This window comes from Bos taurus, chromosome 13 (assembly GCF_002263795.3).
Source record: "Bos taurus isolate L1 Dominette 01449 registration number 42190680 breed Hereford chromosome 13, ARS-UCD2.0, whole genome shotgun sequence".
NCBI classification, from domain to species: Eukaryota; Metazoa; Chordata; class Mammalia; order Artiodactyla; family Bovidae; genus Bos; species Bos taurus.
In genome coordinates, this window is record NC_037340.1 from 77,723,981 (window position 1) to 77,863,673 (window position 139,693).

General features: G+C 45.3%; 1 protein-coding gene and 1 long non-coding RNA gene across 3 annotated transcripts in view; one reads left to right on the plus strand and one right to left on the minus strand.

Moving 5' to 3' along the window:
- Positions 1–9,123: 9,123 nt before the first annotated feature.
- B4GALT5 (beta-1,4-galactosyltransferase 5) lies at positions 9,124–86,439 on the minus strand. 2 transcript variants are annotated; one of them, XM_025001326.2, is made up of 9 exons: positions 86,133–86,439; positions 31,769–31,903; positions 20,371–20,484; positions 19,304–19,428; positions 18,089–18,205; positions 17,215–17,402; positions 16,170–16,292; positions 13,192–13,293; positions 9,124–12,313 (listed from the first exon to the last, which is right to left on the minus strand). In XM_025001326.2, the coding sequence occupies exons 1-9, from the start codon at positions 86,245–86,247 to the stop codon at positions 12,166–12,168; spliced, it is 1,167 nt and encodes a 388-aa protein (XP_024857094.1). In that variant the 5' UTR covers positions 86,248–86,439; the 3' UTR covers positions 9,124–12,165. The 2 variants fall into 2 exon arrangements, with proteins under 2 accessions (XP_024857094.1, XP_059749062.1); XM_059893079.1 differs by lacking the exon at positions 86,133–86,439 and adding an exon at positions 46,475–46,579.
- Positions 86,440–139,235: 52,796 nt separating this feature from the next.
- The window catches only part of LOC100847819 (uncharacterized), a 3,983-nt gene continuing 3,525 nt past the window's right edge, over positions 139,236–139,693 (plus strand). Inside the window, exon 1 of the long non-coding RNA XR_139455.5 lies at positions 139,236–139,445. This is a non-coding gene — a long non-coding RNA (uncharacterized lncRNA). The remainder of the gene's footprint in view (positions 139,446–139,693) is intronic.

Sequence of the window (139,693 nt, forward strand, 5' to 3'; positions counted from 1 at the left end):
CCATCTAACCATTTTCCCATGAAGAGTTCAGTACTGTTGAGTAGATCCAGAGTGCTGGGCCACCATGTCCAGAACTTTTCATCTTGTGAAAATGAAAAGTCTGTTATCACTGAACAACAAAATTTCATTTTCCCATCCCCTCAGTCTCTGGGAACTACCCCTGGTCTCTGATTTTGTCTACTCCAGGAAGCTCATATACATGGAGTATTTGTCTTTTTGTGACTGGCTTCTTTTTTTTTTAAACTTTTTATTTTGTATTGGGGTGTAGCCAGTTAACAAACAATGTTGTGATGGTTTCAGGTGGTGAAGGGACTCAGCCGTACATACACACGAATCCATTCTCCCCCAAACTCCCCTTCCAATCCAGGGGGCCACATAAGAATGAACAGAGTTCCATATGCTATACAGCAGGTCCTTGTTGGTCATCCATGTTAAATACAGCAGTGTGTACATGCCCATCCCAAACCCCTTAACCATCCCTTCCCACTCCTCTTCCCCACCAGCAACCATAAGCTCATTCTCAAAATCTGCGACATGACTGGCTTATTTCCCTTAGCATAACATCCTCAAGATTCATCCATTTTGTAGCATGTGTCAGAATTTCCTTTCTTTTTAAGGCTGAATAATATTCCGTTATACATACCACAGTTCACTAATCCAGTCCTCTGTCGAGGGACATGGGTTGCTTCCACCTTTTGGCTACTGTGAACAAAACTGCTATGAGCATGGGCGTACAACTCTTTCTCCGAGACTGTCAATTCTTCCGGCTATGTATACTCAGAAGTGGAATTGCTGGATTACGTGGGAATCTATTTTTAATTTTTCAAAGAAAGACTGTTGTCCGTACCATTTGCTTCATTTTACATTCCCACCAACGCCCACGGGCTGCAGGTTTCTCCACATCCCTGTTAACACTTAGTGGAGGCAGAACAGCTTACAACTGAAACCTCAGCTGCACCCTGGCACTCCCTGACATGATATATTGATATATATATATATATATATATACACCATGGGGTTGCAAAGAGTCAGACACGACTGAGCGACTGAACTGAACTGATACTATGAAGTAGGTTCTGTTTGTGTTTGTCTTTCTTCCCAACTGTACTGGAGAATAAGGATTCTGTTTTTCACACTGTTCGATCCCCAGTACTCAGTCCAGGACGTGTATACGGCAGGACCTAAGGTATTGTGTAGGTGCTCAAATATTTGCTGAGTGAACAAAAAAAAAATGAACCATCTCAATTTGACAGAGAAAGAACGAGGTGAGATAGGCTGGATGTAGAAAGAGCCTGACACACTTAGCACTGAATCCCACTCAGTAGGGCCCTAAGTGAAGTCACATATCTATGATCGTTTTCTCTTTTGCAAAAGGAGAGGACAGTACTTTCCATATGAGGTCATTTTGAAGAGTAAGTGCAAAGATGTAGCTGAGTTACTTAGCACAGCGCTTGTCACATAGTCAGTGGTCAGCCCACAGAGCCTCCTTCATCACGGCAGCTTCACTATAAAGCGGATATATAAATCTAAGGCACTCTTACGATTAGTAAAGCCTGCTTCTTAAGACCAACTCACCTACAAGAGAAGTACTTGGAGCCGGGATTTCTAGTTGGTGAAAAGATCGTGGATATTTTTGTCAAAAGAGTAATTGGAATGGAATGAAATAGAAAATAATACAACAAAATAGAAAGATGCCATCAGATTTGCTTTCCTATCGTTTAGGAATTTTTCTTTTTTAAAAAATGTTTTTATTTATTTACTTGGCCACGCCGGGTCTTCGGTGTGGCACGTGGGCTCTAGTTTCCCAACCAGGGATCAAACCTGGGCCCCCTGCACTGGAAACGCACAGTCTCGACAAGTGGGCCACCAGGGAAGTCCTGGGGGCTTTTCTTTCTTTCACGGGATTTTGGTTGTGAATCCACCGACTAGTAAAAACGCAGTTGTGGGGTCATGACTTGGTCACAGCTAGAGGGAATAGTTCATGTTTCCTCTGAGCAAAAGGATTTAGTAATTCTGGAGATTAGATTTAATATTGTAAAGATACTAAGTCTTCCCGAATTAATACTTCAATGTCAGGTCAGTTGTAATCCCACAATAATTTTTTAATAGAATTTGACAAAATGAATCTAAATTTCACTGAATTAAGAAAATGCAAGTATGGAGGCTCCTTAAAAAACTAAAAACAGACCTAGCATATGACCCTGTAATCCCACACCTGGGCGTATATCTAGAGAAAAACATGATCTGAAAGGATTCAGGCACCCCAATATTCATTGCAGCAGTGTTTACAGTAGCCAAAGCATGGAAGCAACCTAAGTGTCCATCAGCAGAGGAATGGATAAAGAAGATGTGGTACATACACACAGTGGGATATTATTCGGCCATAAAAAGAATGAAATAATGCCATTTGCAGCAACATGAATGGGCCTAGAGAGTGTCATACTGAGTGAAGTAAGTCAGAGAAAGAGAAGTATCACATGACATCCCTTATATATGGAATCTGAAAAGACAGGATACAATGAACTTACTTACAATACACAGAGAAAAAGACTTAGAAAACAAACTTGTGATTTTGCCAGGAAGAAGGATAGGGGGAAAGGATAGTTAGGGAGTCTGGGATGGACATGTACACGCTGTTATATTTAAGATGGATGACCAACAAAGACCTATTATATAGCACAGGGAATTCTGCTCAAGGTTACATGGCAGCCTGGATGGGAGGAGGACTTAGGGAGGATGGATTCATGTATATGTATGGCTGAGTCCCTTTGCTGTTAGCCTGAAACTATGACAACATCATTTGTTAGTTGGCTATACCCCAATCCAAAATAAAAATATACATAAAAATAGCCAAGAAATGTTTAGTAATTAACAATGATGAGGTTATATGGTTATGGTCACTCTAACAATTCAAAGAGTTATTCACATATATTTATGGACTTCTCTGTATGTATATTCCACTTCTAGAAAGCTTACATCTAAAAGTTTGGAGGAGCGAATGGAAAATGAGAGGCACTTGTCTCATTAAAATATATTGTAGGGATAAATATAACCATGTAAAGCAGAATGAGACAAAGAGCTTGGTGGAATGCAAGAATCTTGCTAATGAATTTAATGTCTGAGACATATTTCCAAAAATGAGGAAATTACATATTATAACAAATGTTATGGGGACAATTAACAGTCCATTCAGAAAAAGAAAAAAAAACCTGGCCCTTCCCCCCATCTCACCTCACACACAAAATCAGCTTCACGGGATTACGATCTTCCCAGGTGGTGCTAGTGGGAAGGCAAACACCCACCAACGCAGGAGAGGCAAGAGACACAGGCTGGATCCTGGGTCGGGGAGATACCAGAGGAGGGCATGGTAGCCCACTGCAGTGTTCTGGTCTGGAGAACCCCATGGGTAACAGCCCGTGGGGTTGCAAAGAGTCAGACATGACTGAAGCGACTTAGCACACACACACCAAGATACAAAGGGCATGGTCATGCACAGATGGTAGAAGGATTAATCCAAAATGCCTTTAAGAATATATTCATTTATTTGGCTGCGTCAGGTCTTGGTTACAACACGTGGGCTTTTCAATCTCGTCGTGGCACGCAGGGTCTCTCGTTGTGGCACGCAGGATCTAGTTCCCTGTCCAGGGATTGAACCCAGGCCCCCTGCATTGAGAGCTTGGAGTCTTGGCCACTTGGACCACCAGGGGAGTCCCCAAGCTGCCTTTTTGTAGGACAGTTTGGTGTGTTCCATCAACATCTAAAATATGCAAACCCCTCACCTAGCAATTTCACTTTTTGGACTCTCAAGTTGACCTGCTTACATCAGTTCAGTTCAGTCACTCAGTCGTGTCCGACTCTTCGAGATCCCATGAATCGCAGCACGCCAGGCCTCCCTGTCCATCACCAACTCCCGGAGTTCACCCAGACTCATGTCCATCGAGTCAGTGATGCCATCCAGCCATCTCATCCTCTGTCGTTCCCTTCTCCTCCTGCCCCCAATCCCTCCCAGCATCAGAATCTTTTCCAATGAGTCAACTCTTCGCATGAGGTGGCCAAAGTACTGGAGTTTCAGCTTTAGCATCATTCCTTCCAAAGAACACCCAGGGCTGATCTCCTTTAGAATGGACTGGTTGGATCTCCTTGCAGTCCAAGGGACTCTCAAGAGTCTTCTCCAACACCACAGTTCAAAAGCATCAATTCTTCGGCGCTCAGCCTTCTTCACAGTCCAACTCTCACATCCATACATGACCACTGGAAAAACCATAGCCTTGACTAGACGAACCTTTGTTGGCAAAGTAATGTCTCTGCTTTTCAATATGCTATCTAGCTTGGTCATAACTTTCCTTCCAAGGAGTAAGTCTCTTTTAATTTCATGGCTACAGTCACCATCTGCAGTGATTTTGGAGCCCAGAAAAATAAAGTCTGACACTGTTTCCACTGTTTCCCCATCTATTTGCCATGAAGTGATGGGACTGGATGCCATGATCTTTGTTTTCTGAATGTTGAGCTTTAAGCCAACTTTTTCACTCTCCTCTTTCACTTTCATCAAGAGGCTTTTGAGTTCCTCTTCACTTTCTGCCATAAGGGTGGTGTCATCTGCATATCTGAGGTTATTGATATTTCTCCCGGCAATCTTGATTCCAGCTTGTGTTTCTTCCAGTCCAGCGTTTCTCATGATGTACTCTGCATATAAGTTAAATAAACAGGGTGACAATATACAGCCTTGACGTACTCCTTTTCCTATTTGGAACCAGTCTGTTGTTCCATGTCCAGTTCTAACTGTTGCTTCCTGATCTGCATACAAATTTCTCAAGAGGTAGGTCAGGTGGTCTGGTATTCCCATCTTTCAGAATTTTCCACAGTTTATTGTGATCCACACAGTCAAAGGCTTTGGCATAGTCAATAAAGCAGAAATAGATGTTTTTCTGGAACTCTCTTGCTTTTTTGATGATTCAGCAGATGTTGGCAATTTGATCTCTGGCTCCTCTGCCTTTTCTAAAACCAGCTTGAACATCAGGAAGTTCACGGTTCACATATTGCTGAAGCCTGGCTTGGAGAATTTTGAGCATTACTTTACTAGCGTGTGAGATGAGTGCAATTGTGCGGTAGTTTGAGCATTCTTTGGCTTTGCTTACATAGGTGCACCCAAATTTACATGTGGCTGTTCACTGTGGTATATAATGTGACCGTGGAAAACTGGACACAGCTGCCACGTCCATCAGGAGCAGAAGAGCTAAATAAATCACACCCATCCATATGATAGGTTACCACATGCAACCATTCAAAGAGATAATACGGATGTGTTCATTCATTCCTTCAACAGGTATTCATTGAGCACCTACTATGTGCCGGGCCTGGGCTAGAGCAGGGAACAACAGTCTACCTTCACGGAGATTACATTGGAATGGGGTCGACAGTCAATGAACAAAGCGTGAACAAGCACACAGTACGATTCAGAGGAAATTTGAGAAGCAAAAGAAAGGTGAGTGAGGCCCGAGGCACTGCAGACTGGGTGCCCATGCACCGCTTCCTGGAGGAGGTGGTATTTGAACTTTACGTGCGAAAGCTCTTCATTATAGAGACGAGATCTCCAGGAAATAGTAAGGTAGAAAGCCCAAAGTAATTACAATTTATATTTCTTTAAAAATATACCTGTCTTTATCTCCCTATACTTGCACATAGGTATCTAGGTGCATACAGACATGAGCTAAACTGCTAACCTAAAGGGAGTTTCTAAGACTTTTCAGCAAACATGTGTTCAGGCATTACTTTTACAATAAAAATATCTGTGAGGTGTGTTTGTGAACAAAAGCTAGTAAGAGTATTTAGCAAGAACTAAAAAAAGAAGTTGCATCAGAAATAGCCTGGGGGTTCAGAGCAATTACCTTGGGGTAAAAACCACACGGGGTTGAAATGCTGGGGGCTCCATTGGCTAGTTTTGTGACCTCAGGCAAGCGGTGGCTTTAGTGGCTTTCATTCCTCAACTCTAGAGCAGGGGTTCAAAGCTGGGGGATTTTGCTCTCCCTGTGGTCTCCTCGAAATGTCTGGTGACATTTTTGGTTGTCACAATTGGGAGCAGGGCATGCTATGCCACGAGCCTCTAAACGGTAGAGGTCACAGTGCGGCTACATTGCAGAGAGGACGCCAACCCTCCTTCCCTGCTCCATCAAGCCCAAGGAATTATCTGGCCCCAAAGGTCAGGGTCCAGAGGCGAGATTGAGAAACCGCGTTCTGAAAAAGGGCAGAGTTCACCTTGGAGGTCTGAAGACTGAGAGGGCAAAAGGCACTTAATTAGCACAGACCCTGGCACAGAAGCGGTGCTCAATAAATGGGAACTACTATTTTTACAACTGGACTTCCCCTAAATTAAAAAAAACTTTCAGTGGGGAGGAAGTGGTAGAACCAGAGATCAATTCAGCTGAATTCCGATTCTGGTGACTCACTGGACTGGACCCTGGATCCTTGTTAATAGCAATAGGTCTTCACAGGAGACCTTATTGGCGATGCCTTGGAAGGACTTCTAATTCCTCCTGGTTTGGGCTTTTGCTTTGGTCTCACTCACCTGTTACTAGTTCAGGAGCATTCCTGCTGCATTATTCTCTGTCTCATATATTCAACTACCTTTCTTAGGTGGGCATCTCCCTAGGGTTCAAAGACACACTCAAGTTTCTCTTGGAAAATCAAAGCCTGCCCTGAGCCTCACATACTTCCTCCAGCCCCCAGCCTTCTTTTTTCACCCCCATACATGAAATTCAAGAAATGCCTACATTTGCTGGTACTCCATCTCCTCCTTTCTTGGTCTTCTCCAGGGTGGCGTCCGTCACAGACTCGATTCAGCAAGTTGGCTCTGGCCTGGACCAGCATCCTCCCCACTGATCATCATTCATCTTCACGCCTCATCTTGCTTCACTTCTTTGCTTCATGCAGTACTGCTGACCACTGCCTTGAACATCTCCCTTGACCTCCTGTCTTGGCCACTCCTGTTTTCCTCCTACCACTCTTCCTGTCTGCCTTGCTCATTCAATCTCTTCTTCCCAACTGTTAACGGAGATCTTAGAGGCCTGGGTCAAGGCCACACTATTCTCCCTCTGCCCATCCTGCTCTACTCCTTCGCTAAGCAGTCTCACCCACTCCTTGCACGCATGCTCAGTAGTGATCGACTCTTTGCAGCCCCGTGGACAGTAGTCTGCCAGGATCTTCACTTTCCTCCTAGTCCAGAGACGCAAAAATCCATCTGTGGTCCTGACCATTCCTTTGAGCCACCCAAACCAGCAAATGTAGAACAGCCTGTTAGCTGTTTTGGTTTGGTTTTCTCAAAACTCCCTGAAGTCAACACACTCGTGATTGATCTTGTCATCTTCGTCATGAAACTGGTCCAATTCCACTGCCCTTGTCTCATGAAAATGGCCCTGCCATCCATACAAGCGGGGAAGCCAGACGTGGATCCCTCCACCCCAACAGCAACGTGCGCCTGGATCCTGGATGACGTCAGCATCCTTCCATCCCACACACCCCGCCCCCACCAGGACGGCATTCTCCTGTCGGTCCCCTCATGTCTCCTGTGTTCCTCTATAATATGCCATTCTCCCTGCTGCCAGCCATCTGTTCAAATTACCCTCTACTTACATCACATCAGCTTCCCTGGTGGATCAGACGGTAAAGAGTCCACCTGCAATGCGGGAGATGCGGGTTCGATCCCTGGGTGGGGTAGACCCCCTGGAGAAGGAAATGTCTACCCACGCCAGTATTCTTGGCCTGGGACATCTCATGAACAGATGACCCTGGCGGGTTACAGTCCATGGGGTCGCAAAGAGTCCAACACGACTGAGTGTCTAACACGTTCCCTGGTTTTCTTTTTCACTTTACATCACACAGCCTTACTTACTGGAAATGCTTGAACTCACTGCTGTAAAGATCAAACCCAAATGCTTTACCTTGGCTCCCAGGGCCTGCACTGCAGTCTGGCCCTGTCCACTGCCCCAGCCCAACACTGCCCGCTGTACCCTTTGCCCTCTCTGCCCTCTCCTCACCAGGTTACCTGTTCACCTCGGCTCAGCTCACCTGCTGCACCTCAGGGATGCCTTCCCTACCGTGCACTCACGGTCTGCAGTTACCTCCCTTATGGCACTTACTGTGTTGTCATTTAAATCCTACCTTCCATCAGGAGTGCAGGAGGAGAAATGGACAAGTAAGCTTTATGAGGCCGCTGACCTATTATTTTGCTAATCGTTATATCCCTAGGACCTGAACACAGAACTTTCCACAGAATATTAGTCAGCGGTAAACCTTCAACAAAAAAGAGCTACGATTACAACCTCCAAGTAGGCACAGACAGACGGCAAACTCTGGACTGGCCCGAGGACCTTCTGGAGGCAAACTCCATCGACCCTCCCCTATCCCTCCAGGTGTCTGATTTGACTTAATGGGCATTACCTGGGCCAATTCCTTTTTTTTTTTTTTTGGCCACACCTCTGGGCACATAGGATTTTAGTTCCCTGACCAGGGATCAGGGAACTGTGCTCCCTGCGAGGAAGTGTGGAGTCAACAACTAGATCACCAGGGAAAATAAAAGCGTTAAGTTGCTCAGTTGTGTCCGACTCTTTGCGAACCCATGGACTCCTTTGTCTGTGGGATTCTGTAGGCAAGAATACCGGAGTGGGTCGCCATTCCCTTCTCCAAGAGATCTTCCCAACCCAGGGATCAAACCCAGGTCTTTTGCACTGCAGGCAATTCTTTACCATCTGAGCCACCAGGGAAGCTCAGGCCTCCAGAGAAGCCCCTTTTTAAATCTTTTGCTGTTGTGGTCACTTGGCACACAGGATATTAGCTCTGCAACCAGGGATTGGACCTGAGGCCCCTTCAGTGGAAACATGAAATCCTAACCAGGGAATCCCCTTCCTGGGCCAGTTCTTGAATGAAGACCCAAGTGTGGGCAGATGCCCCATAGCACAGGGGGTTCAACGCTTTGGTTACATCAGCAGCATTTTTCACTCAACTGGCCTGACTGCAGGGCTTGGGTTGCAGTATTCCTCTCAGGACCACCTTGAGGTCAGCTCGGCTAAAGCAGAAGCCAAGACTCTAAGAAGTCAAACTGTCCTGGACAAAGAGAGACAACCACCAAGGTTTGGTTCTTGAATATGTATTTTTTACTGAAAAAATCATTCATAAATTAACATACAAAAATGTACAAACACATGAGTAAATAATGTAATGACAAAGGACTATATTCTTGTGAAAAGTGTTTTTTAAAACATCTTTAGATTTCAGTGCAAAAATGTACCCCTGGCACCTCTTAAAACATAAGAGCAAGCTCAAAAAATCGTAGTGATGGAAACAAGCTAGTTCAATGTCATCGTCATTGGTGAGTGGATACCATCAGTCCACGTGGCTGTCGTTCAGCTATAGGTGTCCGTGGTGGAGCGGCTTAGGGGAGGCCCTGTGTTGTCAATATGAATAGCTTTGTGGACACTCCCTCCCCGCCAAAAAAATCAGTGTGAAAGAAGACTTTTCCTTGCACACTGCAATCGAAAGGCAAGGCTGATTTAAGGGGTCATCCGTTTGGTAGCCTTAAGGAATTTCAGCTGCCAAAATACGCGCAAGGTCACACTTGGTTCTTGTTGTTTAACATGATAATTTCACGCTATCAACACGCTATCAACAGCACGTGGGGCTGGCTGTGGTTTTTCATTTTTTCTTTTACGTTTCCCCACTCAGTTTAGTGGATAAATGATTTAACAGTGCACAGTAAGAGACTTCACACAGATAAAACAAACTCACACATGATTGCAAGATGATTTAAGTTACCCAACTTCCAGCCCTGGAAAGACTTTTTCCTTTTGTCCTCAAGCCAGCATTTTCTTTGTCAAATTAGGTGTTGTTAGCTTTCTGCCAGCATTTGTTCTTACGGCAAATATGCTAATGAAAGGCTTCAAACACGGGCCATCCCTGACCAATGATCAGTCTGCCCTGGCAAATTCTTCCAAAGGACATAGTAATTTTGTCACACTGAAAGCAGCTCACAGCTCTCAGAGAAAGAAGAGGCCAGGCCAGCACGAGGCCTGGGGGCGCATGGAGGAAGGGGGAAAGAAATTTTTATTGCTTTATGCACCTTACGTCAAAGGAAAACCAAAAGAACTTTGTGTGTCATATTCCCTGTGAAGGTCTTTTAAAGCATGAAATGCTCAAAACTCTTTTAAAACATTTATGATAACAACTTACCAGCGTGCTCAAGGGCAGGAATCTGCTCTCTCATATGAGCTGGTAAGAGGTTTGCAATGCGGTTTCTTTTCTAAATAGCATCCTCTTCTTCGAAAGAACAAAAACACACATTAAAAAAACAAGGCCTGGCCAATCACTCCCACAGCTTGTGGGGATCATACGTCCATGGAACCCACACATGCAAAAACCCCAACCCACGTGTATATACACAAATATAGCCCCTACACACACATCCATGTAAACCATGAAAATTAAGGAAACTGAAGGCAAACAAGGCAATTAAAAAAAAAAACTATGAAGTACTCCTCAGAAAGTACTCTTTAGTATGGATACATAAATATGTTTTATGGAAAAGGATGGGGGAAACCTGGTATTCCTCAGAATTCTGCAGGAGCCAAAGGGAACTATGAGGTGAGGGATTTGGCTCAAGGGAAACAGAGAGGCACAAATTCAAATGCAATTTAGAATCTGACTTCAAAAAAGCACATGGGGGTGTGAAAGGAGCATGTGGGCTCCTGTGTCTGTCTGTCCGGCAGCTTTGTTAAGCTAATCCCAAAGCTCTGATTTGGTCTAGCCTGGATCCCAGTTGACCCGCAGCACACAAGTGTCACCTGCTCCCTGGCTAAGTTCCACATCATTCAGTTGCTCATGATTCTATATATTGGGCTGGCCAAGAAGTTCATTTGGGCTTTCCCATACGATGGTACAGAATGACCCAAGCAAGCTTTTTGGCCAACCCAACACTAGTTAATAATGTTCACCAAAAAAAAAAAAACCTTTCCAGAAACCAAAAAGGGGAATATTCAGAGGAATCATTGAAGCTGGTTGGTAATTTAGGCACAGATTTCAAAAACTGTGGCCACGGTCCACAAGAGCAAGCGAAAGAGAGAGAGAGAAACAGAAAGTAGGAAAAACCAACACCCCCACTCTCTCCTGATGCCGAGGAAAGGATGAGACACCAAGGTGAGAGACCCAGTGGTGTGCACTGGGCCCACCTGAAGGGTTTGCTTCAAGCAGGACAGCACTATCCTAACACAGCTTCCTGTTCAGCACAAGGCTGGGACCGGGAAGGACTGCCCAACAGGGAAGAGAAAACCAAAGCCAAAGTCAAGAGCAACGCTTTCGGAAAAGGGGACGCGAGGTGAGGCAGAAGCAGCTGGCCACTGGTGATAATGACTGGGCTGTTTTGTTCTGCTGTGACATGCTCTATGTCCACTCCCTTCCACAGTGACAGCAACCGGGGAGATGGCTGTCGTTCCCTTTTAGCCGAGTTCCTGCATCTGCCAAACCAATACAGGATCTGATATATAAACCCTCGGTTTGAGTTGGAGCCGGCTAGAAAATTAAAAAAAAAAAAAAAAAAGGCATTTTACATGGCTTATTTACAATTATACTTCTTCAAGAAGTGATTGTTGCATGTCTATTTCTCTTCCCCAAGCCCTCCCCCTCCACCCTCAATCCCCACCCAAAGCAGGTAATTTAGAAAAAAGAGAGAGAGAGAGAGGGAACACCAGATATGTAGAAGGATAGTTGTGTGGAGTTTCCTTTTGCTCTTCCTAAAACACAGCTGCCCTGCGCGGGTCTGCCTCTCTGCTCTGGAGGCCAAGAAGCTGCCCAGGCCGTTCTCGCGGGGGAAGAGGCTCCGGGGCGGCTCCGGTTCCGCTTGCGGAGGCCCGTGGCTGAGACGGGGCGGGAGGCCGGGGAGGAGGGCAGCAGGACAGGCGTCGGTCAGTTCCCGGGCGCCTCCCTCCACCCCGGCGGGTCCGGACGGGGAAGGCGTTTTTGTGCGTGTGCTCTGTTCACATTTTTTTTTTCCTTGAACCCTGTGATCCTTCAGGAGGCGCTGGGTTTCCTGTTCTCTTCCTCTGCGGCGCGCCCCCCGAGACGCGTCGGCGGGCTGCTGTCCCGGGGGCGGTGGGGGAAGCCAACGACTGTTCCCTCCTCCTCTCAGTACTCAGTCACCTGAGCCAGCTCGGGTGTCAAGTTGACGGTAATGTTTTTATACAAGGCGTCGTACGTGACGTTCGCGAAGTAGTTCAAGTTGTTGAGGCCGTCCACCGCTTGCCGCTCCTTGGACTTCCTCAGCAGAGCGTACCTGTGAAGCGGGGGCACAGGGGCGGCTCTGAGCGAGGGGCCGAGCAGCACGACCCGGGGAGACCACGCTCCTGCCCGGCCCCGCAGGGCGGGTCATCTGCCGTTCGGCTCCTCCAGGCTGCGCGCCATTATCAGACCTGGAAACACCTCCTATTTCACGCGAGCTGCTGGACTTTATTTAACGCGCCTCGGCAGAGGAGGAAACCGAGGGTCACAGTCCTAACTGGCTCGCTCGAGATCACTCACTGAGCGGGGAAGCGGAGGTAAGATGTTAAATGGCGGGACGAGAAAGTTCCGTCTGTATTCAGTGCCCTCTTACTCCCCAGGAAAACAGTTCATGCAGTCAGATCGACTGTCGTGAGGACAGTCCTCCCAACGATTAACAAAAGACAGAAAGAGCCACTCCCGAGGACCTGGAGATGCACGCCATGCACTCGCCTCTGCTCAGCCTGACCTGGAGTTCTTTTCCTTGAAGGTGTACAGGGTGATACAGCAGCTGCAGCCGCACAGAGGCTCAGGGACACCCTTCCAGAACTGAGCTCGCAGAGAGGGTGCCAAACTCTGTCACATGAGCGTCAGTTACACAGACTTTGACCCGAATGGGTTTTTCTCCAACTCCCTGAAGGCTACAGCGCAGACAACTACAAAGCTTAAGGAGAAGTGATTTCCTTAAAAGATCTTACAATCACATTTTTCACCAATAGTATCATTTTGCCCCCAAACACCTGCCTCACACTTCAGTGAGTGATAAACAGGAACTCTCAAACAGCTGTCTGAACAAGACCTTGGAAGGGGTGAGTAGCAAGCCCGGGGACTGCAATGCTTGAGGACCCTGGAAATACAGGACTTTTGTATGAGGAATAAACAAACTGCACCAACCTTCCAAGAAACTGGACCTCTCCTCGATGGTGATGAGGAATGGACTTGTACTTCCCTGTGTCACCTTCTGGCCGACTCACAGAATAGCCTGCATTCTGGACTCTGTCCAAGACAAAGAAGATGGGTAAAATGATCAAGTCTGACAGGTGAGACCAAGGCTGAGGAACGCCAAGCTGAACAACAGTGCTTCTTTTGCATCTATATATTCAAGTCACTTTCCCTCTGGATAAGTTCATGGTTTTAGAAAAGAAGTCTACAATATGAAAAGTTTTGAAAAAGAAGAGAAATTAAAAATTCCCGAGGTTTGACATGGGGTCTCAGTGACAGGTGCAACCATGTGTGCACACATGCCCTCCCCCCCCGCCCCCGGTCAGCTTGTTTGTTGTTTAGTCGCTGAGTCGTGTCTGACTCGTTTGTGACCCCATGGACTGTAACCCACCAGGCTCCTCTGTCCACACACTTTCCCAGGCAAGAGTACTGGAGTGGGTTGCCATTTCCTTCTCCAGGGGATCTTCCTGACCCAGGGATGGAACCTGTGTCTCTTACGTCTCCTGAATTGGCAGGTGGATTCTTTACCCTCTGAGCCACCTGGGAAGCCCAAAGTGGCACAGTATCTGCATATGACCCCCACATCCTCCAGCAGACCTTACATCACCTCTAGCGTCAACGCTATGTAAATAGTTGCTTATGGGGAGCAAGCAAGTTTTGATTTTTGGAACTTTTCGGAATTCCGCACCCCACCCCCCAATCCACAGTTGGTTGAATCCTCAAATTCAGAACCCGCGGGTGTGGAGGGCTGACAGGGTGAAGATGTGTTCTCCCTCTCATTTGATAACCATGTATGAGATGCCTACTGTGTGCCTGGAATTATGTGGGGTGCTGGGGAAACAGTCACACATTCCTGGCCTGAGGGACTCCTTGCTGAGCTGGAGAAAGAACAGGATGAGCCGGCAGAACAGATGTCCTGCTGCTGCTGCTGCTGCGTCGCTTCAGTCGTGTCTGACTCTGTGTGACCCCATAGACGGCAGCCCACCAGGCTCCTCTGTCCATGGGATTCTCTAGGCAAGAACACTGGAGTGGGTTGCCATTTCCTCCTCCAATGCATGAAAGTGAAAAGTTAAAGTGAAGTCGCTCAGTCATGTCCAACTCTTAGCGACCCCATGGACTGCAGCCTACCAGGCTCCTCTGTCCATGGGATTTTCCAGGCAAGAGTACTGGAGTGGGGTGCCATTGCGTTCTCCAACAGATGTCCTAGGGGAGCCCAACTAGATTCAGAAACCAGTCAAACCAGTATGGAAAGGCTGCTCATCCTCACCAGGTTCCTAAGAAACCCAAATTAAAAGGATGAGATGCCATTTTTACCTAACAGACCGAGAAAGAATTGTCCAGGAGCTGCTGTGCTGAAATGGGCACAAATTTCAATGGTCGTTTATATCCAAAAGCAGGTGGTGTGCTAAGAAAATTTGTACGCTTATGTACTGTTGGTCACAATACTTTTGCAATCTTTTCTGAAGGAAAATCAGACAATAACTATCAAAATTTTTAAAGTGCATTTACTTCTTGACTCTGCAGTTCTGCGACCAGGAAATTAACCTACAGAAATATTTGCACATGTGAACAGAAGATGCTCAAAATTAAACAACACTGTTCATCAACAGGACAGGATTAAAAATAAATTGCTGTCTGTCTACACAAGGAAATACCACATAATTGTAATAACAATGAAATGGCTCTCTGTACTGACATGATTAGAAGGGGAGAAGGGATGTGTCTGGGCTGTTTATGTATGAATAGAAAGAACTATAAAGAAACTGCTTGTTGAAATGGCTACTTCCTGGGAAGGAAACAGGATATCAATGGGGATTAGGACTTACACTCTTTTGTTTATATGCGTGCGTGCATGCTAAGTCACTTCAGTTGTGTCCAATTCTTGGCGACCCTATGGACTGTAGCCCACCAAGCTCCTCTGTCCATGGAGTGGGTCACCATGCCCTCCTCCAGGGGATCTTCTCGACCCAGGGGTCAAACCTGCATTTCCTACGACTCCTGCATTGCAGGTGGATTCTTTACCGTTGAGCCACCAGGGAAGCCCCTTTTGTTTATACACTTCTGTATTATCTGAATTTTTACCAGCCTCCTCTGAATCCAACTTATACTCTCATTGTGATATATAGTCGTTCCTCAGTTTCCACGTGGGGGGACTGGTTCCAGCACCCGCCCTGCAGTTACTAAAATCCGAGAATGCCCAAATCCCTTATGTAAAAATGGCATAGTTGCTGGGCTGCTATTTAGTGGCTCAGTTGTGTCCAACTCTTTGTGACCCCATGGACTGTAGCCCATCAGGCTCCTCTGTTTACGGAATTCCCAGGCAAGAACACTGGAGTGGGTTACCTTTTCCTTCTCCAGGGGATCTTCCCGACCCACAGATTGAACTGGCATCTCCTGCACTGGCAGGTGGATTCTTTACTGCTGAGCCACCAGGGAAGCCCCTACTATTTACTTACTGTACAAAAATACTATTTGACACTACTCACACATGAGATTGTTCCTACAAACTTAAAATACGAGCCGTACCTGATGGCATGGATAAATCTGTATAACTCATATCTGACCTCTGGTTTGGGAAGGTTTCAGTGCAATGGGCTATGTGTGTAAAGTACACACCAGATTTCTAAGATTTAGTAAGAAAAAAAAAGGAATGCAGAATATCTCATTAATATTTTATATTAAAATAAATTTTATATGGATTGCATGTTGAAATGGTATTGTTTTGGATATACTGCAGTAAGTATAATTGTTAAAATATTTTTATTAATAAATTAATTTCACCTTTTTCCTTTTTTAAAATCTTTCTAAATAGAGCTACTAGAACATTGAAAATTAAATACATGGCTTAATGCGTCATATTCCTACTAGACAGTGCTGGTCTGGAGAGCCTAAGGGAGTGTTTCTAGAAGACATCAGAAGAAGGGCAATACCTGTTCCACAGGTCGTCATCTTCTCCACCCCACCCCCAGAACGCGTTAGGAAAGCCGTTGATCTTCCGAAACTGTTCCACTGTTAAGCCGCTCACTCCGCCAAAGAACTCAGTATAAGGAAGCCTAAAAGGAGATGTATGGCATCAATTATCCGTGCATGAAAGGGTGTTCTCTTTTTTCCCCCTAGAACAGGCCATCTCATGGGAGAACTAAGTCTTAAGTAAAGCAATACTCTCTGTGCTACTGCCCCAAACCACCTGAAATGGTTTCCTCGGGCCAAATGCATCAACCCAAGTAGCTAATTAAATTTCTTTTCTCATTTTTTTTTTAAATCACAGCTTTATTGAGACAGAATTGACATACCATACAACTTACCCATTTATTATTTTAAAAAAAATATTTATTGATTGATTGGTTTGGTCTGAGTGTGGCAGGTGGGGTCTTTGATCTTTGTTGAAGTATGCGGAATCTAGTCTCCTGACCAAGGATCAAACCTTGGTCCCCCACATTGGGGGCATGGAGTCTTAGCCACTAGACCACCAGAGAAGTCCCTAATTTACTTATGTAAGGTGTAAATTCAATGGGGTTTTTTTTATATATATTCATGGAGATTTGCAACCATGGCCACAATCAGTGTTAATCAATTTCATCACCGCCCCCCCACCAAGCAGCCTTGCACCCGTCATCAGTCACTCATTTCTCCCTACTCTCCTCAACCCTATGCAACCACTGTTCTTCCTTCTGTCTCTGCAGATTTGCCTATTCTGGACATTTCATACAAACTGAATCATATAATACTCGGTCTTTTGTAGCTAGTTTTCTTTCACTGAGCATATAGGTTCATCTAGGCTGTCACATGTATCAGTACTTCATTTCTTCTTATTGCCAAATAGCATTCCATCATATGAATGGATATACTACATTTCGTTTATCCATTCATCAGTAGATTGCGATTCACGTTGGAGCTAATTTGATTTGGTCATCCTTGGATCTTTCATCATCCTTCTAAATTTAACCTCTTTAATTAAAAGGAAATGAAACTCACAGATACATATACTTATCCAGTTTAGTCGCAAAATGCCTTGGCATCTGTCCACATCCGTAATAGTTACGATCACTTTCTGGTATGTGATCCACGTCGTGAAAAATTAGGCAGTCCCAGTCCAAGTCCTTCATTGCTTCTTGAAAACCCACATTAAAAAGCATGGCTCGATTAAAGGGTTGGGTGCCAACCTAAAAGAAGCAGAACTTTATTTTTAAAAGGACTCTTGAAGAAGAATCTTTGCTGCCTCAGCCCTGCCTAAAGGAGACCTTATTGAGAGATCACTGGGCTGGAAGGGAGGTGGGTCCTGCCTGGTTCATCACTGACTCACCATCACTTGACCTCTGGCCTCAACTTCCTCAGGAATAAAAAAGGGTGATAAGGATAAACCTAAGCCTCTCTCTCCAAGGCCGTTTGAAGGCACAGTCAGCTGTGTAACGGCATTTAGAAGGGTACCCAGCCCCCTACACGAAAGGAAGAACAACATGGCCATCTCTACCTGCAGCCCCTTATCTCCTGGGTCTGAAATGTGAAGACAATACCCAAAGCAGTTCCAGGAAAAGCAGCCCACAAGAGGCCTCTGTTCAAGGGTAACGAGGTTCCAGGCAGCACGCAGACCTGCTGGTCCTGAACATCTCCACCAGCCCACAAGAGGCCTCTGTTCAAGCGCAAACGAGGTTCCAGGCAGCACGCAGACCTGCTGGTACTGAACGTCTCCACGGAGGAGCGCAGGACGCCCTCTGCTCCCTGCCCCCACAGGGCCACTCAATCGTGAGTTTTCCATCTTATGGGCTCTTAACCCCAAGGATGGATCAGCCTGAAGCTCTCTCAACTGTAGTCTTGGAAAAGAAAGAAGAGGGAAGAAAGAGCCACTCACTTGCTCCACCACATAAAACGCAAACCGCAGGCGCTGGCGCTGGAGCATGGGAATGAGGTGTCGGAGCAGGACCGGGAGGTGCTCGTGGCGGTTCCGGAAGGGGACGAGGATGGCCACCTGCAGCGGGTCACAGTGACAGAGGCCGCCCAGTCAGCGAGCTCCCTAGACTACTCCCACAGCACTGGGGCCCGGCCCGCTTGGGGGGCTCCGGCAAGCTGCCTTACCCTCCACTTCTCTGCAGTCGCCCTTTTGTCAATAGTATCTCCTGTCTCTCTATTCTAGCGCAGCTTGTTTTAGAACAACGTGGGTGTGCTTGTCCCAACCACTAACTAAGAGATTAGGAGGGGAGGTGAGATGTCTTAACACTCCTTTACATCAGAGCAAAGCCTTGTTCTGTGTCTTGTATATTCTCCAGGAAAGAATACTGGAGTGGGTAGCCATTCCCTTCTCTAGGGCATCTTCCCAACCCAGGGGTTGTCCCACATTGCAGGTGGATTCTTTACCATCTGAGCCACCTGGGAAGCCCCATATTATCAACACATGTACTAAATGAATACTTTTAACCGACATAAAAAAACACTTATATATATATATTTAACGTTGATCATTAAATTGACTTTACATCCCAGTGATGGGGTGGAAACACTGCTTTGTTCCAGATCCACTTTGATCACTGCTGCGCTATAGCATCCACAGGGCTGGCACGGAATAAGCACTTTACGCAACACTTGTTCAAAGAATTGACTTAAGCCACTGTCATAAGCTTGAGCCACACTACTGATGTCTCCTGATTACAGTCATGCAGAAAAAAACTAAACAATTCTCATAGTCAGGCTAGATAGTTCTGCTTTTTACTCCACTAAATTCATGGCAACAATGCCAAATAAAGCATAAAGCGCTGAATTTGTGAAGATGGCTTCTGCAAATCTATCAGGAGAGACCCACCACCCGCCTCCCCCCACTGCTTAGCCAATATTCCTGGAAGGAAGAAAAAGGGTCCTGGTTCAGTGATCAGAACAATGCGTATGTCTGCGGCTACAGCAAAGTCCTCAGGGAAACCCACTCCTCCAATATGTTTCCATCAGATGCAAATCCTTTGCAATAAGTGGTAAGTAGGGTGCAAATTACCAAATGTCAGAGTGAAATCCATGGTGATTCACATGACAGCAAGTGCCAGGGAGGCTTCCCAGCACCTGGGGTCTGACCCCACCCTACCTTCCACCGAGGCACACAATCTGATGGCTTCCAGTGACCGCCAAGCTTGATGGTTGGGTCTTTAGAGAAGAGTTCATGGATGGCATCCATTCCAATCTCACTCATGTTTATGTCTATCGGGCCCTCTGAACAGAGATGGGGGAAAAAAATTAGTAAGAGGCCACGAAATTCCTACATTCAGGGCTGTAATCTCTGGAGTGGTTCAGTGCTTCTTCAGTGGGCTGTGTTTTTTAACAAGGATGGGGGGGTCCCTACGTCTGCTTCCCAACCCAGTGGGTTTCAGTTCATCCCTATTACTGGGTAAAGCAGCAAATCAGGAAATAAAGACTTGGAAGTTCTGCTTCTGCCAAGGATGTAGAAAGAAATGAAGACCAAGTACAACAGCAGCTGAACTTCTCAAAGAGGAAGGAGAAAAGCAGCTGAGCTTGGTAGCATCTCTGTGTGCTCCTGAGCCGAGTGCAGACATGCTGCCCGATTCACTGATCAGTGACCCTAACTGGTCATGGCCAAACTCAGAACATGCATCATCTCGAACTCAAGTCAGGAAGAAGATAGTCCAAGAAGCCCCAAAGCACAGGAAAGGTGTAACAGTACACTGTCATTGCTTTAGGTTACACACGAGATTCTGAAGGAAAGAGGAAGGGAAGGGGAAGAGGAAAAAGGAAGAGAAAAAAAAGATGCAAGAATTTTTCTTAACCAGCACTTTGTTAAGAAAATAACTTCCCTCATATTAAATGAGTTATACAATCAGTGTGAGATTTATAGTAAAAGACAAAGCTGGTTGCCTACACTTTCTCAAGGATATCTTAACAGACCTCAAGTTACAAAGCAAAGAGTGAAAAATGTGGTGGGAAATGGCACCAGGAACATAGGCAGCCCTGCAGAAGGGCTGGAGAGGAGCCAGGACACATGCAACCTTCATAGTTCCTATTTCCAAGGGCCAGGAGTTTATAATCTCTCTGTAAGTAGACATATCGAGAGATCAGGAACACTCTCCCTTTTATTTTAATCAAACAGAAGGACATCGGTTTTAAACGCAGAGGAAGATAAGCAAGCACTCTACTCACTCATGGAAGGGAGCCTTTCGGGACAGGTATGGTTTGCAAAGTAGGTGAAGTCTTCAGGAAGAAAAGTCGTGGTCTGTAGGAAGGATTCGCTGTGGTTCAAGTCGAGAGGATAATCTAGAGAGGAAAGAAAAGAAAAGGCAGCTCCGATTGGTACAAGTCATCATCTCTGCAATTCTCAGATGTCCACCAAACAAGGATTTTTCTAAGTCATTATCTTTCGGTGAGGCAGGATGCTGACTTAGCCCTTCAGCTAAAATTTCAATACATCAATAGAAATGTTAATCAGATGATACTATTTCACCAGTGTTTCTATTCTTACTGTTATTATAGTTTTATATGCAGTCAGTTCATAGTCAAACAACCTTGCAACATAAATAAAAAAGAGAAACCAGCATCACCTCCCATGTCTTTCTGAAAGGAAATGTCCTCACTTCTGTTCATCAACTACCTTAGTATTTGGGGCTTCCCTGATGGCTCAGATGGTAAAGAATCTGCCTGCAATGCAAGAGACTTGTGTTCGATCCCTGGGTTGGGAAGATTCCCTGGAGAAGAGAATGGCTACTCACTCTAGTATTCTTGCCTGGAGGATCCCACGGACAGAGGAGCCTGGTGGGCTACAGTCTATGGGGTCACAAACAGTCGGACACAGCTGAGCAACCAACATGTACGTATATGCATACCTTAGTATTTATCTCCATCAGCCTATACAGCCAATCTTTTCTTTTTTGGGCAGTGTCCTTTTTTTCTTTATTGCGGTATACTTGCTTTACAAAGTTGTGTTAGTTTCTGCTGAACAGCAAAGTCAACCAGGTACCCATTTACATATATCCCTTCTTTTTATGGATTCCTTCCCATTTAGTTCAGCACAGAGCACTGAGCAGCGCTCCCTGTGCTTCACAGTCATCCATTTCATGCCTAGTTATCAGCAGTGTGTACGTGGCAATCCCGGGTCTCTCAGTCCACCCACACCCACCTTGGTGTGTATGTATATCACTCACCTAGAGCCAGACATCCTGGAACGTGAAGTCAGTGCGCCTTAGAAAGCCTCACTACGAACAAAGCTAGTGGAGGTGATGGAATTCCAGTTGAGCTATTCCAAATCCTGAAAGATGATGCTGTGAAAGTGCTGCACTCAATATGCCAGCAAATTTGGAAAACTCAGCAGTGGCCACAGGACTGGAAAAGGTCAGTGTTCATTCCAATCTCAAAGAAAGGCAATGCCAAAGAATGCTCAAATTACTGCACAATTGCACTCATCTCACACGCTAGTAAAGTAATGCTCAAAATTCTCCAAGCCAGGCTTCAGCAATATGTGAACCGTGAACTTCCTGATGTTCAAGCTGGTTTTAGAAAAGGCAGAGGAACCAGAGATCAAATTGCCAACATCTGCTGAATCATCAAAAAAGCAAGAAAGTTCCAGAAAAACATCTATTTCTACTTTATTGACTATGCCAAAGCCTTTGACTGTGTGGATCACAATAAACTGTGGAAAATTCTGAAAGAGATGGGAATACCAGACCACCTGATCTGCCTCTTGAGAAATTTGTATGCAGGTCAGGAAGCAACAGTTAGAACTGGACAGGGAACAACAGACTGGTTCCAAATAGGAAAAGGAGTTCGTCAAGGCTGTATATTGTCACCCTGTTTATTTAACTTATAATGCAGAGTACATCATGAGAAACGCTGGGCTGGAAGAAACACAAGCTGGAATCTAAGATTGCCAGGAGAAACATCAATAACCTCATATATGCAGATGACACCACCCTTATGGCAGAAAGTGAAGAGGAACTAAAAAGTCTCTTGATGAAAGTGAAAATGGAGAGTGAAAAAGTTGGCTTAAAGCTCAACATTCAGAAAACAAAGATCATGGCATCTGGTCCCACCACTTCATGGGAAATAGATGGGGAAACAGTGTCAGACTTTATTTTTCTGGGCTCCAAAATCACTGAAGATGGTGACTGCAGCCATGAAATTAAAAGACACTTACTCCTTGGAAGGAAAGTTATGACCAACCTAGATAGCATATTGAAAAGCAGAGATATTACTTTGCCAACAAAGGTTCGTCTAGTCAAGGCTATGGTTTTTCCTGTGGTCATGTATGGATGTGAGAGTTGGACTGTGAAGAAGGCTGAGTGCCGAAGAATTGATGCTTTTGAACTGTGGTGTTGGAGAAGACTCTTGAGAGTCCCTTGGACTGCAAGGAGATGCAACCAGTCCATTCTGAAGGAGATCAGCCCTGGGTTTTCTTTGGAAGGAATGATGCTAAAGCTGAAACTCCAGTACTTTGGCCACCTCATGCAAAGAGTTGATTCATTGGAAAAGACCCTGATGCTGGGAGGGATTGGGGGCAGGAGGAGAAGGGGACAACAGAGGATGAGATGGCTGGATGGCATCACTGACTCGATGGACGTGAGTCTGGGTGAACTCCGGGAGTTGGTGATGGACAGGGAGGCCTGGCGTGCTGCAATTCATGGGGTCGAAAAGAGTCGGACATGACTGAGCGACTCATCTGATATATATATATATTATATATTTATTTATTTATTTATTTATTCTATGTCTCTATTTCTGCTTTGCAAATAAGATGATCAGTACCATTCTTTTCTAGATTCCACATATATGTGTTCATAACGTACGATACTTGTTTATTTTCTGCCTGACTTCACTTTGTATGACAGTCTCTAGGTCTATCCACATCTCTACAAATGGCACAGTTCTGTTCTTTTTTACGGTATACAGTTGATCTCGATGCTTTGTTTTTAGGTCTGTTAACTTCTCACTATGGGGGATGAAGATTTCGTACCCTTCCTCCCCTGCCGCCACCACACACATGCCCTTCCTATCCTCCAGTAACCCTGCAGTCAGACATGCTGATTGTGGTTAGGACAATCTTCAGTATTTCTATTATGATGATTCAATACGCATTCTCTGTTGCTGAGAAATGTGGAAAGGATGATTACATTTCCTTTCCTGCAGTTCCCCCCCCTCCCTCCCGGACTGTCTTGTTTTCCTGTTTGCTCTGTTTTACGTGGAATGATGACAGTGGGTGTCTTGCCCTTCGCCACTTCACTTCCCCTCAAGACACAGGCATCGGGTCTTCCTCTTGCTATGAAGGTCCAGCGCCTCCCAACCCACTCCAACGTGGACGGGTGTTCCTGGGAGCGTGATTCACTCGGGCTACTCTGGGATCTCCCTTCATCAGTGGCCAGGGGAGTCCATTCATCTCCCTAGAGTGTCGAACCTCAGTTTTCCTAACTTCAACTTCTTTGTTTTCACTTGGTAAAGCACAGTCTTCCAGTGGCTTCCTAAAAGCGGGGAAACGGAAGTGATTTTGAAACCTTGGATATCTGATTATTTTTATTCTTCCTCACTTGATACATGGGTTTTACAGAATTCTAGGCTGGAGATAAATTTTCCTTTGGAATTGTAAAGGTGCTGTTCCACTTCCTTCTACAGTCCCCTGGGCCTGTAAGTCCAAAGTCATTCCAATTCCCATTCTTTGTAAAAGGTAACAGTAATTTCTTTCTGGAAGCGTGAAGAACTTTCTCTTTGTTCAGGAAATTTGATATTGGTGTGCCTGCCCCACTGCGTTGGCAATGTAGTGGCCTCTGAAGTCTGGGGATTCAAGTCCTGTGCAAGAATTTTTCGGAGGTATCACTGTGGTGACGATTTCCTGCCTTCTGTACTCTGGGCTCTCTTTCTAGAAACAGAAATATGACTTAGATGTTGGGCCTCCTGGCCCTATAATTTTCTCATCTTTTCTACCTGACTTTCTATCCTGCCATTTTTCTGCTCTACCTTCAGAGAGATTTCCTCAATTTTATCTAGTCCTTTTAATTATCATTTCCTGCTTTTTTTTTTATTTCTAAGTGTCCTTTTAATTTTCCGAAGGTACATCTTTTTCTATATCTTGTTCCATGTTTACAATCCTTTTCCTCTGACCCTTGAGAACATGTGTGCTGGTTAAGTTTTCTCCTCCCAGCAAACTGTTTCTTCCAATTTGTTACTTGTTTTGATCGCCAGCACAGTGACGCTTGGCCATCTGCTAACATTTAAGAGTGGGGCTCGGAATCAGCTAACTGGAAGCGTCTGGATGGAGGTTCTTCTTTGGAGGGTGTTCTGGTCAGAGGTTTGGATGGGAAACCTCCAGGGTCAGTATCTTTGGATCTTTCTTCTTGGTCCGGTCAGGTTTCCCAGAGAAGTCATTCTAATCTCCTGCCAGAATGGTACAGTCTTTGTTACAAGCATCCTGAAACAGGAGGAGGAAAAGCTGGGGGCACCCTGAAAAAAGCCAGGTGCCCCAGCTGACAGGCCCTCTGTTTTATGATCTCTGGCTGGGGGTTATCAAGTCTCCAGTACTTTGCCAGGCTGGGGGATAGAATATCGGGCTGCTTTTTAAACAGCTTTCAACCCATCTTTAACTTAGTTGCCACCTTTATTTTTATCTCCAGAAATACCTGATATTCTAACTTCTGAGCTTCTGAGCGATTCTGCGGTATCAACTATGGGGTGGTTGGCTTTCCTTGTTGCACATTAGCAGTGAGTTTTCTCAGGTCTGTTAAGCCCTTTATCACTGGTCCATCTGCTTTCCAACTTCCATCATTTTTTGAGGTGGTCTCCTTTCTTGCGCTTCTCATTTTTAAGGGTTTACAGCACTAAACACACATACATACACACAATATCTACTGTTATTTCAGTGATGTCTTTATTGCAAATGCCTTTTTTCTAGAGGGAGGTATGAAGGGGGTCCTCCAATCTCTTATCTTTTTACAGATAAGGAAAGTGAGGCACTGTATACAGAACTCCTATGAGGAGACGTGCCTGGTGCGAGTCTGAGACCTGATTAAACTATGGGTTGATGACCTTGACATTTGTCCCTATTGTTTAGTTGCTCGCTGTGTCTGACAATTTTGTGACCCCTGTGGACTGTAGCCCACCAGGCCCCTCTGTTCACAGGGTTTCCCAGGCAAGAATACTGGAGTGCGTTGCCATTTCCTTCTCCAGGAGATCTTCCCAACCCAGGGACTGAACTTGCACCTTCTACATTCTTTACCAGTGAGCCACCAGGCAAGTCCCATCTCAGAAGATGAGAGGCCCCAAAATACGTGGTGGTTAGTTTTTATGGGCTTGGTATTTCATGGGCTAATGAATGGGAGGATTATTGCAACTATTTTCGGGAAGGGGTGGAGATTTTCAGGAACTGGGTCACTGCCCACTTTTTGACCTTTTATGCTCAGCCCCAGAACTGTCATGGTACCCATGGTTTGTCATTCAGCTTGCTGATGAGTTACAATGAACCACACTGAGGCTCAAAGTCTAGCGCAAGTCGACTCATCCACCGTCTTGGATCCAGTTGGTTCTAACCAGTTTATGTCGTATTCAACAGCTATGTCATTCTTCTAAAGGCTGTGCCCTGCCCCCTTCCCTCCTGTTTCATCAGCAGCAAGCAGGAAACAAAAGACCACTTATTTTTTTTCTTCCAGCTACTAAATTAATAATGTCATTGTTAAGAAAGCCTCAAATATACAAGTCCTAATTGAAAGTCCATAACCTTGCCCTACACCTTGGAGAACCCCCACCCCACCAAACCCTAATTCCATCAATTCTAATTTTCAATTCTTTACGTAAAAATTTAAACAAAATCTACCTTCCCACTAGCAGTAGAAGCCTTTTAAAGTGGAAGAGGCAGAGAAAATTAATTGCTCATGACATGGCAAAGAATCAGACATGACTGAAGCCACTTCACACGCACGCACGCACGCACGCCATGGTAAAAACTGTGTCTGCTTACTGTGGGGCCCTAGTTCTCTTCCTCCAGCTGCCTGGAAATGGGAGGACTATATTGCCTACTCTCCTCAGGGGTTCCAAACACCAATTTCTTGGTCTTCTAAAGTACAACCCAACTGAATGAGGGAATCGTTGAGAGAAAAAGCCAGCCTGCTGAATTTCTATGACCATGATTTTACTTTTTAATTTAAATCTAAACCATATTGAACCAAAACATGTTCTTCAAGCAAGGGAGGTAGGCACCAAAGAAGGCAACTGTTTTTATAACAGAGGACATGCTTCCTACCTGTAGATTCAAACAGCCTACTTGGTCAACTCTGCTTTACATCAGTGGTTTGGCAGTCCTGGCTGAATATTAGAATCATCTAGGAAGCTTTTTACCCACTCCAGTACTCTTGCCTGGAAAATCCCATGGATGGAGGAGCCTGGTAGGCTGCAGTCCATGGGGTCACTAAGAGTCGGGCACGACTGAGCGACTTTACTTTCACTTTTCACTTTCATGCATTGGAGAAGGAAATGGCAACCCACTCCAGTGTTCTTGCCTGGAGAATCCCAGGGACAGAGGAGCCTAGTGGGCTGCCGTCTATGGGGTCGCACAGAGTCGGACTTGACTGAAGTGACTTAGCAGCTTAGCAGCAGGAAGCTTCTTAAATATCCTTGTGCCCAGGCTATACCCTAGACTTATTAAATAAGAACTCTGGGCGTGAGGTGCAGACATCGGTATTTTGTAAAGCCCCCAGGGAAGTCCAATATGCACTCAGGTTTATGTGGCTACCCCAATATGTGGGGGTGCTAAAATTCTGCTTTCTCCCTCAAACTACCAAATCCAGCTGAGTGGGGACTTCACAGTGCTAACCAACAGATCCAGGAGGAATCACTACTTTCTCTTCCCATTTGCGAAAAGGCCAAGCACCTCTCTGTTTGAAAAAAGTTGGGGGGGGGGTGGAATACACATACACTCACACTTAGAAAGATGTCATCCGGACATCTTTAAAAGTACTTGTAATATACAAAGAATCTGCATTCTTTGGGATTTAGCCCACTTAAGAATGACTACCTGCTGGGACAGGAGACATTACGACTATGGATTGACCACCCAAAACCAGAGAGAAGGAAGTTAAGAACATCCACCTACTTGAATACAGTACAAAACATCCTGGCAATGACTTTATCTGTCTACAACAACAGACCTGTTTTGAAGGATGTGGGCAAGAGGACGTTTTTCTGAGTATGTAACCACAAGGGGACTCAGGTCATCAGTGTGGGGACTCAGGTCATCAGTGTGGGGAGGTTGGTGTGTATGTGCTCGTGTATACAAAGGGAAGAACTGTCTCTCTGGGTAGAATGGTGCTTGGGAATTTGTATTTAAGAATGAGAAATGCCAGGCCACCCCACCACTCACCTCAAACACATGAGTAAAGTGGCTGGCCTGGATGAACCCAGAGAATTCTCTCCTGATGCCAACAGTCTCCTGAGCATCTCTCTCAACCACCCAGAGCAAACCGTGCCAGACTCGCAGTCTCACATACCCATGGCTTTCGGTGACAAGAAGCTTCTCCACGTCATTCCGTGCATACGCAGTCGTTTTAGTCATGCCCCATCTTCTGCGACCCCATAGACTCCAGCCCACCAGGCTCCTCTGTCTGTGGAATTCTCCAGGCAAGAATACTGGGGCAGTGGCCACTCCCACCTCTAGGGGATCTTCCCGACCCAGGGATAGAATCCGGGTCTCCTGCATTGCAGGTGGGTTCTTTACCCACTGAGCCACCAGGGAAGCCCTATTTCAGGCTATTTCCAGGTCACGGTCCTGATCTCTTAAGGTATGTTCTTTTTTGGCAGCAGCCTTGTTTGCTTTCAAGGGTAAAGAAAGCTGGCATTACTTCAACTATACACTAAGCTTTTCAGCCACACTTGGCCTCCTGAAGACCTCTGAACGTGGATGTGTTCAACAGCACTTTTTTCGGGGTGGGTCAACACAGTTCACAACTATCTCAGCCAGGCCACTCTCACCAAGCCCCTGGCGAGAGTGGCTGGGTCAGCAGTGATGGTCATCTGGCTATCTCAGCAGCTTTAGGTCCCAAACGCTCTCTCTGACTGTGCTAGGCAGAAAACGACTTTGAAATGAATTTTAAAAAAGAGTTGGTTTTTACTGGATAAGCTGCAATGAAATGATGTTTCCTCTTCAACATTTAGTCACCAAGGATGTGCCAATAACGCAGAGGCCAATCAAGATGGTAATCTCAGATCTAGGTTACAACATTTAAAGGTGGGTTTCCTTGTTAAATCTATCCACTCGTGCACTCAAAAATCATTTACTCTGTGCCTCCTGAGGCAGGGTACCAGGCACAGGGGGCACAAAGACGACACAGGCAAGGAGGGCGCTGCTGGGGTTCAGAGGTCAGTGAGTCCCAACCCCGCCATGGCGTGGAGTCCTAAAACTCGCATGCTCTGACCCCTTTGCCCCTAAAATGGGGACACGGCAGTTATCTTCCTGAGCTCTCGTGAGGAGGCCATGAGATAATGCAAACAAAGTGTGAACCCCATCATAATCAGGTCCCAACGACAAAGACTTACAATTTACGAGGAAAAGAGACACGTTAAACTCAAAATGGATGCTTACCTAGTCTGACCCAAGTGATGCCGGGAAGAGTGATTTTAGCGGATGGTTCTTTAGAAGGAATGATACTGAAGCTGAAGCTCCAGAACTTTGGCCACCTCATGTGAAGAGCTGACTCACTGGAAAAGACCCTGATGCTGGGAGGGATTGGGGGCGGGAGGAGAAGGGGACGACAGAGGATGAGATGGCTGGATGGCATCACTGACTCGATGGACATGAGTTTGAGTGAACTCCGGGAGTTGGTGATGGACAGGGAGGCCTGGTGTGCTGCGATTCATGGGGTCGCAAAGAGTCGGACACGACTGAGCGACTGAACTGAACTGAATTTGAAGATAAACACGTGCAAGTTCAAATAATAATGGGTCCCTGGATAAGCTTTCCAAGAGGCTAACTCACTCTCTGCTCAGCTTCTAGGGTGACAAGCCCTCAGGGAATTAACATGAGCTTGTGTTGCAAGACCGGCAGTGGCGGGGGGACAGAGACCTGCTCCACGCCCTCTAACTTTGAGAGAAAGCAGACCAGCTCGTCAATGGCCCAGCGAGAAGCCCCAGCACGCTCTGCCCTTGGAGAGGCCTGAATACTCGGACAGAGTAAAGGTCAGGATACCATACTCGCTTCGTTATCCAGAGTGACATGGGGAAAGAGCTCTGAATGGCTTCATTCTTCAGTCAAGAGAGTCATCACACAACCAGAAGCAGGTTTGGGGCGGGATTTAGGGACAGTCACGTGACCAAACCACACCAACACCCCCAAGATTACGTGTACATGGGAAAAATGGAAGTAAAATCCTGCCTACCCAAGGGAACCATATGCAAATCAAGCGAGACGATGAGTGTGGGATCTTTTTCACACTGAGTGCCACAAACGATGAACCGTGCTCAGCTTTTCCCTTGACTTCAGGAGCTACAGTGACTCCTCTTCTAGGCACGGGGCAGGCCTCAGGCCATTCGTCCTGAGGCCATAACGTGGCTGGAAAGTTCTGAAAAGTTGACGGCCTGCTCTTTGCAAACTTTTAAGAAGAAAGAAGGGCTTCCCAGGTGGTGGTTAGTGGTAAAGAACCCACCTGCCAGCGTAGGAGACCTAAGAACCACAGGTTGGATCCCTGGGTTGGGAAGACCCCCTGAAGGAGGGCATGGCAACCCACTCCAGTATCCTTGCCTGGAGAATCCCCATGGGCAGAGGAGCCTGATGGGCTAGAGTCCGTGGGGTTGCAAAGAGTCGGACATCTCTAAAGCGACTTTCAGCATGCACGCCAGGAAGAAAGGAAGTATCGAAGCTTATCAGTTTACTAATCTGTGGTGCTTGGTCACTGCTAAACCGGCCAGCAGGGCAGACTGATACATTAGGACGTGGTCAGTTCTCAGGACTGAACTTCCCTTTCAGAGGCAGTGCTTCCTCTTGAGATCCCAACACCACAGAATTCTCATTTGCAACATTTGCAAAGCAATTACACATTCTTCAGTGAGTTCCGGATAATCTTAGAACTTACTAGAGAGGAACAAAGGGTTGAGTTGGAGCAAAGTGTTTTGAAAAATGTATGTGTTTTATAATTCTAGGCTTGAGTGAGATCAGTAAGAAGCCGCAGGGAAAGCACATTAGTCCTCAGTTAAAGAAATAAGAGGTAAATCATGAATTCGAAGTAAACTGAAATTTCAAAATCCATTTTCTAAATAAAAACCATCCCTGGCTGGAGATTGGAGATGCTTCACGAAGACCCATTTAACCATCTGGAAATACTTCCTCTGTTCAATTTTTGGAAGAGTTAAAAAGACATAAAAAAAGACAGCTTTCTCTCAAAAAGAACTTGCTATGTATAGTCTTTTGTAAAAAATAGCTAAAGTCAAACCTACAATTCAGGTTCAAGTTCTAACAATATAATGTTAGGCAAGCCATCTAACCTTGGTGTTCTTTTTCTCTTGTTACATAATTAGCACTTAAAAGATAATAAAAGCTACAGGTCCAAGTTCCAAAAACTGAGGCGGAAATGTTCAGTCTGGGGTCTGTCACTGCTGCTAAGCTGAATAATCTGAAAAGCCTTCTTCAAAGCTAAATGAGTCTGACCACCAAACACGGGCATGCAACTGGCATTCAACCACCAGGTGAAAATCACACCTGACCAAGGAAGGCAAACTAGGTGATCCATTCAATTTCTCTTCCTGAAGTCACTTTTATAATTTGTGGAACCTGTCCCAGACTGCCTGATGATTACGAAATGGAAGTTTGTTAAGTTTCAACTAAAGCATTTAGACACAACAAGGTGAACCGGGCCTACTGGGCTGGCCAAGTTCGAGGAGCATCTGAAGGAAGGGACGAGATGGTGCAATTCTTCCTGTGTGGCCGCCAGGACCAGACTAGCTCTGAAAGCACCGTGGGCACACCAGCACCACATGGAGCGCGAAAACAAAACCAACGAACCCCGCAGCGCTAACCCGTAAAATAACTGCAGGTCAAGTCCAACCAACAAACCCCGCAGCGCTAACCCATAAGATAACTGCAGGTCAAGTCCAACCAACGAACCCCGCAACGCTAACCCGTAAGATAACTGCAGGTCAAGTCCAACCAACGAACCCCACGATGCTAACCCATAAAATATGTGCAGGTCAAGTCCAACCAACCTATTTTTCCTCACAGACTGTATGGATATATTTTTTGAAATCAAATTATTTTCTAAATATTTTTGGTGCTCCTGCCTTTCTGGTGCCCTAAAGATACATGCTTAATCTGCCTACTTAGGGCAACTACACAAAAAGGGGGGCTCTTGAAAGATACTCTTCACGAAGTGAAAGTGGAGTCAACTGGTCACCCTTAACATACTGTCCACAGAACAAACAAGGACTCCTTTGGCAAGAGCTTCTTTTGATGATAACCTAAGACTCAGTCAAACCTTCCCCTCCTCCACAATGCACGTTTTTTCCATCGAAGAGAATTATTTGACACACATGTCCCTCTTCTGGGAGGAGACATTCTGAGCAGACCCCCTTTACTGAAACACACCTGAGTCATTCACACTGCTGTTCCTCTTGGCGTAGGCGCTCCGGACCACCTGCTCGTACACCTGCGCGCCAATGGTCCGCATGTTGTCCCGGATGAGGATGCCTTGGGCCTGCATCATGAAGAGGTAGGTGTTCACTGTGGAAACAGAAGGGGACAGAAAGGGGGTTAATTCAGAAGCAGTCAGTAACAGAAAACACACCAAAAAACTGCATTACTCTGAGTTTCTTTCCTTTTCCCCCTTTTCTTTCTGAAACGTCTTTAGGCGCTAAGGTTCTACAAGGCCATAACTTCTCTTTTCCATACTGGGTTCTAAGTTTTCAGGGCACTGATCTTCCTTGGGTAGCTAGTAGGACTTAGGGGAATATCTATCCATATTCGACAGCTTTAAAAAATTATATTCTACCTGAACTTCAAATACCCAAGCAGTGTTCTAGCCCTGATATGATCAGAAAGACCTTTTGGATCAATTAAAACATTCTGAAAAAGATCTCTGCTCTTTTTAAATTCACATTCTCAGACTCACTGGTTATCCTCAGAGAAAGGAAACCACCAACTGCCCTGCCTTCTGGAATCACTTAGATGTAGGTCTGGTCCTGGCTATCTTTTAAAAGCAGTGATGAAGGCTCCAGCTACTTTTTTTTTTTTTTTTTGCACTATTTGGAGAGAGAGAAGATAATGAAAGAATGCTAGCAAATGCTAGCAGTCCTCACTATCCATCCGCCTCAGCCCCAAAGTTCACAGCAATGGAAAAGGAGCAAGTGGCTTGATCTGGGTGTCAATTAAAACAGATTTCCTTCATGATACATAAAAACATCCAACCATCATGTTGTGCATCTGAAACTAAAAGAATGTTATATGCAAGTTACAGCTCAATAAAAACAAGGCGAAACAAACAAAAACATATACTCAACAGATTAACTGCCCAATCACCATCATCTTTGGAAAGCAACCTCCCCTCGGGTTTTCCTGAAGTCTCTCTACAGCATGAAATTAGCCCATCTCTAGTATAATTCCTGCACTCTGTCTGCAATCTCAAATGCTATGTATTTGAAAGAAACTGTAAGGTTTATAAACATAGCTTCTTCACCAACCATTCTAATTTATTCACGTTTCCCTCACCAGTCACTGTGAAAGGGGCTGAGGGGACGGCATGTTTCTAAGTCTGGACTCTGGCGTGTGCTAGGGCTCGTCTGAACACTTGGCTGACCTCCAACCAGGCTCCAGGCAGGTACGCAACAGACAGCCCCGGCCTCTCCTCCAGACTCAATCCACACGGCCTCAGGCGGTCCTGGCTCTTCAGCAAGACATGTTTTGTGGACACTGTCTCATTATTATCACAGCGTCCTGCACATAATGGGCAGTAAATAAGGACTAAGTGGATGAAGCTTAGAAGTCAATTTATTTCCAGCTACGTGGTCGGTGCTTGTGCTGGCGATGGGGGGCGGGGACGGACAAGTCATCCGGCACAACGCTGGATGTGGAAAGCCCCAGGCGGCCCACAGTAACCGGGATCTAAAAGCTTTTGATCTTCTCTAAGGTAAACCCAGAGCCGTCGAATAATTAACAAGAGAAGTCAATGTTCAGAAATGAGGGAGCAGTTTCACATGAGGCCTGGCAGTGACCGGAAGACAAGGGCATGCTTAACTCTTGGCGTGGCCAGAGAGATCAGACACAGTGTTAACTCTCTTGTAGCATAAAAAAGTTTCCCGGGTCGGGGCGGCAGGGGGTGGGAGAGTCGGGGGAGGAACAGCTTCAAATCCTCAAAGAAAGTACAATGCTGTGAAGCCTCAGCAAACAAAGAGCAGCACCTCACTTTCTATTTACGAGAGAGCAGCTTGCCTGGCCACAGTAGGCAGGCAGTTAAATCTAAGATTTAAACTTCATCCAGTATCGTATTTCTCATGTGGTTCTGCAGTAAATATATATTTTTTCATCACTTAGGCTATATATTATGTATATTATACATATTACACCAAATCTTCCTTCCATCCCCAGCATACTATTAAACCAGCTGTCTTCAATAATATAAAGACAAATATTTATTGAACACCTGTGTAAAGCTGTCAGGCACTGCAAAAAATACACACTACCTCTTTTCCCCCAAATTTCATCTTCTCTGAGCTTTTTATCCTCTCCACTGTAAAGAATACCATTGTTAGCCCTTCTTTAAAAAACTCTAAACCTATGACTGATCCATGTTGATGTATGGCAGAGAACAATACAATATAAAAATAAATAAATGAGGGGGGAAAAACAACAACTCCCTCCCTATCTAGTTCTGTTCGATTCCCCTAGGGCTGTTCTCAAACCTTTCCCTGCCTATCACCTGGAGAGCCGGTTCCTACACCTCCCACCCACCCCCAGACCCTAATTCCCTAAGTCTGAGTGGCGCCCATGAACTTGCACTTGTAACAAGCTCACAGGTGACACCCATGTGGCTGGGCAGAGGAGCACGTTTCCAGAATCACCGCTCTAGGTAGGGAACTTCAGCTACATAATCAGTAATAGTGAGTAACACATATTGAGCACTTAAGTCTTTATCTCACTTAATCCTCATAACCTAAGAGGCAAGTAATACTATCCGACTCAGGGTTGACTTCTAGGCTTCAGTTTCTCCACCTTGCTTTTCCAAGGTCACTGAGGGATGGATCTGAACCAGGTCTAACTATGCTCTAACCGCTAAGCTTAAGAACTTGCTCATCCGTGTTCTAGCCACCTGTCCTTCAGAGATTTCACACCCACATGACTTAAACTATAGCTCTTAAGAAGATGGCAATCAAGTCTTTATCTCCTACACAAAGCTGCGGATCTTTCTTAATTACAGATATACCCACACAGCTCCTCCTCAAAAGCCTTCTGCATCTCTGGCCTTCGTGCCTGGGCTTCTGCTGATCCTCAATGCTTCTGCTCTCCCTGTGGCCGTGCAAATCTCATTAATCCTTCAAACCCCAGTGTAGCTACTTCTCCAGGCTTCCCCTTCTAGGATTTCTGTGGTATTCAAAAATGTGCCTTTTGTTTATATTTTGTCTTAGTTTGCTAACAACTGTCTCATGTGTTCATCTTGTCATTCAATTAACAAATTACACAAACCACATATTATTGATGCTTTTTGTAAACTCTCCACAGGAATTAGCAAAAGGCTGAAAAAAAAAAAGCCAGAGAAGCAAATTTTTGCCAAAGAAAATAATCACAGATTCATAGACTCAGGGTTGGATGGGATTTTAAAGAACACTTTTCAATACCTCCTCAGACACACCACCCAAAAACTGTGTCTTCTGAGAACGCAGTCAGTCTGTACATTAGAGCCATCTTCAGAAAAAACTCCACCTTGGGTTGGGTCCAAAATGTTTTCCAGCCGCTTTTAAGCACTGGTTCTCATCCTGCCCTCTGACGGAAGAGTCAAGTTCCTTTCCTACCCTTCAGATATCGGAAAACAGACACTGTCAACCAGGCTCACACCCACCCCGCCTAACCTGTAACTTCATGCTAAACAGCCCCGCTTCCTCTGTTAACCACCCTACCCGCTCTCTTCCTGGAATCACCATGACTTCACTCACTGTCCTGGGCTGCTCTGGATTTCAGCCCAGGGGTCCACACTTGACGAAGAGTGTGTGGCCCATGCCGACAGTGAGCCAGGTGCAGTCTGATGGGCCCAGAGCCATCTGTTACCAAAGCGCTGTCAACAATTCGAGCCCCCTCTTGGAGATGCAAATATGCAACAGCTCAGAGCCAAAGAAATCCTACGACAGAGATGCTGAATTACCTAATCCACCGTTGCCCAGGGCAGCTCCCTTGCCCTGTGATACATGCTAAAATAACATTTACTACAAATTCAGGCTTACTTGTAGCTTTTTTACACTTTCATGAGAAACGGTAATTACTGTCCTGCCCCCGCTTCTAGATTGAGGTATCTCCTGTGATCATAACTCAGCTGAGAGAAATAAGCCCCTTTCAGGTTTACATAATCGGAAATTTCCATCCAGGTGCCCATGGAGGCAGCCTTGGGCCACGGTTTTAACTGGAGAGCTTCCGGGAGCAGAGCAGTGGGCACCCTAATGGAAAGGCATCCTCTCCTCCCTCCATCAGAATTCCAGGCGGCCTCCACATCCTTAGGAGTCAGGGAACACCGTTCTCACTTGAACACACAGGTTAATAAATGACTCTGACTCATAAAAAATTCCTCACTAGATAATGAAATCTGACATTTCAGCTTAAAAGCAAAATAAATTGACACAATGAACCCAAGAGGAATTGACACAATTAGAGGAGTCTATATACTGGAGTCTATATACTTAAAAAGCTCATAATTTTAACCTAAATGTGTATCGTTAATGTTCATTACATCTGGCTGGGTAAGGTAAACAGAATTAAGAAAGCCATCCCTTTTTCTTGACTACCCTTTAAAATCTGTGTCTTAACGCCAACACCCAACACGTGTGTGTGTGCACCCCCCATTCCTTTCCGGCTTTATTCTTTTATTTAACATATGACACCTTTTCTTAATCTGTCGTGTTATCTCCCTCTAGAATGTGAGCTCGGTGAGGGCAGGATCTATGCCGCTGGTGGCAGGAACAGTGTGTCTGGAACACAGAGGATGGAGAATAAGTACTTGAATACATGAATATCTAAGTTGGGACAACGAACAGTGGAGCCTTCTGAACTCAGCTGTGCATGGATATGGGATTTCAAGCTTTTCTCTTGTGATTAGCTCTCTACTCCACTATGAGAGGAACTTAAAATGTTTTGAGTTAACCAGCTTCATTACATGAACCTGGTCACGAAGAAAAGTTCAGCAATTCCTTTGTACCAACCGAGCAGAGCTGCCAAACAGATAACATTTTCCCTAAAAATGTTCTCTGGTACTCTCGCTCCTGGTAGCTCAGCTGGTAAAGAATCTGCCTAAAATGCAGGAGACCCCGCTTCAATTCCTGGGTCAGGAAGATCCCCTGGGGAAGGGATAGGCTACCCACCCCAGTATTCTTAGGCTTCTCTGGTGGCTCAGCTGGTAAAGAATCTACCTGCAATGTGGGAGACCTGGGTTCGATCCCTGGGTTGGGAAGATCCCCTGGAGAAGGGAACGGCTACCCACTCCAGTAATCTGGCCCCAGAATTTCAAGGACTGTATAGCCAAGAGTCGGACACAACTGAGAGACTTCACTTATGCTTGGTCCCCGCTAAGTTGCTTGGTTTTGTAATGCTCCTTAACACACTGCACTGCTGCTGCTGCTGCTAAGTCACTTCAGTCGTGTCCGACTCTGTGCAACCCCAGAGACGCCAGCCCACCAGGCTCCCCCATCCCTGGGATTCTCCAGGCAAGAACACTGGAGTGGGTTGCCATTTCCTTCTCCAATGCATGAAAGTGAAAAGTGAAAGTGAAGTCGCTCAGTCGTGTCCGACTCTTTGTGACCCCATGGACTGCAGCCCACCAGGCTCCTCCGTCCATGGGATTTTCCAGGCAAGAGTACTGGAGTGGGGTGCCATTGCCTTCTCTGACACAGCCACTAGAAGAGATCAACTACAACTATATGCAACCACACGGATGCGTCTCTCATGCAACACATGAATTCTATGTACACAGGGCCTGAAAGAGGCATGACTAATCTGTAGTGTCAGAAGCCTGGGAAGAGGTATCTAGGGCAGGAGTGGGGGTGTGTTGGGGGGGTGGTTTGGGAGGGGGCTTCTGGTCGCCTTTTATTTCCTGACCTGGATACTGGTTTCACAGGTATACTCCTTTTGGAAAAAGTCATCAAGCTGTTCATTTATTTGTGCACAATTTAATATGTATGCTACACTTTGATAAATTTACCAAAAAAAAAAAAAAAAGGATTGAGGAAAACCCATGAACTAATTTCTAGGATATATTGTTACCTGGAAAAAAGCAAAGAGCAACAGCGTGTACGTATGTGTGTGCAGGGGCATGCACATGCATGTATGTCTTATGCTGATACAGAAATACGGTGAACTTTTAGGCACATACATATTTTATAGGAAGAAAGAGATGAAAGGCAAACCAGGTAAACATTATACCCCTGCCACGTGCCAGGAACCGCCCTCTACTATGTGAAAAGAATGGTAATTATAAATAAGATGCAGTCCTTGCCAGAATCTTGAGTGACAGCCAGACAAGGAAACTGCAACCGGTGCTCACTGTGAGGGAGCCCGGGTGAGGAGCTATAGCTCACACCGTGAGGGTGGCGGGGTGTCAGAAAACACTCCCGAGGAGAGGTGACCTCTAGGAGATGATCTAGAAGTAAAGAACGCTGAAACAGGGAAGGGAAGGGCACAGATGCAGGGGCACACAGCGAGAAAGAGGCATCTGAGGAACGAAAAGCAGTTGGGTATGGCAGGAATGAAGGGTACGTATGGCAAAAACAGGAGGCTGGGGTAGGCGGGGTGGAGAGGAAAGCAGAGGGGAGCGGATCACAAAGGGCTTTGGCACTGTACTTAGGGGCCTGGCATTGAAGAAATAGTCCAGGATCAGATTTCAGGGGGGCCAACTAGTAGGAATCAGTCAAAACCAGCGAATACACACTCCCTGCTCAAACTCACGGCTCTGAATCAAAGACTGAGCTTTTCAGCAGACAGAACTCAGCTCTTTAACAGGAGGAACCGCTTTGGAAGAACTGAACAAGGCACCGTACGCAGAGTCCCATTTGGTTACTACAAGTTGGGTGCCAAATCTCACCAAAAATATATTTTCGCTCTAGATGAAGCAGCAGGAGGAATCATTCCTCTGTCTGCCAAATCTTGAAGTGGGCAGATGGAGGGAAGACGTCAGGATATAAAGCCAGTACTACTGATACTGGTCCCATCGCTTCATGGAAAACAGGGAAAAAGTGGAAGCAGTGACAGATTTTATTCTCTTGGGCTCCAAAATCACTGAGGACGGTGACTGCAGCCACAAAATTAAAAGACGCTTGCTCCTTAGAATGAACTCTATGACAAACTTAGACAGCGTATTAAAAAGCAGACACATCAGTTTGCCGACAAAGGTCCATCTAGTCAAAGCTATGATTTTTCCCGTAGTCACGTGCAGATGTGAGAGTTGGACCATAAAGACACTTTGGCTGAGGGCCAAAGAATTGATGCTTTGGAACTGTGGTGCTGGAGAAGACTCTTGAGAGCCCCTTGGACTGCAAGGAGATCCAACCAGTCAATCTTAAAGGAAATCAACCCTGAATATTCACTGGAAGGACTGATGCTGAGGCTCCAATACTTTGGCCACCTGATGTGCAGAGCTGATTCATTGGGAAAGACTGAGGGCAAAAGGAGAAGTAGGCAGCAGAGAGCAGATGAAATGGTAGAGAGCATCACTGACTCAATGTACATGAATCTGCGCAAACTCCAGGAGATAGTGAAGGACAGAGGAGCCTGGCATGCTGCAGTCCACGGGCTCACAGAGTCAGACACGACTGAACAACAACTCCTGATACACAGCTGGGGAGAGCTCGTGGGGGCGGGGCGCAAAGGTGAGTCTGGTGTCCAGTGTGGGCCCATCAGACTAGGCGTTTTCTGGGGATTGGCTCACGTCTGGCATCTTTCTTCTGAACACCTCCTACAGCCCACCCAATGTGTGATTTCTAACAGGGTCAAGTACATTCCAGGAAAAGAATGGAACAGATCTATGAACCAAGGCTTGTACCCCATTCACATTCATGTGACTTCAAAATAAAGGATGGGGAAAGGGAGAGAATATAAAGGGAACAGAGCAGAAAAGGAGTACACAGAAGAAAACAGGAAGGCCGCTCACTCTCTCTTCCTGCCCCCGTCCATAAAATACCCAAAGGAGACACAATAAAAATCAAGGGGAAACAAGGACTGAATATGTCACGGGAGTGCTGACGTCAGGAAGGCCGCTCCCTCCCTCTTCCTGCCCCCGTCCATAAAATACCCAAAGGAGACACAACAAAAATCAAGGGGAAACAAGGACTGAGTATGTCGCGGGAGCGCTGACGTCTGCTTTCTGTCATGCTAGATCAGCTGCAGAACTCGCACAGCCTTTCTGGACCACGATTTTCTGAGATAAACCAGAACCTGAAAAATAAACTGACTGCTCCCCCCCAGATCAGACGGTCAGTGCCCACTGCTCCACACACAGGTGTTCTGTGAAGAATGAGCCAACTTATTCTGCTCATAAAGAGATGGATTCCTGTAAAAAGCAATTCGTGTCTTGAGTCTGTGTGCCAGTGCCTTTCTAAACGCTTCATGCCTTATCTCATCTCATCCTCACAGTAAACGGAGAAATAGGTTATTACTCTCATTTCATAGATGGAGGGACTGAGGTGTGGATAAGTAACTTGACAATTTGGAGCCAAGACTTCCCAACAGCTCTTTGCCTCCAGAATCCAGGTTTTTAGCAAATATGTTCCCTTGTCTCCCAGGTTCTAGACGCCCAGGGACGCTGCTGTCATCACACTTTGCTCACTGATTCTTTCCATCTGAATCTTTACGTCAAACTCTTATAAGTGACTCGCCTCCAATATTCCACTTCAGTGGTGATACCATTGATTATGGCATAGTATGGTACATCCCCTAACATTTTATTAAAATTGTTACCAGTTTGAGGCTCAAGAATGAATCCCAAATTTCTGCTTTTCAGATCTACTTAAAATGCTGGATAATCATACTATACAGACAGAGATGAAGATCCAAAATTGTGGGTACAGTGACACGCACTGAAGAAGGAAAAGAAAGCTGTTTTTTTAAGACACAAGGAATTTTTTTTTTGACAATAAATTTACACCCTTTGGCACATCTATTTTAATGTTCTGGAGCAACTGTGTGACAATTTTCACACATAAAGTATTTAAAGAAAATGGGGGGCTGGCAATGAGACACATTAACCATAAGGAATCCCAACAGTTATTTGAGGAGAAAAATTTCATTTGATGAATTTTTTGCTTTCCCGGTTGTTCCCACTTGAGGCAGACAAACCACCAAATCAAACACAGGTTTTGTTTTCCACCCTCTCTAATTATTATCCCCAGCTATTCAAAAAAAAAAAAGTCCAAGTGGTAAAAAATTAACAGCTTTGAAATACCCTGTAAACATTTCCACTGACCTGTTAGTCTGTTATCTGTTAAATTATTAAACTGTACATGAGATTAGAAATGAAAGTGCTGCCTGAGAGATATTAGCTAGCTGAGTAGCCTACGGTGGTCGCTTAACTTCAGCTTCCCACCCCCAATTTTTCTTCTAAAATTTTAAGTTCTTAAAAAATAAAAAAAAGAGTATTTATTTATGTTACGGCTGTGCTGGGTCTTTGTTGCTGCGAGTTTTCTCTAGTTGTGGCGACCTGCTACTAGCACAGCTACTCGAGCTGTGGGGCATGGGCTTCTCGTGGCCACAGCGCCCCTTGCTGCAGCTCACGGCTCTGGAGCACAGGCTCAGTAGTTGTGACACATGCACTTAGTGCCGAAGCACGGGGGATGCTTCCCAGAGCAGGGATCGAACCCGTGTCCCCTGTGTTAGCAGGCAGATGCTTAACCACTGGACCACCAGGGAAGTCCCTCCCCCCATATTCTCAACAGCATGGTGAGTTAGCAACCTCCAGAAACACACACATGCAGGAGAGGCTGAGCAAACAAGGATGTCCAAATTTGTCTCAGAGACGATCAAAAATGACCTTTCTGGGGCCGTTGGCACTGGGTTGCCTGCACAGACTGTGGCCGTGCCCTGGGGGTAAATGTGCAGAGTGAGTAGACGTGTCCCGGGTGGGAGCCTGACTCTGCCCACCTCCTGGGCCTGAACAAGGCTCTCTGGCCTCAGTCCCACCGGCCAGAGAGCAGAGCGCCTCCTGTGGCTACTGACGCCTGGCCTCTGTACGAATGCGCTTGGGTGACACCTGTTCACACAAAGAAGCTTTAATGGCGCTTTTCATTTTTAATGGCGCTTTTAATGGTACGTTTTCCTGGTACCATCCCACCCCCAAGACTAGTCTTGGGTGGTCTTGATTCTTTCCCAACTGATACATATAAACTCTTACCATGATCCCTATAAATGTGAGCTTATCTCTTCCAGCAGGCTATAAATTCCTTACCAGTACAGACTGTCTTACTTCTTCTCCATCTACAATGTCTGATAAATAGGAGACACTTATCTGTTTATTAAATTAATGAATTACAGCTCAGCACACAGCTTGCTGCTGTGGCCATTTGGTGGAGGAGCCTTGTTTTCTCAAGTTAGAAGCAGACTGGTTTTTCTGCAACCATACAAGAAAGATTCTCTAAGCCAGGAGATGACATAATGAAACTGATACCTGACAAACTTTGCTGGTGTGAGTGTAAATCAGTATAACCCTTTGGGAAAACTATTTGCAAGTTCAACAAAAAGCCGTAAAAATACTCATATTCTCTGATCTAGCAATTTTAAGGCAATTATCTGAAATACGAGGACATTCTACGCACAAAGGTTTTAATTCTGTTATTCCTAAAAACAAAAACTTGGAAAACTCAAAAACTCAAAAGCAACAACTAAAGAACAGATATATATACCTGGAAGAATCTTGTACAACCTTAAAAGTAAAATCTATGAAATGTTATAAACAGAATAAAGGTAGAAATTCTTGCAGTAACCAAATCTGTTCAAATTGATCCAAAATTATGAAGTTTCCAGAAGTACTGAGAATGCCTTTTTCACACAGCACCTATGTAATGTCTAGGAACAACAGCCTCTAGGAATGAATGCTGCCTTGGGACATGGTCTTTTTCTTTCATTTTTGTAAACAATGATCGTACATTTATATGGGGTGAGGCGCACAAAAACAGAACCAAGCTTTTGCCTTATTAAGGATCCCCCCCTTTTTCCTGCTCCAGACCCAAATAATCTTCCCAGTTGCTGCTACTGCTGCTAAGTCGCTTCAGTTGTGTCCGACTCTGTGCGACCCCATAGACAGCAGCCCACCATGCTCCGCCGTCCCTGAGATTCTCCAGGCAAGAACACTGGAGTGGGTTGCCATTTCCTTCTCCAATGCATAAAAGGGAAAGGTGAAAGTCAAGTCGCTCAGTTGTGTCCGACTCTTCGTGACACCATGGACTGCAGCCTACCAGGCTCCTCCATCCGTGGGATTTTCCAGGCAAGAGCACTGGAGTGGGGTGCCATTGCCTTCTCCAGTACCAAACCATTATTCTACTTTCGCCTACCTCCAAATGATTTTTTATCATCCTAAAACTTCTGGGGCTTCTAGTCATAACGTGACCGAGCAAGTTCTCTCTATCAAGCCCACGACCCCAAAGTATTTTCCCGCAGACAGCCCTTTGGTCCCCCCTCCTGATCCTCTTTTGGAAAGGAGATTATTCTCCATGTCCCATGGGGATAATATACGATAATCATATTATTTTTAGCCTAGAAGATTGTAATAGACTAATAGGGTTATCTACTCTTTGGGAATTTAAGTGTTTCCAGAAGGCAACGTTCTAGCTGAAATGAGCACCCCGGTTGTCAAATACATGGAATCAGAGCCGTGGTTTCTACAGAAGGTCAAAAATTATCAAAGAAAGCACATGGAAATGCCTTGACTCGGAGGCATAAACATTCAGCAGAATAAGGTCTTTCCTTAACACCCTGTGGGTATGACGCCCTTCCTCCAGACCAGATGGTCTGTCTTTAGCAAACTCAAACTGTAGTGCTAGAAAGGGGTCTTCTGAGCACTCATTTTCTGTCATCTGTAATAACGGCTTTGTCTTTCGCTTGACCCAGGATGAGCAGACGTTAACTCTTCTTTCTCCAGCTAAGTGACGCTCACGTGCTACAGCAATGCAAGGCCCACCAAGTCCACAGAAACATGAGGGCCAACCCACTCCATGAGGGAATGCTGTAGCGTGTCAACTGCGGTCAAAACTCGTGAGACTACTCTGGAACATTACACACACTTCCCACAGGTCACCTGATGGCTAAGGGCAAAAATACACGTTTACAATGGGGAGAGCCGACCGGCATTCTTGACCAAGAGATCAAAGTGGGCATCGCTAACATTAAAACAAGGTAACATTACCTTTAAGAGTATTCCTGCCAAAAACTTTTAACCTACATCTAATCAAGAGTTCCGATCTTCCGGTTTATAAAAAATACAAAGGATTAAGGAACACATCAAATGGACACCAGGCAGTTCCAGATTGTAGGACATTCTATGAAACAATTGGCCTAGACTCTTCAAAAATGTACTGGAGGTTGAGGAGGGGGCAGGCAGCTACAGACTGAGACCAAAAAGACATAATCAAATATGAAAATACGCGACTGGGGGAGGGGGCTGGGGGAGGGCAGCTATAAATAATCAAATATGAAAATACGCGACTGGGGGAGGGCAGCTGTAAATAACACTTTCAGCACCACTGGGGCAGTTGGGATACGGGTTAGACACTGGAAGACATTATGAAAGTACTGTTAATTGTGTTAGTTGCAGTAATAGTAGTGTGGTTATACAGGAGAATATCCTTATTTTTTAAAGAGATGTCTGCTGAGGTATTTAAATATCTTGATGTCTACTTACAATTTAATTTTACATGGTTCAGAGGAAAAAGAAAGCCAGAGTTAAATAAAAGCAAAGTGGTAAAAACTGTAGACTCTAGATGGAGGGTCATGTGTTCACTGTGTGATTCTTTTAACTTTCCTGCATGCTTGAATTTTTTTCATAATAAAAATTTGGGGGCAAAGTCTGATTTTGGATGTACCTAAAATGCCAACTAAATCTAAGTTATAGTAATACTGCACTAAGAATTCTCTAAACGTGTCATAAATTATAATACAGGGATAAATACCTTGGTAATGGTCACATACAAACTTAGAGCATTCAGTGGCTATTCTATGCCCCTCACTCCCCAATTCTTTATTTTTGGAACCCAAAATTGCACTTATTCTTTATCTCAGGAGAACCGAAGAGAAATTATACGTAAATCTTCCTGTTGCTCCCTCACTTAATCTCTGAATGGCTTTCCACAGCCTTTAAGGTAAGTTCTAAATTCCTTATGCTTAGGTGACTCAGTGTTCATAAAACCTGTCCCCTGTCGCTGCAATTTCAGATCTTGCCACGCCCCAATTCCAGCCACAAGGGACATCAGCAGTCCTCCAGGATCTCAGACAGGGCTGCTTCCACTGCCTGGACCTTCACTGAGAAAAAGCATGTGTTTGGGGTGAATAGGGAGGGGAGGAGAAAAGATTTCAGGGAAGACCAAACCCAGCTGTGCCTCCCCTCTCCCTTCACACATTGTGGCTCTCTTCAGTTACATTTGAAGGTTCACCAAATGAAAAATTGACTAATTTCTGAGATCGGATTTATTCTCTAGGCCAATCGCTACGTGTGCACACCCCACAATAAAAAAACTGCAGTTTTCCCCAAAGACCTTAAGACACTGACTCTGTGCTGTGAGAGTTGGATCATAAAGAAGGCTGAGCGTCAAAGAATTGATGCTTTTGAATGGTAGTGCCGGAGAAGATTCTTGAGAGTCCCTTGGACTGCATGGAGATCAAACCAGTCAATCCTAAAGGAAGTCAAACCTGAATATTCACTGGAAGGACTGATGTTGAAGCTAAGCTGCAATACTCTGGCCACCTGATGCAAAGAGCCGACTCGTTGGAAAAGACTCTGATACTGACAAAGATTGAAGGCAAAAGGAGAAGGGGGCATCAGAGGGTGAGATGATTAGACAGTATCACCGACTCTGTGGACATCAATCTGAGCAAACTCTGGGAGATAGTGGAGGACAGAGGAGTCTGGCGTGCTACAGTCTCTGGGGTTGCAAAGAGTCAGACACGACTTAGCGACTGAAAGACAGCAATAGTTCTGCTTGGCAACCATATAGGACTGAAATGTCATGAAAATTAAATTAAATTAAATTGTCCTCTGTAATAGATTTAGCACTTTAAGTATTAACAAGACTGCCAGAGGGAGTAAGTTTATCAAGGGATAGGAATCCTAGCAGAGGCCAATTACCATTTCCCACCACGCCCAACTACGCAGGCTCTCCAGGCCTTCGGAGTTGCTTATGACCCTGTGGATTTGTTAGTAGGTGCCTCTGATGACCCTGTGGATTTGTTAGTAGGTGCCTCTGACCAAAAACTATTACAGTGGATGCACTAGGGGTTCAGCGTACCGGGAGGAAAACCTGAACCGTGAGCGAGAACTAACTGAGCGAACAGTACTGCCTGGGTTTTCTTTTTTGGTCTTTTGCTGTCTGACAATCCAAAGCCTAATGTGCCCACTTGGTTTTCTGTCTCTCTTCTCACCTTGGTTTTTCCTTCTCACAGTTATTTTTTAAATCAGCAAATGCCCAACATTTGTAAACCGTCAGTGGCCATCTGTGCTTTTCACAATTAGATCCCTGTTAAAAGGAGCATAATTTTCAGCTCCAGACTTGACTTCAGCAATCAGGCAGATCATTAAAGGAGTGAGCGAGTGACTTCATCTTAAGAGTAGGGTCGCTGTACTCTGAGGCCACCCTGAAACAAACCTAGTTCTTGAACTCAACCGTAGGCCCTGGATCTTTTGACTGAAGTTTTATTACTGCCTTGCCTCCTCCTACCCCAACTCTAGCTCCCCAGACAAAGTCTTGCACTTTCTGGATCCCTGCTCATAAAATGACTCAAGTCTACAGATGGGGTCACTGGCAAATTTTTAAGGAATTGAAATATTATCAGGTAAGAAGTGGGTTAAAAAAAAAAACACTGTTCTAGTAGAGCAATGAATTACATAAGAATAAAAGAAAAACTCACCCAAAAGAAAAAAAAAAAATCCAGGAGTTCCAATGGTCACCTTCTACCCATATGACCTCTCCAAGTGGATCCACAGAAGAATTTCTTAAAGTGTCTTCTGCTAATCTGTGGTTAGAGCACAACATGAGAATATGATGCTCACAGCAGGATACTAATGCTAAGTAATTTTATGAGATTATGCCTGCCTTTGCATTAAATAATTTATGCTGGGAGTGGTAATAAAAGCAGAGATGAAGTTAAGCTACTGACTGGAGATTGTACCAACTTTATCACCTTCGCCCGCCACCAAAAAAAAAAACAGAGAGAGAGAGAGAAAGAGAGAAGGATGAATGAGTCCCTTCAAGACCCAGTGTTGACTGTACATGCGAACTGATCTCCTCCTTTAAAAAGCCCCGCTGCTCTCCTGAGCACACTGTTTGCCCCTGGCAGCTGCGCCGGGGCTGTGAGGTCTGTGAAGGCCCTCTGTACTAGCGCTAGGGCTGCCACACGCAGAACGAGTAGGAAGCTGGCTGGAGGGGAGGCAGGTGCAAGGGACACAAGGCTGTGACCAGCCTGTCCTGGCCCCATCTCAAAGGAAGGAGAGACAAAAAAGCCAAGTAACAATAGTCTTCACCCTTTAAAGGAACCACGATGGCATTCATTCTCCAAGATGACTAGTCCCTGCTGCTTTCTGGTGAGTAAGGAGGGAAAGTCATCCAGGAAAGCAGAGAATTATAATACTTCCATGTTCCTCTACAACACAAAGGCATCATCGCTCTAATTCTGGGGCTGTGCCCTTCTAATAGCAGCCTACGAGGTGTGTGCGTGCCTATTTTTTTTAAAAAAGATGCTTCAGTTTTGATGACGTCTTTTTTCCCAGGGGCATTTACGCAATCTTTTCAGAGGCACTTTGAAGAGTATCAGCCAGAAAACGCTATACCTTTCTGATGTCAGTCAGGGAGCGTGGGCTAGAAAGGGAATCACCGGCTTCAAAGATGACCACAACCACACCACCTATCGTGCGAAGATGATCCACACTCAGCTCCAGCACAAGTTCGTCCTGGGTATGAGAACTCTTCGAGTAGTCTCCCTCCCCAGAGTCTGGCCCTGAGGTCACACGGTAGGCCCTCCTGGAAAAAGGTTCTCGAGGTCCTTCCACCCCTCCCCGCCCCCCAGCACGGCGACTCCACTCTAGTTTCCCCAAAGCAGTGTTTCCGACAACACAAATCTTCAATCCACCAGCAACTTCAACACTAACTAAAGTGCACTAACATTTCTACCTTTTTCTGAATCCCATTTCACACCGTTTAGACCGTAAACACACAAATCTCTAATCCTAAATGCTAGGTGGAAACCCTTGGTGATTATGTTAAAGTCAAGCTTTTTTAATTTTACTTGATCCTTGTCTGATTTCTGAAGTGGAACTGTCTACTGAGGAAAAGAGTTGAAACTTTTTTTTATTGTTATGCAGCCTTTTATCGTTTATTATGCACAAAGAATAAAATATAACCAGAACACGATACAAAATAAGTCACACTCTCCAAAATTACATACGGATTTGATGACAGGAGAAATATCTTTTAAAACAAATGTGATCATGTGCTTTAAAGACCGTTTCCACCCTAGGACTCAGAATAAACAAATTTTATTTCTTCAGAGCCAAGAACGGCCCGGTAGAGAATCAGACGGCACTGGAAGAGAGCCTAGATCTTACCCCTGCCCAGATGCCAATCAGATACAGCCGAGGGCTCCTGGGCTAAATTAGAAGATGAAGGTCAACTTGGTTACTAATTTCCCAGAGACAGCCCAAGGGAAGCAAGAAAGAAAAGCAGAACCTGGAACTCAGACAGGATGGAAGGCATGTCATGGCATTAATTAGAGCCCAGGACAGGTGGAATATAATTGGGCTGAAAAAGAGTTTAGGCCCTTTCTGAGTTTCTTCGCCTACTGTTCTAAGGAGGCACGTGCGTTCCCAGTGTAGCCATCAGCTAGACGCCAGCGGGGCATCCTTAATGGATACACCCTTTGGTACTGGCGGGCATGCCTCTGAAGGGCAAGACTTATAATCAGCTGGCCACGAGGTCCTGAAAAATGCCTCCCAACGTAAGGCTGCTAAAACACATAATCGCTGAGCCCTGGAAGCCATCCAGGAGCTCCCCAGGTCTTTGGAAGGGTGAAGTGACACAGATGCAACAGGGTAAGAAGGACACACTCCCTCCCAAATCCCTCCTTGCACAAGCTTTGATCGAGAAGAAAATGAAGGGACCAGAGGGTTTCATTTCATTTTGATCAAGTAAGTATTAGTATTTCCATTTTATAGAAAAGCAACCTGGGAGTCCATCACTGCTCTGACCTGGCTTAAAAGTTCCCATTCATCATGCCACTAAGACGGTGGAGACCCTTGGCCTCCATATATTCTTCAACACACGCTGTTACTGCTGTTACTGCCAACAGGGGTAAAAATGAAAAGTTCTTGGGTTCCTGGAGCCCCAAGCAAAGGCCCCTCCAACCTGCCAGATACAATAATTTCATCCTTTGCCCACTTGATAAAAGAAGAAAAAAAAATTTAAAACCTAGGGCCAAGACCCTACTGGAGAAGGCAATGGCCTGGAAAATCCCACGGACGGAGGAGCCTGGTGGGCTGCAGTCCATGGGGTCACAAAGAGTCGGACACGACTGAGCGACTTCACTTTCACTTTTCACTTTCATGCATTGGAAAAGGAAATGGCAACCCACTCCAGTGTTCTTGCCTGGAGAATCCCAGGGATGGGGGAGCCTGGTGGGCTGCCGTCTCTGGGGTCGGACACGACTGAAGAGACTTAGCAGCAGCAGCAGCAGCAGGGCCAAGACCCAAAGCCAACTACGATTCAAAAGGAAAGAACAATGGATACTGTGATCATCCTTTTCACCTCTCATCATAGCTGACTGTTTTCAGCACTGCTGGGATGAATTATGGGAAATGACCTGAAAGATCCGCTGTAGCCACTAAACTGGGACTGTGTCTTGAAAAAGACCTCGTCTCCAATTTTGTTCTTCAATTTTTTTTTTTAAACTAATCTGTTCTTAAGGCTTTTCTGCAATTGCCAATTCTGAAGTCAAGGTGAACATTCATTTTCATTCTATCCTTCATTGTTCTCTTCTATCTGTCATTCTCTGCTGCTACAGGCAGGAACATCACTGAGCCTTACCAGTGAGACCTGCTGCTGCTGTTGCTGCTGGCTGCTGCTAAGTCGCTTCAGTCGTGTCCGACTCTGTACAACCCCATAGACGGCAGCCCACCAGGCTCCTCTGTCCATGGGATTTTCCAGGCAGGAGTACTGGAGTGGGGTGCCATCGCCTTCTCCGAGTGAGACCTAATGCTGGTTAAACAAATATCACCTTGCTCACATGTGGGCTGAGCTCACAGTGGACTTAACCCCCAAGCCCAAAGGACAGCCAGATTCTTCCTCAATGCACACAGTGCCATAAACACTGCTGTCATCAGGCAAACAGTGAGGAGGTAACTCAGGAGACGCGGCAAATGACACTGTAACTGCTTTGACGGGAGGGGCAGGCTTACAGGACCTGCCCCCAAGCTCAGCAATTTGTCAGAGGAGCCAGTTGAAGAATTCCACTCCCTCAAATACCTCTCCACCCTCTTCCAGAAGGAATCTTGACCATTTCCTTTATAGTGCCACTTTTTCAGGTTTTCTATCTATTCCAAATGAGACAAGCTTAACCTGTGATTAAACATGCCATACAATATCATCAAGTCATGTTGGCCACAGAGAAACCGTCTCTAAGCACTGCCATGGTCACTGTCCTTCCTCTAGCACAAATAAAGAGGGCTGCACAGGCTGCAGAAGTCACTCACCAACCCTCCAAGTTCCAGACACAGGGACCCTGGGTGTTCTGGATGGTAAGGATGGGTTTCGAGACTGCTGTGCAGCAAAGAACTCCTCTTAGAAATAAGACTCAGTACAAGAAGTCTGTATTAACTATTCCAAGAAGTTTCAAAAAGTAATAACAGCACTGACACGTGCTATGACAAGGATAAACCTGGAAAACATTCCGCTAAGTCAGAGACAAAACCACAAACGCCATATGATCTGCTTACATGCGGTACCTGGGATAGACAAACTCAGAGGAACAGAGCAGAAATGTGACGACCAAGGGCCCGCAGAAAGTGGGGCTGCGGACTTGTTTCAAGAGTGGAGTCTCTGGGATGATGAAAAGGTTCTGGATATGGACAGTGGTGGTGTCTGCACAATACTGTGAAGGTACTTAATGCTGCTGGATTTTATACTTAAGGAGGTTACAACAGTAAATTTTAACTTTGCTTGTATCACAATTTTTAAAAAGCCGTATGTAAAAAAGCAGAATTATAACAATAAAATTATAGGTGATAAATAATAAACCGAACCAAAGGGGCACAAGTTTTCTCTAAAATTCATTTAAGGTCAATGAAGGACCCTCCCTACTGTATACCACAGGGAAATATACTCAGTATTAGGTAACAACCTATAAGGGAAAAGAATCTGAAAAAGCGCGCGCACACACACACACACACACACACACACACACACACACACAATTGAATCACTGTGCTATACACCTGAAACCTACAAGATACTGTAAATCAACTACACCTCAATAAAAAAAAATTTTTAAACAATATTAAAATCAAATCATTTAAGAGTTGAAAGAGTCAAAACTCCCAAAGTGTCGAAGCAGTGCAGACAAAGCTAACTGCTGCTACCATGCTGCTTTGCTTATCCAGCCTCAGGACCTCACATACCACATGTAAGTTCAGCCTGGAACGCTCCCTGAACACCTTGTTCGTATACCAATTACATCGTCCACGTCTCCACCTGGATGTCCAAACTCAACTGGTCCAAAGCCAAAGCACGGTCGTTCCCCCACGAACCTGCTCCACTGTGGTCCTCCTATCCTGGTTAGTGGTAACTCTACCCTTTCACCCTCATCACCCCTTCATAGGCAGGGATGTCAAGGCAGGCAGCAGGATCCTTTTGAAACAGCAGTCAAATGATCTCACTCCTCTCTATTCAAAGCCCTCCAGTGAATTCTCATTTCACTGAGAAGAAGTCCAACTCCGGACAATGGTCTCCAAGGCTCTAAACCAGGAGTCAGCAAATGTTGGGGGCCACTGCCTGTTTCTATAAATGAAGTATTACTGGCACATGGCCAGCTGGTTTCTGTATTGTCTATGGCTGCTTCAGTGCTACAAGCTGCAAGGCGGAGCGGAGTGGCTACCATAGGGACCACAAGGCCTAAAACTCACACACTTGGCCCTTCACTGAGTCAGTCGGCCCATCCCGGCTCGCAAAGATCTGCATCTCATCGTCACCCTTCTGCCACCATCTCTTTTCACTCTCTGCCTCACTCACCGCGGCTTCCTTGCTGTTTCAAGGGTACCAGGCAAGCTGGCCCCTTGAAGCCCTGCCCACGTGGCTCTCTGGTGGGGCTGCTCTGCAGCAGACAACCACACGGCTTGCTCATCCAACTCGGGCAGGACCTGCCTGAACCAAACTTCATTTCAAATGGCAACCCTCCCCCGTCTCAAAAAACCCCCACATATCCACGCCTTCCCCCCCACCAATTATCTTTCTCCATATCACTAATCATCTGATTCATGATTTTCTTTTTCTGTCTGATTTGACCAACTACACATTAGAATATTAGCTCCATGAGGGCAGAGATTTTTTTTTTTTGGTATGTTTTGTTTATTATCCCAATGTCTACAACAGTGCCTGGCATACCGTAGCAACCCAATAAAGATTTTGTTAAATATGGTTCAAAGAGCAGGTGTGGTACAGTTTGTTAGCCTATGGCCAAATTCAAGATTTCTGTTCTAATCGTTGGGGGTAAAAATCAAATAATTAACAAAAGAGATGGGGGGAAATTAGGATCCATACTTTAAAAGAATCTGAAACACAACACTGGCTTCTAACATTTCAAACAGAGACAAATACTTCTAAAGCTAAATTTCTCAATAATCGAAACACCAGCCTAGAGTTTCAATTAAGTAATAAATACCATATGTGCTCACAATTCAAAACCTGTTTTAAGCTGTAAATCTTCAATTTATTCATATCCTATTAAACAATTTTTAAACTTCAAAAATCAACATCTTAACTTATACATTTCTGGTTATTCTATTCCAATAGCCCATTAACATTGCTTTCCATTATCACCCTTTTAGCTGAAATGACCAGAACTAGAGGAAGAAAAATCCTGTTTTAAAGAAGTAAAGAAGTGACGTTCGCCAAAAAAAAAAAAAAAGAAAACCAACAAAAAAATCGACCAACCCTGTGCTAACAAAATTGGAAACTCTAGTTTTTATAAGCAATATTTTAAAGAAGAAAAATGCATCCTGCAAGTAAAGTTTAAAATGTTAGAAAGATGGTAACTTTTTTCCCCCACTATCAAAAATACCAAGGAAACCTGAAATCTGTAAGAACTCCAGGTTTTGAATTTATCCAGTAGCAAACCAGCCCTACTGGTAGAGGGTTTAACAGAGTTTTGATATTTAACAACACTAGGATACCTGAAATGACTTAGAAGTAAGCTTGTATACAACAGATAAAAATTGCCAACTAAGAATGATTAAGGAAAGCAATTATCTTAGAAATAAATTGTTTTCATCTCACAAAAAGCTAAGGTTCAGATGAGAAGCTGCAAATTATCTACACGCAGACGTGTTGTCTGGCTGATCAGACGTCTTCTGGTTTTCCTTTCACTTTCGAACGTGATTTAACTGCCAGACAATTTAGTGGTTAAAAGTAACAATTTCAGAAGAAAACTACCTAGGGATAATTGCCAGTCAGCTAAATGACCTTGGGCAAATTAAAAAAAAAAAAACAAAAAACCATTCTGTGCCTCAGTTTCTTCATCTATAAAATAAGAATAATAATACTCCTATCTCATTTAGGATTAAATGAGTTAACATTTGTCACATACTAAGAATAAAGCCCAGAACATAATAAACACTAGATTTATTTAAATATTTGCTATTATTATTATTCAATCCAGATTTCTAGATTCTCTTGAAATTTCAGTGCTGCGTAGCCTATTGGCTATCCCCTTTCAACAGAATACATCTTCTAAATTGACTCTAATCCTCATCAGGGCCTGTCCAGTCCTTACCAGCATTTATACCCTCTCATCTACCTGAAAAAGGAAAATATGTTCTAAAATCAGAGTTTCATTCTCCCCAGCCTCCAAGGAGTTGCTTTTATATTCATTAACTTTTTAATCTAACCACTCATCAATATTTAAGCTTGTACTACAAAGCAATGGGGATCCAAACACATTAAAATGGGACTATATCTTAGCATTTAAGAGCCTGGCCTCCAGAATAAGATAACCTGGGCTTGCGTGCTGACTTTAATCAAGGACTCCTCTGCCTGCCAATGCAGAGGACACAGGTTCGATCCCTGGTCCAGGAAGATCCCACATGCTGTGGGCAACTCAGCCCATGAGCCACAGCCACTGAAGCCCGAGAACCCTGGAGCCCGTGACCCATGACAAGAGAAGTCCACAACTGCAACAAGAGCCCGGCGCACGGCAACGAAGACCCAGCACAGCCAAAAATACAATTAACCAATTAAAGAAAAAAAGAACCACGGTCAAGTCACCTAGACTCTCTATACCTCAGTTTCCTCACCTGTAAAATGAAGGAAATAACACCTACCCCATCAGGTAAGGAAGAGGAGTAACACCCACAAAGCTCGAAGAGCAGGACCTTGTGTATGGTTGGCACTCACATGCTAGCTTAGAATTTCTTTTAATTAAAAAAAAAAATTGGTCCCTGAACTGATGGAGGCCACATACAACACCAAGAACATGAGCGTGCAAATTAATGATGTGCTGTGCAATATTATCGGTGCTATAACAGAAAACGGTCAAGGCTTCCGTGTAGACTTAAATGACACACTGAAGAGCAGCTTGTTCAAATAACGCTATCTCCTTTCTCTGTGAACAGAGAGGAAGCGAAATGGGGTAGGATTAGCCTTCCATTCAGCTAAGACCAATGGCTGAGTCTGCACCCAGCTCGGCCGTGTGGTCTGCAGCTCAAGACTGGGCATCTCACAGGCCTGCTGAAGGTTGGAAAGAACAAATCTCAGACTCCAAAGTTAGCGATTAGAACGGAGTGGGCCTTCCGCATGAGTCCCAGTTGTTATTTTCGTAAGCCTTTTGTTTTAGGATAATCTTCCAGAAAAAAAAAAACTGTGATGATTATTTGTGAGTTTACACTCGAGTATTCTTTTTATCCATATTGTTATTTCTGATTGTGAAGAGAGGTAAATAACTTCTAAGCTACCTTTAAAACCTGGGGTAACAAAGAGGACGATCATTCTGGGGAAATCAGCATTTAAAAACGCACCGCAGCGGGTCAATAAACTGATTTAACGAGTTTGTTCAGATGTGTCGTGGTTTAAAGGCTGACTTGAGAAAGAGGCTGCAGGGCATGTCCAAGCCCTCGCCAGCCCTTCCCCACGTGACTGCCTGCACCAGAGCGGCAGCAGGTGTGCACCCTCGCTCTCCCCTCCACCTGCACCACAAACCCCGCAGCTTCCACAGTTTCTCTGTTCGCAGAGCCCATACCAACACGGCCACTTCCTAACCGACCAGAAATAAAACTGTGGCCCGGACAGACCTGCCTTTGACAACCACAGGCACAGCAGTGGCTGGGCTCTCAAAGGTCAGGCTCTGAGTGGCCATCCAGAAGGCCGTGGGCTGGCAAAGGGCGGGGAGGAAAATGTTGGCTCCAAGCCTGCACCCGAGTGCTCCCCGGGCAATTAATTACTTGTCCCGTTCTTTTACGTCTGTCTGACTCCTAGCAGCTGCCTATAAAAAGGTTAGGCGAAAATATCATTTTAAATCGTACAAAACAGATATCAGGGATCTCAGGATCGACGTATCCAGGCAACAGCTAGAAAAGTGCTGAAATAAAGGACAGTATTGTCCCAGAAATCAAATGCAGTTCACATTAACATTCAGACCAATTTTTTTTTCTTTTTCAGACCCAGCTTTTTAAGAGCTCTCAAAAACCTTCTGTCATAGACATTTCCGGATAGTTCTGAAAGCCTTTAAGAGAAAGAAAAGAGCAACCTCTGAACAGGAGGTTTAGAGTAATTAAGGTGAGAGCGGCTACAGGGAAGAGGGCAGCCTTTGAGCACCGCCTCGGGGCTTCTCTCCACGGCGCTGAGCTGCCGCAACAATCTTCTCTGACTCAGCACCTAAGAGGCTCGATGGGCAGGGAGTACCAGAAAAAAAGCCATGCATTATTAATAAGAGCCTTGGCATCAAAGCAGAATGAACTGGAAAACAGTAAAATGTCTGCAAGTAAGACAAAGAGAAGCAAAGAGCTTAAGTCATTTTTGCCAGTGTCAGAAAGCCCACTGCAGCTCACTTTTCTTCTAAGCTGTCTTTTCTACTTTTACCCCGTAGTTTCAGCCCTAATTCTGACCGCTTTGTGCCCTTTGTCTCTTAGATTCTAAAGGGCTGTTTACATTCTGAGCAGACTTCTCCCTGTTAATTTGCTCCTGTCAGATTAGACTGGCCACGTGTGAGATCACAGTTAAAACAGATGGCCACAGTACTGTTCTGCAGAAGCCCAAGGAGCCACCACACACAGGCTGGACCCCTTACCATCACCTGCAAGTCAAGAGTCTGTCTTCAAGAGTGACCTATGCTCCCAAGTCACAACAGGCAAGCCAAGGGTGATAAAATCTATATATTCTTTTTCTTTTTTAGGTGGATGTTCTTATTTTTTATATTTATTTTTAATTGGAGGATAACTGCTTTACAATGTTGTGTTGGTTTCTGCCACATCAGGACCTAAACCAGCCATCAAGTATACTTATACCCCCTCCCTCTTGAACATATTTCTTCTTATAACCATTTAAGGGCCCCAGGGTCTACCACTGAATGATTAGGCAAGAATGCAGCTGGAAAACAGTTCAGTGGTGAAAGACAATAACTCCAGTAAATCAAAATTCAATTCCACTTCTCTGGCAAAATATCAAATTAGGATAACTAAGCCCTCCTCTTAGACCAGTGGCTCCCAACCAGGAGTGACTTTGCTCTCCAGGGGACACCTGGCAGAATCTGGAGACATTCTGGGTTGTCCAAGCTGGGGGAGGAGGTGCTAGGGGATCTTACTAAGTAAAACGCCAGAGACGCTGCTATACATTCCAAACTGCACAGAACAGCCCCCAGCAACAAAGAATTACCCAACCCAGTATGTCACTGGTGCAGGTATTGAGAAACTCTGCCTTACATAAACCATTTAACTTGTTTGTGCCTAAGACTAATGTTTCGGAGAAGGCAATGGCAACCCACTCCAATACTCTTGCCTGAAAAATCCCATGGATGGAGGAGCCTGGTAGGCTGCAGTCCATGGGGTCGCTACGAGTCTGACACAACTGAGCGACTTCACTTTCACTTTTCACTTTCATGCATTGGAGAAGGAAATGGCAACCCACTCCAGTGTTCTTGCCTTGAGAATCCCACGGACAGGGGAGCCTGGTGGACTGCTGTCTATGGGGTCGAACAGAGTCGGACACGACTGAAGTGACTTAGCAGCAGCAGCAAGATTAATGCTTATAAGTGTTATAAAACATTTATTTTCTTTTTTTATAGTCAAAACTATGGTTTTTCCGGCAGTCATGCAGAGATGTGAGAGTTGGACCCTAAAGAAGGCGGAGCACCAAAGAATTGATGCTTTTGAATTGTGGTGCTGGATTAGACTCTTGAGAGTCCCTTGGACTGCAAGGAGATCAAACTGGTCAATCCTAAAGGAAATCAACCTGAATATTCATTGGAAGGTCTGATACTGAAGCTGAAGCTCCAGTACTTTGGCCACCTAATGAGAAGAGCTGATTCACTAGAAAACACCCTGATGCTGGGAAAGACTGAGGGCAAAAGGAAAAGTGGGAGGCAGAGCATGAGATGGTTAGAGAGCATCACTGACTCAATGGACATGAATCTGAGCAAACTCTGGGAAACAGAAGAGGACAGAAGGGGCTGGCATGCTCCAGTCCCTAGGGTCACAAAGAGCCAGAGAGGACTTAGCAACTGAAATAAAACACTTTTAAATTAACCATTAATACTGTTAGACAAAAAGCACGCTAGTGATGAGAACTTACTTATATATTCACTTTTAGATTAATCAACAGGTCATATTTCTTTTCAATTCCCTTTGAACTGGACATGTCTTCCTTAAACGGAGCAAAGACTAATACCATCTTTTCTACAAAATAAAACCACTTGAGCAAGATTTATATAAACAAGTGTCTGCTTCCAACTATTACTAAGTAGCTACTTCAGACCAGGAATTCCTCAGAGAACAGCTAGAAAAGTCAAAAGAAAGAAAAAGAAAAAAAAGTTGAAAACTTCAGAGAGTTGCTGAGGTAACCAGGACTCAAGGAGACAAAATCCTGGAAAGGGGAGAACCCCTTGGCAGTGTGAGCCCAACAGAGTGAAGCTGGTTTGTTCTTCAGGGTATTTGCCAATTCTGGGTACCAAGAACACGGCTGAAAAAGGAGGCAGACAGTCTGGGCAAAGGAACGAAGACACCACGAAGAGGCAGAGGAATCAGCAGAGCTCCTGGCTGTTATCTCAGATCTAAAGAATCGAGTCTTAAGGGGCCAGGATCCCAGTGAAAAAGACTGCACCAGTTTTCCCTGTAAGAGACTTGCACAGTAGAATCCCAAAGGTGCACAGGTCCAGAGGCTGAGAGAGCAGAAAGCTTCTGAAGAGCACAGCTGGGTTTTTATCCATCCCCTCTGCTGAGGATTCAAAGATCAAAGTTCAGGCCACATCGTGGAGGACGGGCCAAGGTAAACAGCCCAGGTTCTCAGCTGGAACTCCTGCAGGACTACGACCTAAGAGCAGGTGAGCAGAAGTAAACCCCACCCTAGCTGTGGTCAGCTAGGTACCCGGCAGGATAGTGGGATCAGCTCCCATCCGCTTTGCCTAGCAAATGAAGCTAGCCTTCTCTGCTGCTGCTGCTGCTGCTAAGTCACTTCAGTCGTGTCCGACTCTGTGCGACCCTATAGACGGCAGCCCACCAGGCTCCTCCATCCCTGGGATTCTCCAGGCAAGAACACTGGAGTGGGTTGCCATTTCCTTCTCCAATGCATGAAAGTGAAGTCGTTCAGTCGTGTCTGACTCTTAGTGACCACATGGACTGCAGCCTGCCAGGCTCCTCTGTCCATGGGATTTTCCAGGCAGGAGTACTGGAGTTGGGTGCCATTTCCTTCTCCAGAGCCTTCTCTGCTGCTGCTGCTGCTAAGTCGCTTCAGTCGTGTCCGACTCCGTGCGACCCCAGAGATGGCAGTCCACCAGGCTCCCCTATCCCTGGGATTCTCCAGGCAAGAACACTAGAGTGGGTTGCCATTTCCTTCTCCAATGCATGAAAGTGAAAAGTGAAAGTGAAGTCGCTCAGTCGTGTCCGACTCCTAGGGACCCCATGGACTGCAGCCTACCAGGCTCCTCCGTCCATGAGATTTGCCAGGCATAGGATAAATCATGTAAGGCCAACTACAGTTTTTTACACACAACAACCAATTTTCAATTGAAATTATCAGGCATGCCAAGAGACAGGACACCAGATGATTGAATATCAAAAGAACCAGACAACAGGAAAAATAATCCACAGGGGATACAGGTATTGGAATCATCAGTCATGAGTTTTCAAAATAAGTACATTTGAGAAAAGAGAGAAAAAAAATTAAGAAAAAAGATGGGGAGAAAAAAGAATTTCACCATAAATTGGAATCTATTTTTTTTTAAGTATAAAAATTCAAAAACTAAGAAATTAAGAATTTACTATGTGAGTTTAATATTGGATTCAGTTCAGTTCGGTCGCTCAGGCGTGTCCGACTCTTTGCAACCCCATGAATTGCAGCACGCCAGGCCTCCCTGTCCACCACCAACTCCCGGAGTTCACTCAAACTCACGTCCATCGAGTCGGTGATGCCATCCAACCATCTCATCCTCTGTCGTCCCCTTCTCCTCCTGCCCCCAATCCCTCCCAGCATAGACACAGCAAAAACAAAAGGAGAATTAATGAACTACAAGTCATGACAACTGAAAACATCCAGACTGAAGCTTGCAAAGTAGGGGAAGAGACTAGAAAAATATAGGTTTGAACTGAGCACTAGCCTTAGAAAGTGCCTTAGCAAAGTAGTGTTTATGAACCCACTGGATATTATATGTAGAAATGAACACTGGTGCTACCTTTGACAATTATACAGCGTTTATGTTACTTGGCCATTTCCAGGACAGTAGGATAATCAGAAAAATAATCTGTGGACTCAGTGAGAGAGACTGTGAGTGCTTTCATGTGGTGAAGACACAGAGGTTAACAATTCTTCACTTGCTCTCCGTCGGTCTCAAAATTAAAATCATCAAGTCAGTGGTCAGATTCAAATGGCTCCATTTCTGCCCTATGGTAACTACAACCTTAAAAATACCAATTTATAACATTTCCAACCAATATTTACTGCAAAAAATTTCAAACATGCAGCAAAGTTGAACTTTACAGTGAACACCCAGATACTCACCATCTTGATTCTACTTTTTTTTTCTTTTGAAGTATATAGTTGATTTACAATGTTATATTAGTTTCTGGTGTACAGCAAAGTGATTCAGTCATACATATATACATGCATATATTCCTTTCCGTTATGGTTTATTACAGGGTATTGAAGATAGTTCCCTGTGATATACAACAAGGTCTTGCTGTTTATCCATTCTCCATATTATAGTTTGCATCTGCTAATCCCAAATGCTCAGTTCATCTCTCCCCTGCCCTCCCTTACTCTTAACTTTCTCATCACAAATACATCCATCTACCTATTCATCAATTCATCTTCTTTTTTCATGCATTTCCAAGCAAATTACACAAATCAGTATACTGCCCTCTAAATACTTCAGCATACATATCATTAATAAGAGATCAATATCGACATAAATATTCCATAAAATGAGCACACGTCACTTGCTGAGTTCTCATAGATGCACATACCTGTGTAACCCAAATCCCTATTAAGATATGAAACACAACCATCACCCTTCAAGTTTCCCTGAGACCCTCCTAGTCAGTCCCCATGCTCACTCCCCAATCCCAGAACAACTGCTACTTTTAACCCACTATTTTTCAGAACTGCATTTTAAACATCTTCAAAAGCTTCTAGTGTAAAGAGTCAGTCTTAGAACAGTAATGTTTTAAGGACAAAAATTAAAAGGATGAATATTTTAATTATACAATATTAAATGGAAGCACATTCCTGAAGTTAAATGTATCTACACAAGTAGGAAAGAAAGTGATATCTTTCAATTCCAATAAACTAAAGTGTGATATTAATAATAGCTAATTTACTGCCAGTATCTCTCAGTATGATCATATTTAGCTCCAAAGAAGACACATTGATTGCCAAGTCCAACGTATATAGCCATTATTTAACAACCGTTCTTGTTTTCTAAAATTCTACTTTTATGAATCTAGGGAAGCACAAAATATTCTAGGGAAGAATCCTTACCATCAGACTTCCATTGTATCTATAATGTACATTCCATGAATATTTGGCTTTCCTTTCTGCATGTGACCAAAACGAATTTCTTGTGGCAAGAACTGATTGCTCTCTCTGCTGTGAACTGGCGCTACCTGGCGGTATCTGGCAACCAGTTAATTTAACATAAATTAACAGATTATGCTTGTACTCTGGTCCTGGAATATTATTAGACAGATAGCAGACAAGAGCTGAGCAAGTAAGTGACCAAGTGGTGCCTGTTGAACCAGGCAAAACTTCCTTGAGGATGATTATCTTTTTCATTTCTGAGCCTTCCAATCAGATCAGATCAGATCAGATCAGTCGCTCAGTCGTGTCCGACTCTTTGCGATCCCATAAATCGCAGCACGCCAGGCCTCCCTGTCCATCACCAACTCCCGGAGTTCACCCAGACTCATGTCCATCGAGTCAGTGATGCCATCCAGCCATCTCATCCTCTGTCGTCCCCTTCTCCTCTTGCCCCCAATCCCTCCCAGCATCAGGGTCTTTTCCAATGAGTCAGTTCTTCCCATCAGGTGGCCAAAGTATTGGAGTTTCAGCTTTAGCATCATTCCTTCCAAAGAAATCCCAGGACTGATCTCCTTCAGGATGGACTGGTTGGATCTCCTTGCAGTCCAAGGGACTCTCAAGAGTCTTCTCCAACACCACAGTTCAAAAGCATCAATTCTTCGGCACTCAGCTTTCTTCACAGTCCAACTCTCACATCCATACATGACCACAGGAAAAACCGTAGCCTTGACTAGACGGACCTTTTTTGGCAAAGTAATGTCTCTGCTTTTGAATATGCTATCTAGGTTGGTCATAACTTTCCTTCCAACAAGTAAGCGTCTTTTAATTTCATGGCTGCAGTCACCATCTGTAGTGATTTTGGAGCCCAGAATAATAAAGTCTGACACTGTTTCCACTGTTTCCCCATCTATTTCTGGAGGAAATACGAGTCGTTCGGATAAAGGCGAAGGTGCAGTACAGACAGGCCACTTCAGACGTCGCTACTGTATGCAGCACCCAATAAAGAATGTTCTTCCACGCCAGGTGGTGAAGTCCAGATTTCCTCACAGGACTGAGACACGACAGCCACTTTTCTTCTGGATTGTTTTAACACTTGAAGTTAGTATATCAAACTGTACATATCATATGAGGTCGAATATGTTTTTAAAATATTACACACATACAAAAAAAAAAGAGAGAGAGAAAGAATAGCACAAAATGTTAATAGCATTTTATCTTTGGGTTGAGATCTTAGGCTGTCTTTATTTTCTTTGTGCTTTGCTGTATCTTCCAGATTTAAACAGTGAATGTATTAGTTTTACAATCCAAAATAAATACATACTTAAAAAAATAAAACAAGCAAAAACTATAGCAGCAACTGACCTGTAACAATGCCCCATTTCACCCTGGTTACAGATCTACAATGCCCTTTGTATCTGTTTTATCTTTCTGCTCACCTGCATATAGCCTGGTTCTCCCAGCAGCAAACCAATATGACACCCTACCTAGCCCATGTCTGTAGGGGCAGCAGCGATGCACCTGTTTTACACCCATGTCCCCCTGCAGTCACGCTTTCTATCTTTGGTGCAGTCCCACCTGCCAAGTTTTTTTGTTTTTTTTTAACTTATTCACTGTAGTCTGCATTATAAAAAACAATAGGTATGTTGAGTGTGCTTTTTCTATTTATACACAAACCTCTCTCTGCCTCATCCCCCACCAAAAAAGAAAAAGGAAAAAAAAAAAATCCTGGTATCATCATAGCACCATCATTCAATGCCATGTTTATGAGACTCCCTGATAAAACTGATGAAAAGTCCCCAGAATTACGAGACTGAGAATCAGCTCTAGTCTTGGTATCGCAGAGAGACTAAGTCAACCCTGTAACGTCTCTCAGATTCCATCCCCCACTTGTGCAACACAGAGGCTGCTGCAGTGACCTTGAACGTCCTCTCCCACTCTTTCACGCTCTGACCCTGTGACTGTGACTTAGTCCAGAAAACACATCCAAGATTACAATCTCCCAACAGGCAGACTATCCACCATCGTAGCTGGTTAACATTTATTGGGCATGTTCACCATCGCCAAGGACCTCACTAAGCACTTCACTGTGAGGTAGGAAACTGACATTATCCAGCGAGGAAACTGAAGGAGGTACAGAATGTTCAATAAACTGGCCTGAAGTCACAAAACCAGCAGACTGCAGAGGTGGGGCAAGAGCTTAGAAGGTGTGACTCCAGAACTCATTGTGGGTTTGTATCTCCCGGGGCAGGCAAATTCTCGTCCTCCTAAACAGGACACAACGGCAGGCGGAACAGTGTTACTCTGTTTCTAAAGGGCTGTGAGAAAGATGACTGACTGGCTGATGGAGAGAGACAGAGAGGCGGGAGGGAGGAGCAGTAGAGAGAAAGAGGGGGAGAGAGAGGAGAGAACGAATTCTGTACCTGATTGCCAGCGCTCTAGGAATTCTAAGTATAAACATCCTCACTAGTCTCATGGTTATACATTATCAAGAAACAAGCTTCCTTTCCTCACCGTCTTCCAAAAGCCTGACTGACTTGACTGTGCTTGTGCTCTGCCGTTAGACAGCAGTGTAAACGAGGTTACGGTGGCAGTCTGACCCCCAGGGCAGGCCTGCAGCTTTGCAGACAGAAAAACTCTGAGCAGGAGGAGGAGCCTGGGGTGCAGTGCTGTGCTGTGCTGAGTTGCTCAGTCGTGTCCGACTCTTTGCAATGCCACGGACTGCAGCCCGCCAGGGGATTCTCCAGGCAAAAACACTGAAGTGAGTGGTCATGCCCTCCTCCAGGGGATCTTCCCCACCCAGGGATCGAACCCAGGCCTCCCTCATGGCAGGCAGATTCTTTACCATCTGAGCCACCAGGGAAGCCCTAGGGGAAGTCCCCCAGTTCCTGACGTGTTCCTCATACTTAACACCAGTCACGAGGGAGAGCTAGAGTAATGGGGACAAAGGCACAAAACAGTCTCTGTACCTGGAAAATAACTCAAAACCACAGGACGGAAACCCACTGTCAACCTGACAATTAGCCACATCATTCCATTCGCCAAGAAATGACGGCACAGAGATGGCCTGATAAGTAAGAAGTCTAAGCTGCTCTTCCTTAAAAAGCAACAGACAGTTTAAAGTATACTTTGAAGACCTTAATTTTCACATTAGTTTCCAAAGAGAAGTTCAAGAAGTTTTGATCCTCCTACTTCAAAGTCCCTTTCTAAGTACAAAGAGATGAATTGTGCCCAGATCAGGGGGAAAAAAAAAAAAGAGGGCTTATCTAGGCTTCACACCCACCACTTCTGTGGGCCTATTCCAGTAATACAGTCATTTAAGTGTCAGTATTTCCACACAGCTAATGACATCTATTTCTCTTCTTCGAACTATAAAAAGTTCATACTTCCTCCTCCTAAATCAAAAGGAATGAAAAACGATGACTGGAGAACTCAGTATAATCAAGTTCATCTTCCTCCTCTAGGGGCAGCGTCACGGCTGCTGGGTATGTCGGACTCTGGGACCCCACGGACAGCGGCGCGCTGGGCTCCTCTGTCCTCCACTATCTCCAGGGGTTTGCTCAAATTCATGTCCACTGGCAGCGTGGGATTATCCAAGAGCATCACCTCTAAAGAAAAAGCAGGCGTGACCTCAAAACAAGTTCTATGACCTTGAACAGATTATCTAACCTCTCCAAGCCTTGGTCTCCTCATTTCTAAAACATCTATGTCTCATGGAGCTAGAGTGTCAATTAAGAGGACAATAAATGCAAAACACTTTTAGAAAGGCTCAACAAATGGAAGTGGCACCTGCTGCCATGTGGCTGGGAGACAGAGAAAGACGGACTGCTGAGCTGGGAGACAGTGAGCCAGAAACACAAGCTACTGAAGAGATAGTCACTTCTGCAGAAGACGGTTTCTCCAACACCCAGCCCCTCAGTCAGAAGAAACACTCAAGAGGGAAAGAAGAGTCATCACAATTACATGGACTAAATGTCATTTCGTCAGCCTCTAGTTAGCTACATATGTGGAGTCTATAGGAAGAAATCAAGAGTAGCTTGTGCGTCAAGAGACATAGAAAATAGTCTAAAAAGAAATCCAGACAGGTATAGTGACACCATTTTCAGTATGCAAAACTCAGGTGACATGGTCAAGGCAAATAATTTTTTCCAAAAAAATGTGAATTTACTTATCAAGAAGTTTTATACAGTGCCGTCTCCTTTCCCTTTCCTTCTAAAAAATAAAAATAAAAAAAATTTCCGTCCTAAGGGAAGCCATTAGATGGGGCCAAGCTAAATGGGACTTCCCAGATGGCACCGTGGTGAAGAATCCGCCTGCCAGTGCAGGAGATGCAGGTTCCAATCCCTGGGTCAGGAAGACCCCTGGAGAAGGAGACAGCACCGCACTCCAGTATTCTTGCCTGGAAAATTCCATGGACGGAGGAGCCTGGTGGGCTGCAGTCCCCGGGGTCACACAGTCAGACACGACTGAGCACCACCACCACACCAAGCTACGTAGATGCCTGTATCAGGTACAGACAGGGGAGACACAGAGGGATGTCTGAGCCGAGCAGGGTGCGGACACTGCTCTGAACGGAGTGTCAGAGCCAGGAAGGGTGAGAAAAGCATCCAACAGAGGAGAGGGGACGCCAGGGTGCGGTTCCAGAGTCCAAGCAGGGCTGGAGGGAGTAGCCTGGGGCAGGCTTGTAGAGAACCCTAGTGCGATGATGAGGGAAGACAGCCCAGCCAAGAGAGAGAATTGAACTATGTTCAGGGTGAGAAACATGTCCAAACAGGGACTGGACACAGAGGAATATAGGGTTACATAGTGATAGTGAAGTCGATCAGTCGTGTCCGACTCTTTGCGACCCCATGGACAGTAGCCAACCAAGCTCCTCCATCCATGGAATTTTCCAGGCAAGAATACTGGAGTGGGTTGCCATTTCCTTCTCCAGGGGATCTTCCCGACCCAGGGATCGAACCCAGGTCTCCAGCATTGTAGGCAGACGCTTTACCGTCTGAGCCACCAGGGAAGGCCAGGGTTACATACAGGGGATTAATCAAATAAGTAAATTTTAATAACAGCAAGGAAAACGGGAGTTAGGACTCTCACTGTTAGAGAAAGGAGTTACAAATATGGAAAGAAAAAAAACAAAACAAAACTAAAATGAACCCTGAGATGTTAGGTTTAAATTGTGGATACTGCTGTGAACTCACCATTTTATACACACACACACACACACACACACACACACACACGCACACACGGAGAAATAAATACAGATGTAGTGTGTGGGTGTGTAACAGTGTGTGTGTACCTACATATATTCCAGAGCTCTATGCATTGATAAGAAAACCTAGAGGTCACAACACTCCAACAGCAATGAGTGCATCCAGAAGCAGGATCCTGGCTTCTAAGAACCCATTCTCCATTAAAAAGCACCATGTTTTAGATAAATAGCTGATTCCAGGTCTGGGATAAAGAAAGCACAAAGTGTACCTAGAACAACTTGTTATTCCGGAAAGTAAGGAAGTACTCGAGAATGAGAGAGACAGAAGGACCGACACCAGGGCAAGGGAGCCCCCCTGGCCTGATCAGACAAATGAGCATGAATACAAATAATAAGAGTAAACAGATTAAAGCCACACGTCCATGCTGATAACACATTTTTCATATATATATTTCATATATATTTATATAAATAAATACATGGAGAAGTCTGATGAAGAACAATATTTATATAGTTTTTTTCCTTTCTTTTCCTTTAAATTTATTAAGGACCTTCCCACAAAATACATACTGAATACTGAATACAGAAGGGAAGAGAGTCACTTTATGGTGGAAACCCTCCTCAGAAACCTCGTCAGTCGAGGGATAAGAGCAAACATCCTCGGCGATGGGGCAAATCACATTCCTGTGTCCTCCGACACCCATCACAGGGACATTCACACCACTTCTGCGATTTTACCGCCAAAGATGCAGACCCTGGATCTAACCACAAGGAAACATCAGACAAAGTAAGAGACAGGCTACAAAAGAGCTGGCTTGTCATCCTCAGAAGTGTCAAGGTCATGAAATTCAAGGAGAAACTGAGGAAGCCTTCCAGATCTTCCTGAAGGAGACCAAGGCAACGCTGCGTGGACACAGTGGGTGATGCTGAACTGCACCCTTTCGACACAAGGGACACGACTGGGGCCGCCTGGCAAAGCCTGAGTGGGGTCAGGGAGTCGATGGCCACGGAGGTAGAGCGTCAGTGTTCACGGGTGGACTGTCCTTGGCTGGAATATCCTTCTTTGTTGAAAAACACACTCTGATATTTGGGAGTGAGGGGACATAATGTCACCAGATGGTTCAAGAAAAAGTCACTAAACTACACACGCAACTCTTTTGGAAGCTTGAGATTTCAAAACGTTTTTAAAACCATATTTTTAAAGAATGTCTGTATGTGTATAACTGAGTCACTCTGCTGTGCAACAGAGACTGGCACAACATTGCAAATCAACCGCACTTCAATAAAAAATCTTTTTTTATTTCACATATTTATTCAAATTCCATCATTATTTTGTCTTACAGTCGGTTCCGCTATCAGACTTATTTTGAAAGCACACATTTGTTCCAACACAACTGACGTATTTGGGAACAACCTGAGGAAAGCTGGAATTTTGTGTTGCTTATGTGCAATTTAGTCCATGAGCGATACCCAGAAAACGAGAGCCGACTGAACAGACACACACCTATGTCTAACATCTGCCAGCGACCTCGGTTCATCTCGAGCGAGCATCCCATACACGCTGGATGTTACACCATCCGATGCTCTTTCAGCACACTTCACAGGAACTCTGGAGCTGCAATTCTTCGGATTGCCCACTTCCACCAGCAAATTGCAGGTCTTTTTCAAAACAAAGTGTCCTATTTTTCGGTGTTTCTTAACCATTTAACCTGTGTAAAACTGCTGGTTTCATTAGGTTCCGTATTTTTTTTGTTAATACGACACTAATTTAGTTTTTAAGTGTTGTGTGCCTAACCCTATCTTGCCCATAAGCTCTATGGTTTTTATTCAACAGTTTTGTACAGCATAGTGATTTTTAGGAACATGTAAGTCATGTTACAACAGAACTAACTGCATTTGATATAATCATCTTTACCAAAAAGAATAAATTGCGTGACATCAATGGTGTTCCCCTTATGTACATATAGGAATGGGGGAAAAAGAGGGTGGAGAAAGATTGGTTACTCTTGACAAACTGGAGAAAAAAACATCAGACTGGAGAAAAATAACCAAGTACAAGTAGGGTTTTTCTATATTTCTTTTACTTATTTATTTAGTTGGCTGCACTGGGTCTCAGTTGCAGCACTCGGGATCTAGCGCCCCGACCAGGGACTGAACCAGGGCCCCCTTCATTAATGAAGAGTGTCTGGACCACCAGGGAAGTCCGTTAATAGGTTTTTAAGAAAGATTTTATTTCTGTTTTGTAGAACCCAATCAAAGGAGGAGACATAGCAAATATTACGCTTTTTCATTAAATTAGCCACATTATAACATTTAATAAAATGTGAGGTCCTTCTATTTTAACTTTATTAATAGTGTTTAGGAATGAGACCACACTGATGTGACGTCACAAGGGCTAGGACTTCCCATCAAGTTTTCCACACGTTTTCTTCAGAGCTTTCAAGAGTCATCTGCCAGAAATAATCTTATATAAAGACGTTATGTTTAGTTAAAATGAGAGAAACAGAACTAACCAGGAAAAGATATTACAGCAAAGAGATGGTACAAGATTATTCCAACACAAACACTCAAAGCATTCATTTAACTGCCGCCACCCTTATAACGTCAATTCTCTCAGCCTAGCAACTCCTAAGGTATAAAATTTTTAAATACCTGTTCGTGTATATAAAGAGAAGGAAACAATGACATGAAAACACTTGGGATGAAAAGATGATTATGAATAAATTACGGTAAACTTCTTTATCATCCTTAAAGTTGATTAAATAGCTCAAAAATATTGCTCAACAGAACAAGGGTGGTAACGTTTGTTAGATCCTAAAAAACATGATTCATTCTGGAATGCTTCTGATGACACAAGCTTATTAAAATAATCTACTGGTGAGTTTGTTCAAAATTCACAATGAAGAGTCAGTTCTTCACACAAACAACAGAACCCAAAACTATGGCTTCACCTATGCCGACTGTTTTACTCTTTTAATGACAGAACTAATAAATTAATATAACTAATATTATAATTAAATCAGTGGTGGTGTTCGTGTGTGGTTACTGGAGAATGTTACTAAACACAAATCACAAAATCTGTGCCAACACAAGTCCTAAAAGTAGTATTTTTGCCATTCGTTCCTTTGTGAGGTTGGCACCTGGCTTTGGTCAAGTTCAGTTCAGTTGCTCAGTCATGTCTGACTCTTTGTGACCCCATGAAATGCAGCATGCCAGGCCTCCCTGTCCATCACCAACTCCCGGAGTTCACTCAGACTCATAAATAGCTGCTGCAAACCCCAGCAATATATTCTCAGAAAAACAGGCCAAGAGACCCACAAGAACACAGGTGGTATACACGTGAGCAGCAATCGTCTGCTCCCAGGGCACCTCGGAGACTTCAGCATCCTCAACCACACCACCTGCTTCTCAAGCTCAGCGCTGCCTTCGAGGTATCACCAGAGCACAGAAAGGTCTATTCTTGGCAAAATCTGACCTCTGTTCTTCCAGCTCTAAATATCCAGGGTTTGAAAGAAGGATGCGATAATAGAAAAACAGATAAATCCTCTGGAAACTGCACTGTAACCAACTCTCTACTGGGTACAAGTTCACCCAGTGTCCCTTCCCCCCCCTACTCCAGTTGAGCACTGTTTGAGGAACTTTGAGAAGGCAAGGGGACAATTATCTGTTCAGCATCTACCTGGTACCAAACCACGCAAACTCTGACAAATACTCTCTCCTTTAATCCTCTCAATAAGCCTATATTTATAAACTTCTAGTCTTCCCTTTCTATATATCAAGAAACACTCATTTAGGTAACTGGATCAGCAAACAACTGAACAAAAATGAAACTCAATTATCCAAAGGTTTTAAAAGTACAGGTTATTAATCAGCCTCAGCTTAGGCTTTTGTCTTGTTGGGGGAAGGGGCCATTTCACATTCACATTTTTCACAAATATAAAGGTCACATCGAAAATCACCTTTGTTCATGGGAGTCCATTATACTATGTACTCTACTTTTGTATACATGTTGTATTATGTATATAATGAAATAAAACAATTAAGGGAAAAAATATCTTCGTCATTCAGTTCAGTTCAGTTGCTCAGTTGTGTCTGACTCTTTGCGACCCCATGAATCACAGCACACCAGGCCTCCCTGTCCATCACCAACTCCTGGAGTTTACTCAAACTCATGTCCATCGAGTCAGTGATGCCATTCAGCCATCTTATCCTCTGTCATTCCCTTCTCCTCCTGCCCCCAATCCCTCCCAGCATCAGGGTCTTTTCCAATGAGTCAACTCTTCTCATGAGGTGGCCAAAGTATTGGAGTTTCAGCTTCAGCATCAGTCCTTCCAATGAACACCCAGGACTGATCTCCTTTAGGATGGATCAGATCCTGGTTGGATCTCCTTGCAGTCCAAGGGACTCTCAAGAGTCTTCTCCAACACCACAGTTCAAAAGCATCAATTCTTCGGCACTCAGCTTTCTTCACAGTCCAACTCTCACAACCATACACGACCACTGGAAAAACCATAACCTTGACTAGATGGACCTTTGTTGGCAAAGTAATATCTCTGCTTTTCAATATGCTATCTAGGTTGGTAATAGGCTTCCTTGGTGGCTCAGAGGATAAGCGTCTGCCTGCAATGCAGGAGACCTGGGTTCGATCCCTGGGTTGGGAAGATCCCCTAGAGAAGCAAATGGCAGTATTCTTGCCTGGAGAATCCCATGGACAGAGGAGCCTGGTGGGCTACAGTCCACGGGGTCTCAAAGAGTCGGACATGACTGAGCAACTTCACACACACACAGATTGGTCCTAACTTTCCTTCCAAGGAGTAAGCGTCTTTTAATTTCATGGCTGCAATCACCATCTGCAGTGATTTTGGAGCCCCCCAAAATAAAGTCTGACACTGTTTCCCCTGTTTCCCCATCTATTTCCCATTAAGCCAACCCAAAAAGTAACTCTTACCTAAAGTTAATTTCCCACAGTGCCAAATGAAATTCAATTAAATCCAAACCTTCCAATTCACACAGACCTGAAGATTTCTGGATACTTAAAAGCAGAATGAAAAAGCCAGGCATGCCAAGTCAACAGCGAAACAGAAAAATCAAGCCAATACCAAAACTAAATGTTTCGCTTCCTCCCACTCACATTCACACACTCTCTCTCTCTCTCTCTCTGGGATTCCAGTTGTCCCTTGCAGACAAAGCAAATGATGGGTGCCAGCCTAACACAAGTCAGCTCAAAATAACCTTAGCAACAGAGGCAAGGTTATTTCCACCTTCCACCCATCAGCAAGACTAGCTGCTTAAGAATAACAGACTTACTTTTCATAACAACCATATGGACTGCCAATTTCAGAAAGTGTTTCTTCCTTATCACTCCTCGGAAGAAGTAAAATATAAAACAATTTCTCATTGCCTAGGCAAAAACTACCTCTCAAATTAAATGCTGATGCGCATACTCAAAACAAAAAGTATAGCTTTGATCACAAATTTGAAAACACCAAAACCACTAACCTAAATATTTTTCTAATTCAAAATTAGAAACAACGCCCTTAGCAATATACAAGAAACTGTATCTACTTCTTCCTAAATCAGGACTGAGTGTTTTCCTGTTTATCGATTTTTATTTTATCTTCATTTTTTTGGCCATGCCATGTGATTTCAGGATCTTGGTTCCCCAACCAGGGATTGAACCCAGGCCCACAGCAGTTAAAGGGCTGAGTCTTTACCACTGAACTGCCAGGGAATTCCCTGTTTATCATTTTTTCATCTAGATTTCAAGTTAAGGAGCAAGACAAACCATTAATACATTCATTTGTGATGTGCAGGTTCGAAGCGTTATCCTACACATACCATGTAAGATACGAAGCCTCAAAGGGTTAAAGTCCACACTGAACCTCAAATGGGAAACTTTAGAGCCTACTCGTCATCTATACTGAACCTCAAACAGGGAACTTTAGAGCCCACTCGTCATCTGCCCACAAAGCAGCACCCACCCACACCCCCCAGCTCCAATCAGACATCTGACTCAACTGGGCAAATTAATCTGCAACTCAGCTAGGAATCATACTTTCTATTACAATTAATATCTCTACAAATCCATTGTGCTTTCATTTGATCCTTTTTAATTCTTCACCTTGAGGTCTTAATAGCACAACATGCCCAAATGAGCAGAGAATCAGCTAATTGTACTTTTTAGGACCGCAGATCTGTCCACCTCCACCTTACTTTATCAATTTAACAAACAGTATTTATTGAGAACCTACTTCCCTGATGTCTCAGACGGTAAGGAATCTGCCTGCAATGTTAAGAGACCCAGGTTCGATCCCTGGGTCAGGAAGATCCCCTGGAGGAGGGTATAGCAACCCACTCCAGTATTCTTGCCTGGAGAACTCCATGGACAGAGGAGCCTGACGGGTTACAGTTCATGGGGTTGCAGAGGATCGGACACGACTGAGCAGCTAACACTACGGTGTGCCAAACCAACGTTCTAGGCAGGGACACAACAGTGAACAAGAAAGACGAGGCCCGTGCATCTGACACCGAATTACAGATCCAAGGACAGGCAGGAGTATTTGCGTCAGCCAGAGAAACGCTTAAGGGAAGAGCCTAGTCTTTGCTGGAAACCAGGCAGGAAGTCCATGGGGCTGGAGGGAGAGAAAAGGCATAAATGAAACTGAAGAAGAAGGTAGAAGCCAGACCACAAAAACTTTTCTAAGCTACCATAAGGAGACTGAACTTTATCCTAAAAGCCATGAAAGCCACTGAAGGGTAGAAGACAGACTAATCCTTATCTGACAAATGCTCTCTGAGAACTTTCTCTCTATGGCACTGAGAAAGTACCAGACGTCTGTTCTAAAACTGATACTTCCAGGTGGAAAGGAAGAGACCTCAGCATATAAACACATCCTCCCTCTGCTGGTCGAGAGCATCTAAGAAACTTCGTTATAAGAAACGAAGTGGTCACTGCTCACCTCCATCACCATGACTCTGTTCAGGAGATAAACATCGGAAACATTCCATGTTTAAATATAAACACCCCAGGGTGGCTCAAGGGGAAAGAATCTACCTGCATTGCAGGAAATGCTGTCTCGATGCCTGGGTTGGGAAGATCCCCTGAAGTAAGAAATGGCAACCCACTCCAGAATTCTTTACTGGGAAATCTCATGAACAGAGGAGCCTGGCAGGGCTACAGTCCACAGGGTCACAAAAGTCTGGTGTGACTTAGTGACTAAAGAATAACAAATATAAACACCACCAAAACCAGGTACAACCAATAGGCCCAGCCGGGGGTGGGTGGGGTGGGGAGGGTGTTAAGAAATGAAATGTGTCTTCATGAATTTCTTTAAAAATTTTGCTGCCTTAAATATCTACAATAAAATATATCCACTATTATTCTTGGCAATTAAGGAATGTTAACATCAACTGACCCTTAATTAAACACATCCTCTGGGAATATAAAAATCACTCAAAATTCTGAAAAGCTTTTACTAAAATGAAGCCATGCTCCCTTGTTGAAGATTTAAAAGTAACAGAGCTATGGTGTTCAGATTATTCATCACTGTATCCTCAGACCTAGCACACAGTAAGAAGTTAACACAGAGATTAAGTTAGCTTTAAGAAAACAGCCAAATCAAACAAACGCAAAGTCAAGTCTGTAAATTTTTTCTTTTATTACAGGCTCCAAAACACAAAAATTTCCCAAGGACCCACCTGTTTTAAGTCACTATCATTATCACTCACATTTGGATAAGTACACTGGAGACTCAGCTGATACCAGAGGGAAAAAAAAATTCAAAGTGCCAAATTTTACTATGTCACTGCTGCAGAAGTCCAGCAGGTTCTACATGTTAGACTCTTCTATTTCCTCATTCTTAAACATTCTCTTCGTTTTCTGATAATATTATAAAGGAAACAGGAAAGAAAGAAATCACGTGTTCCTATCACACACCTCCTAGTCAGCCAGGCCACCCTCCTGGCAGGTCGCTCGTCGTCACCGCCTGCCATCCTGTGCCTGTGCCGAGGACTGGGGAAACAGTGCTCTCCTGAATAGAGAACCCCTGGTATTCGAACAATCAGAAGGAAAAAAAAAAAAAAAAAAATCACATTTACCATCAAACTCAAAGCCATGCATCCAGGTCTACGCTCTAAGCATCACCACATGTTAAACAGCAAAGCATGAAAAGTGCTGATTAATCCAGATCTGAGGCCAACAAAATGCCAAGTGATATTTAGTTTACTTTTCACTTTCGTCAAAATCAACATACACTTTCATTTCTGTATGGAAGAAAGAGTGAGCCCAGTGTTTCATGGACTATGCTTATCAATCTATAATACTTTCTAAATTTCTCTTCTAACTCTTATGTTTAACCACTAAAGTGTACTGTCCCCAACACCAAAATTTGGTGTTCTAACAGCTGGCCCTGTCTTACATGGATTTTCAGAGAACTGCGATTAGAAACAGAAAATACTTAAATGCAAATGACATTTTGGTCTTACTGAGCAAAATAATCAACAAACTTCAGAAAGATTTACATTCCCCCCTTTTATCAGAAGAGTCATAGGACTCTTCAAATACTTGAAATATCAAATGGAATCTGCAGAGCGTGTCAACTTGGGCAAAGAGAGTAATCATTTTGAAGACCAAGAATCAGAAATCAAGAAACAAAGATCAAACTTAAACGAGGGGGTGGGGGGGAAAGTAAGAGAATGATAAACCAAAAAACCTTGCCTCCTGCTTTCTCAAAAATCAGCTCAGTTGCTCGTGAAAGGCTTCCATAAGTTACTGACAGGCTGCCTATGGAAACCTTTCTCAAGCAAAAAATAAATAAAAGAAATGGGTACAATGTAGGGAGCAAAAGTTAAGTCATAAAACTTACCAAGTAGTATATTTCTTAAAGTAAAAAGGGAAAATATAAATAAATTTCTATTTATTATATAAATCTGAATCTCATTAAAGTTAAAAGCTTTTGCATATCAGATGACACCTACCAGTAGAGTGCAAAGACAACACGCAGGATGGGAGAAAATCCCTGCAAATCCTGTATCTGTAATGGTTTAATATTTTAACAATATAAAGCGCTCTTAACAATAGACAATCCAATGTAAGGTGGGTAAAAGGAAAAAAATAAATAAATAAATAAACAAAAAGGGTAAGGGAAGCTGAACAGACCTTTCACTAAACAAGATATACAAATAGCCAATAAACACACGCAAAGATGTTCAACCTCATTCCTCACTAAGGAAATGCAAACCACAACTACATGGAGCTACCATTTCACACCTAAGGGATGCCCTACACTTAAAAAAATGCACACGCAGAAAATGAGTGTTGGCTGCAAGACTGGAGAACTTAGAAGCCTCACACACTGCTGGTGGGAGTACAAGATGGCGCCGGGGAAAGTCCGGCAGTCCTCAGAGATCTAAACAGGATCGCTGTTGCTGTGCGGTTACTGTTTAGTCGCTCTCTCATGTCCAACTCTTTTGCGACCATGGAATGTAACCCGCCAGGCTCCTCTGTCCATGGAATTTTCCGGGCAAGAATACTGGAGTGAGTTGCCATTTATAACTCCAGGGGATCTTCCTGACCCAGGGATTGAACCCACGTCTTTTGCTTGGCAGGCAGATTCTTTACCACTGAGCCACCTGGGAAGCCCTAGAATTACCACAGGACCCAACCCTTCCACTCCCAGGTAAAGACTCCAAGAATCGAAAGCAGGGACTCAAACAGATACGTGTGTGCCCACATTTGCAGCAGTGCTGTTCACAACAGCCAAAAGGTGGAAGCAACTCAAGTGTTTGTCAACAGATGAGAAAACAAAATGGGGTATACACGGGATGCAATATTATTCATACATAAAAAGAATACAGTTCTGACACGTGCTATGCTAGGAGTGAACCATGCAGACATTCTGCCAAGGGAACAGGGAAGACACCAAGCAACAAATATCCTAAGATTCCACTTACACGAGGCGCCTGGAGCAGCCACACTCACAGCGGATTAGCAACTGGGGGGTGGGCCCGTGGATGAGGAGTTATTGCTTAATGGGAAGCGAATTTCTGTTTGGGGCAACAGAAATTTTTGGAAATAGTGGTTCTGGTTACTTAACATTGTGAATGCAATTAATGCCAATGAATTGCACATCTAAATTACCAAAATACCCAGCAAATTTCATGTCAGAAATATTTTACCACAGAGAAATAGCAAGGGGAAAAAAAGGGCAGAGTTGTTTCGGGCAAGGTGAATATAAAAATCACAAAATCACTGAATAATTTAAATTGGTGTCTCTTCTCCAACTCCCTCCCCTCAACCCCGTTAAAACTCAAAATAAGGATTAACTGAAGAGGCGACTCTTTCCCCAGGTTAAACGCAATACAACAACCAAGAGGCCAGTTTGACCACGCGACAGCTTCTCCATTCATTTCAATTAATATTTCAGTGCATCTGGCGTGCTGAGCGCAAGGACAAGGCAGTCCAGAGAACCTCCCCATCACGACTCCAGAAATTACGAAGACAGGGATAAAACGAGTTTCTCTTTCAAAGTTAAATGATTAAATGGGTTTATTTAAACACAAAGATTTACAGTAAGCACATCCAGAAGCCTGAGGTCAGTCTGCTGTCGCCTCAGGCCCACCTGGTTTAACTTTCCTAAATTGGCAATTTTTTTTTTCATTTTTCTGCAAGAGAATAAAGGATTATTTTTTTTTAAACTAAACAAACAAGACCACAACACAACATTTAAGAAACTACTATTTTCTGACCTTTAAAAGCCAATAGTCTACCAATCAGAAAATACTAATAATCATCACAATCGTGAGTATAATTTAAGCTTAGTGCTTAAAAAGCACACCTCCTCACAATGGGGCAACTAGCAGTTCCATGAGCAGTAAAAAAAAAAAAAAAAAAAAAAACCTGTTTTTCCATCTTTCCAAGTATACAGTTGTTCAACACTGAAAAGCAAAAAGTTTAAGTGTCTATTAATCATACTTTTAGGACCACTTGGGGTGAAAAAAAATTCCTTCTCCATGGATATTTAAATGTTTTACAGCTCTTTAATAAAAATAATAAACTGCTGTGCTCACTAGCACAACTCTAGGTTAAGTTTTAAAACACGACACTGAACTTTCCTACAATCTACACGTCCCTGTACGTGACACTCCACAACATTTTTCATCATTATAATTACTAATTGCCTCAGAGAACTGCTCATAATTGATGATGGTAACTAAGGTACTTCAGAACAATGACCAGCTTTCCTTCCAGTCGTGGCAAAGTACCTGGGTATCTCTGTCACCTGGGAAGGAGGCGGAACACTACTTATAGTCTAATAATTACTGACTCAAACTAACAAAAGGGGTGGGAAGGGGTGGAATCTGAGAAGAGACACCACTTTAAATTATTCAGTGTGATTCCCAGGCTTGGGAAAACACTGGATTCATGGGATCAGCAGGAGGTATGAATGCTCTTCGCTATAAGCCACAATATTAAAAAGAATCACTGGGTCAAAATGTAATATTCATTTTTCATTTAACATCCAATTACCTAGAGGACTGAAGATGGAGCAGAAGCTAATGAGTCCAGGGCTCCGTTTCATGCTTAAAAGCTAAAGTGTGAAGCCAGAGGGGAAAAAACTGATTTAGCAGATTAAAACTTAAAGGATTACCCAGGGGACAAAAAGGGGGAAAAGAAAGAAAGAAGGAAAAAAAAAAAGCTGTAACATCCCAAAGATATTTCCATAGAGTTCTTTAGGGTTTTTTTCCCTTTGACCATTCTTTGTCACAATGATTTCAAAGACAGACTTTGGTGCAGACGTTTCTAAGTCTTATTTTCAGGGCAGATTGTCCTCATGATGGTTACACACTTACAACTATGTCTGATGTTACACGGACACTTCACGGAACCCACCGCTCAGTGTTTCACTAACGGTGGGAACTAAGTGAATGAGAGGTCTGAATTTTTTAATTAATAAACGGGGTATCTTTACTTGACAGAACTCATTACTCCTTCCCCTAAAAGGTTCAACTCACACTTGCTCAGAACGGTGGAACTTCGGGTCCGAGAGCGACCCTGGAATCTGTACTTGAGTTCACTGCCTCAGTTTATAGATGGGAAAACTAAAACTGAAACACAGGCTTCCATCTAGGTACTGGTCAAGCTGGGCTGGCACCCAGTCCTCCTCTGAGTTTAGCACTAGCATGAGGCCAAGAGGACATCTCCTATGGCTACAACCATTTACACAATTGTTACACGACATCTCCTACGGTTGCAACAAAATGTAACAATTCTGGGCCTATCCAGTGTTGTGCCCAGCTCTGTGCCAAGCCCCCTTCCATGCACATTCCACTCAATTCTCACAGCAACCCTGAGGAAGATGGTATCCTCCATTGGGCAGATGAGAAAACTGAAAATAGTTTGCCGACTCAGTCAGAGTTGACTCAAATCCAGGTCTGACTGATGTCTAACAGTTAACTCCAGTGTTAGTGGAGGCCGACTCTTTGTGACCCCATGGGCTGTAGCCCACCAGGCTCCTCTGTCCACGGAATTCTCCAGGCCAGAATACTGGGGTCGGTAGCCATGCCCTTCTCCAGGAGATCTTCCCAACCCAGGGGTCAAACCCAGGTCTCCTTCCTCGGAGGCAGATTCTTTGCTGTCTGAGCCTCTAATTCACCTTCATCCTAGGCCCTTGCCCCAGCCTACAGGCTCCTATTCGGCCTGACCCCTCTGTCTTTCTAAGCTCACTTCCTACCACTTACCGTCACTTATAAAAATCCAGCCAACCTTCACTAGGGGTTCTGCCTCAGGGCCTTCACATACGCTTGACAGCCCCATCACCACCCTAATCTCCAGACCTCAGAGTGAGCAGTTCTACCCTTTAAGTCAAATATTACCTCTTTAATGAGGCTTTCCCTAACCACTCAGTCTAAAATAGACCCTCAGTTACTCCTACCACTATCCAAAAATACCTTGCATATTGGCTGTCTCCCCACCAGAATAAAAGCACCACAGAGAGGAAAAACCTCCCACCAGAATGAAAGCGCCAGGATGGCAGAAATGTTCCGCCTTACTCGTCTCTAGACTGCCCAATACCCAGAAGAGTATCTGACAAGAGGGACGGCAATCAAAAAACACTACCTATTCAGTCAGTGAATGAATGCCTATGTCGGAACTCCACCTCATTAACAGCTAGCATCACAGAATATAGAAATTGATTAGCTGGTTGCGGTGGTTTACTCACTCAGTCATGTCCGATTCTTGCAACCCCATGGACTGTAGCCTGCCAGGCTCCTCTCTCCATGAGATTCTCCAGGCAAGAATACTGGAGTGGGTTGCTACTTCCTTCTCCAGGGGATCTTCCCAATCAAGGAATCAAACCTGGCTCTCTGCCTTGTAGGCAGTTTCTTTACTGACTGAGCTACAAGGGAAGCATCAATTGATTACATACTACCTTCAATTTTTCTCTAGGTGTTTCTCATGATGAACCTTATCTTTTCAATCATGTGGTATGTGCCTCAGGGATATTTTGTAATTCTCAACTTTGGACAAATTAATGACTCAATCTGGGATTATAAAGCAGTGAAAAATCTAGAAACTAAAGAATAACTCAAACCAGTCCATCCTAAAGGAAATCAGCCTTGAATATTCATTGGAAGAACTGATGTTGAAGCTGAAACTCCAATACTTTGGCCGTCTGATGTGAAGAACTGACTCATTTGAAAAGACCCTGATGCTGGGAAAGACTGCAGGTGGGAGAAGAAGGGGACGACAGAGGATGAGATGGTTGGATGGCATCACTGACTCAATGGACATGAGTATAAGTAAACTCCGGGAGTTGGTGATGGACCGGGAGGCCTGGTGTGCTGCAGTCCATGGGGTCACAAAAAGTCGGACACGACTGAGCGACTGAACAGAACTGAGAGAATAACTGTTCTTCACTAACAGTGTACACAGGCCTGCCTCTTCTTATCTCCTTGAACTTCTTTGAAGCCAACACCCAATCTGTTTGCTTCTGTTTAGCCTTCTGCTTCTGATTAACCTTCAACTCCGGGAGGTGGTGATGGACAGGGAGGCCTGGCGTGCTGCAGTCCGTGGGGGTCGCAAAGGGCCAGACGTGACTGAGTGACTGAACTGAACCGAGCCTTCATCTTGACCAGTGCTAACCACTAGCTCTCTCTCATCTCTGGCAGGCCTCTGCAGCATCACAGTGTCCACTTCTCGCCTGCTGAAGTTCTGTTTGCTTTGTGCAGCTGGACGTGCACAACGTATATTCCATGATCTAAAAAGCTGCTGGGACTTCCGTGGTGGTGCAGTGGTTAAGACTTCGCCTTCCAGTGCCGGGGATGCGGGTTCGACCGCTGGCCAGGTATGCGGGTTTGACCGCTGGTTGGGGAGCTAAGATGATCCCACATGCCTCATGGCCAAACAACCAAAAGGTAAAACAGAAGCAAGGTTGTAACAAATTCAATAAAGACTTTAAGAATGGTCCACACCAGAAAAATCTTTAAAAAAATAAAAGCTGCAAAATTAGTGTGAAGTCGCTCAGTCGTGTCCAACTCTTTTGCAACCCCATAGACTGTAGCCTGCCAGGCTCCTCTGTCCATGGGATTCTCCAGGCAATAATACTGGAGTGGGTAGCCATTCCCTTTCTCCAAGGGAACCTTCTCCACCCAAGGATCAAACCCAGGTCTCCTGCATTGCAGGCAGATTCTTAAGGAAGCAAGTAAATCAGCAGCACTTCAGCTCCTATGGCTTTGGTATTCCACAGTCTTCAGTTCAGTTCAGTTCAGTCGCTCAGTCGTGTCCGACTCTTTGAGACCCCATGAACCGCAGCATGCCAGGCCTCCCTGTCCAACTCCCGGAGTTCACTCAAATTCATGTCCATCGAGTCAGTGATGCCATCCAGCCATCTCATCCTTTGTCGTCCCCTTTTTCTCCTGCCCTCAATCCCTCCCAGCATCAGTCTTTTCCAATGAGTCAACTCTTTGCATGAGGTGGCCAAAGTACTGGAGTTTCAGCTTTAGCATCATTCCTTCCAAAGAACACCCAGGGCTGATCTCCAGCTCTAAAGAGTCCTGGCCACACAAGAAGACCCTCCTTCCTGCCATATTACCCACGGGCCTGTCAAGCTCACTGGGGGAAATGTCAGGGTCGGAGGAGAATTAGCTACTGGTTGGAGTATTGAGGCCCTGGAATGGCAACTGATACTGTCTGAACACTGCTTCCCAAGTCTGTCTGGAACCAGCACATTTTCACTGTTCAAGAGACTTCAACTTCAAACCTAAGACTTTGTTTCCAACATAGCAAACTTCTGCAGAAAGACATAAAACATCACCAAAATCCTGGTCAAATGTGCCGCTGTTCAGTTTTATAACCTCAATCTGCTCTCCAAATGTGCTTTCCTTCTAAGACTGATACAATGTAATACTCAGAGGAAATATCTGAGTGAGCCAGCCAGTGGGGAGAAGCAGGTCCTTTAACAGGGTGATGCCTTTTTTCTCTAAATAACCCACATTCACAGTGCGTATTTCACTCCAGAAAAGCTCAGGAACTAAGTGCACCAAAGCATTTTGAGGCCACTTGCATGTGAGGATCAACAATTTTCATACTACACTTAGGAGGGGATCTGAAATTTTCCTGGGGTTACTAGAAAAGGTTGCATTTGATTATATAAAACATGTATCTTACCTAGAATCTTAGGTCCAAATCTCGTATAGAATGTGCATGAATTATCAACTTTCTATACAAAAAAACTTCTCACTAGAAGTTTGGCTAAGGCAGTTCTAGTTTTTCAAACAGCTTTGTTTTGTGGCCAAGGATAAGATCAGAGAATCAAGGGAACTTGCTCAAGGTCGTCTGGTCAAATCAGGTGGGACTGAAATGACTGATTTCTGCCTTCCAAAAGTCAGCCATACATCAAACTTGTCTTGGAACTAAGCAGGCCCAAAGGGAAAAATCACTCCTCCTTTCCTTCCCTCAACAAAAGCAAAATTAAACAGAGGAACTTTAATAAAATGTCCTCAGTATATAGACTACGGCTCTAACAATGCAGGGGCATGTCTCAAAATCAGTAACTGAAACGATTTGCAAACGTGAGTAACTGCTGTAACAACCTTCCCGTGTGACAGCACCATAAACTTCATAAGAGTTTAAAAATCAGCCCTTCAAAGGTACATCCATAAATACTTCACTTATCTTCCAAAAGACCTGGTCAGACTGGAACAGAGGGACTCTGAGCTCTTGGATTTTTCCTAAGTTAAAAGATCATAAACATGTCCAAAGTTCTCTTCAGAATTCTGAAAGGAACAGGGATATTTCAAAAGTGCAGGTGAGACAGGTGATGAAATCAACAGTAACCACTGAGGCTGGAGAGGGCAGGGGGCTGCAGAGAAAGAGGCACGTATGCACTTTCATAACCACATTCCTTTCCTCTTCCTTTTTCAAAACCCCTACCTCTCTGACACTTCTGCCCCATCCTTTTCATTTCTACTTTTAAGCTGCTAATGTTAAAACACTACTTTTGATTTAATAACAAAAACATAATGGCCAACGAAGCTGTCTTTTTAAATTACTTAAACCGGATCAGCATGGGGATATCAAAGTAGCTAAGAGCACTCTGTATTTGTTACAAACACATTATAGCCCTATTTAGTGATCCTCCTCACATCCAATTTTCTAAGTCAAATGGTACCAGGACCCCCATTTCAGATGGCCCTCAAGCCCAGGAAAATTTCCCTTCGCTCTCAGACTATACGGGTCACTGATATTGAGAGCCAGCGTTAGATCTCAAAAATATTAACAATAGTTATGCTGGAACTGTAGCTGGGCTATATTACATGTGAGCAACTTTAAAATATTTATAACTAACGTGATTTTTCTCACATCTCAAATTCAAGTCTGCCTATTTCTGAGTACAGCTGTAACACACTCTTGGATTAAGGACTTCACTTTAGCCCTTGAGCACAACGTGGCCACAGGGTATACAATGCAAACCAAAAGCAGGACTGGAAAAAATTAAACCTGGAAGGAAACACAAGTCTGATACTTCCCGTTATGCCAGAACACAGAATTGTCATTAGTTGAAAATGTATTAGGTTGAGCTACATCAAACTGCTGACATACAACTGGTTTTGACCTGCAAAAATGGAAATTTCACATGAATATCATCTAATATTATTTTCTAAGCTCATTTTAATAATTGTCTCAAATAAGGTCTTCACAGCCCAAGGCATATAAAAAGCTTCTCTTTCTCTAGTTTGCCTTAACCTTTTGAAAAGATTTGCCACCTTCTGTCCAAAGCTGATTTTAAAAAATTAAGTCAGTTAACAGGAAAGCCAAGATAAAACTACCAAACTCCTCAATGTGAGAACCCGAAAATCACTCCACATCCTTTCAACCACTCCCCTTTTCCGACTAACAGAATTTGAATCCTAAATTGATCTGCCCTTTAGAAGACTTATACTTAAGGAGAAATTAGTGACTATTTCAGTGATTTCCATCTTTTTCAGTTACCAGTGAGGTAGGAACTGAAGTGTGGTAGAGCCTACTGCTTTACACTGGGGTTCCAATGACCTGAAAATCTACCTCTGAAGAATTTTAATTAAGTTGATAAGTTCCATTTTGTTTCAGAATCCTGCTTCTAATCTCTCTAATCAACAGGGTGATTACCAACCCAGTGGGATATATTTTTCCATTTAGACATAGTTGATATATGCAACCACACCAGGAAAAAACCTGTTTCTTTCACAAAAGGGCTTATGGCTCCAAGATTGCCTCTGGGTTCAAATCCATCATTTTACACTCATTTTTATTACAGTCTAATATCCAATATGCTAATGAACTCTTTTCTCAATTAATTCCCCTAATTACTCACCTATTCTTATTCTGCCCAAATTCCTACCTCCTCACCCGGCCACCCAGTTCCTTCCCAGAGGGACACGCTTCTTCTAGAACACTGTCACAGCACCCTGATGTTAACTGTTCTAGCTTCGAGATCAAGTTTGCAGTTCAAGTCATCACTATTAGCCAAATGAAATATGCTCTTCAAAAAAAAAAAAAATCAGGAAAGAATCTTTTGCTGTATCTGGAAATTTCTCTATTCAGCTAGTTCAGTGTTGACAGGTCAACAGAAAGGCACTAATCATTACTACAATCCTAAAGGGTTTTTCTCTAGAGTTAAACCATCAACCCTTTCCCAACATCCAAATAATCCAGACTTTTTAGAGCAAAACTGCCCCACTTCCAACAGCATCTTCTGATCATTTTTCACCTTAAACTGAGGTTTTCTTATGGCCCCATGGTCATGCCAAGTCAGGCAAATACATACATATATACCTTAAACTTTCCATCTACTCTCTTCTTTCTCAAAAGCTACATACGATAGTTGTTTATTTTAAAACTCTCTAAGCATCAAGTACAATGGTAAGCGCCTTAAAAGGGTATTTATCTACTTCTAGCTTTAAAACCCTATGAGGTTTTTTCATCCTAATGCACACCCCCATTTTACAGAGGAGAAAAGCTGAGGCTAAGTAACTCGCTCAAGGTCATACTGGGAAGGGACCAGAATCCAAGTCTGACCTCCAAGTTCCCTGACCTTAATCCTCACCCTGCTTCTTCCTTCTGGTATCTTTCTTCTCCTCCCTGATGTCTGCTCTGTGGTCTTAGACAGCCTCTACTTGGGCAGGGCTCAGTTTCTCCAGAGCCGCCTTTCCTTTAAAGGCTAAGCCTTTGAGAGAAGAATCAGTATCCATTCCATCTTTTCTCCACGCTCCTCCTTCCCACCTGCACCATTTCCCCAAGGCTCTCCTCACAGCTCCTCCTCTAGGGCCGTCCACCCCCGCCCCGGCGCCAGAACAGGTCCCCTTCTACCCTTAACGCCAGCAGAGGCCAGAAGTGAAAGAAGGGAAGAAAGGAAAAGGCGACACAGCACCCCTTCCCCCAAGACTTCAGTGGAGAAGAAACTGGCTGAGGACCAGAGAGGGGTGGTGAGGGCTGGAGAAAGATAGGCAGAAGGGCAGGGAGTGGGAATGACAAGGGTGTGCCCTTGGGGGTAGGCGGGGCAGGGGAGGGGATGGAGTGGCGGCGTGGGACACTCCGGGGCTTGCAGATTGAATGGGGGGTGGAATTCCGGGGGGAGCGGGGGGATGGCACCCGGCGAGGAAAGGGATCTGGCCGTTCGGAGGAGGATGTGTGCGTTGGGGCGGAGGACTAGGAGGACGTAACGAGGGAAAGTGGAGGGAAGAAAGGGCAGGGAGGGGGAGCGAGCAGGAAACGGTAGAGTCGCCGGCGAGAGGAGAGGAGAAGGATGGATGGGAACCGGGATGGTGGTACGCCGGAGACCCCAGCACCGGGGCTCCGCGGGGAGGGGCGGGCGGGCTGCGGGCGGCTGGGGGGTTCGGGGTCCGCGGAATGCCGGGAACCGGGGCTGGAGGAGACCCCGGGGCGGGAGTTCCCGAGGCGAGCAGCGGGAAGTGGGGGTTCTGGGGAGGCCAGAGCCAGAACAGGGGGCGTCCCAGCACGACGAGGGTGTGTGTGTGTGTCGGTGTGTGCGCGCGCGGAAGGCACCGTAGGGTTAGCGCGGGGATACGAGACTGAAGGAGGGCAGAGGGTGGGCGGGAGGCTGAGAGTGGGGTGGAGGCTCCGGAGCCCGTCGGGGTTCAGAGGGCGGGAAGGTCCTGGTCCCCCGAGGGCCCGGCGTGTGGCGGGGAGAGGGGGGGGGTCTCCCGAGGATAGGGCCGGAGTCCCCGTAGTCTTCCAAGCGCCAGGCTCCAAGTCGCCTCCCAGCCGGGTGTCCTCCGAAAGCCGGGGTCCCCCAGGGCGGGGCGGTGGGTTCCCGGAGTCCCCCCCCCCCCGCGGAGATCAGAGCGGTACCCCCCACCCCGGGGCCCCGGATCCCCCTCCTACCTATACCCGGCGCCACATAGACGAAGTAGAGCAGCGAAGACGACAGCGAGAAGAAGAAGAGCGCGGCGAGCAGCGAGCGGCGCGGCAGCCGCAGCAGCCCCCGGCGGACGCGCATGCTGCAGCCGGGCCGCCGCTCGGGCGCCGGGCCGGGCCTGCTCCCGCCGCTCCCCGTCTGCCGCCTCCCGGGCCGCCGCCGCCGGCGCCGCCGCGCGGGCCTTGGCCTCCTCCTCCCCGGCCTCGCCGGCCGCCTCTTGCCGCCGCCGCGCCCTCCCAGCCGCCGGCCGCCGCGGGCCCGGCCACATGAAGCGGGCGGGGGCCTGAGCGGCCCGGCGGAGAGCGCAGCGGCGGGGGCGGGGCGGGGCGGGCCGCGGGGGCGGGGCCAGCGCCGCCGGGCACCGTCGCAAAAGACCCGCGCGCGCGCTCACCGCGCGCTTGCCCCGCCGTGCGGCCCCCCCGCGGCGGCCCTCGGGGAACGTCGCCAAATGGCGACAGCCCCTCTCACCGGAACGGCCGCCGCCCTGGCTTTTGGGGAGCGTCGCTGAAGTGCCCGTCGGACGCCCCCAATCTGAGAGCCCAGGGACAGTCTGCAATGTCTGACGCGGCTCGTCACCCACTGCGACAGGAGAGCGCGGACTGTAGGCAAGGGGGCTCAGTACACACTTTAATTCAATTCGGTTTACCGTTTATTGCAAGTCAGACGGGTGCGTGAGCATGTCTTGGCGCTCGGGATGCTACATAGGACAAAACAGGCAAAATCTCTGTCTTCTTGAACCTAACACTCAAATGGAAGGAGAAAAAGAAAGATCAATTCATAATGTCAGGTACTGATAAATGATGTGAACACAATAAAACAGGAGAATATGTTTGAGGGGGACTAACGTCAGGGAAGCCCTCCCTAAGGAGTCACATCAAAGGGTGAACAGCAGTTGCCAAAGCCCTGAGGTTAAAAAAGCTTGATCTGACCCCAGGTTGACTCAAGACCAGCATGGATAAAATCCAAGGACAGGTTGTAGCTCTGGGCAGATTCCACATCCCAAAGACTCCTAAGGAGCTTAATGATAACAGTCACCAAAGGGAAGACTTGCCCTTAAGAGACTCTGGCCTTTACTTACCTTATTAAATCACCCCAACAACCTTGAGATGTGTGCTCTTATTATTCCTATTGTACAAATGAAGAGTGAGGCTCCTGGATGGAGAAGCAATCCACCCAAGCCTTGTAGTAAGGGATTAAATAAAAAATGACTGGTCTCAGACTTCCCTGATGGGACTGTGGTTGAGAATCCACCTACCAATGCAGGGGACATAGGTTTGATCCCTGGTTTGGGAAGGTTCCACATGCTGTGGGGTAATTACGCCCGTGCATGACAACTGCTGAGCCCGCGCCCTAAAACCACAGCAGTAAGAAGCCCGTGCACCACAATTTAGGACTTCCCTGGTGGCTCAGATGGTAAAGCGTCTGTCTACAATGCGGGAGACCTGGGTTTGATCCCTGGGTCGGGAAGATCGCCTGGAGAAGAAAATGGCAATCCACTCCAGTACTATTGCCTGGAAAAATCCCACGGACAGAGGAGCTTGGTAGGCTACAGTCCAAGATGTTGCAAAGAGTCCGACACGACTGAGCGACTTCACTTTCACTTTCAAGAAGCCGGTGCACCGGCTGGGGAGTAGCCCCCTCCCACCGAAACTAGAGAGAGCCCGCATAAGCCAAAAATGAATCAATTAATAAAAAAAGTTTTAGGTGATCCATCTCTCAAGGTACCCTTGACCAGTAGATTGTAGATTTTAAGTGCCTCAGCATTCCATCTGGACCCTAATTCCTATCCTGAAGACAAATTGATATCCTCCTGTGTAGAATAGTATGTGGCCATATCCAAACAACGCTTTACAATCAGTCTCAGGCTGGAAGGCCTCTGAGGCAGTGGGCACAGTAGAACCTGCCTCAGCCTCAGTGGGCTGCCTGCTGAACTGGGGAGCCAAGTATCCCCTTGGAATGCCAGAGCAGTCAGAGGAAGAAAGGACTTTGCAGGGATTCTGTGAAAACCAACAGTTATCCTGCTTTGTATTCCTAAAGTGGTTTATACTTTTCACAGTGTTTCTTTGGCTCTTTAAATGAGGGCTCTAGAGTCAGATTGTCCTGGTCCATCGACTCCTGTCTCCCGCATTCTCAGCTGAACACGACCTTAGGCAAGTTACTTAACCTCTCTGCCTCTCTGTAAAATGGTGGATATTATCAGTAAGGACTGCATCAGATTGTTGTGAGAATTTGGGTAATACATGCACACTAGTTCTCAGCTGAGCGGTACCCCTGAGAAATGGGATGAGAGAGAAGAGGCTTGAACAACAAAAGAGAGAAGCAAATATTTTGACTCGGACAGACATGAATACAAATCGTAACTTGGTCTCAACTGGCTGTATGACCTTGAGCAAGTCACTTCACCCCTTGAGCCTCTATTCCCTACCTGTGAAACGGGCCCAGTGGTGCCCAGCCTATAGGGATGCACTGCAGGGTAAGTGAGGTACAGAGGTGAGGCCTTGGACCAGAACTCTCAGACTAACTGGAATACTCTGACCTGCCATTTCTTTTGCTTGGACCGTGCAACGCTGCCTCCCTCCCAACTCTGTCTTCAATGAATGTTTACAAACACACAGAAAAGTTCAAAGACTAGTACAAGGAACAACTGTACACTCTCCACCTGGACTGTTCTTTTTCCAGATTTAAAAACAAATTTATTTGTATACAATTTTTAAATGTTACTTTCCATTTACAGTTATTACAAAATATTGGCTTTGTTCCCCATCTTGTACAATACACCTGTGAGTCTATCTTACATCCAATAGTTTATTCGTCCCACTCCCTCATCCCTACATTGCCCCTCCCCCTGTTTTTTCAGATTTATCTATATTCACATGTAGGTTTTTTTCTGAATTATTTAAGTTAGTCGCTGCCTTATTGGTACTTCATGCTTCAATACTTCCACAGGAAATCCTAAGAAAAAGTACATTTTCCTACATAACGACAAAAATATTATTACACCTAAGAAAATGAACAGGTATACTACAGTGAACTCTAATATCCAATCCATTCCCAAATTTGGACAGGGAAGCCTGGTGTGCTGCAGTCCATGGGGCTGCAAAGATCTGGACATGACTTAGCGACTGGACAACAACAGTAATTCCCAAATTTCCCCCTGGGTTTAAAAAATCTCTTTGGGACTTCCCTCGTGATTCAGTGGTTAAGACTCCACACTTCCACTGCAGGGGCCATGGGTTCATTCTGGGTACTAAGATCCCACCTGCCCCATGGTGCAGCCAAAGAGAAAGAAAGAAGGAAAAAGCTAGAAGACATGCAAATGGCCAATAAGCCCATGAAAAGATGCTTGCATTTATTTGTCATCTGAAAAATACAAATTAAAACCACACCTTGATACAACATTGGCTGCTGGTTCAGAGGAAAAAAGGGAGTGTCTAGGGCCAAGCCTGGAGGAAGTCTACCTTGAATGGCAGAGCAGGAAATTGTGACTCTGCCAAGGAGTCAGAGAGGTTGGAGGCTGGGTGTTCTGGAAGCTGAGGGAAGAGGTGCCCCTGAATTTGTGAGTGGGATCAATAACCATCCTTGGATGAATTATTTGGAACCCATCCCTGCATCACTGCACATTGGTAAATGACACTCATAGGACTGACTTCCTCAGAGTGCTGCTAGGTGGAAAGATCTCAGGGACTTGAGTACCTCTAACCACGCTGGGACAGGAAAAAAGAGAGCCCCTCTGTGGGCTTCCCAGGGGGTGCTAGTGGTAAAGAGCCTGCCTGCCAATGCAGGAGACATTAGATCCCTGGGTTGGGAAGATCCCCTGGAGGAGGAAATGGCAACCCACTCCAGTATTCTTGCCTGGAGAATCCCATGGACAGAGGACCCTGACGGTATATGGTCCATGGGGTTGCAAAGAGTCAGATCCAAAATGGGCTCCAGTTAGGAAGTGGGTGGCAGGGATCTAGCTGACTCAGAACAAGTGTCCTCCACAGTTGGATTCCCTTACCATCCATCTCTACCCTAGCCTAGGTGGGCAAGGAATTCCCCTGTTCCCCGTGAAAAGAGATAGGGTGACCCTCCCACATCTGGACTATATACTGATGACCAATCTCCACTCAGATTCATCTGAAATAACAAAGCATTGATTGGTTACTTTTTTCAAATGGAAGGGGGGGAAAGATGGTAAAATCTTTCCTCCACACCTCCTTTCATCTCTAAGTCAAGTTTCCAACTCACTCAAGCATTCATTCATTCATTCACTATCCAGTCTCTGTGTCAAACAACCTCACTGCTTTCTGGTCTCTGCTCACATGTTACCTCCTCCAAGAGATTTTCCTCTAAAATATTTTCCTTCTCCCACCCAGAACTCTTTATCTTCTTCAGTTCTGTTCAGTTCAGTCGCTCAGTCGTGTCTGACTCTTTGCGACCCCATGAATCGCAGCACGCCAGGCCTCCCTGTCCATCACCAACTCCCAGAGTTCACTCAAACTCACGTCCATCGAGTCAGTGATGCCATCCAGCCATCTCATCCTCTGTCGTCCCCTTCTCCTCTTGCCCCCAATCCCTCCCAGCATCAGAGTCTTTTCCAACGAGTCAACTCTTCGCATGAGGTGGCCAAAGTACTGGAGTTTCAGCTTTAGCATCATTCCTTCCAAAGAAATCCCAGGGCTGATCTCCTTCAGAATGGACTGGTTGCATCTCCTTGCAGTCCAAGGGACTCTCAAGAGTCTTCTCCAACACCACAGTTCAAAAGTATCAATTCTTCGGCACTCAGCTTTCTTCACAGTCCAACTCTCACATCCATACATGACCACTGGAAAAACCACAGCCTTGACTAGACGGACCTTTGTTGGCAAAGTAATGTCTCTGCTTTTGAATATGCTATCTAGGTTGGTCATAACTTTTCTTCCAAGGAGCAAGCGTCTTTTAATTTCATGGCTGCAATCACCATCTACAGTGATTTTGGAGCCCAAAAAAATAAAGTCTGACACTGTTTCCACTGTTACCCCATCTATTTCCCATGAAGTGATGAGACCAGATGCCATGATCTTCGTTTTCTGAATGTTGAGCTTAAAGCCAACTTTTTCACTCTCCTCTTTCACTTTCATCAAGAGGCTTTTTGGTTCCTCTTCACTTTCTGCCATAAGGGTGGTATCATCTGCATATATGAGGTTATTGATATTTCTCCCGGCAATCTTGATTCCAGCTTGTGCTTCTTCCAGCCCAGCATTTCTCATGATGTACTCTGCATATAAGTTAAATAAGCAGGGTGACAATATACAGCCTTGATGTACTCCTTTTCCTATTTGGAACCAGTCTGTTGTTCCATGTCCAGTTCGAACTGTTGCTTCCTGACCTGCATACAGGTTTCTCAAGAGGCAGGTCAGGTGGTCTGGTATTCCCATCTCTTGAAGAATTTTCCACATTTTATTGTGATCCACACAGTCAAAGGCTTTGGCATAGTCAATAAAGAAGAAATAGGTGTTTTTCTGGAACTTTCTTGATTTTTCGATGATCCAGCAGATGGATGTTGGCAATTTGATCTCTGGTTCCTCTGCCTTTTCTAAAACCAGCTTGAACATCTGGAAGTTCACGGTTCACGTATTGCTGAAGCCTGGCTTGGAGAATTTTGAGCATTACTTTACTAGAGTGTGAGATGAGTGCAATTGTGCGGTAGTTTGAGCATTCTTTGGCATTGCCTTTCTTTGGGATTGGAATGAAAACTGACCTTTTCCAGTCCTGTGCCCACTGCTGAGTTTTCCACATTTGCTGGCATATTGAGTGCAGCACTTTCACAGCATCATCTTTCAGGATTTGAAAGAGCTCAACTGGAATTCCATCACCTCCACTAGCTTTGTTCGTAGTGATGCTTTCTAAGGCCCACTTGACTTCACATTCCAGGATGTCTGGCTCTAGGTGAGTGATCACACCATCGTGATTATCTTGGTCTTGAAGATCTTCTTTGTACAGTTCTTCTGTGTATTCTTGCCACCTCTTCTTAATATCTTCTGCTTCTGTTAGGTCCATACCATTTCTGTCCTTTATCGAGCCCATCTTTGCATGAAATATTCCCTTGGTATCTCTAATTTTCTTGAAGAGATCTCTAGTCTTTCCCATTCTATTGTTTTCCTCTATTTCTTTGCATTGATCCCTGAGGAAGGCTGTCTTATCTCTTCTTGCTATTCTTTGGAACTCTGCATTCAGATGCTTATATCTTTCCTTTTCTCCTTTGCTTTTCGCTTCTCTTCTTTTCACAGCTATTTGTAAGGCCTCCTCAGACAGCCATTTTGCTTTATCTCCTTACCCAGTTTCTTTTTCTTCATGTTACTTTCATCCTTGACACCACATGTATGTCTTTATTAGCTCCTCTTCTGTCTCCCACCTTGGAACATAAGCTCCATGAGGTCAGAGATTTTGTTTCCTTCTCTGCTGAATCTTTACACCCAGCACTCAGTCGTGTCTGACTCTTCGGGACCCCATGGACTATATAGCCCACCAGGCTTCTCTGTCCATGGGGTTTGCCAGGCAAGAATACTGGAGTGGATTGCCATTTCTTCCTCCGGGGATCTTCCCAACCCAGGGGTCAAACCCTTTGTCTCCTGTGCCTCCTGCAGGCAGATTTACCCGCTAAGCCACTTCCCTGGTGGCTCAGACAGTAAAAGCATCTGCTTGCAATGCCGGAGACCTGGGTTCAATCCCTGGGTTGGGAAGATCCTCTGGAGAAGGAAATGGCAACCCACTCCAGTATTCTTGCCTGGAAAATTCCATGGATGGAGGAACCTCGTAGGCTATAGTCCATGGGATCCCAAAGAGTCGGACATGACTGAGCAATTTCACTTTCCAGTGAGTAGGTGTTCAATAATTGTTGAAGGAGTGCTGAATGAGTAGCAGATGTGCACTGAGCGCATCTGGGCATAACAAATGCACAGGTGACTGAGAGGAGGGGCCTGCAGCCCGTGGCCGGTGGACAGGAAAGTGAGTAACTGCGGGACAGTGCAGGACTCACGAAACCAGCAGTCTGGGGAGACTCTACACGTGAGACTCTACACGGCCTTTGAAAGGGAGTTGAGACCTACTTGCTCGAGGGGCAGGGCGGGGAGGCCAGCCTGCCTGGAACAGCTGGTCCCTCCAAGGAAAACGGGCCCTGACCCTGTAGCTCAGTAGAGGCCTCTGAGTCAGAAAGATCTTGTGACCAACCAGTTCTGCCTCTTTTTGACCCTGACTGCATGACCTTGGCAAGTCATTGCACCTCTCAGAGCCTCCATGTCCACATCTGTAAAATGGGGATCGTAGCTCCTTCTTCCTAGGGTTGCTGTGAGGACTTGAGAGAGTGTCTGTGAAGAATCTGGCGTGTTTCAGGCTCTCAGTCAATGGGAACTGTCCTGTTCTTACAGTCCTGTTCTTTTTTTTTTTTTTTTTTTTCTGTGGACCACAGGGAGCCCTTGAAGGTTTTGGAGGAGAGGAATGACCTAAAGATAGGTGGAGGGCAGTGGGGCCTGGGGGTCCCTGGAGAAATTCCAGGCGAGTGTGAGTTGGGCTTCACATGTTAGTCAACACTCCGTTACAGACTTGCTGGAGTAAAACACATCAAAGGATCTAGAGCCTAAAGTAAGTCAGAAATAGCAACATGCCCTCCCCAACCCCTCAAACTCTCCTGTTCCAGGCACCTGCCCTGAGGAAACCATTGCCTAATCCATAAATGCTAATCACCAGTGGTGTGATAACATTACGCAGCAGTAACAGCTGAGTTCACCCTCCCAGGGGCAGTTGAGTAGATAAAGATCGCTGACATGTTCTAACTGCTTTCCAGGCCCCAGGAGTCTTGGCATTGATTACTTCTGGTGCCAGAAATCCCTGCTGAGGAAACCCTGACTGGGAGGTTCCCCCTGGTAAGTTCCAGCTAGGTAGTCTATCAGCCCTTCCAGAAGAAACTGAGGCACAGAGCAGAAGAAACAGACATCATTTCTTGCCAGCAGCTTTAAGAGCCTGTGGGTCCTCCCGCCCCTCCACCACAGTGCTCCACAGACCAGCTGCCCCACTGGTTGAGTCCCAAAGAGAGGAAAAACTCCCCTGAGCCCACCGGGCGGGGATGAACCTATAATCTGAGCAAGAAATAAGACTTTCTTTTAAGCCTCTGAGATACAGGGGCTATTTGGGTTTGCTTTGGTTTTGTTTATTTCAGTTCAGTTCAGTTCAGTCGCTCAGTCGTGTCCGACTCTTTGCGACCCCATGAATCGCAGCACGCCAGGCCTCCCTGTCCATCACCAACTCCCAGAGTTCACTCAAACTCATATCCATTGAGTCAGTGATGCCATCCAGCCATCTCATCCTCTGTCGTCCCCTTCTCCTCCTGCCCCCAATCCCTCCCAGCATCAGAGTCTTTTCCAATGAGTCAACTCTTCGCATGAGGTGGCCAAAGTACTGGAGTTTCAGCTTTAGCACCATTCCTTCCAAAGAAATCCCAGGGCTGATCTCCTTCAGAATGGACTGGTTGCATCTCCTTGCAGTCCAAGGGACTCTCAAGAGTCTTCTCCAACACCACAGTTCAAAAGCATCAATTCTTCGGCGCTCAGCTTTCTTCACAGTCCAACTCTCACATCCATACATGACCACTGGAAAAACCACAGCCTTGACTAGGCGGACCTTTGTTGGCAAAGTAATGTCTCTGCTTTTGAACATGCTATCTAGGTTGGTCATAACTTTTCTTCCAAGGAGTAAGTGTCTTTTGTTTATTTAATACCTATTTATTTATTCATTTGGCTGCGCTGGGTCTTGGTTATGGCATGCAGGACCGTCGACCTTTCTTGCAGCATGCAGAACTCTTGCTAGTTCTCTGACTAGTGATTGAACCTGGGTCCCCTGCATTGGGAGCTCAGAGTCTTAGCCACCCGGCCACTAGGGAAGTCCCAGGGGCTATTCGTTTTACTTGAATATAATCAGGCTTATGACTCGGTGGTATAGAATCTACCTGCTAACGCAAGAGCCGCAGGAGACACAGGTTCAATCCCTGGGTCAGGTTCAATCCCCTGGAGGAGGAAATGGCAACCCACTCCAGTATCCTTGCCTAGAAAATCCTATGAACAGAGGAGCCTGATGGGCTACAGTCCCTAGGATCGCAGAGAGCTGGACACAACTGAGTGACTGTGCATACACACATGCACCCTGGCTTATCCTAGCTGATCTCAAATAAACTCTTGTGCAATTTGCTTTCCCTGGATGTGTTTTTATAAGATACAACTGCAATGAAACATGTGGCAGGAGTTTATTCATTTCTTAATGATGTTTATTTTGTTGTTTCCTTTTTTTTTTTTGCTATTACTGGTCCATGGATCCTAAGCCACAATTCAAAATCTAGAAAATCTAAAACCTAAATGTTTCTTCATAATTTACTTGGCAGTAAAACTCAACCTGACTTGAACTAGTGACAAAACTTACCTTAATAGACAGAAAGCTATTTGTAGTCTTAATCGCACTTAATATGAATATTCCTATGTTCCTATATGAGGAAATACTTAGATTTTTACTTAGAGGTTGACCCAGTCCTCTCAAAGTATGTTATGCAAATGTTCAGTGTATATACCATATTACCTTTCAAAATTCTGAGATTCTTACAAAATTGCAAACCACATCAGACCCCAAGGGGTTTGGATAAGGGATGGTGGCCCAGTACAAACATAGCTGCAATGAGCATCTCTGGCAGGATGTCACTCACAAAGGTGGCCCCAACAATATTTCCCACTCCCGTGTTCTTCTGGAATTTTCTTTAATTCGCCTCCCTTTGAATCCGGCTGGGACTGTGAATCACTTGTAGCCAAGAAAAAGAATTGGGAATGACAGCACTCATAACTTCGGAGGAAATACGGCTTCTGACGTGTTGGTTGAAACACCCACCTTGGGAGCCTTTAGCTACCACACTGAGGACGTCCAGCCACATAAAGAGGCCGTGTCCAGGTGCCATGGTCAAGGCCCCGGCAGAGGTCCCCGCTGCCAGGCAGCAACAGTCACCAGATCCTGGAGAGAGCAAGCCTTCAGACAGTCTAGCCCCCAGCTGTCAAGTCATCCTCGTTTACACCGTGAAGTCCGGGGCGGTTTGCTGCACAGTAGGATCTGTAACAGTGCCGCTCTGCGTGTGCCCCGTGCACTAGGGCAAGACTTTCTCCAGAGCACATTCATGTGAGTGCAGTGTGCTGAGCAGTAGGAATGCACCTCTTCTGATGAACTATTTCCAAAGTGTTCTCTGAAACGAGTGTGCCAACTTACACTCTCCGTAGCACTGAACAAGGATTTCATGACTTCCTGCCTCACCCACAGTTTCTATGATAAGATTGTTCCAGGGTTCTGTCCCTCTGCCATGAAATCCCTCTGGAGAAAGACAGTAAGATAGGAGGAACTGGCATAAAAAGTTAGCAGAAGTCCTCCAGTAGCATTGATTCTATAGAGCACTTTTTGCCATCAAAAGACTGATTCATTCCCCCTTTCCACATTCTGACGCTTTTTTTCCTACCCTGAACGGCCTGGCCTAGGGCATGCCTGGGTCGCTTTGAGTATCCAGTGGTCGAAGTGATTTACATCTATTAAAGTAGGTGCCAGGCATTTTTCTAAATGCTATGAGAAGAAAGGGGAGGAGGAGGAAGAGAAGTATAGGTACCAGTATTTACTAAACTTTTTTTTTAGCTACTTAACATCCATTCCAGAGAAGGCAATGGCACCCCACTCCAGTACTCTTGCCTGGAAAATCCCATGGATGGAGGAGCCTGGTAGGCTGCAGTCCATGGGGTCGCTAGGAGTCGGACACGACTGAGCGACTTCACTTTCACTTTTCACTTTCATGCATTGGAGAAGGAAATGGCAACCCACTCTAGTGTTCTTGCCTGGAGAGTCCCAGGGACGGGCAAGCCTGGTGGGCTACTGTCTATGGAGTCGCACAGAGTCGGACACGACTGAAGTGACTTAGCAGCAGCAACATCCATTCACTTCTGCAACAGCTCCAATTTCCTCCTCCTCTTGCTTTCAGTCTGTTGGGTTCTCTGAACTCTGAACTCCATTTTTGACTCGTTAGGTGAGCTAGCCTGGTTAGTCAGAATATTGTATTCCTCTGGTAGTAATAATTGGTTCAGGGTTGGGTAGACCCATCAGAGCCAATGAGACTCAGTTCCTAGGCATTTAAATTTGTGCTTTTGGAGAGCCAACTTTCCCCTTCATGTTAGACATAAATATGAAAGGTTGTGAGGCTGGAGCAGTGGCAGCCATTTTATCAACATGTGACCCCTAGGGATCAAGACAGCATGTGGAGAGAAACTGATGCAAGTAACAAAGAGAAACTGAGTCCTGATGACATAATTTCAGTCATGAATCCACCTAGTCCTGGCCTTCCATTCGCTCCCCCAGCCCTGTCCCCTCAGTTGTCTACCTGCTGAGGTTTTTCTGTTTTGTTTTAATTGAAGTATAACACACACACAGAAACATACACATATCACAAATGTTTAGCTCACTGAATTTTTAAAGCTGAATATAGCCATTGAACAAGCACTTAAGAAAAAGAACATCACTGGTTCTCACTTGTATAAGTAGAATCATAGAGCATATTCTTTTATGTCTGACTTCTTTTGTTCAGCATTATATTTGAGATTCAATCATACTGAAGAGTGAGGTTGCAAGTCATTCATTTTAATTGCTGAATAGTATTCCACAGTTTCTTATCCAATCAGCTGTTATCAGGAATTTGGGTAGTTTTGAGTTGGAGGCTGCTATAAATAATGCTGCTGTAAAATCTTTAGTGTAGTGGCTCTGATACTAGTAAACTACTCTCTTGACATAATGTATAAGTAGGACTTTCAACTCAAACTGGCTTAAAGGAAAAAGGGATGTATTGCCTTACATGACTATAATGGCGTGAGGCAAGTTTACATGGCTTCAGGCATAGCTGAATCCAAGGGCTCAGTGTAATATCATCAGCACACAATTTCTCTCCATATATTAGCTCTGCTTTCCTTTGGGTTGGCTTCATCAGATTCATCTGTTGACCAGCCCCTGAGAAGGTGGTCCCCACAGCTAAGGGATCTGCACCCAAAAAAGAGTATTTGTGATCAAGTCTAATTGGTCTGCTTTCAGTCACATGATCATCCCTGAACCAGTTGCTGGGACTAAGGGGATGGAGTGTGCTGATTGGCTGGACCTGGCCACATGCCCACCCCTAGAGCCAAGGAGCAAGAGGAGCTTCATATGAACCATGTGGCTGATAGTGGAAAAGGGTGACTCGCCAAAGGCAGACCAACTGTGCAGTTGCTCCAGTGGAATAGATGCTGAGCAGTGACAGCAACAGATAGCTGTGGGCTACACTAAGCTTTCTTATGCCTTTGTGACTCTACATACTTTGTTTCCGCTTCCTGGAAACCTTAGGTTCTCATCTCTCTTCATCCTTTGAGACCCAGCTCAAATTTGTTTCCCTATCATGAAATCTCCCAGAATTCTGGGTCTGGATACTCAGATGGGTGCTCTTGACCTCGATCTCCCTCTCCTTCTATTGCAAGAGGCTCAAAAGCTTAAAATGACATTTACCAGACTCTCCTGCAGCAAGGAAGTCAATGGTAAATTAAGCTCTGTCAACTAGATGCATTTGCATGAAATCTGAAGGGTGAAAGAGAGGCAGTGGTCCTCTCCCTGTGGCTGTGACAGCTGGCCAGCCAGTCCTAGAAGATGGGAGGAGTATGGGCTGTGGATCTACCATCTAGTCCCCAGTTTGGAGGGCGCGAGGAGTAGGAGGTGGGTGGTGATGGCAGGAGCAGCAGCAGTTTGGTGACTTCTGAAGCAAGGCGTGGTAGAGGAACCTTGAAATTAAGTCACCCTGACTACTCTTCCCTCCCTCCTGGCATTTTTGCAAGCACCAAAATCCTGTATCAGATCCTTTTTTGGGACTTCTCTGGTGGTCCAGTGGCTAAGACTCTGTGCTCCGAATGCAGGGGCCTCAGGTTCAATCCTTGGTCATGGAAGTAGATTCCACATACTGCAAGGAAGACCCAGTGCAGCCAAATAAACAAATATCTATTTTTTAAAAATCTGTTTTTGACTAAAATACCTGGAGTGGTTTCTATTTCCTGAACTACCTCCTGACATAAAATTCTCCTATGTAGAATAGTCAGACACGTCTATGAGAGCACCAATCACACTGTTTTATATGCACATATGAGCATGTGGGTGTATATGCACATGTGTGTACGTAATAAAACAAGCACTTAAGTAGCACTTACTCTGTATCAGGTGCTATTCTAGGCACTGTGTGAAATAGAAACTTAGTTAATCCTTACAATAACATATTGAGGTAGATATTATCACCCTCGTTCACAGAAGAAGAAACTTAAGTCTACAAGGATTAAGGAACTTGCCCAAGGTCACACAGCTGGTTTTGTATGAGTTATGTGACGGTTATGGCTAGATTATACATTTCCTTGAGGACAAGAAAATGTCTCTTTTTCATCTTTGCACTCTTTGGAATAGTGAGGAATGTGCTCAGGAATAGTGCACTCTTCACTCTTTTTATCAAAAAAACTTCAGTGGCTCTCTCTAGCTTATAGAAGAAAGTACAATCTTCATTTGACCTGCAAGACACCCGCCCCACCCCCCATGACCTGGTCATTTATCTCTTCCCTCTCTCCAAGGTGTAAGTGGGGATGGAGAGGAAATATGTCAAGTTCTATACTGAAGAGTGTGCTTAGGTAACATTCCATGACTCTACACAAGAGACGGGGTTTCAGCTAACATTCCTTGAGTTTATACAGATGAGGAAGGTCTATAGACCTTCCATAATGATAAGCAAAGAGGCTCTGCAAACATCCAATAATTTTACAGAAGCAGGTGTTCTGCAAACAGTACAAGATTCAAACCACAAAAAGGGGCTCTGCAAACATTCCCTGATTCTGTATATATAGGAATGTTCCTCAAAAACAGTCCATAATTCTATACACAGGAAGGAAAAGTTGATCAAACACCCTAAAATTCTATACACAGCAAGAGCTCTGGAAACATTTTAGGATTTCACACCTGGGAAGAGACTTACAAATATTACATAATTCTATAAATAGAAAAGAGCTGTGTGACTCTCCCTTGATTTTCCAAGGTGTTTTGCAAACTGTAGGTCTTCCCAGAGAAGGATCTGCAAGCAATTAATGATTCTACTTAGAGAAAGGTGTTCATTTCCCAGATTCTAGCTAGAACAGGGACACTCTGTAAAGATTGCATGGCACCAAACACAGGAGACTCTGTGTGCGGTTAATGATGCTACAGATAGGAGGGTGTTCTGTACATATTCCTTGATTTCACACAGAGGAGGGAGCAGTCTGCAAATATCTCTTGATTTTATATGTAGGAGGGGATTCAGAACACATTCCAAGATTTTGCACAGGTGAAGGGAGTCCAGCAAATGCTCCTTGATTCTGCTGAGAAGACAAAGAATCTCTACAAATATCCCTTGATGTTACACACAGGAGGGTTTGGAAGCAGTTCGTGATTTAATACACAAGCGAGTGCTTGGTGAGTGTCTGGGGATTCTGAGGGCTTGGCATTGGGCTTGGCAAATCTCATCTTATGAAGGAAAGCTGGGGGATGGGCAGTTTTATCAAGGAACACCAAAGGCCAAAGCCCAAAGTCCGTAAATGTTTCAAGGGCGCATAAAGATGTTTGAGGCCAATACCGACTCCAAAATATAAAAAGAAAACAGTAGAAAATGAAATTAACATTTAATGAAAATATCTACAAAATATAATATTAGGGACTTCCCTGGTGCTACAGTGAACAGGAATCCGCCTAGCAATGCCAGGGACGCGGGTTCGATCCCTGGTCCAGGAAGATTCCACAAGCCCTGGGGCAACTGAGCCTGTGTGCCCCAACTCCTGAAGCCTGTGCTCCACAAGAGAAACCCTGGCAGTGAGAAGTCCACGTACGGCAACAAAAAGGAGCCACAGCTCACCACAACTGGAGGAAAGCAGGCCTGAGCGCAGCAACGAGCACCCAGCACAGCCAGAAATAACTAACCATTAAAAAAATACATATAGAAGAGGGCGTGGTCTCGGCAGCCCGGGCTGGGCCGGGAGGGCGGCACCTGACCGCTATCGGCGGCTGGAAGGCCCGGCCGCCTGGGGCCTGGAAAAAAAAAAAATACATATAATGTTAGGTCCACCAGTCATCTGCCTCTGAACTCTCCTGGTTGCCTCTGATTGTATCTACTGAACCATGGGGAGGCATTTTGTTCTGCTTAACAGGATGTGAATGGGGCCTTACAAAGTAACAGTGCCAGAGGCCCAGGAAAATCCTAAAATGACCTGACCCTAAATGGGAAAGTCGCTGGAAAGTTCCCGTGGGAAGGTCAGAGGACTCTCACGTCCAACCCACTTGCTGCCCGCTGCCCGCTGCCAGCCCAGCTCCTGAACAGAGCACTGACATTCCAAAGCTGGGCTCAGTTCATTCTCTGCTGAGATGCGAAAATACCCCAACTCCCAGGAGACAGACACAGCTCCAAATATCACCCCCGGGTTGGAGGAAAGGCCACCCATGTCCGCAACAGGGAAAGCCAATTAGCCAAGGGCATTATGTTGCAGCAGGTGTCTGGAGCAATCAGATATTGTCACGGGCTCGGAAAGGAAAAACAGCTGTGTCTGCTTCTCCCCCACTTGCATCCTCTGAGCCAGCAGCAGTGCTCTGAGCAGAGTGATGGGAGCCAGAGGGAGACGCTGTGGCTGCAGCTACGCCCCAGGGTCACAGGCGGGGATGAGGAGTCTTGATCAAAGGCAGTGAGAGATCACCTGAGTCTGGGGTCTAAACATCCCGGAGCCTGGCCGTAATCAATCAGCCCATATGGCAGCAGATGTAATACTGCCCTGAGCGAGAGGCTGCAGGATGGTCAGAGCTCAGAGCTGTTCCTCCACTTTCTGAGCCCATGCCCAGTTTCAGAGAACAGAAAAGCACCTCCATTTCCTTGGGCATCATTTAGATTTCAAAAGAATTTTTTTTTCCCTCAAACTCTAAAATGATTAAAAGAACATATGAAAGAATATCTTTAAGATCTTGGAGAGCAAGGGATTTCCTAAACCAGGCATGAAAGGCATAAAGGAAAAGATTAGCCTATTGTACTATTAACACATCAAAATTGAGTATCCTTCTATGACAAAGGACCCCATAAAGGGAAAAGACAAGTGACAAGCCAGAGAAGATACTCACAATCAATCTAACAAAGAAATTATATCCAGAATTTATAAAGAATTCTTACGGATCAATAAGTTAAAAAAAAAAAAGACCATCACCCCAGTGAAAAAGGACTAAAGGGTTTGGAAAGCATTTCTGAGAACAGAGGTAATCCGAGGGGACCGTAAACATGGAAAGATGCCCACTCTAGAGACAGAACAGTGAAATACAAGCTAAAGCCAGAGTCAGGTACTGTTTTACATGCAGAGACTGACAGAAATTCTGCTTCTAGATACACACTCCAAAGAAATTCTGCCAAGGGAGCGTGAGGAGATACATACAAAGGTGTTCATTGTAGTACGGAGTGTAATGATGAAGAATTACAGGCAACCTAAATTCGATATTAGGGGAGCTGGGGGGAAAAGCGGTTTTATTGGTCACATAATGACATACTATGCAACGGTTAAAATGAATGAAATGAAGCTTTGCTAGAGAGAACAGCAAATGAGACATGCAGGAGAACATTTGGCAGAATTTAAAACATATAAACAATGGAACTATAAATACTAAAAAAAAAATACGAGAAAGGGCAATCTAACTATGATTCAATGTCCAGAAGCCATAAAAGAAAAGATTGAGGACTTCCCTGGCCGCCCAGTGGTGAGACTCCGGGTTCCACTGCAGGGGGTTCAGTTTCAATTCCTGGTTGGGGAAACTAAGGTCCCGCATGCTGTGCAGTGTGGCTAAAAAAGAAAATTTTTTTTTTTAAAGATTGATAAATTTGACTATGTTAAAAAAAAAAAAAAAAAAAAACTTATGGCAAGGAGAGAGAGAAAGAGAGAAAAAGAAAAAAACCCACCAGATGCAGTCAAAACACAACTGACAAGCCAGAAAAAAATCCTTGCAACTCATCCCACAAAGAACTACTCTCCCTCATGTAAGAAGAGCTCATAGAGACAGATAAGAAAAATGGACAAAGGATGTAAACAGTTCATAGAAAAGAGAATTTGAATGCCTGTTAAACATCTGGAAAGCTGTTTAGCTTGTCTCCTTCTAAGTAACGCAAATTAGAACTACAGGAACCACCATGGTTCATCTATCACATTGGCAAAGTTCCAGAAGCTTGATAACACAGAGTGACAGTGCGTCGTAGTTCCTGGTTGGTGGGGTATAAGCTGGTTCAACCTCTCCGAAGGGCAATTTGGCAAAATCTATCAAAATGGTAAATGCATATACATTTTGATCCTGCAAGTTCATTTCTGGGAATTCATCCTACAAATAACCCTGCATATGTGTGAGATGACATTTGTATGGAATTATTTATTTAAAAAAAAAGTGGGTCACAAAAGCAAAATAAAAACAAAAAAAAACATTACCCATTAAGAGGAGTGTGCATGCTTGCTAAGTCGCTTCAGTCTCGACTAATCTTCCCAACCCAGGGACCAAACCCAGGGTTCTTATGTCTCCTGCATTGGCAGGCAGGTTCTTTACCACTAGCACCGCCTGGGAAGCCCTAAAATAAAGTGTGATCCATCCAGTAACAGAATATGATGCAGGAGTCTAAAAAAAAAATGATGAAGCTGTCTATATACTGATATGGAAAAATCTCTAAACTACACTGTCATGTGAAAAAATAAGTGTGATATCTACCGTATATAAACACAGTAGGAAAGCAAGACTATGTATTTGTATTTGCATGAAAATAAACAGTAAAGCTTGTTGCGGGGTGGGCAGAACCATAAAAATCATTCATTAAAGTGAAATCGCTCAGTCGTGTCCGACTCTCTGCGACCCTGTGGACTGTTGCCCACCAGGCTCCTCCGTCCATGGGATTCTCCAGGCAAGAATACTGGAGTGGGTTGCCATTTCCTTTCATTACCCATTTATTAAATGGGTAACAAACACATACACACACACATACAAATCAGTTCATGCTCTTTCCCTGCTTAAAAGCCTCCAATAGCCACCCCCTTGACGGAGAAGGCAATGGCACCCCACTCCAGTACTCCTGCCTGGAAAATCCCGTGGATGGAGGAGCCTGGTAGGCTGCAGACCATGGGGTCGCTGAGGGTCAGACACGACTGAGCGACTTCACTTTCACTTTTCACTTTCATGCATTGGAGAAGGAAATGGCAACCCACTCCAGTGTTCTTGCCTGGAGAATCCCAGGGACGGGGGAGCCTGGTGGGCTACCGTCTATGGGGTGGCGCAGAGTTGGACACGACTGAAGCGACTTAGCAGCAGCAGCAGCTACCCCTTGAAGTCACAATAAAATTCAACACCTCCCTGAGGTCTATAGACCCTGCAGGATCAGGTACCAACCAGCCTTCCCCTCTGACCCCCGCTGGTCACCCTATCCTCAGCTTTCTTCTCTTTCTCTATATATGATCATATAGTTGTGTGACTGGAAAAAAAAGTATAAAAAGCTATCAGTTCAAGCCCTCGTTCACAGCCTAGAAGGAGTGGAAATGGCACAGCCACGTTAGAAAACAATTCGGTAGTTCCTCAATCCGTTAAACATAGAGTTACCACACGACCCAGAAGTTTCACTCTGAGGTATACTCACAAAATATGTGAAACTGTGTGTCCACGCAGTACAGTCAACCTGTACATAAATGGTCATAAGAGCCAAAGAGTGGAAACCTGAAATGCACATTACTCAGTGAAAGGAACGAATTTGAAAGGGCCACATACTGTATGATGTCAACTATGTGACATTATGGAAAAGGAGCTATGCAGACAAGAGGGCTTCCCCGGTGACTCAGTAGGAATGAATCTGCCTTCGAGGCAGGAGACGCAAGAGGTGCAGATTCCATCCCTGGGTCAGGAAGATCTCCTGGAGGAGGACATGGCAACCCACTCCAGTATCCTTGCCTGGAGAATCCCCTGGACAGAGGAGCCTGATGGGCTACAGTCCCTAGGGTCGCGAAGAGTCTGTCACGACTGAAGCGACTTAGCACGCGTGCATATGCCATTGTGCATTTCTCCAAACCCATAGGATCTGCAATAAGAGCAAACATACAAATCTAAGGTAAACTGTAGCCTTTGGGTGATTATGAAGTGGCCATGCAGGTTCATCGTAATGTACCTTTCTGGCCAGTGATGTTGACAACGGGCAAGCCTACAGATGGCGGGGGTGGGGTGGGGGAGTTTATGTAGATCTCTGTACCTCCCTTCCAGTTTTGTTCTTAACCTAAAACTGCACTTAAAACAAAAATTAACATGCACCCAAACACATTCCTCAGGAGGGAAAAAGACATAATTTTAAACTATATATAGAGTTAGAGTTACTGACAGAGGTGGAACAGAGAGTCACCTGGAACCCCACCAGATGACAAGTCAGGAGCTGCAAAGTGCTCCCGGGAAGGAGTGAGTGAGCGGCGGAAAAGCCAATTCGAATGTGTCCTTCCACTGCTCAAACTCTCCCATAATTCCCAGGGACCCTCGAGAGAGAACCCGAATACTCTCTGACAAGCCCCGCGTGGCCTGGCCCTGCCTCTCAGTCCTCCTCACCGCTTTCCACTCAGTTTCTTTTCTCAGGAACATGGACCTCACCGGTTTTCTCTATGTCCCTTGCATGAGCCTCTCTCTCCCTGTCTTTCTCTCTCCATCCTCCCACACCCCCTTTTCTCTGAAAACCTCCCCTCTTTTCCCACTCTCTGGAGCTAACATACACCCACACACCCTGCCAGGCTCAGCTCAGAGCTCACCTCCTCCAGGAAGTCCTGGGAGGTTACAGCTCCCACAGAAGCCCGGGGAAGGGACCCAGCTGCCAGTGGAAACAGCAAGGAGGCAGCCTATGTGGCTGGAGGGGAGTGAGGGAAGTGAGTGACCGCTACCAGAAGCCATGTGTGCTGGGGGCCACCGCAGAAGGCCCTGCTGATCATGAAAAGCATTTTACTCTGAGTGAGCTGGGAGCCTGGGCAGTCTTTGTGCAGAGGGTCACCATCTGACTGAGGATTCCTTTGGCTACTGGGGAGTGGCCGGCAAGGGCAAAAGCAAGAAGACCTAATACCCTCAATCAGAATTAACCTCTGCTTGATTTATGCCCCCAGAATACATGCACGGACTGCTTTCAACAAGCAAAAGCCTTCACTTCTGTTTCGTGTTCTAGCTGACTATAAGCCACAGGTGCTGAAACATGGTGGTTAACACATCTGGGTTGAAAAGTCCAGCCTCTCCGCCTAACAACTGGGTGTTATTTAGTTTGTTTGGAACCTCAGTTTTTTCATCTGTAAAGTGAGGTTGATAAATTACACTGACCTGACTAGAGCTATCATGAGAATGAAATGAGCTAATCCATGGAAAGCTTGCCTGCAGCATGGTCAATCTCAGTAGATATTAGCTTTGATTATGAAGTGTCTGTCTGCACGACTGTAACAAGAACTCTGTGTGGATTTAACCTGGGTGTGCTGAAGCAGCTCTCAGGCTAAGTTTGCTGGAGGTCCAAGCCTCTGCTGACTGCAAGTGGTCTCCCCACCTCCCCAGTCCTCCTCCTCCGCCCCCTCCTTCCTGTCCTCCTTTTCCTTCTTGGGTTGTTGTGATTCTTGCAACAGCTTCCTGCAGAGTCTTTATGTGTTAACACTTCCAAAGGACTCCAGTGATCCATGGGTTTCCTGGACAGATGAAGAGACTGGCGGAAACATCAGCTACCGGATGGAGGGGCTGCGGGTGGGGCCTCGGAAGTCTTATCTAAGGCGCATCAGGATAGACAAAGGGGGGCAGAAAGCTTAAGCCACTAGGCACAGGGCACAAGGGTTAGGGACGGAACTGAGGCAGCTACCCAGGTTTCTTCTCTCCAGGGCTGAGGTCCTTTGGTTTCCTTTTATAAATTTTTAATTACACAGTAAGGCAGTCTCCTCATTTTAAAAAAATTCAGGTAAATGTAAAAAGGGTCTTTTAACAATCACCCCGTGCCATCTGCCAACATTCTTTATCCAGGCACCTGCTCTGTTTTTCACCGAAGCCTCAGTTTCCACCTGACATATCACCCACTGGAAAACAAGAGGGCAAGTAGTTTGATCTGTTTTACGCCTAGCTGTGGTCCCGGCGTAGTGCGGGTACAGAGTCAGGGCTCAGTAAACACTGTTCCCTGGCAGTCAGTCCAGTAGTTAAGACTCCCTGCTTGCGGGGCAGCAGATGCAGGTTCAATGCCTGGTCAGGGAACTGAGGTCCCACATGTGGTGTGTCGCAGTCAAAAAAGAAAATAAATAAATAGAAGAATAAATGAGACCCTTGCCTCCTCCTCACAAGGCAGCCGCTATTATCAGCTTGGCCTTTTCACCCATCTAGACCAGCACCATCCAATAGAATGTTCTACAGTGATGAGCTAGCCTGTGTCCACAATGTCCGATATATTAGCCACTGGCCACAGGTGACTTACGAAGCCCTTGGGGTGTGGCTGATGCCATGGAGACACTGAATTGTTTATTTAATTTTAATTAAACTTTTTAAATGAACGTATGTTTAAATGTAAATAGCTACGTGTGGCTACTGACAACCATCTCAGATGGCGGCGCTGTCCCAGACATTTTCCCTGTGTATTTACATATTTATGTTACTCACAGACTGTTTTGCATATTTGTGTTTTACATCTGTGTTCCTGTCTGTGTATCCTTCGGCTTCTTGCTTTTTGTCACTGAAGATTATATTTTGGAAGTCTTTTCACTTCAGGCTGTACAAGTCTGCCCCTTTCTTTTGAACTGCTGCTCAGAAATCCACAGTGTGGGTCTACCATTAACTTGTTTAGCCATTCCCTACTGAGAGATATTTAGACGGCGTCCCATTTGCCATTATTAAAAATAATGCTTCCATAAATGCTATCGTTCCTATCTCATTGGGCACAAATGTGACCTTTGCTGTCTGGTGAATATGAATAATAATAGCTATTTAAAATAGGTAACTAATGAGAACCTTCTGTATAGCACAGGAATCTCATTGCTCACAGGTGACCTAAATGGGAAGGAAATCCAAAGAAGAGAGGAATACATGCGGCTGATTCACTTTGTAGTACAGTAGAAATGACCCCAACATTGTAAAGCAACTATACACCAATAAAAAATTTAGAAATAATAATAGTTATTACTGTAATTATAGTAAAAATCACTCGCATTTATTGAGCCTTTAGTATGTACAAGGCATTGTGCTAAGCCCATGCGCTAAATGATTCAATTCTTAGTCCAGTCTAAAAAGGGAGGTTTTGTTATTATCCCCATAGTACAGATACAGAAACTGAGGCACAGAGAGGCTCAGCAGCTTGCCCAGAGGCACACAGTCAGTAAGTGGCACAGCCAGAATTTGAACCTGGGTGAGCTGTGTGTTCAACTTCGGTTTTCCAAGCTCCTGCCAAACCGCCGTGTGGAGGGTATGCATCAGCGTACACACAGACGCGGGCCCGGCACCTGCAGGCCTGAACTGCCGCCTCAGGGTCTCTTTTCGGAGAGGAGAGCCTGCGTGAGACACGCAGCCCTGCAAATTGAGGGCTCGGCCAGGCGGCCATTCGGATCTGTTATCCGGGCTGCGGGGGTGTCCCCAGCAGTGAACTCCCAGGGACACGCCCGCATCTTGCCCCCTCCCCTGAGAGGTCCCAGGTCTTCCTCCCCGACCAGCAGTGAGCTGGATGACATAAAGATGATAGCAAGAGAGAGACGCGAGAGTGGCAGGCAGACTTACGCAACCCGGTGGAAAGCATACAGGCCGACTTGCTGATTGGAAACAAACAGGAGTCAGGCAGAGGTTTCCTGGAATCCAGGTCTAGGAGCTGCCAAACGCGGGCCTCCTCTCCCAGGAACAATTGAATGTCACTGGGGTAACTGAACACTGCTAGAGACAGGCCGCCTGCCCACAGCCTCACAGAGCAGCCTGTGTGAGCCAGGCCGGGCTCGGAGGAAGAAAGGGCCTGGCGAGGCGCCCCGCGGGGCCATCTGAGGAGACGCTGTAGTCTCCAGACCCGGAGACGCTGCTGGCCCTGCCTCTGCTGAAGCCCAGCTGGCAGGCCAGCGGCTGGGGGATTCCCAGGGCGAGTCTCCAGCACAGCTAAGGAGCGATGTTCTAGCCCATTGTGGTCGTTCAGTCACTCAGTCACGTCTGACTCTCTGCGACCCCATGGACTTCAGCACGCCCGGCTTCCCTGTCCTTCACCATCTCCTGGAACTTGCTCAAACTCACCATTCAATCGGTGAGGCCATCCAAGCATCTCGTCCTCTGTCGTCCCCTTCTCCTCCCGCCTTCCATCTTTCCCAGCATCAGGGTCTCCTCTAGCTCGTTGGGCAGGCCCTGAACTCAGAAGCCAGGATACCTGAGTATCAGGATGAACTGGGGAATGACCCCGGGCCAGGCATAACCTCTGAGTCCTCTCCTTAATGGAAAGAAAATAAAAACAGGAGAGCAGATTCAAATGGGATTGCTACAAAGGGGATAAAAATGTTATAAGACCCTAATATGACTGAGGTCCACAAACGTTTTAGATAAAAGTCACTTAGTAAATATCTGAGGGCCACACAGTCTCTGCCATAACTGCTCAACTCTGCCGTCAGAGGCTAAGGTAACCATAGGCAGCAAGAAAACAAATAGATACAGCTATTTGTGTGCCAATAAAACTTTATTTTTATATACTGAAATTTGAATTTCATATCATTTTCACGTGGCACAAAATGTTGTTCGGCTTTTGACTTTTTTTGACCACGTTGATCTGCTTGTCGGATCTCAGTTTCCCGACCAGGGATTGAACCCTGGGTCACAGCAGTGAAAGCCTGGAATCCTAACCACTAGGCCACCAGGGAGCTTTCAGCTTTTGAGTTTTGTAAACCATTAAAAAATGTAAAAAGAAACCTTAGCTCAAAAAAAAAAAAGAAATCTTAGCTCTAGAGGTGTACAAAAACAGGTGATGTCCTCCCAAAGGACCCGGCTTTGGTGTGCAGGCAAGCTTTTAATTTATATTCGACCATAAATATGTCACTGAAGAATCAAACTATAAATCTCCCATCTAGGAAAACAAGCAAACAGGCAGCGGGCTCAGCACAGAGTTAAACACAGTATCTGGCATATATAAGTGCTCCAGAACATTAACAATGATCACACTGAGGGGAACACTTGGAATATGTAGAAAGTAGGTACAGGGGACGGTAAGACTGTGTGTGCACGCACGCAGGCTAAGTTGCTTCAGTTGTGTCCGACTTTACAACCCTGTGGACTGTAGCCTGCCAGGCTCTCTGTCCATGGGATTCTGACCCAGCAATCGAACCCTTGTCTCTTATGTCTCCTACATTAGTGAGCATGTTCTTTACCACTAGTGCCACCTGGGAAGCCCCTGTAAGACTTTAGCAGGTATAATAATAATAGTATTTAAAAAAAAAATTTTTTTTTTCCGGAACTGAGAAAGGTTTGTTGCAAGAGCCATGCAAGGAGTACAGGTGGCCCATGCTCAAAAGACATGAACTCCCCTATGGTTTTTGGGGAAGAATGTTTATAAGCAAAATTTGAGAAGTGGTCTGCAGGATGTGTGATCTTCCTCTGATTGGTTGGTGGTGAGGTAACAGGATGGTGTTCTAGGAATCTCAATCATCAGCTTTCTGGTTCCAACCAATCTGAGGTCCAGGGCTTATGCTCAGCCTGAAGTTATCATTCTGCATCTTGATGGGGGCTTTAGTTCATGTAGAAGAACTCAGAGATACGTACCAGATTGTCGTATGAGTATGTCCTTGAGGAGGAACCAGGACCCTTCCCCATCCATAGCTAACATTATTAAGTCCTTGCTCTATGCCAAGCCTTGTCCAAAGCACTGTACTTATATGTATGTATTCACCGATCACTATAATCCTATTCTTAGGCCCATTTTACAGATGGAGACAGAAGAGAAATTAAACAGCAAGGCTAGAAGCTTCACCCATAGAATCTAATTCCAGAGCCCACATTTGCTTACGCCCAGTGATATTTCTAGGCACCCTCTGCTCTGGGGTGGGGACCATTGTTATAACCATTTTACAGAAGAGGAAAGTGAAGCTCATAGCAGTCAAGTACATTGACTTAAGAGTATATGATGAGAAAGGGGCCTCCCAGGTGGCTCAGTGGTAAAATAATTCACCTACCAAAGCAGAAGACCCAGGGAACAAGGGTTCAATCCCCGGATCAGGAAGATCCCCTGGAGAAGGAAAGAGCAACCCACTCCAGTATTCTTGGCTGGGGAATCCCATGGACAGAGGAACTTGGCAGGCTACAGCCCATGGGGTTGCAAAGAGTCGGACACGATTGAGCACGCACATATGCTATTTATGGTTAGTAAACAGTAGAGTCAGGACTTGAACTCAAGAAAGTCTGATTCCAGAGTCTATGATCTTAACAACAATCATGTAATATATATAAATATAGCTTTTCCTAGCACAATTTGTGATATCATAATTGATCAAATCTCCTTTCAGAGACATTCACATTATCTCCAGGTTTAACTTTCCGTGTTGTGAAGCACACCTTCAATTCTTAAAATAAACCTTTGACCTGGGATTTGCAGGTCAAAGAGCATCAGCTGGGAGCCTTTCCATGTATATAATGTTAGCAGGTGGTGGAGCATGGACGTGTTCTTATTGCTGAGCAGGACAGGTGGTGGTTAAAGGCCGGGCTGTAAAGTCATATAGATCAGGGTTCAAATCCCAGATTGGCTACCCACTATGTGGCTAATTTGGGGCAAGTCACTTCACCTGTTTGAGCCTCAGTTTCTCCATCTGTACAACACTGCCTTCATTGATCCTCTCCTCACTTCTGGCTGATTATAATCCCCTCCTCAGAGATACAATTAAAATTGTCATCATTTGACGAAGGGGAGTTCCAAGCTCTCTTTTTCCCAGACAGTTTCTCAAAATAGAAAGTGAGGAGAAGGAGAGTCATTGGGAAAGGAGTGGAAGCATGGTCATCAGAATAGAAACTCAATTCTAATCCTAACCCAACATCTTTAAATCATCACTGTTTAGTTCAGTTCAGTTCAGTCGCTCAGTCGTGTCCAATTCTTCGCGACTCCATGGGCTGCAGCACACCAGGCCTCCCTGTCCATCACCAACTCCCAGAGTTTACTCAAACTCATGTCCATTGAGTCAGTGATGCCATCCAAGCATCTCATCCTCTGTCATCCTCTTCTCCTCCCACCTTCAATCTTTCCCAGCATCAGGGTCTTTTCAAATGAGTCAGCTCTTCGCATCAGGTGGCCGAAGTATTAGAGCTTCAGCTTCAGCATCAGTCCTTCAAAATCATCACTAGCTCAAGTGAAAAGGAGGAGCATTTCATTTATGGCAGAAGAAACCAACAAAAAATTGGGTTACGCAAAAAGAAAAGTCATTTGGTTCGCTTAATTGAAAAGACCAGCTTCAGGCACAGCTGGATCGAAGGCTAAAATGATGCCCCAGGTGCATTCCCTCCATCTCAGAGGTGAGCCTGTCCTCCTGGGAACAACGTGGCACCAGTGGCTCCAGCCCTCTCAGCAACTGCAGGGTCAAGCGAACCTGTCTTCTCACTGCTCCTAACGTCCCCAGAAGGAGTCTCATTGGATCTAGCTGCGTCATGTGTTCATTTCTGAGCCAGTTACTTACCTTCAGGGGATAAAATGTGATTGGGCCAGCTTAGAGCCACATGAAGACAGAATCAGCTTTGCTGAACACCATGGACAGAAAGTAAAACAGAGGTGTTTCCCCTGGGAAAATCAAAGTCCTATTTTTGAAAGAGGGGAGAACAAGACCTCAAAAGCTCAGACGATAGGTGTCCACTCAATCACCCAGCTATCTTTATGTGAACACCAATGTTATATCAAACAGGAGAATAGGAAGGGCAGTGGCTTCAGACATTTCTCGAACTAGCATCTGAAAATCCACCAGGAATTCTGGTGCGTATTTTGTGCTCCTCTGCCACCCTGCCCACAGATTCCATCACCTCTGTTTCTCTCCCCCTCCTCCCTGCTTCTTCTCTAAGCCTGTGACCAAATACGGCTGCCTCACAGCACCTGAGTGCACGACCCCTTTCTTTAAGCAACTACCCACAAAAATCACTAGGTCATAATCCCAAATTCACAGGAGAGAGGATCTGATTGGCTCATCAAATCAAGTACCCACCTTTATCCAGTCAATTCTGGCTTGAGGGCAGGGTTGTGCAGTTGTAAGCATGGCTCTGGGGTGCCCACCCCTGTTTCAGAGAGGAAAGTCGCCATGGACTGGTAGGTGCCACTTAATGTGTTCATGACACTCTGCATCCAGATGAGGTACTCTGAAGCCAAGACCCAGGAGCAGCGCAGGACATCAAGAACGTGTTCCCTCCGGACAGGACCAATCCTGGCCTCTGGGGAATGGATGAAAGTGCTTGGATGGACGAGTGGACCCAGGTGTCTGGGTGGAGCTCTGCAGGGTCCCTGGAGAAACATCCAATCAGAGCAGGACCAAGAGGGCCTGATCCCATCAGGAAGCTGCAAGAACACCTACAGGAAATAATAACCATGGCAACAACACAAAACAGTGCTAAGAGGAACCTTAGCACCACAGCCAGGCATCACTCGGGGTGCTTTAAATGTACAACGTATTTAATTCCCACAGTGATACAGCGACTTAGGCACTTATTTTCCTCACTCAGAGAGCATCTGTTGAATGATTTAGCATTAACTGCCCACTTACCTCACTTATTCACTTAGTCACTCACTCACTCTCTGGACATATTTAATGAATGCCAATTGTATATCAAATTTGTGTGTGCTGGGTGTTGGGATCACAGTGGAGGGCAAAAATGATCTTGCCCTCGTGAAAGTTACGGTCAAACGTTGGAGGATCTGAAGGACAGATAGCCATTAATTAGGCAAAGAGGAAAGGGAAAAGCGTTGCGGGCAGAGGGAACAGTATGTGCTAAGGCCCTGGAGAGGGAGGGAGTGGGTGAGGCAGGAGTGATGCCCGTGATTCAGGCAGGCAGCGAAACGAGCAATTTACGTCTGCTGCTTCAGTGGCAGGAGGGTTCTTTACTCCGTTCTTTACCATGGAGCCACCAGAGAAGCCCCAAGTGAGGACTTTTAACTGTAATCATCAAGACAGCTCTCTCTCCACCTCCTCCATACTCCTTGCCTTGGCACCAGATGGCACTGGGGAAGCATGGGCATTTGGGGGCAGGGTCAGTTAAAGAGAAGCTGGACTGGGGACATATTCAGTCAGGGTCCAGTAGATGTGATCACAGAGCTCAAAAGCTCTTCCTTGCAGAGAGAAAGTACTGCCGGCTGTCCTGGCATGGCAGTGGCTTCTAGAATATTCCCATTGCCCACACTCCTGATTCATCCGCTATCGAGACTCAAAAGTACAGGGCCAGAGGTCACACTGTCAAGGCCAGAGCAGAAAGAGGGAAAGAACCTAAATTCTTGGCAATATATTATTGATCCCTTAAATCAGTGGTTCCCAACATTTTTGGCACCAGGGATCAGTTTCATGGAAGACAATTTTTCCACGGAACGGTGAAGGAGGGAAATGGATTCAAGAGCATTATATCTATTGTGCACTTTATTTCTGATCTAATGCCTGATCTGAAAGGAGGTACTGGTCTGGACCTGGAGGTTGGGGATCCTAGCCTTAAAAGAACCAGCTTAAACACTGTTCTACATACATGTGTCTTCCAAGTAAACTGTATGCTTGTAGGCTGCATGTTTTGCGGCCCAAAGCATCTCAATAGGTACGATAATATACACTTATATATGTCTCAAGTTTACCTGGAAGGAGATCCGTAAGTGTGACTGTGAATGACTGTGGGGAAGGGACCAGGAGGCAGGCAGGGGGAAGAAGATGAAAGGAAGACTTGCTTTTTCTGGATATTTTCATTCTGCTTGAATGTTGTTTCTCTGGGGTCAGCTTTTAGCATTTCAAAAACTGGAAAATAAAACTTCAAAAGCCAGGGGAACAATTGAGTTTTACATTTCTTTTAAAGGCATGAAATAAATAAATTGGATCTGGCCAGCCCGGTCCTTACTAAAAACGGTAGGACAGCCAAAAAAGCGATGTTGACAGATTCAGCTACTGAAGGCCTGGAAGGTGATCTGGGGCTCCCAGGGCAGAGCCTGAGGGGCGTTCAGAACGTCTCCTGCCTGCCTTCCTGCCGCCGAGCAGCGCCGCCAGCCCTGCCCCATGTTTCAGAGGGTTTCCAGGAACCAGGCACCAGTTGCACCCCCTTGAAGTTCTTTTTGAATATCTACTTCAAGTGCGTTAGCCTGCCTCTTCTTCAGTTCAGTTCAGTTCAGATCAGTCGTTCAGTTGTGTCCAACTCTTTGCGACCCCATGAATTGCAGCACGCCAGGCCTCCCTGTCCATCACCAACTCCCGGAGTTCACCCAGACTCATGTCCATCAAGTCGGTGATGCCATCCAGCCATCTCATCCTCTGTGGTCCCCTTCTCCTCCTGCCCCCAATCCCTCCCAGCATCAGGGTCTTTTCTAATGAGTCAACTCTAAAGACTACAAAATGCTGCTGGTGGAAAAAGAAAAAAGGGCTTCTCTGGCAGTCCAGAGGCTAAGATTGTGCGCTCCTGACACAGGTTGCAGGGGACGCAGGTTTGATCCCTAGTCCGGGAACTAAGATCCCACATGCTGAATGGCCCAGCCCCCCGCCACCCACCCCACCAAAATGCTTCTGGTGGGCTGAGGAATCTCAAGACGGTTTCATCGTCTTTCATACAAGTCAGGACACGGAATTTTTTTTTCAAGGTCAAACACAGTCAGTTCGTGACAGAGTGGGAGTTGCCAAGGGTTCCCCTGCTGGTCTGAGTGCACGAGGTTTGGCCCCTTCAAGATCCTGGCCAGCACAGGTTTCTTATCTCTTCTGAGGGAACTCCCTGGTTCGCAGTGTTAGCACTCTGGAGATCCCCTATGTGAAAATGACCTTGACATCCACATTCTATGAGTTTGGGGAATGCCGCCTTCTAGAAGCCCCACCTGGAGGCTTACAGAGCACGTTAGCAGGTTAAAGTCTCTGGAAAGTCCTGCAGTAAAGGAAACTACTATTTTAAAAAAATTTTCCCCAAACAGAAGCTCTGGAGTCAGCTGGCCTGGGTTCAAATCCTCACTCTTACTTCCTAGGCAGGTGGGCGGGGCAACGCACACTGCGGGTCTGACCCTCAGGTTCCTCATCTATAAACTGAGACTGCTGATACTCACAGAGTTGTCATGGGGATTGAGAGCACAAGTCGACAAACCATTATCAGAAATCAGCGTTTCAAATTTTGGAAAGTTTTACATTTCAGAAAAGTAGTCAAACCCATTGATAGGACATTCCTGAATATTCACACCAAGTGGGTTCAACAAGCCTGTACATAACCTCAGATCACGTGAGGGTTTGTTTTCAGATGAGTTTTGGCACCAACCAGACTTTGGGAAGCAGCTGTTGGTTTTCATCGCTTTTTAAAAAAAAATTTCAGGATTGTGGCTAAGAGAATGAGGACTTGTGGTGAAAAGAATAGCTAATATTTATTGAGCATTTATTGAGCCAGGTCGTATTCCAAGCACTTCACATGAATTAACGTCACTGAATCCACAGAACCACCCCCTGTGGTTGACACTGTCATATGTACCCATTAGGCAGATGTTCTCACTGAGGCACAGAGGCACTAAGTAATGCACTCAAGTGGCATAGCTGGGATCACACAAGGTAAGGAATATGCATTGTTTATCACACTGCCTGGCACATAATCACCACCCTGTAAATGTCACCTGTTGCTATATTAATCTCATCCTCATCAATGGTGTAAGAATTATGACTGATTTTTTTAAAAACTTTGTGCATATGTGTTTAATTTCTAATTTTACCATAATGAAAATAGTCTATGTGTGGGGAAAAAATATTTTTCTAAAAAAACTCAATTTCTGAGCTGAGCTTAATGTCACAATTGTTCTGATTCCGTCTGTCAAGGCTGATGCTGATCTGGGCAAAAATAGATTTCTCACCTCAAAGTTGACTTTCTTATGATACAACCAGACCAGGTCCCAGGTGCCCTGGAGCAGTCCTGGAGGGACACAGCTTCAAGGAAGAGCACACTGCTCCCTTGTGAAGAGTGCAGTGAGCGGACAGCCTCCAGCGGCAGTGTCTTTGGGGTCGGTCTAAACTTCAAGCCAAGGCCAGTCTCTTCCTGAGTAGTCCCCAGGCAGTGATTGAGTACAGTGGGGAACTTGGGCTAGCCATCTCTCTCTCTCTCTTTTTAAAAAAATATTTATCTATTTGGCTGCCTCGGGTCTTAGTCGCATCATACAGGCTCTTCCATCGCAGCACGCGGGCTCCGTAGTTGCGGTGTGCGTGACTTTAGTTGCCCAGTGACATGTGGGATCTTAATGACCCACCAGGGATCGAGCCTGCGTCCTCTGCATTGCAAAGTGGATTCTTAACCACTGGACCCCAGGGAAGTCCCCAGGCTGGCCATTTCTGTCCTACCTGGGGCTTTTCTAATCAACAGGCTTTGCTCTGGCGCTCCCCAAGGTGTTGACGAAGACTTTGTCAGATCTGCATTGGAGTCGGAAGCTCCCTCGATCAATTCTGCTGTCTCCCATACTCTGTCTTTCATAAGTACAGTACTCCTCCCACTTAACTATAAACCTCTTGCCTTCTTACTCTTATTTATAAAAAAATTTTTTATATATTTTATTGAAGTATGGTTGACTTACAATGTTTCTGGTGCATAGCAAGTTGCTTCAGTTATACATACATACATATATTATTTTTCAGATTATTTTCCATTATAGGTTATAACAAGATATTGACTATAGCTCCCTGTGCTGTACAATAAATCTGTGTTGCTTATTGCATATCTATTTTTTGAATTAGAAATATAACATTCTATTCATACTAAGTCAAACAAGTGGAATCAAAATCTGATGAATTTTTTAGTTAGGCAAAAATCCATAAGTTTTCTAAAATATGTGTATATTATACATACTATTTATATTTGTTGTTGAAAAGCTTATGCCATTCTTTTAGAGGTTGCGCCCTACCCCTTTCCTATCTCACTGCCTCCTGGCTTCCCGGAGCAGATTCCTCATTCTGTGGCTCAATGATGCAAAGAAATGTAGCCCCTCAGAGAAGGCTCTGGGTGTCCTTTAATTTAAAATACAAAATAAGGCCCTCAACCTCTTGCCTTCTTAACTCCACTTGAGCATCTGCTTCACAGAGGACCTGAACAGATACAAATCCTCCCATGATCCACCTCTGCTCTTAGGACTGAGTTCAAATTCCTCATTATAAGGACCTGCAATCTGGCCCTGTCTTTGCTACCCCACAGGTATTTGCATTCCATTTCCACATCTTTCCTTCCCCAGAAATCTTGATTTGGGGCTTAGCTAAGGGACAGAAATCCCTTGATCTTTGAAAGATAGGTTGTTTTCCAGCCCCAGGTGATAAATCATGATCCATCTTAAGTAATCCCATTCCCCGTTCAACAGTGCTTGGTCCAGGATGGGCACATGATTCAACTCTTAGCCAATGCAAGGTCAGGGGAAATCTGGGGGTTAACTTCATTAATAACACAGAATTCGGGGAGGTGAGAGTCTTTGGCCCCTGCCCCTTCCTTCCTGTTTTGATCAGTGTCCGGCAATCACTCGACACAGGGCGCTGGAAGCAGCTGTTGTGGGCGATGAGTCTGAGGACAAAAGCCAACTGCTAGAGATGACAGAACGGAAAGATGAGAAGAGCCTGGGTCCCTGAGAACACCACCAAGCCACTGCAACAACTTTGGAGCTGCCAACCTCCAGACATTTTGTTATAAAAGATAGTAACATTTGTTTCTTTACTTAAGCCACCATGAGTCAGGCATGCTGTAACTTGAAGTTGAAAATATCATAACCAACATGGTCACCTTCCCAATGTCTTATTGCCCACATTGCAAGGAAGGAAACCACAGCTAGCAAACCCTTGAAGGTAAAGGGTTTTCAGAGTTCCAAGTGAAATATTTGGGCTTTTCCTAGAAAGGAGATGTTTAGAAAACCCTCCTGTCTCCAAATCGCCAGCGCTGAAATATAACACTTACCTCTCCCTTGCTACAAATCCTCCCATGACTCACCTTTGCTCTTAGGACAGAGTTTAAATTCCTCATTATAAGGACCTGCAATCTGGCCCCTGCTGGCCTCAAGCATGACCCCTAACCCTTCTTACTTCATACTTTGGTCCTAGCCAGATTAAATTACTTTTAGCTCTCTTATATCTTATCCTGGCTCTAGGCTCTTGCATGTGCTAATTCCTCTACTTCCCCCGCACCCCCCATTTCATCTGGTCCTCTCTTCATTCTTCAGGTCTCAGCTCAAATGTTGTCTCCTCTAGGAAGATCGTCTTGATTTCTAGAGAGGATTCAGCCAGCCCTCAGGACTCCATTGCACCTTATGCTTTCCTCTGTTAAAGCACTTTTCAAACTAGATTGTAACTGTCAGTTTTTATGACTGGTGGACTTGTCCTTGCTCTCCACTATGGCGCTTCCAGCTCTTTTTCCTGACTGCTGGCCCTGCTGACCAAAAGGCTTAGGCCCATGGCCAGACTCGGCTATAGACTCAGAGGCAACTGTTTCCCATAGATCTCTCAATGAACTCCCCTGGTCTCTCAATTTGACTGATGACTCCTATTTGAACTGCTGAGTCCTCTGGCAAGCCTTCAGCCCCCTACTCCTCCCACACTTGTAGAAGACTTACTTCCTATACTAAATCTCTTATCCTATGGGATAGTCACTCACAGTGACTCTGTTCCCCTGATTGATACACAGTCGAGGACAGGCACTACCTTCTGGCTTTTGGGTGGAGTCATGATCCAGGCCCCCATCCAGGTAATCCTACTTTCCTGCCCTCAGTGATTGGTGCAGGTATGAGCTCATGACCCAATCCTGGCCAAAGAGAGCCCGCACCAGGATTTGCGCTAGAACTGGAAGGTAGAAGCCATCTTTCCTTTTCTGTTACTGAGCTGGTTGTTTGCAAATCTGGAGCTGCTGGCGACCATCTCCCCACAATGTGGAGAGGGCTCCCCAGAAAATGAAGCCAACAGAAAGAAAAGCAGGATGAAGACAAGGAGAGGCATAGATTCCACGTATTATCACCCAACTTTACCTGAAGCTAAACCTATCTCTGGAGAAGGAAATGGCAACCCACTCCAGTGTTCTTGCCTGGAGAATCCCATGGACGGAGAAGCCTGGTAGGCTGCAGTCCGTGGGGTCGCACAGAGTCGGACACGACTGAAGCGACTTGGCAGCAGTAGCAAACCTATCTCTGGACTTTTTCTGTTTATGGTTCAGACTAGTATGAATAAAGTTCCTTCCAACTGAGAGAGTCCTGGTCAACATGGGTAAACAGTAAGTATTTATTGAATGAATGATTCCAAAATTATCAGTGACTATTTACTTCTACTATTCTTTTTATTCATTTTTTTCCTGTTAGAAGAAAAGAAGGAAAGAATTGACAATGTTGGTGTCATATGAAAAGTAATAGTAGAATCCTAGGAGGGGGTTCTAATCAACCCTCTTTTGTTACATATAAGGAAGCTGAGGCTTAAAGAGGAGTATAACTTGCTTAGGATAATACGGCCAGGTTCTATATCCCTGGGTTGGGAAGATCCCCTGGAGGAAAGCATGACAACCCACCCCAGTATTCTTGTCTGAGAATCCCATGGACAGGGGAGCCTAATGGGCTACAGTCCATAGGGTTGCAAAGAGTTGGACATGACTGAAGCGACTTAGCACAGAGGTAGATTTATTGGGGTGCTTTCGGCTACAGATACTATATACTCTGTTAAGAGGGCCTTAAATTATGAAGATATTTTTTATCTTGGGTAACAATAAGCTAACAAGTAGGATGTTTCAAGGTTGGATAATTCAGCATCTCAGTATTAGGACAATGAGTCACCTTTTGGAGGAGTCCCTTGATCTTTCCCTCATGATCTCAAAATGACTGCTGCAGCTCCAAATGTCACAACAACATCCAAAAGCTATAAGAAGACATCTGTGAAAGAAAAGAGACTGGGGGAGAAAGCTTCTCTTTCTTTTTTTTTAAATTAATTTTATTTATTTATTTTTGACTGTGCTGGGTCTTCGTTGCTGCTCAGGCTTTCCTTTAGTTGCAGAGAGCAGGGGCTATCTCTGGTTGCGGTGCACAGGCTTCTCATTGTGATGGCTTCCCTTCTTGCAGAGCATGGTCTCTAGGGCACGTGGGCTCAGCAGTTTCAGCTCCTGGGCGCCAGAGCTCAGGCTCAATAGTTGTGGCACATGGGCTTAGTGGCTCCTCGGCATGTGGGATCTTCCCAGACCAGGGGTTGAACCTGTGTCTCCTGCATTGACAGGGCTTCTCTTTCTTTTAACAGGGGGGAAATCCTTCCCAGAAGCCCTCAGCAGACTTCCCCTCCTGCCTCACTAGCCAGGACTGGGTCCTAAGCTTACCCCAAGACCAAGACAAAGGGAGACAGGATAGTCGTGGCTGGCTTGGACCCATCAAAAACTAGGTTCTGTTGGCAAGGAAGAAGGGGAATAAAGAAATCCACAAAGCCTGCTTCATGCTCTGATGGTGTCCTGATTGGGCACCTTAGCTCTCTTTTCATGATCTGGACCAAAGGGCAGCTTGTACCCACCCTCGAGGGTGCCAAGAAGTCTAGAGTCCCTGGGCAGGTTGGGGAGGTATAGGACCTAGGACAGCGATTCTGCACGGGAAACAATCGCCCTGCCTGTCCAGCATTCAACTCTTGTTTGCTCACAGCATCCAGTATTTCTTTGGTTAACTCCCCTCCCCCATGTCTAGTCCCTGCAATTCAGGTGAGGCTGTCTGTATCCCAACAGACATGTGACCAGACCTGGACAATCGAAGCACTGGCATCCTTGAGTGACAGGGATTCGTTCTGAGATGGGCCATGACCTAAATCACTGCAATCAGAGTGAATGCTGGAACTTCAGTAGAGTTTCCAGGAAACGATCCTCTTTCCCACCAGACTATTAACTGGCAAGATGAGGCTACTGGTTACCATCTTGTCAAGTGGTGACTGAGAAGGGAGCCAATGTACCAAAGAGCGAAGCCAAGACATGGCAAGAGGCTGTAGCTGGCACCTTCACTTGGGCTCATGATCCAACCAGGCCTGAAAGCCAGAACTCTTCCATTACTTAAGCCAGTCCTTTTTCGGTTACTTAAGTCAATAAATTGCATTTTTCCATAAGCCAATATCAGATGGTTTTCTGTCATTTGCAAATAAAAGAATCCTAACTTTCTCAGCCTTCGGAGACACTTGTTCAAAAGGCGAATTCCAAAGTCCGATTCCCCAAAACTGTGAGTGGGTCACCTGCGCTGGGACCTGAGACTCCACTTTGGAACAAGCTCCTCCAGGCCCCTCAGTGTAGCCGGTTTTGCCCACCACAATCTGAGGACCTGACCTGGGGAAAGAATGGCCTGTAAATTCCATCCAGGGGCTAAAAAATATCCAGACCTTTCCATCACAAAATCCTGGCTGCCTTCTGGGTCAAGAGTCGGGGAAATACCTTTCATTCTTTCCCAATGAACCTAGAGTTGGGGAAATGAAAAGCAGTTGATTTCTCATGTTATTTCTTCTTTAAGAATAATAGAAACCCCAGGTTTAGTTGTGCATGTGGACACTGGAATACAGACTACATTTCCCAGTCTCCCTTAGTAACTAGCTGTGACCATGTGACCATGATCTGACAAATGAGATGAAAGTAAGGATAGTGTGTGTAACTTTCAGAATATGTCCTCATAGATGGTGGTGAGCTTTTTTTTTTTAACTGCTAGCAGGAATGGAAACATGATGGCTGGAGCTAAGGCAGACATTTTGGGCCATGAGGTGAATCCTTCACATTGTGAACAATGTTATTGTTCAGTTGCTAAGTCATGTCCAGCTTTTTGTGACCCTGTGGACTACAGCACACCAAGCTTCCCTGTTCTTCACCATCCCCCAGAGTTTGCCCAAACTCAGGTCCATTGAGTCGGTGATGCCATCCAACTATTTCATCTTCTGTTGTCCCCTTCTCCTCCTGCCTTCAATCTTTCTCAGCATCAGGGTCTTTTCCAATGTGTCAGCTCTTCACATCAGGTGGCCAAAGTATTGGAGCTTCAGCTTCAGCATCAGTCCTTCCAAGGACTATTCAGGGTTAATTTCCTTTAGGATTGACTAGTTTGATCTCCTTGCAGTCTAAGGGGCTCTCAACAGTTTTCTCCAGCACCATAGTTTGAAAGCATCAATTCTTTGGTGCTCAGCCTTCTTTATGGCCCAGCTCTCACATCCATGCATGACTACTGGGATAACCATGGCTTTGACTATACGGACCTTTGTCAGCAAAGTGATATGTTTGCTTTTTAATATGCTGTCTAGGTGAATGATGACTGAGGGGTAAACCAGCAACTTCAGAAAACAGAGTCACTTTCACTGAGCTGTAATACCACCTATGTATTAACCTTAAGCTTGCCACATAAGACAACCAGGAGTAAAGGCCTTGGCAACCCCTGGCGGGCAGCAGGCTTCTTCCAGTGGGTCACACACAGAGATTCTGGCACCACTGCCATCTCCCCACCAGCCTTTACACAGAATAAAAGAGCTCTCTCTAGCTCTCTGACCTTCTCCACGCCCCACTCTTAACTCTGTTTTACTAAACTGGGGAAGGTCTTCCCTGATAACTCAGCTGGTAAAGAATCCACCTGCAATTCAGGAGATCTGGGTTCAGTCCCTGGGTTGGGAAGATCCCCTGGAGGAGGGAAAGGCTACCCACTCCAGTATTCTGGCCTGAAGAATTCCATGGACTGTATAGTCCATGGGTTGCAAAGAGTCAGACTGAGCAACTTTCACTTTCGATTTTCACTGAACTGGGGATGGCCTTTATGTTGTGGGCAGCTTTGTTGATGTGTGATAGTCGCTCAGTTGTGTCAGACTCTTGTTACCTCATGGACTATAGCCCACCAGGCTCCTCTGTCCATGGGACTCTCCAGGCAAGAATACTGGAATGGATTGCCATTCCCTTCTCCAGGGGATCTTCCTGACCCAGGGATTGAACCCAAGTGGCTTCTTTGCCTTCTGAGCCACCAGGGTTGATGCTTTGTTTGTTCTAAGACAATTAAAAAGTCTCCTCGGTGGACTCCCCTGGCAATCCAGTGGTTAAGACTCGAATTCCAATGCAGAGGGTGTGGGTTCAATTCCTGATAGGGAACTAGGATCCCACATGCTGTGGGGCATGGACAATAAATAAATACATACACATTAAAAATAAATAAATACAATCCATCCATTAAAAAACTAGTCTCCTTGGTTTCACTGTCTGTAGAGCTCATGGTATGTTAGTACACATACCATGGAGCTTCTCAGCCTCAGCACCATTGACATTTGGGACCAGACAGTTCTCTGCAGTGGAGGCCATGCTCTCACTGTAAGATGTTTAGCAGCATCCGTAGCCTCTGCCCACTAGATACCAGTAGCACCATCCTTTCACCAACCCCCTTTCACCAACCATTCCCCCGGGAATGACAAAAATGTCTCTAGACAGCCACATGTCCTCTGGGGGACAAAGTCACCTCCATTTGGGAGCCACTGTTAACTCATTCTACAAACCACTTAGGCTGGTAATATCATTACTTTTTTACAGATGAGAAAACCAGGGCTTATGGAAGTAGGATGCCTTCCCCAGATGGTAAAGGGTAAAATCAGAGATTAGAATGAATCTCTAGCATCGGTGTTCCCCAGATTCTTCAACGGATTCAATTCTTGTTAACAGAAGCCCTAGCGCCACCCCAGACCCTAGCACATCTGGAGCAATAGGGAAGGGGCCAGCCGTTCCGTATTTCCCACAGGCTGGCTTTCCAGACCCGGGCGATTTCCAGACACCCAGCAGATCTCCGTATTTCACAGCCCAAATCCTCCATCTTTAGAGTCTTTCTCCTCCTCAGTTCAGTTCAGTTGCTCAGTCGTGTCCAATTCTTTGTGACCTCATGGACTGCAGCACACCAGGCCTCCCTGTCCATCACCAACTCCTGGAGTTTACCCAAACTCATGTCCATCGAGTCGGTGATGCCATACAACCATCTCAACCTCTGTTGTCCCCTTCTCCTCCCGACCTCAATCTTTCCCAGCATCAGGGTCTTTCCCAGTGAGTCAGCTCTTTGCATCAGGTGGCCAAAGTAGTGGAGTTTCAGCTTCAACATCAGTCCTTCCAATGAATATTCAGGGTTGATTGCTTTTAGGATTGACTGGTTGGATCTCCTTGCTGTCCAAGGGACTCTCAAGAGTCTTCTCCAACACCACAGTTCAAAAGCATCAATTCTTTGGTGCTCAGCTTTCTTTATAGTCCAACCCACATCCATACATGACTCCTGGAAAAACCGTAGCCTTTCTCCTCCTACCTACCCCTAATATTTTGAGATGAACTTGCTTATTGAAGAAAATGTGTTTATAACATGATAACTTATACATATTCCAAGTGGGAGTAGCAAATGGAGTTAATAAACTGGTCGCCACACTGTTTTCCTGTGAAAAGAACAAAGAAGCCCTCAAACAGGGCATTAAGTCAACAGGATTTGTCTTAGAACTGTTACTCTAACTCCTGCTGGATGCTGGGCCCTTGAGCTGGCTTACTTTTAAGGCCCACAGCAAACATTAGAATGCAAGGACTCTTCTCAATTTAAAGAAGAGACTCAGACACCAAGAGATTAAGTGACTTGTCCAAAACCACACAGAAGAGAGTTCTTACACCCTAACCCCATTACTACCAAGGGGATATTATGGAGTTAAATGATTCCCTTGCTGCTGCAATGAACACTGCGGTGCATGTGTCCTTCTGAATTATGGCTTTCTCAGGGTATATGCCCAGTAGTGGGATTGCTGAAACAATCTAAATGTCCATCAACAGATGAATGGATAAAGAAAATGTGGTACACACACACACACACACACATATACATATATAATGGAATATTACTCGGCCATGAAAAGGAGATGTGGAGACGTGGGGTCATTTGTACAGATGTGGGTAGACCTAGAGTCTCTTATACAGAGTAAAGTAAGTCGGAAAGAGAAAAACAAATATCGTATATTCACGTATATATGTGGAATCTAGAAAAATGCTACAGATGAACTTATTTGCAGGGCAGGAATACAGCTGAGAAGTAAAGAACAGATGTGAGAACGCAGTGGGAGAACGGGAGGGTGGGACAAACTGGGAGGTTAGGATTGATGTGTATATACTGCCGTGTGTCAGCTAGCTAGGAGGAGCCTTCTGTGACGCACAGGAAGCTCAGCTCAGTGATCTGTGGTGACCTAGCTGGGTGACACAGGGGATGGGATGGGAGCGAGGCTTAAGAAGGGGGATGTATGTATATGTGTGACTGATTCACTCTGCTGTACAGCAGAAACTAACACAGCATTATAAAGCAGCTATACTGCAATAAGTGCATAAAATGATTCACTTGGACTACATAAGACGTGTGTGTACACAAAGATGCACACGTGTGTGTGCACACTCACTTGCACACAGAAACACTGGGAATGGGGAGAGGTCCAACCATCCCCTTAAACACATGGCAATCCAATTCCCCCCACCCCCCAGCCCCCACCACTGAGGTTTTGGAAACAAGGAGAAAGGGACAGGACAGTTACTAGACAGGCAACCACCAGTGTCTGCCACACCCGCCCCTCATTCTATGGATGGGAAAGACCCCACAGCAAGTTAATTGGCAGGACTGGATCTTGGGTTCACTGTCTGGGCCAGCAGTGTCTCCTTGCGGACTGTTACAACCAGGGATTGACAGTCCCCTGGAGGCTGATTGCTAGGGGACAGCATTCAGCCGCGGGTCACACAAGCACTCAGGAAGCCCCGTCCTTCACCAGCCATTTCTGAGACATCTACTCAGAACCCACCTGCTTGAGCAACAGGAGGTGACGCTCTGGTCACCAGGGGACTCTGTCCACAAAAATCCCCATGAGTCATTCTACGAGGCTCGGAGGGGAAAAGGACTCCCAGACAGGGCCCCAGTCTAAAAAGAAAGAAAACCTTGGCCCGAGGCCCAGCCTTTCAGGGAAGCCAGCTGGCCTCCTGGGGGCTGGCGGGGGAGGGGAGGTCACCTCGAATGGAGATCTCTCTGGGCCGGACTGTTCTCTTATTTAATCACTTGTTCATCAACTATTTTGGGTTGTGACATTTATTCCTTCATTCAACAAATATTTATTGGGAAGGGCAAGGTAATTTGCACTTTTAATAACTACACACTTTTGAATTGTTTGCGTTCGCTACTACAAAGAACATGAGCTGCTTTTGTTAGTTAAGCTTCGTTTTTCATTTTTGATAATAAGTGATACACAAGTACATTCTCCTTGTGACCGTCATGGAGCGAGGTAACTTATACCTTAATGCACAGGTGGGATCTTTCCAAAGATAACCCGTGCATTTCCATACAGACCTATAAAAATTATAGATTCATTTTGTGTGTATCTGTGCATATGTTACTATGAATTAGTCTGTGATTTTTCTTTTTTTTGAGTAGCATATTACAGACACAATAAATATGAACTTCCTGGCTTTATCCCTTCTTGACTGCGTCATTTTAAGAGATGTTAGCCGTAGTGGTCTTGATCCCCTAACTGGGAACTGGGCTTCTGCTTTCAAAAATGACCGTAATCAAATAGTTCCTAAAATGGTAAAAAAAAAAAAAAAAAAAAAAAAAAACTGTCATGTTTCTAAAATCTACAATGAGAGATAGAGGTTCTACAACCTCCCTTGGTTGGTATTTCCTTCTGATCTTCTCAAGCCCATTTGTTTTGGGCGGGTATTTTTTTTTAACGTATTTATTTATTTATTCCTGATCGTGTTGGGTCCTCATTGCCACACGAGCTTTTCTCCAGTTGCAGTCTGTGGGCTGCTCACTGTCGTGGCTTCTCCTGTTGAGGAGCACGGGCTCTGGGGCACGCGGGCTTCAGTGTTTGCAGCACGCGGCTTCAGTAGCTGCGGCTCCTGGGCTCAGGGCACAGGCTCAGTAGCTGGGGTGCTTGGGCTCAGCCGCTCCGCAGCACGTGAGATCCTCTCAGATCAGGGGTCTAACTCATGTCTCCCACACCTGCAGGCAAATTCTCCACTTCTGAGCCACCAGGGCAACCCAAGCCCACTCATTTTTCATTCTGTCCCTAGCAACAGACACACAAACAGGGTCCCACTTCCTGTTTACGAACAGTGCAGCCCCTTGCAGCTTCTCCAGACTGTCCCCTCCGGGGCACGTGGATGGTGTTTGGGAGGCCCTTCACTCAACATCTTTCTTGACTGAAGTGTTCTCAGAGTTCATGGCTGCACATTCTCATGTACAACGTCATGCTCTTCAGAGATTGGTTCACTGGGTCCCCATAACGCATTCCTCTCCAGAAGGATGGTCTAGTCTGGGAACTATGTCCCAAAGACTTTAACCTCTGGGTTTCTGGTGACCTTTCAAAATGTAGTTTGGAGAAGACTCTTGAGAGTCCCTTGAACAGCCAGGAGATCCAACCAGTCAATCCTAAAAGCAATCAACCCTGAATATTCATTGGAAGGACTGATGCTGAAGCTGAGGCTCCAATACTTTGGCCACCTGATGTGAAGAGCTGACTCATTGGAAAAGACCCTGATGCTGGGGAAGAAGAAGGGGGCGACAGAGGATGAGATGGTTGGATGGCATCACCGACTCAATGGACATGAGTTTGAGCAAACTCCAGGAGATGGTGAAGGACAGGGAGGCCTGGCGTGCTTCAGTCCATGGGGTCGCAGAGTCGGACACAACTGAGTGACTGAACAACAACAAAGGCCAGGATGATGAAACGCTATTCCCATCTGATGACTGGTGCCTTGGCTTAGTGGAAATCAATTTCTAGGGAGCAGAAAGTCAAATTCTTGGCCAGGCCCTCGGCAGGCATTCCATTCCATCGTGTTTACTAGCCCAGTAAACGTTCTTTCTTGGGGTAGAGAGGACTCCTGTTGGGGCCCATGTCCCCAGACCAGGAACAGAAGTTCCACAGACTTGTCACCTGCGCCCTGAACTCTTCCAGGCCTACCAGAGGTAGGAAAAAGTGAGCAGGTGGGAAGAACTTCCTGAAAAGGCTCTGGAACAGGCATGGGATCTTCAGCTAAGACATAAGCGTGGCTTGCTGTCTGACTCTGCTCAGTCATCTGTGGAGCCTTCTCTAAGGCGTGGTTTCTCCTCGTGAAATGATCAGGGCAGGATCCGATCATCTTGATGGAAGGTCTCAAGACTGTTTTGCTTTCTCTCATTTTCAGAATTAGAGTGTTACCTTTTTATCCCAGGCTGCGATTGCAGCAGTACATTGATCATGATGATGGTTAACGAGTGTTTGCATATGAAAGTGATAGTGAAAGTCGCTCAGTCATGTCCGACTCTGAATTCTCCAGGCCAGAATACTGGAGCGGGTAGCCGTTCCCTTCTCCAGGGGATCTTCCCAACCCAGGGACTGAACCCAGGTCTCCCACATTGCAGGCAGATTCTTTACCAGCCGAGCCACAAGAGAAGCCCCGTTTGCATATACCCAGACTCATCAAATTGTACACAGGCAGACTTAGAAGATACTGAGGGCTCGGTTACAGGCCACTTTTTTTTCTTTTGCTCTTATTCTAGTTTCACTGGCTCATTGGGTGCGGCGTGCAGAGACCTTGAGCCCAGCATCTTCTAGCGTAAAGTGACTGTGTGAAATCCCCAGGCTGTGGTTTTCTTTTTTTTTTAAAGAAGCAATGAACACTGAATCTATTGCAGTGTTATCATGTGCTGGGCCTGGCTAGGTGCTCCAGATACAGCAGCAAACCAGGCACAGCGGCTCCTTGAGTCTCATGGGGGATACAGCCAAACAAAGAGATCATTAGAATGCAATCTAATAAATGCAAAGAAAATGGAGGAAATGGAGCTGTGTGAGAGCCCAGAAAGGGTATCCCAGCTGAAGGGTGTATATGGAATTGGGGAGAATTATTCACACGAAGAGTTGGACACGACTGAGTGACTTCACTTTCACTTTTCACTTTCATGCATTGGAGAAGGAAATGGCAACCCACTCCAGTGTTCTTGCCTGGAGAATCCCAAGGACAGGGGAGCCTAGTGGGCTGCCGTCTATGGGGTCGAACAGAGTCGGACACGACTGAAGTGACTTAGCAGCAGCAGCAGCAGCATTCAGGTGTGTCTATGTTGTAAGGCTTCCCAGGTGGCTCAGTGGGCAAAGAATCTGCCTGTAATGCAGGAGACTAAGGGGACACAAGTTCAATCCCTGGGTCGGAAAGATCCCTGGAAGAGGGCATGACAACTGACTCCAATATCCTTGCCTGGAGAAACTCATGAACAGAAGAGCCTGGTGGGCTACAGTCCATGCGGTCGCAAAGAGTCAGACATGACTGAAGCAACTGAGCACATACACACATATTTATGTTATAAGTGAAAGAATACCCACCGAACTAGTGAAATAAAAGTGGGAGAGGATTTTATACGAAATCAAGCTGCAAAACTGCCTGGAGGCATGACTCCAGGGACTCAAACGATGTCAAAAAATATATACCTCTGTCTCTTCTTTCATCTCTCCCTCCTCTTTTCGGCTTTGCTCTCCTCTGTTTTGGATTTACTCTCAGAGAGGCTTTCTGTAAGTGGCAAAGATAGCCAGCAGCAACTCCAAGCTTGCTAAATTCTTGTAACTGGCAACCCCAACAGTTGTCTTTCCCAACAATTCCAACAAGACTCCTGGGAAGGAGTCTCATTGGCCTCACTGGAATGATACACCCACCCAATTGGCTCCCACAGGAGCCAATCACTGTGGCCAGGGGAATCGGATATGCTCATTGGCCAGGCTCACCTATGGAGCCAGGGTCTCACATCTGAACCCCAAGCATGAGAGATGGGGCAGCAACGGCTCCCCAAAGAGAAATTGAGATGCCGTTTTCCGACCCAGAGGAAATAAGTGTTGCATAGGCAAGATGAAAGTGAAAGTGGAGAGTGAAAAAGTTGGCTTAAAGCTCAACATTCAGAAGACGAAGATCATGGCATCCGGTCCCATCACTTCATGGGAAATAGATGGGAAAACAGTGGAAACAGTGTCAGACTGTATTTTGGGGGGCTCCAAAATCACTGTAGATGGTGACGGCAGCCATGAAATTAAAAGACACTTAGTCCTTGGAAGAAAAGTTATGACCAACCTAGACAGCATATTGAAAAGCAGAGATATTACTTTGCCAACAAAGGTCTGTCTAGTCAAGGCTATGGTTTTTCCTGTGGTCATGTATGGATGTGAGAGTTGGACTGTGAAGAAGGCTGAGCGTCGAAGAATTGATGCTTTTGAACTGTGGTGTTGGAGAAGACTCTTGAGAGTCCCTTGGACTGCAAGGAGATCCAACCAGTCCATTCTGAAGGAGATCAGCCCTGGGATTTCTTTGGAAGGAATGATAGTAAAGCTGAAACTCCAATACTTTGGCCACCTCATGTGAAGAGTTGACTCATTGGAAAAGACTCTGATGCTGGGAGGGATTGGGGGCAGGAGGAGAAGGGGACGACAGAGGATGAGATGGCTGGATGGCATCACTGACTCGATGGATGTGAGTCTGAGTGAACTCTGGGAGTTGGTGATGGACAGGGAGGCCTGGCGTGCTTCGATTCATGGGGTCACAAAGAGTCGGACACGACTGAGCGACTGAACTGACTGACTGACTGAGGCAAGATGAAAGATTCCCACTGCAAAAGGTTTCATTCATACCGTTTTTTTTAGATTCCACATATATGTGTTAATATAAGACGTTTGCTTTTCTTTGACCTACTTCACTATGTATAATAGACTCTAGCCTGCCTAGACTCTAGAGCAGAAATAGAGACGCAGACACAGAGAACAAACATGTGGACCCGGGAAAGGAAGAGGAGGGAGGGTTGAAATGGAAAATGAGGACTGACATAATATGCACTACCACGTGTGAAATGGATAGCTAGGGGGAAGCTGCTGTCCAGCACAGGGTGCTCTGTGATGACCTAGAGGGGCAGGTGGGATGGTAAGGGGGGACGGGAGGTCCAAGAGGGATGGGTAAATGTATACATATGGTTATATTACACAGCTTCATTATACTGCAGAAACCAACAATGCTGTAAAGCAATCATACTCCTATTTAAAAATTTGGGGGGGTAAAATATATGTAAACATAAAATTTGCTATTAAAAAAAGGAAAAAGATCCCCACTTCAGAAAGCTTCCTGGAGAAGTTCACCTCTAATTTGCAAACTCAAGGTTGAACCGGACTGTGCTAGGTAGCAGGGAGGAAAGGAGCAGAAAGGGCACTTCTGGGACAGGGAACAGCATGTAGGGAGGTCTGGAGAGCGTTGCTTCTTCCAGAAAAATGTGAATGATTTACTCTGACTGAAGGGCGCTGTGGGAGGAATGAGAAGGAGAGGTGAGATCAGAGAGAAAGGAGGGATGCCTTCAGGGGACTGGGATTGTATCCAGCCCTCCCCCACCCCTTCCCCCACATCCCCACCCCCACCCCACTCACCAGTCATGAGGTTTCCACACTTTCCTGCTTCAAGCACAGTTTCTGTATCCAAAGGAGTGTGTCATTCATCAGCAGATCATGTCACCCCACTGAAACACTCTGTGTTCCTTAACGTCAGCTGATCACCAGAGATTAGGTCGCGAGTCTTCCAGGGTTTCGCAAGGCGAAAGAATTCCAACTTGCAAATCAAAGGAGCATTAATACATACAATACAGTTTGGTGCATAGTACACAGATTCGCAGGCAAGTTTTGCTCAGCTGGAAAGAGGGAATCACGCTCTAAGTAGGTCTACCTATGCGTACTAAGTCGCTTCAGTTGTGTTTAACTCCTTGCATGCTATGTAGCCGGCCAGGCTCCTCTGGGCATGGGGATTCTCCAGGCAAGGAGTGAGTTGCCATGCCCTCCTCCAGGGGATCTTCCCATCTCAGGGATCGAACCCACGTCTTTTATGTTTCCTGTATTGGCAGGGGGGTTCTTTACCACTAACGCCACCTCATCTTGAGTCTTGCAGCTGAGTTCCCTTTCCTCCCCAGATGAACCCGATGAAGGAAATGCTTTTGCTATCCCCATTTCTGTGGAAAAATAAACATAAACATAAAATTTACTATTAAAAAAAAAAAGAAGAAGTCCAGAACTTAAGAGATTTGCCCTAAATCTCGTAGGCATGATCTCTTTTTAGTTGCCATATCACCCCGCCATGGGAAATCTTCGTTTCAAATGTGGGAAACCGAGGCCCGGAGAGCTGAAACGACTTGCTAGAGTTACGCGGCAAGAGTCAGCTGGGGAAGCAGGGCGCTCACACGTTGCTGGTGGAGACGGTGAACAGTACAGGCATTTGGAAGACAGGATGACAGTTTCTCAAGAGGTTAAACATAGAACTGCCGTATCACCCAGCCATTCCACTGCCAGATACATATCCAAGAATGGAAAACATATGTCCACGTAAAAACACGTACATGTAGCTTCATAGCAGTATCCTTTATTATAGACAAGAGCAGAAACAACCCAAATGCTCGACAACTGGTGAATGTATACATAAAATGTGATACACCCTTACAAGGGCATCTTACCAAGCAATGAGAAACAATGAGTGAGTGAGTGAGCGAGAGTCGCTCAGTTGAGTCTGACTCTTTGCGACCCCAGGGACTATACAGTCCATGGAATTCTCCAGGCCAGAATACTGAAGTGGGTAGCCTTTTCCTTCTCCAGGGGATCTTCCCAACCCAGGGATTGAACCCAGGTCTCCCGCATTGCAGGCGGATGCTTTACGAGCTGAGCCACAAGGGAAGCCCAAGAAGGCATGAAGTAGTGGCAAATACTACAACACTGATGAACCCTGAAAATCCACTAAGTGAAAGATACAGAAGAGTGCATACTATATGAGGTCATTTATATAAAATGTCCAGTATACACAAGTGTGTAGAAACAGAAGTTATCTGCATATCTGAAGTTATTGATATTTCTCCAGGCAATCTTGATTCCAGCTTGTGCTTCATCCAGCCCAGCATTTCACATAATGTACTCTGCATATAAGTTAAATAAGCAAGGTGACAATATACAGCCTTGACGTACTCCTTTCCCAATTTGGAACCAGTCCGCTGTTCCATGTCCAGTTTTAACTGTTGCTTCTTGACCTGCATACAAGTTTCTTAGGAGGCAGTTAAGGTGGTCTGTTACCCCTATCTCTTTAAGAATTTTCCACAGTTTGGTGTGATACACATAGTCAAACGCTTTAGAATGGTCAGTGAAGCAGAAGTAGATGTTTTTCTGAAATTCTCTTGCTTTTTCCATGATCCAACGGATGTTGGTAATTTGATCTCTGGTTCCTCTGCCTTTTCTAAATCCACCTTGAACATCTGGAAGTTCCTGGTTCATGTACTGATTAACCCTGGCTTGGAGAATTTTGAGCATTACTTTGCTAGCATGTGAAATGAGAACAATTATGTGGTAGTTTGGACATTCTTTGGCATTTCCCTTCTTTGGGATTGGAATGAAAGTTGACTTTTTCCAGCCCTGCGGCCACCACTGAGCTTTCCAAATTTGCTGGCATATTGAGTGCAGCATTTTCACAGCATCATCTTTTAGGATTTGAAATAGCTCAGCTGGAATTCCATCACCTCCACTAGCTTTGTTCATAGTGATGCTTCCTAAGGCTCACTTGGCTTTACACTCCAAGATGTCTGGCTCTAGGTGAGTGATTACAGCATTGTGATTATCTGGGTCATGAAGATCTTTTCTATATAGTTTTTCTGTGTATTTTTGCCACCTCTTCTTCATATCTTTTGCTTCTGTTAGACCCATACCCCTTCTGTCCTTTATTGTGCCCATTTTGCTGATGCTGGGAGGGATTGGGGGGCAAGAGGAGAAGGGAACGACAGAGGATGAGATGGCTGGATGGCATCGCTGACTCGATGGACATGAGTCTGAGTGAACTCCAGGAGTTGGTGATGGACAGGGAGGCCTGGCGTGCTGCGATTCATGGGGTCGCAAAGAGTCAGACATGACTGAGCGACTGACCTGATCTGATGTGATCTTGCATGAATGTTCCCTTGGTATCTCTAATTTTCTTGAAGAGATCTCTAGTCTTTCCCATTCTGTTGTTTTCCTCTCTTTCTTTGCATTGATCGCTGAGGAAGCCTTTCTTATCTCTTCTTGCTATTCTTTGGAACTCTGCATTCAGATGCTTATATCTTTCCTTTTCTCCTGTGCCTTTCGCTTCTCTTCTTTTCTCAGCCATTTGTAAGGCCTCCTCAGACAGCCATTTTGCCTTTTTCCATTTCTTTTTCTTGGGGATTGTTTTGATCACCGCCTCCTGTACAATGTCATGAACCTCTGTCCATAGTTCTTCAGACACTCTGTCTATCAGATCTAATCTCTTGAATCTATTTGTCACTTCCACTGTATAATTGTAAGGGATTTGATTTAGGTCACACCTGAATGGCCTAATGGTTTTCCCTACTTTCTTCAATTTAAGTCTGAATTTGGCAATAAGGAGTTCATGATCTGAGTTACAGTCAGCTCCTGGTCTAATTTTTATTGACTGTGTGGAGCTTCTCCATCTTCGACTGCAAAGAATATAATCAATCTGATTTCGGCATTGACTATCTGGTGATGTCCACGTGTAGAGTCGTCTCTTGTGTTGTTGGGAGAGGGTGTTTGCTATGACCAGTGCGTTCTCTTGGCAAAACTCTGATAGCCTTTGCCCTGCTTCATTTTCTACTCCAAGGCCAAACTTACCTGTTACTCCAGGTATCTCTTGACTTCTTACTTTTGCATTCCAGTCCCCTATGATATACACCTTAAATGGTGTACGTCATAGGTGAATGGTGAATGGTGAATTATATGGTGGGTGAATTATATTTCAACAGGCTTCCCTGGTGGCTCAGATGGTAAAGAACCTGCTTGGATTGCAGGAGATCTGGGTTCCATCCCTGGGTAGGGAAGATATTCTGGAGAAGGGCATGGCAACCCACTCCAGTATTTTTGCCTGGGTAATGTCATGGACAGAGGAGCCTGGCGAGCTACAGTCCATGGGGTCGCAAAGAATTGGACATGGAGTGACTTCCACATGACACACCACCAAAGCTATTGAAGAAAAAAATGTTTTTTAAAAAAGTAAGGGGATGGGCCTGTGACTACAAGCAAAACCACCACAGCTGTTTGAACATTTACTCCTAATATGTGCTTAACTAGCCTGAGCCAACAAAACAGGGGAGGAAAACAGAATATATTAGCTTATGTAATGGAAAAGCTCGTGGACATTTCAGGTATGGCTGGATCTAGGACTCAGGCAACGTCAGCGGGGACTCTGTCTTGCTCAGACTGGTCTCTGTTGCCTTCCTTCTCAAGCAGGTAAGAAAGATGGTCTCAGTACTCTAGTCTGCTTCCGTCTTACCACCCCAACCGCCGTGAGGAGTACTTTTTCCATGTAGGTTTTTTTGTTGTTATTTTCAGTTTTTTTTATTTCGCTTTTTTTGGCCATGCCACATGGTAAGCAGGATGTGGGATCTTAGTTCCTGGGCCAAGGATGAAACCTGCAACCCCTGCATTAGAAGGAAAAGTCTTTAACCGCTGGACTGCCAGGGAAGTCCCCCATCCACATAGTTCTAATAAGGGTTTGAGGGAGGGTTCTCATTGACCCTACTGGGGTCACCTTTGTGTGTTTTTTTTTTCATTCCAGTGAAATGGTTTTTATTATATTCACGTAATCATGCAGCCATCACCACAACCAATGTGAGATCTTTCCATGATCCCTAAAAGAAACCACATACCCTGTAACCATCACTCTGCAGTTTTCTCCCACCACTCCCAGCCTTTTTTGTTTTGTTTTAGTTGCTAAGTTGCGTTTGATTCTTTCCAACCCCATAGACTCTCGCCCTCCAGACTCCTCTGTCCATGGGATTTTCCAGGCAAGAATACTGGAGTGGGTTGCCATTTCTTTCTCCATGGGGTCACCTTTGAATTAATCACTGTGGCCTAGCTCTGATGGGCCAGGACTGGTGACATGATCTGCCCCAGAGCCAAGGGGCATGGTCAGCCTCACCCAAACCACGTGGTCCAAAGTGAAAGTGGGTGACTCTGCAAAGGAAAACTGGGATTCTGGGCAGGTGTGAGACACAGACGCCCACAGTACTGGGGGACCCTCACTACACTGCCCAAGTTTGAGTTTTGCTTCCTCCATGTGCCTGCTCCGTGTCCTTGGCAAAGTACTTAACCTTTCCATGCCTCAATCTCTTCATCTGCAAAATGGTGATAAAGGAGTGTGTCCCTTCAGATCAGATCAGTCGCTCAGTCATGTCCAACTCTTTGCGACCCTATGAATCGCAGCACGCCAGGCCTCCCTGTCCATCACCAACTCCAGGAGTTCACTGAGACTCACGTCCATCGAGTCAGTGATGCCATCCAGTCATCTCATCCTCTGTCGTCCCCTTCTCCTCCTGCCCCCAATCCCTCCCAGCATCAGAGTCTTTTCCAATGAGTCAACTCTTCACATGAGGTGGCCAAAGTACTGGAATTTCAGCTTTAGCATCATTCCTTCCAAAGAAATCCAGGGCTGATCTCCTTCAGAATGGACTCGTTGGATCTCCTTGCAGTCCAAGGGACTCTCAAGAGTCTTCTCCAACACCACAGTTCAAAAGCATCAATTCTTCGACGCTCAGCCTTCTTCACAGTCCAACTCTCACATCCATACATGACCACAGGAAAAACCATACCCTTGACTAGAAGAACCTTTGTTGGCAAAGTAATGTCTCTGCTTTTCAATATGCTATCTAGGTTGGTCATAACTTTCCTTCCAAGGAGTAAGTGTCTTTTAATTTCATGGCTGCAGTCACCATCTGCAGTGATTTTGGAGCCCAGGAAAATAAAATCTGACACTGTTTCCCCATCTATTTCCCATGAAGTGATGGGACCGGATGCCATGATCTTCATCTTCTGAATGTTGAGCTTTAAGCCAACTTTGTCACTCTCCACTTTCACTTTCATCAAGAGGCTTTTGAGTTCCTCTTCACTTTCTGCCATAAGGGTGGTGTCATCTGCATATCTGAGGTTATTGATATTTCTCCCGGCAATCTTGATTCCAGCTTGTGTTTCTTCCAGTCCAGCATTTCTCATGATGTACTCTGCGTATAAGTTAAATAAACAGGGTGACAATATACAGCCTTGACTATAAGGAGGCCCCTCTGTCCAGAGGATTCTTTAGGCAAGAATACTGGAGTGGGTTGCCATGCCCTCCTCCAGGGGATCTTCCCAACCCAGGGATCGAACCCAGGTCTCCTGCATTGCAGGTGGATTCTTTACCATCTGAGCCACCAGGGAAGACCTTAAATGAGATAAATTCAGTAAATTCACACTTGGGATGCTAGCACACAAGTCTTCATTATGTTACCTAATACTGTCACACTATAGACCTACAGAGCTATCACCAGTTAACCCATGTCGCCCAATTAATAAAAATATCAATTTCTGGTCAAATAGGAGATTGTGAGGAAATGGGAAAGACAGCCTGGGGACTTCTGCGTGACCAGATCAGGGCCCCCTACGGCACCTCTACTTCACCTAGCGGAGCACCCGTCACTGTTGTAACTGCTCAACACCCCCAGGCTGTGAGCTCCCTATTCGACTCTCAGAGGTTTGGGTTTTGAAGTTCATGCAATTTTAGGAAAACAAACTATTCATATGAAACAGGTAAGAAAGTATTTATTGACAAAGAAAAAAAAAAAACAACTCAGCTCAAATTATTGGACATTTGCAGAGTCAGCTTCTGAAATCTGTTTGAGCAGTTTACACAGAAATGCTTCCTGATTGTCCCCTGGCTGCTCCTTACCCTGGAACAGTTTAGAACTCCTAATACTTCCCTGTACTTGTAAATCATGGTCATTCTGCCTTTGAGCCCAATAAAGATTTTCTATAAATGTGTGTTGAATGACTAATTGGTCAAATAGCTACACCCCTGATTAATCTTCACAGTGGACAAACCACACCCACAGAATAAGAGCCAGATGCATTTTTCTCTTCCTTTAAACAATGAAGAAGGTTTTGAGAAACCTCTCTTGACAGATCCTGCTTGAAAGATCCTGCTCAGCTGACTTTGAGGCCTTTGAGATGAGACTGACCCAGCTGAATTCCTTATTCCGGGTTCTGCCGTGGGTAAATCACCTCTCTTTTTTGAGACTAAGTTTTCTCCTCTTTGCATGCTTATAGTAGAGAGGAAGAAATGAGAATTATCTGGAGTACGTAAGAAGTAGCACAGTGTCTAGAACATGTATCTAATAAATGAACTTCTTTTTTTTTTACACTTTATATTTATTCGACTAGGTAATGTTCTAAAAAGTACAAAAGGGTAGAAAAGTGAATCTTCCTTCCTCCCTGTTCCTTTCTTCACCCCAGATGCAACC

Bases quoted from the DNA above. Each gene is read 5' to 3' on its own strand.
- B4GALT5 (XM_025001326.2), bottom strand. From the start codon at position 86,247: ATGCGCGTCCGCCGGGGGCTGCTGCGGCTGCCGCGCCGCTCGCTGCTC. The intron at 18,206-19,303 runs GTAGGGTGGGGT...GACCCGCTGCAG, and splicing joins ATTGTGTGCCTCGGTGGAAG to GTGGCCATCCTCGTCCCCTT. The intron at 17,403-18,088 runs GTGAGTGGCTCT...TGCTTCTTTTAG, and splicing joins CGTTTTATGTGGTGGAGCAA to GTTGGCACCCAACCCTTTAA.